General features: G+C 48.4%; 6 protein-coding genes across 6 annotated transcripts in view; 1 reads left to right on the top strand and 5 right to left on the bottom strand.

Moving 5' to 3' along the window:
• Positions 1-23,539: 23,539 nt before the first annotated feature.
• LOC149275926 (type II iodothyronine deiodinase-like) lies at positions 23,540-29,443 on the bottom strand. The gene is made up of 2 exons (XM_089504118.1): positions 29,222-29,443; positions 23,540-24,121 (listed from the first exon to the last, which is right to left on the bottom strand). Exons 1-2 carry the CDS (start codon positions 29,441-29,443, stop codon positions 23,540-23,542), a joined length of 804 nt encoding a protein of 267 aa, XP_089360244.1.
• Positions 29,444-41,793: 12,350 nt separating this feature from the next.
• Positions 41,794-81,020, bottom strand: LOC149275925 (centrosomal protein 128-like). The gene is made up of 27 exons (XM_089504117.1): positions 80,871-81,020; positions 80,121-80,207; positions 79,190-79,331; positions 78,647-78,768; positions 78,311-78,402; positions 78,139-78,211; positions 77,900-78,016; positions 76,686-76,772; positions 75,902-75,976; positions 75,585-75,702; positions 75,336-75,496; positions 74,235-74,585; positions 73,760-73,976; positions 73,046-73,479; positions 72,518-72,682; positions 71,279-71,455; positions 71,110-71,169; positions 70,062-70,254; positions 53,380-53,616; positions 51,973-52,022; positions 51,575-51,598; positions 49,142-49,219; positions 47,654-47,767; positions 47,309-47,501; positions 43,331-43,412; positions 42,575-42,779; positions 41,794-41,871 (listed from the first exon to the last, which is right to left on the bottom strand). Exons 1-27 carry the CDS (start codon positions 81,018-81,020, stop codon positions 41,794-41,796), a joined length of 3,882 nt encoding a protein of 1,293 aa, XP_089360243.1.
• Positions 81,021-87,025: 6,005 nt separating this feature from the next.
• LOC149275924 (thyrotropin receptor-like) lies at positions 87,026-102,234 on the top strand. Its single transcript, XM_089504115.1, has 12 exons — positions 87,026-87,079; positions 87,649-87,766; positions 87,838-87,943; positions 92,636-92,707; positions 92,904-92,978; positions 97,382-97,456; positions 97,713-97,784; positions 97,925-98,002; positions 98,287-98,355; positions 99,508-99,585; positions 100,421-100,609; positions 100,842-102,234. The coding sequence occupies exons 1-12, from the start codon at positions 87,026-87,028 to the stop codon at positions 102,232-102,234; spliced, it is 2,379 nt and encodes a 792-aa protein (XP_089360241.1).
• A 4,238-nt stretch (positions 102,235-106,472) lies between these two features.
• On the bottom strand, positions 106,473-111,615 carry LOC149275923 (transcription initiation factor IIA subunit 1-like). Its single transcript, XM_089504100.1, has 9 exons — positions 111,586-111,615; positions 110,056-110,157; positions 109,728-109,902; positions 109,518-109,582; positions 109,317-109,392; positions 108,852-108,985; positions 108,424-108,747; positions 108,246-108,335; positions 106,473-106,580 (listed from the first exon to the last, which is right to left on the bottom strand). The coding sequence occupies exons 1-9, from the start codon at positions 111,613-111,615 to the stop codon at positions 106,473-106,475; spliced, it is 1,104 nt and encodes a 367-aa protein (XP_089360226.1).
• Positions 111,616-115,274: 3,659 nt separating this feature from the next.
• Positions 115,275-126,408, bottom strand: LOC149275922 (stonin-2-like). The gene is made up of 4 exons (XM_089504098.1): positions 126,285-126,408; positions 116,552-118,378; positions 115,986-116,188; positions 115,275-115,358 (listed from the first exon to the last, which is right to left on the bottom strand). The coding sequence occupies exons 2-4, from the start codon at positions 118,338-118,340 to the stop codon at positions 115,275-115,277; spliced, it is 2,076 nt and encodes a 691-aa protein (XP_089360224.1). The 5' UTR covers positions 118,341-118,378; positions 126,285-126,408.
• Positions 126,409-137,251: 10,843 nt separating this feature from the next.
• The window catches only part of LOC149275921 (protein sel-1 homolog 1-like), a 9,083-nt gene continuing 2,549 nt past the window's right edge, over positions 137,252-143,785 (bottom strand). The window contains exons 5-21 of the mRNA XM_089504114.1: positions 143,421-143,526; positions 143,132-143,294; positions 142,270-142,323; positions 142,133-142,192; positions 141,951-142,032; positions 141,345-141,499; positions 141,094-141,150; positions 140,666-140,734; positions 140,466-140,543; positions 140,287-140,349; positions 139,961-140,048; positions 139,713-139,861; positions 139,159-139,324; positions 138,757-138,831; positions 138,219-138,391; positions 137,738-137,866; positions 137,252-137,488 (exon numbers count right to left, since the gene is read on the bottom strand). Coding sequence (XP_089360240.1) covers positions 137,252-137,488; positions 137,738-137,866; positions 138,219-138,391; positions 138,757-138,831; positions 139,159-139,324; positions 139,713-139,861; positions 139,961-140,048; positions 140,287-140,349; positions 140,466-140,543; positions 140,666-140,734; positions 141,094-141,150; positions 141,345-141,499; positions 141,951-142,032; positions 142,133-142,192; positions 142,270-142,323; positions 143,132-143,294; positions 143,421-143,526 — 1,904 coding nt within the window. The remainder of the gene's footprint in view (positions 137,489-137,737; positions 137,867-138,218; positions 138,392-138,756; positions 138,832-139,158; positions 139,325-139,712; positions 139,862-139,960; positions 140,049-140,286; positions 140,350-140,465; positions 140,544-140,665; positions 140,735-141,093; positions 141,151-141,344; positions 141,500-141,950; positions 142,033-142,132; positions 142,193-142,269; positions 142,324-143,131; positions 143,295-143,420; positions 143,527-143,785) is intronic.

Genomic DNA, 143,785 nt, shown 5'->3' with positions numbered 1-143,785 from the left:
GCCCTGTCTGGGTGCAGTGAGTGCAGATGGAGGGGACGGCGTGGCCCTGTCTGGGTGCAGCGAGTGCAGATGGAGGGGACGGCGTGGCCCTGTCTGGGTGCAGTGAGTGCAGATGGAGGGGACCGCGTGGTCCTGTCTGGGTACAGTGAGTGCAGATGGAGGGGACCGCGTGGTCCTGCCTGGGTACAGTGAGTGCAGATGGAGGGGACCGCGTGGTCCTGCCTGGGTACAGTGAGTGCAGATGGAGGGGACCGCGTGGCCCTGTCTGGGTACAGTGAGTGCAGATGGAGGGGACGGCGTAGCCCTGTCTGGGTACAGTGAGTGCAGATGGAGGGGACGGCGTGGCCCTGTCTGGGTACAGTGAGTGCAGATGGAGGGGACGGCGTAGCCCTGTCTGGGTACAGTGAGTGCAGATGGAGGGGACAGCGTGGCCCTGTCTGGGTACAGTGAGTGCAGATGGAGGGGACAGCGTGGCCGTGTCTGGGTGAGTGCAGTGGGATTGGATGACGTAGCCCTGTCTGGGTGCAGTGAGTGCAGATGGAGGGGACGGCGTAGCCCTGTCTGGGTGCAGTGAGTGCAGATGGAGGGGACGGCGTGGCCCTGTCTGGGTAAGCGCAGTGGGATTGGGTGCAGTGAGTGCAGTGAGGTTGGATGACGTGCTTATTTACCACTTCTATGGCTAGATTCATTGTATGCCCCTTCCTGGAGACCCCTGCACGGCGTGGCTTCCTGTCACTGAGTGGCATCAGTCTCCGGAGGGTACATGGCGGTCAGGCCCGGATTACCTTTTGAAATGCGCAGGGGCAGAAGTCCTTTTGAATGAATGGGGCAGAACGGGTTCCCAGCTCCGTAGCCCTCAGAAGCTGAAGCTGGCAGCCTGTTCTGTCGAGTGCAGGATCGCAGGCATTATGTGGCATCACGCACAGGCAACCTAACAAAAGAGCGCTGACGTCCGGTCTTATGTAACGGGCTCCTTAGTGAGGGCGTCTGATGCTGAACAAACAGCTTAGAAAGCGCCGGTTTCCGGCAAACTGTGAAAGCACTGAGGTGAAGCAGAGGCTCGCACCCGACTCGCCGGGAAAGACGTGTTTACAGCGTATCTGTGCACACGGAACGCATACAGCCAGCACCAGACGGTACGCGCCGTTATGTTTCCCGGTATGACATGCCTATTGTTTCTTCAAGCTGCAGCATGATTACTGTGTACGGTTAAAACTTACAGTCGTCTATTACCTGTACCTCGATTCACACCTTCACTAAATGTCATTTATACCCAAACAGCCAAAGCGTGGCCGCGTGAAACACACAGTGTTCCTCTCCGCCTGTGCGAACCGTCGTACAGCGGGATGCAGCTCGCACGCCGTGGCGAGTCGGGGTGGTGCTGGGTAAATCTGCACTCCTCGGGATGGATAGTAGGGTAGGACACGGGGTACTTTTTATTAGGCCTCCTCTCTTCGAAAGTTGATCTCGTTACTACACACATAAGTATGAGTTACTACGGGCCGAGTGTAAAAGTAAATGGTGTGGGCAGCAGCTTCTGCATTTTTGCCAACAATGTTCTTCGGCAGCTCGGAACAGTCTAATAAACAATAGATCTCACCACAGGGAGAAAACAGGCAGCAAGTCCAAGTCTGGTTACTTTGTTACTTTTGCTTGGGCTGCATTAAGTACCGGATTCATTGGTGTTCCTCAAGATCCCATACGGACTCCTTTGTTTTGACCTCCAAATATATTTGATCTCTAGTTTTTTATGCTACTTTGTCTCAAAACCTGCACCTACCCACAGAGTGTCTCCTCATAACTTCCATTAGCAGTTCTGGATCCCTCTACAGATGATATACACCACACGGACGTATTCCGACAACCGAGGAACGCTGCCACCATTATACACCAAGCTTGGGCACGGCAAACTCAAGCCACAGAGAAAAACTCAAACAAAGTAAAGAAGGCTTACAATCCAACGGTCTCAACTATCAATGAACATTAAATATGCTGCTGTGTGAGAGCGACACATTCTTTCAGGTTTGGATGTTTTTAAAGAAAGGTTGGGATCCTCGCTCCCTGCGACGCGTTAAACCGAATGTTCCTAACTCAATAAGCGATTTCATTTAAAGAAACCACTAAAAGTAGGATAATGTATTCTCAATGCTGTGTGCTGGAATACACCAAGGACCCGACAGATCCCCTTCCGTCCGTATGGGATCTTGAGAACAAATGACCTCTTGACAAGTTCTACGGACACATGCCTCAATAAAGAAATCTTATGAAAGTTGGGACCACAGCTCTCGCTCCTGCCCCTCCACAGGTTCACCGGTTCCTTCACTTTTCCTTATCAGCCATTGATGAACTGATGCCCGGCTCCTTGTCTCCTGTAAGTTGTTCTGAGTGTTAAGAGCTCACACTTCACTCAGAAAGACCCCTAAAAGTTTTCTTCCTTTGTGATAACTCCCCCAAAATCACAATTTTTAAAGACGTCATTAATATTTCAGCTGAATTCAGCACAAACACGCAATATTGGTCAATGTCCTACAGAACTTTGTATGTCCTTCAGGTTGACCTTTACCAGCCCTTCCTCCTTGGAAGTTACGTTTCCTCGTGTCTGTATTAATACTACATTTAGTACGGATCCCTGAAGTACGTCTATAAACCGTATCAAGGCATTTTACAAAATACCGAGGTTCTGCTTTGAAGGGTCCGCAAGATATTAGGGGCTTGTCGAATAGCGATCAACCGCAATGTATCAGCAGAAACGATGGTGACACAAGGGGGTGGGGGAGAAACCTCATAACGTGAGGAGCCAGATTCTCCGGTTATTAATGGGGTCCAGGATTTGCCTTGGCTCTCCTCCAGACCCCCTGCCTCTTGCACACATGGATTTTGGTGACACTGGCCTCATTTTTCAGACAAATCTTTATGGAACCAAGAAGATAAATGTTTATTTAGCTTCCGGTCTGAGCGCTCGCTGACCCCTCTCCAAAGTCAATATTCCTAATACTGAGGCACAGGAAATAGTTTCATTCCTCTGGTGTTTTGCTGAGATTATTAAAAATACTATCCTCCCCTGTCTACTAAACGCTGCTATTCCATGAGACTCAGAATGGTCAGAAGGAGCGTGTATAATGATAAATAAATCTGGAGAACATCAACAGATACAAGACTCGGCAGAACGGTCAATACACACAATAATACATATCCGCAAGAACAGGGGCAATGCGTTCACCCCAAATTCTGTTAGAACAGCAACCCCCATCAACCAAAGTAAAGAGGTAGCAAGCTATAGGAAGTGCTGACAGTGCGCCTCTGCCCTATAACCATCTATTTTACCCTATAAATAATAGGATGAGGGCCGGTGCCATTATGGACTCCAGTTTGCACATCGCATCTCTAGTTAAAGTCTCGGCTTTGTGAAGTGATTCCAACGCCATAAATTATTGCTATTGACCCAGAAAAATCCCGCAGGAAAAAGCGCCAGGGATATTTTATTGAGGTAAAACTAAACTCCTGGCGGAATGCAGTAATGACAATCAGATTTCTCATTTGATCAATACGCTATCATACTTCATAAATCGTCTGCCCAACATACACGCTTTATGCTGTACAAACATCTAGAGCATCTCTTTGCCGCTACAGGCGCCGAATACCCCCCGCAGTCTGGGTGTACATTTCTCTCTTAAATCACGTAGCCCCCTCTCCGAGTCACAGAAACTTCGCTGGATTTATATAATATCCATGAAACAAAGAGCTCATTGGAATAGGCTGGAGGTCAGATCTCAGATTAGTCCTAATCCTGGCCATTACTGATCAGGGACAACCCAAACACCCGGTCTCGGGAAAGCTTGGATGTGAAAAATAAAGCGAAGGCTGTGATTAAATCTGGTCTGTAACAGAAATAAATAGACTGGGACATAACCTTTCAGATTCCTCCACCGCCCTCAGTCCTGGGCCCCCCAGATGCTCTTCACGACCCTCTCCCCGGAGCTTCTGATATATAAGAGGTGGATTCGATTTCCCGCGATGAATGTATCAGCGGAATTACGATTGTACTTTACAGCAGGATCGAGGGATAAAGCCAGAATATTTATCACAGCTCTCTGAATCCGGGCAGATGTTTTTTCGACATCTTCTTCGTCAATCACACTATCCTTGGCTGTGAAACGAAAGGGGTTAAACGCCATGATTTAACAATCTTTTCTTGTGGTGAAGTGAAGTCAATGATCCTGGGCCCCGGGCCAGTATTCCAGATTTATTGGGAATAGGGAGGGTATATTTAATTACAGATGATTTATAATGTGCGGACAGAGTGAGGTTTGTCATCTCGTGGCGCTGTGCAGGAAGCTCGGGGCTCAGGTGGAATTATCCCCTCAAATAATTTAAAACATGTTTTCTGGAGTGCGCATCATCACGCGCCGCGCTTCCCGGGACCGCCAACCAGAAAACAGCACTTCTTCTCCAAACTCTGCTCAACATTTACCACTCCTCGCTCCGTAATTATTCTTTTATGGTCTAATCTCACAAATGATTATCCATAAACGGGACTATTGAATTGGGACAGTATGAGGGTTGGTACCCCGGCACTCGTCACAAGCACAAGTCTTCCCGGGGTGAAACAAATAGCGTGATGCGGTCATATAGGTCTTTGGTTTGCACCCAGACTTAGCATTCGGTGCAAATGGCCGGCTCGCTGATTGCATTACATGTTCTATAGGGCCGGCTCGCTGGATGAACTATACAGGGCATCTCACTAATTGAACGATACATATTACAGGGCATCCTACGTATATTTGGTGTATATTTCTATAGAACGAAACCCAACAGGAAACGGCCAGACGTTCCAAACCGCTCCATTAACAAACCTAGATTTAGTTCAATTAACTGTATAATGTGCGTACACGTTCTACACAGAGGCTACTTCATACCAGGACAATTGTGTGATACATTAAACCAAGGCAGCGCAATGTCTCAAATTATGCCACATGCTGGGATTCTTCCAGAATACGTGGCAAATCTAAGACCTTCTAATGCCAACAGGACCTTGTCCTTACCCTCCAGAATGATGAGGGTCTCCATATCCAGCGGCAAATGGTTAAATGAAGCGCTGTGCTGAAGGACTGACATGAAAAGTTAGTATCGGGCTGCCGAGATTTACCGCACACACGGCTGAGTGCTGGATGCAACATAATGACACTTTAATAGAGCGAGCATGATCAAGTACCAACAGAAAGCATTCTGGGTAATGACCCAGACCAAACGAGCTTAGTAATGACTTCCTCTTATCTATTTACCTGGGCCCATACCGGCACAAACACAGCACAGCACAGCATGGGATGGGGCTTAAATCAAGCAGACACCTTCATTACACGTGTGTCAGGTGGCAAAGGGACGGAAGAAATATGGCTCTTCGGTATTATCTTAAAAAAACAGCATCTCAGCCAACTGAAAACAGCAATAAAATATCAGTAAGCGGAGGAGAGAAAAAACCCAGAAAGAAAACAATATGCCCAGAGAAGGTGGGAGAGCAACTCCACCAAAATATCTGATTCCAGCCTAACATTTAACATCATAACGTAGGAATTCAGAGAGAAAGCAGACACAAGCGCATCAAGTTCCAGAAAGCAAAAACCCTCATTAAAAAGATTTCCAATTATCCCTTAACTGATCCCGTCCTTATAACCCCATTATATCCCTGTATATTCCTCATATTATATATTATATTCTCTCCGGCCATATAACTAATCCCGTCCTTATAACCCATTATATTCCTCATATTATATATTATATACTCTCCGGCCGTATAACTAATCCCGTCCTTATAACCCCATTATATCCCTGTATATTCCTCATATTATATATTATATTCTCTCCGGCCATATAACTAATCCCGTCCTTATAACCCATTATATTCCTCATATTATATATTATATACTCTCCGGCCGTATAACTAATCCCGTCCTTATAACCCCATTATATCCCTGTATATTCCTCATATTATATATTATATTCTCTCCGGCCATATAACTAATCCCGTCCTTATAACCCATTATATTCCTCATATTATATATTATATACTCTCCGGCCGTATAACTAATCCCGTCCTTATAACCCCATTATATCCCTGTATATTCCTCATATTATATATTATATTCTCTCCGGCCATATAACTAATCCCGTCCTTATAACCCATTATATCCTGTATATTCCTCATATTATATATTATATACTCTCCGGCCGTATAACTAATCCCGTCCTTATAACTCGTTATATCCCTGTATATTCCTCATATTATATATTATATACTCTCCGGCCGTATAACTAATCCCGTCCTTATAACCCGTTATATCCCTGTATATTCCTCATATTATATATTATATACTCTCCGGCCGTATAACTAATCCCGTCCTTATAACCCGTTATATCCTGTATATTCCTCATATTATATATTATATACTCTCCCCCGTATAACTAATCCCGTCCTTATAACCCGTTATATCCCTGTATATTCCTCATATTATATATATTATATACTCTCCGGCCGTATAACTAATCCCGTCCTTATAACCCGTTATATCCTGTATATTCCTCATATTATATACTCTCTGGCCGTATAACTAATCCCCGTCCTTATAACCCGTTATATCCCTCATATTATATACTCTCCGGCCGTATAACTAATCCCATCCTTATAACCCGTTATATCCCTGTATATTCCTCATAATATATATTATATACTCTCCCCCGTATAACTAATCCCGTCCTTATAACCCATTATATCCCTGTATATTCCTCATATTATATATTATATACTCTCCGGCCGTGTAACTAATCCCGTCCTTATAACCCGTTATATCCTGTATATTCCTCATATTATATATTATATACTCTCCGGCCGTATAACTAATCCCGTCCTTATAACCCGTTATATCCCTGTATATTCCTCATATTATATATTATATACTCTCCCCCGTATAACTAATCCCGTCCTTATAACCCGTTATATCCCTGTATATTCCTCATATTATATATTATATACTCTCCGGCCGTATAACTAATCCCGTCCTTATAACCCGTTATATCCCTGTATATTCCTCATATTATATATTATATACTCTCCAGCCGTATAACTAATCCCGTCCTTATAACCCGTTATATCCTGTATATTCCTCATATTATATATTTTATACTCTCCGGCCGTATAACTTATCCCGTCCTTATAACCCGTTATATCCTGTATATTCCTCATAATATATATTATATACTCTCCGGCCGTATAACTAATCCCGTCCTTGTAACCCGTTATATCCTGTATATTCCTCATATTATATATTATATACTCTCCCCCTTATAACTAATCCCGTCCTTATAACCCGTTATATCCTGTATATTCCTCATATTATATATTATATACTCTCCCCCTTATAACTAATCCCGTCCTTATAACCCGTTATATCCTGTATATTCCTCATATTATATATTATATACTCTCCCCCTTATAACTAATCCCGTCCTTATAACCCGTTATATCCTGTATATTCCTCATATTATATACTCTCCGGCCGTATAACTAATCCCATCCTTATAACCCATTATATCCTGTATATTCCTCATATTATATATTATATACTCTCCCCCTTATAACTAATCCCGTCCTTATAACCCCTTATATCCTGTATATTCCTCATATTATATATTATATACTCTCCGGCCGTGTAACTAATCCCGTCCTTATAACCCGTTATATCCCTGTATATTCCTCATATTATATATTCTCCGCCCATATAACTAATCCCGTCCTTATAACCTGTTATATCCCTGTATATTCCTCATATTATATATTATATTCTCTCCGGCCGTATAACTAATCCTGTCCTTATAACCCGTTATATCCTGTATATTCCTCGTATTATATATTATATACTCTCCGGCCGTATAACTAATCCCGTCCTTATAACCCGTTATATCCCTGTATATTCCTCATATTATATAATAATAAAATATATAATATATAATATATATATATTATATATTTTATTATTATATAATATATAATATTCCTCATATTATATATTATATACTCTCCGGCCGTATAACTAATCCCGTCTTTATAACCTAGTATATCCCTGTATATTCCTAATAATATAAACTCTCCAGCCTATATTTAAAGACATCTATTGGATCTGATAGCACGGTCTCTGTGGGGAGTGGATTCCGCATGTTTACTACTCTTACTGTAAGGAACCCTTTTGGCTGCTTTAGGTGACAATTCCTAAACTCTTGTTCTTTGTGCAGTCCTATTAATGAACAGGTAATCAGAGTGTGGCTGGTATTGGCCTTGTATGTATTTCTACAGTGACATCTAATCCGCGCCGTCTGTGGATCCTCCTGCGATTGCATCTTCCTGCGGACACTGATCCTCTCCTACTCCTGGTCTGTTCCACACGCAAGATCACCGCGGCTGAACGCCCTGAACGGAGTGATGTCACTCCATTTGAATTTTGGCGCCACTTTCTCCACTTGTGCCCTATAAAACCCTCAGAGACTAACTAATAATTGCACTCTGATGGCCATACCTGTGCTTGTCAGTAATTGATCCTGTGTTTGACCGGGCTTCACGTCGACGATTCTGTGCTCTGTTATACGACTACCTGACTGTGGCTCTGATATCGATTACCCTGAACTCCGGCTCCCTGATTACTGCTCGTCTCGCCTACCCTGCCCTTACAGTTTGTCCCCGTCTTGGAGGATCATCAGAAAGTCCCACAGTCGCTCAAACCCAAAATGCTCTACCAGAGGGGGTACCGGTTGGAGGGTAAAGAACTCCTCTGAGACGGACAGGCTTTCTCTTGTGGGGACCAGAGTCTCCTCTCATACACTGACAGAGGCAACATTAGATTTTGCTCATGTGTCAATACCTCTTGTATACGTAACAATATCTTACTGGCCCTTATTGCAGCTTCAGTTTATTGTCTACAATTCTTCCCAAGTCCTTTGCATGCAATGATTTTCCAACACAACAGGAAAGCCCAGTGCAGGTATTTAAATATACAGAAGGTTGTCAGTTAATTCTGCTGTGTGTGGCAAAAAGAACTGTGAGGGAGAAACACTTTGACAGGATGCCTGAGATGTAGCAATATTAATAATACATTAATAAAACAAGAGATTCACTTTTCAGTAAAGAACAGAAGTCATCAGGAACTTAGCAGTTCTATGAAAAAGCTATTGTCAGGAAAATCAGCGTGTGAGGAAAGAGCAGAAAGGATCCAGTAAGTGTTGAGTGCAGTGAACACGTGTATATTGGACAGAATGACCAACTGGCATATTAGTTACTGCAAACGTGTTACCTCGACCCCTCTAGTGGAGGCGAGATGAACCCATCAGTTTCCCAAATCCGCGCCCCCCTCCATTTGTGGGGTAAACATGTATCCAAAATGGGTATACCCTATGCTGTCAGTGTCCTGCCCCCTGGCAGCCAATGTGTGTGTTGGGTGGACCTCACCCTCCAATCTAGACTACTTAGCGTTAGTGGGGTAGATCTGTTCGATAGTTCTTTAGAAATCTGTTGAGCGCAGGTCGGCAGCAGATCATTTTCTGAGGTCAGTCGGTGTACATATTGAGCATCCATAACCCATGAAGGGACATCATTTTTTTATTTAGTTCTTCATGTAATGGGACGGGAAGGGTGGCAGCCAAAGGCTTGCAATTTCCATCACAAAAAGCCAAACTGACTTCAAAGGTTTAATGGCTCATCAACCCCTTTATAAATTGAAATGTTTCTATCACACCCCCTCTCTCTTCTCTCCTTCAAGTCGAGACCCTTTAATTTGTCCTGATATTTTTATTTGTCCTGCAAAGTATTCCCCATTTAAGCGGCACTTCTGAAGATGGAATCTCAGTACTGAGATCTGTATAACGAGACCGAGACCTTATCTCACCACCATGCAAAGTGCACCATAACAATTCTGTACAGAGATATTTTTAACCCATTGGGGTTACAGATATTTTAAACCCATTGGTTGTGAGAAGGTGAACCACACAAGTGAGATGTGACCAATGCAAGTATGATTTAATCCTCTCTATTGAACTTGGGCTTCATTTGCTCACCTTGGTGTTCGAGGAACACGTCCTGTATTACATTTCTCAAAGACTTAAATACTAGATTTGGCTATACGTGCGACCCCAACAATCCGTGAACCATCAGCACGCCAAGCCAAGGACGGCTTGAAGAGTGTTGAGAAACAGCCCGCCGTGCAGGAGGAGAGGGGGAGCTGCTGCTCTCTGCCAGGTTGACAGTCGTGCTTTATTGCTACGGATAATCAGGCATTTTCGTTCCCAGTCTGCAAGCCCGGACATTTCTATCAGCCTGCCGAGAGACTTCAAAACTTTGCAGGCGATGATTTATCTTTGGGCCCAGGTGCTGGAACTAGAAAGAGGATATGAAAGTGGCCTGTGAAGCAGGACTAAATGAATAAAATGTTAACGATGGAGAGCCTTAGAGCTCCAAAGCTGAGATTTTTGCAATAAGTAATGAATGGTTATTAAAGTCATCATCCCACACGGTATCCCAACACGGCAGCGCTAACGTCCTGTAACGTGAGGCAACATGTCAAACCTGCAAAATCAACCAAAAAATGCGTGGGCACCAGGTCACACTGGGGGCTCATCTGCTCCCTTCTTTCAATCTATCAACATTTTAAACCACGAGAAAAACCAATAGCTATGTATATATGTGTACGTAAGGATCTGTCTATATAGGCCTGATCTAGTCACTAAATTCGAAGCCGTTAATCAGAACAAAGTATTAACGCAACCAACCTAACTTAACCACAGTCACCAAACTCAGCGCAAACAGGAGTTGGTCTGTTCATTAAAGTCAAGCTGCCGAGCGTAATTCTAACTCAGACCTGTGAGCTCCCCGGGACAGTCACAAACGCCTTTCGTAATAATAACAGGAAACCATTAATGTGTATTTGGTAAACAGCGTGTTAATTGGGGAAACCCTAAAACTGGCAAGTTAACAATCGCTGTCGGCTGCTGGGAGATCGACTGTCATCCTGCGGCAACTGTGGCTAATTTAATGAAAGATCCATCAAACAAGCAGAAAGGGACAATGTCCCATTCGGTACCAGAGGGTATAAACTAAAATCAAGAGGCAAACCGGCCGACACTTATACGCTTATTTATCTGACAGCAAACTAAATGGCAAAACATACAGAATATGAATGCAATTTATCCTGGTTAATGTGTTTTCAAAATCCCAATAATTAACCTAAAATACAAAACAGAGCAGTATATGTGGGCTTTACACAAAACAGAGGGACCCCATTTCTGTAGATTTTTATTCTCAGCTTAAATCTGACATCTGAAAGAACGTAGAGCCGCTCTTCCTTTGGGTGGTCCAGCTGTACACGAAACTAAGACGATACTGCAAAGCCTTAAGTCACACCTCGTGGGTTACAGTATAGCACGCCAGTTCCTATAGTAATACTATATATATCTTTTTCTCCTGTATATGCGCCCATTAAGTGGATATCACTGGTGGCTATTATTATTATTATTATTATCATCTTTTATTTATACGCACTGACGGAGCGTAGGAAGGGAAGTGGTTTTCCCATCGCTGTACTCCTCAGCGGGATTGTGATGCATTGCGGTACTCTCTTGTATGAAGTTGGAGTAGGCGTTTTCCGCCGTCTCCCATGGATTATTACGGAATGCGTATGGATAGTTTAGTATATGACCTTTGGCGCCGTACAGATTGTTGCAGCTATGAGTAGTGGGGGTGGCGCACTCTGTACCCACATGCCTTGGGAAAAGACTACTATCCTGCTCTCTCGTATATTTGCTTCCTCTTTCTTGGCAGATGTGTATGAATGCTGAAGGAATGAAAGCTTTACTTGGGTTTTTCCAATAACTGTGAAAGTTGTAATCAGCGTCAGATAATTTAACACAAGACGGGCATCACAGCTCCTATCATCCTCAGCCATGGTTGGCAGGAGACTTATTTCCACAGATGCCGAGGCAGCCAACGCCTATTCTGTGATTTAACAGCTGCAGTCACTCTGGATTCAGTCATTGCAGCTTCCAAACCACATGCATGTTTTTCTTAGATCAATTTTATGGGCCACGGCTGAGTCCTTTAAACTCATATAAATCTCATCCTGCAGCTTTCCCAGGCACATTATCAGCGCTAGTACCTGCGTTTCTACACTTTAATGCTGAGCGCTATTAACCTCCTGAGTCAGTTTAGAAAACAGCAAATACCTGAATCCAGCGGCATACAATACAGACCTTTTCAGCAACGCCATTCATAAAAGCAGTTTCCTACACAGTGAAATGTAGGTGTCAATGTTTTCCTTACCAGTCGCCCCTTTGGGCCCTAAACCCTGATGCCCCTGTTACCTCCCCTATTCCTCTCTTTCCACCCCTGATGCCCCTCTTTTCTAGGAGAATGTTTGCTGGGTATGAGGGTATCGCAGGGTTCTACAGCCCTAAAAGCCTCAATAATGTGTATAGAAACAGCAGGAAATGGCTTTATAAACGAAACAAGGTAAATACAACCAATTATTCTACTTCTAAATGTCCCACTCAGTTACACAAATACCCCAAGCCACATCCCTAAAAAAGTGCCCCTCTGCATACATTGACAATTTAGAAGTGGTGTTAAAGTGCCTTACCTGGTCCTGTGGAAGTTCAACTCTATATAGCTTCTGCCGCAGAGTGGATGCATCGCAGGTCACCATTTAATAAACACCAGCCGATGGTTAATGCGCCGTGTCCTGATCACGTATGGTTGGCATGTTAAGGTGCCGTGTCCTGATCACGTATGGTTGGCAGGTTAAGGCGCCGTGTCCTGATCACGTATGGTTGGCAGGTTAAGGCGCCATGTCCTGATCACGTATGGTTGGCAGGTTAAGGCGCCGTGTCCTGATCACGTATGGTTGGCAGGTTAAGGCACCGTGTCCTGATCACGTATGGTTGGCAGGTTAAGGCGCCGTGTCCTTATCACGTATGGTTGGCAGGTTAAGGCGCTGTGTCCTGATCACGTATGGTTGGCAGGTTAAGGCGCCGCGTCCTGAACATGTATGGTTGGCAGGTTAAGGCCCTGTGTCCTGATCACATATGGTTGGCAGGTTAAGGCGCTGTGTCCTGATCACGTATGGTTGGCAGGTTAAGGCGCTGTGTCCTGGTCACATATGGTTGGCAGGTTAAGGCGCTGTGTCCTGGTCACATATGGTTGGCAGGTTAAGGCGCTGTGTCCTGATCACGTATGGTTGGCAGGTTAAGGCGCCATGTCCTGATCACGTATGGTTGGCAGGTTAAGGCGCCGTGTCCTGATCACGTATGGTTGGCAGGTTAAGGCACCGTGTCCTGATCACGTATGGTTGGCAGGTTAAGGCGCCGTGTCCTTATCACGTATGGTTGGCAGGTTAAGGCGCTGTGTCCTGATCACGTATGGTTGGCAGGTTAAGGCGCCGCGTCCTGAACATGTATGGTTGGCAGGTTAAGGCCCTGTGTCCTGATCACATATGGTTGGCAGGTTAAGGCGCTGTGTCCTGATCACGTATGGTTGGCAGGTTAAGGCGCTGTGTCCTGGTCACATATGGTTGGCAGGTTAAGGCGCTGTGTCCTGGTCACATATGGTTGGCAGGTTAAGGCGCTGTGTCCTGATCACGTATGGTTGGCAGGTTAACGCGCTGTGTCCTGATCACGTATGGTTGGCAGGTTAAGATGCCGTTTCCAGATCACGTATGGTTGGCAGGTTAAGGCGCCGTGTCCTGATCACGTATGGTTGGCAGGTTAAGGCACCGTGGACTTATCGCATTCAGCAGTTACACAGACCCATTACCGTGGGTAAACAAGCTGTAGCTGCCAACGACCCTGGATTAGCTTCAACAGCCTTGACAACCATTATTATTGGGACTGCGGGTAGCCTGGCACTGTAAAAGAGAGCAGGGGACAAGACATTCAGCAGGCGGACATGGTGATCCCATGGCATACTGTGACCCACGCATGTCATAACATGTGTCAGTTTCACATACTGGCGCAGCGCTGCCCCCTTCAGTGTGTGATGCAATATGTGAACAAGGGATCTAACTTGTAAAATATGTTGTGTGGATAAATCACGTGCCGTCTCAGATGGAGCCGCATTTTTGCAAAAAGTCACTGCAACCCTGACACCCCATTCCCAGAACACTAAATACACAGTGGTGACAAGAGGCGCAGCAGGGCGGTAACCACAAAGGAGCTATTGGTTAAAAAGAGACTCTGGTGTACTAATGGAGAGTGCTCTTTTCACCCTAGCAACCAATCAGCAAAAACATTAAACTGGATTCTGTGGTAACAAAACCACTTAACAACTACCCCAGGGTCACTGTTCATACATATTCCCAGATACAGCCCCATTAATCCGACATAGACATCAAGACGCCACTTACCCCGTCCTTCTGACGGCTTCTCCTCACGGCTCCCCGGCGCATTCTGATGACGTCATGCGCAGCGTGTGGCGGGAAAATCGGCCCTCGCGCTGTAGAAGGCGCGGCTGTGATGCAGTATATTGGGGTAACTAGAAAATGGACATGCATCGGTGTGTGAGGGTATCGGGGGTAAGAAAACAGCTACATGGGGAGGGGAAGTGAGAAACAGTCTTTATGTATTAGGGGTAACTGTAATGATGTACACGGGGGAAGGGGTAGTAACTGAAACAGTCCTTTACTGGGGTAAATATGTGGCAACAATCCATATTTGAGGTAATTCTAGAAATGCTTATATATGGGGTGTGAGGTGATCCTTATTTATCGGGGAGGGGGTATTAACTTGGGTAATGGTATGTATGTGAGGAGAGGGAACTGTGTAACATCATGTATTGGCATGTGGTGGGGTAACAGTATGTATACTGGGGTAACTAATACTCTGTACACCAGGCTGAGGGAGTAACCCTGTATAATGCTGCTGTATTATAGGGTATATGTTCTGTACACATTATCCAGCCCTGGTTCTGTCTGTCTGTCTGTCTGTCTCTCTGTGTGTGTGTGTGTGTGTGTGTGTGTGTGTGTGTGTGTGTGTGTGTGTGTGTGTGTGTGTGTGTGTGTGTGTGTGTGTGTGTGTGTGTGTGTGTGTGTGTGTGTGTGTGTGTGTGTGTGTGTGTGTGTGTGTGTGTGTGTGTCTCTGTCAGTCTCTCCCTAGTGGTGGCTCAGATGACAGACAGGGCCGATCAGGGCCTAGTGTATTCTCCCCATAGGCTGCCCATTTCATGGACTGGTTTCACTACTATTTACATCTATTTTTTCTTTTTCTCCCACCAGGGACTGGTGTTAGAAGATCGTCTATAAACAATATTAAACCTGAGAGCAGGTATTGCCGGGTCGCGAGAACTGCTCCAGAAGAGGGAGATGTCGCCGCTCCTTCGCTGTGTGGTAAAAAGGTATGCCCCCCACTGCAGTTAAGGGATGGGAGCGAGCGAGATGGGGTGCTTGTAATGTGATTGGGTTCTAGGTTAAAAAAAATGGTGGACAGACCTAATTTGCCCCAAAGAGCTGTGTTTATGTGGAAACCCTGATGTAGAGCTTCACACTGCTAAAAATGTTCTTAGTGGCAGTTTGTTATAAGCCACATAATATTGGAGGTCCATTTATTTTTCCAAATGCACAAAACTGCCCAGTCTGGACAAATGAAATCGCGGGGGATTTAAAATGCCTTGAAATCGACTGGTAAATTGAGATGTGTGGAACATCTAAAGGAAATAGATTTTGGGGCATTTAGAAGAAAACGAAATATCTCTCTCGTGAAGCTAACAAAGTATGAGGGCTTCTTTCACCTTGGAGATCATATCTAACGTTACGATAGAGGAACATTTGAGGAGCTGTGATCATAATATGATTTCATGTGAAATTAAATGACAGAGGCATTTATTTTTTAATGAGCACGTCAAGCTACCAAATGCTTCTCTAAAGCCCAAAAATATGTTTTAAATGCCAAAACATGGGTAAAGTGAAAAACATATTGTGGAATATATATATAATATATATATAATATATATTACACACACACACTGAAAAATACTGTCTGTCTGACTCAAGCAGACTAAGGAGGGAAAGCTAAATGCTGTTTGAACTATAAAAAAAAAAAAAAAAAAAAGGCAATAAAATCGCAAATGAAACTGCCACGTGTAAAACTCAAAGAATTTAACCATATTCATTTAAATAAATATTTCTGTAAATATTAGACCCTTGAGGGATCAGTAGTGCGAGTCCTTCAGTGACGATAAAGAGAGGGCTAACATACTGAATGATTTATTTTCCCAAAAGCGTATGAGTCCATTATTTAAAACGAATTGTGAACAGAACCTAGAATTCTTGGTAAACAGAACACAAATTGTTTTAAAAGATTGTAAGCTCACAAGCAGGGTTCTCAACACCCGACATGTCTATATGTATTAATGTATATGTTATTATTAAATATGTATGTGTTTACTGCACCACTTAAATGGTACAGTGCTGCATAATTTTTTGGCACTTAATGAATAAAAGGTAATAATACTGTGGATTGTAACAGAATGCTCATTATTGATCAGCAAAATCTTCTCAAGCAAACCACATGGACCTATACCACAAGGTAAGCAGGTATATTTATATAGGGGCAGGGCTATACATATAGTCTTAATTTTACCTAGGCATTAAGGTGACCTTATATTAAGGGAATAAGGCCTTAGTGGTGATAATTATACACGGATTAAAAAATGAGATTGACTTGTTGTTTGCGACCTCAAGGGTCTAATCTAGGTCGTCTGCTTTGTAATTTGGAGTAATGATATGGAAAGCAGGTATCGATTGGTGACATATCTGTTTTGCACATGACATGAGATTGTGTAGGGTAATATCACGAAAATGCTGAATTGTATTAATGGTTAAGGGGATCCCTGGTGTTCATCTACTACAAATCTGTAAATGTTTAAGCATGTAAGGCGGGTAACAAATACAAAAGAAGTAAATTAAACCAATGTGTCCTAATAGATAAAATCATGAAAGAAAGGAGAGAATCTCATTTACAACCTATAAATCAGGGGGATCAGCAGCCACATTTAGAAAATACGTAGATGCTTACAAAACTGTGAAAGGGGAAATGAGAGAGACAGCCAATGACTTCTAGACCCCCCCCCCCCCCCCAAAAAAAAGAAAATGTCAAATACATCGGCAGTAATAAAGTGGTTACGGTCAGTTATAATCTGAAAGCGGGGAGATGATTGGTGAAGAGCAGAAGGCAGAAATTTGAAGTCATTTCTTTCTTGGCTCTCTGTATACCAGTGAAGAACCAGTGCCTGCAGGTTTGAAAATTATTACAACAAAACGTTTGCAGCCAACATGTGACTGACAGACAAAGTCATAAAACTGCTAAAAAGAAACCAAAAACATAAAAAGCCCCAGGACCAGATGGTAAACATCCCCTGTTACTTGGCCAAAAAATAGACCAATACTTTTGATCTTGAAGGATTCTCTCTTGTCTAGTATGATGCCAAACAACACCAGTAAAGCAGAAGTGGTACCGATTTTTATATATATATATATATATATATATGTGCAAGTGTGTCGACCTTCTTGATGAATTTTCTATTGCACTAAGGTAAGCAAGTGAAACCCAGCACGTTTTTTTGTTTTGCTATGTTTGATGTAGTTTCTTTTTCTCTATACATATTTAAATGTATTGAAAAAAGATTAACTTTATTTTAACACATGTTTCACAAACTTGACTAATCTTATTGGGTGAGAAAAATCAATTTTTGCCCTAAATGCCATCATGGATATGGAGACCTCTTTATCTGGTGCCATTGAAAATTCATTGAGTACATTTGGTTGCATTTATTCTAAATGGTGAAACAGCTTTTCATATGCGGCATGCGAAAAGGGTTGAGACATGCTTTCTCATATCAACACACGCACTCATTATATATATATATATATATATATATATATATATGAATAATTTTAATAACCGTAAGTAGATGATATACACCAACACAAAGTGCCGGACTCCCTGTAGGTGGCAGTCTCTGTTTGCTGTGTTTTTGTGTATTTAGAATATGGTTCATCATATAGACTCCCTAAATAACAGCTAGAACAGACAGGGTGAACCAAATGTTCTCTTACCAGTTTTTTTTTTTTTTTATACTGGTTTCACTGTTTGAGGCCGTGACCCAAGACTGGTGTACATTGTGAGTATTACCTTGATGCTGCTTCTCTGAAGGTGGATTTGAAGAGGCACGTGGCAAATTAGGTTGAGTACAGACAAATGTAAAGTTATGCATTATGAGAAAATAATAATGCTATATATATATATATATATATATATACATCCGAATGTATCGTCGCTGTCACAGCATGTGTGATCGTCCCGAGGTTATCTAGAGTCACTGGATTGGTTTTGGACCGATAAATGCACGCATCCCTGGGGGTCAGCGCTCTGTGAAGGGAGGTGCAGTGTTCCTTTAATGTTGACACTGTTCCTGGCATATTTCTATTCCTCTGTTTATTGTAAATGAAACAGACTGACGCTGAGGCCAGGTTTCCAGTAGTTTGTTGGGCCCCGATTACTTGTACGAGGGGGCCACATGTTCAGTAGTGTATGTAAAGTAGTTGCAGATAGTGAAATCTGCCATATGTTGCTCAGAATACGCTAACAGAGTAATCAGGATAATCAGAGACGCTGCATTTAGCAAAAATAGTTAAAACACAATTGGCAGCCAGATTTAATTGCAAAACCCAGATACAGTTAATTGGGTCACCCTCGTGTGATGGTTAATCCTGTAAATTCCAGGATTTTCCTCTGCAAATACTTCCCTGAGCCTACTTATCTCCCCCATCACTCTCCGGGGCGCTCAGGGGCCAAAGGGGAATGCGTGCAAAGAATGGATCCCTGTACAAAGTATACAGTGTCTGCGTTCAGCCTCTTGGCTTTGTGTTCTCATATCATCCGGTGTAATAAATAATATAGAATATCACCCCGAGTGATCATTAAGAACCACACTGTAGAGATTTTCTTTATTCAAAGCTTTCAGTCACTGGGGGTCTCTGGCTTGGAGTGGTGGCTGAAATGTGAGCACGAGTAATTTGTGCGATCATGGAAACGTATGTAGGATTAAAACTGAAGCCGCGAGGACCAATGGATCATGTGTGACAGATATGGGGAGGCAATTTTAAAACAAAGGTACCACATTCCCCCACATCACAGGGCAAAATATTGCAGCCATTACATCAAATAGCTGTTTCTCATTATTATTTTATCGTACACTGAGATGTTTGTATACTATGTGAAGTATGTGGCGTTCATTTGTATGTTGGGATGGGGATCCCAAGTCTAGGCCCCGAACCTAGTATTTTATTTTATATTTTTATTTTATTATTTCTAAAAGCTTTTCATTAACAGAGTTTGTGACCCCTTCAAAGCATTCTGTGTTCTGAGCTCTAAGGGCTGTGCTTTTTGCTTTGTTACATTTACGTGGGTTTGTTGCTCTCTTCTTGTCTGTTCACAATTCAGTCAATCCAAGTGCATTTCCAACCTGTCATTAATTAGGGGAGTCGTAATGAGCTAAATTAAAGGGAAAAATCCACAGGGAGACGGCTCAGAAGTGGTGTCCAATCCAATGTATTTTGCTGGTAATTTGGTCCTTTAGCTGCCCTGGAGATGCAGACGTGTTGAGCCTTTTTTGCTCCAAATGTCTGCTTGGAATCCAATACGCAATGTTAAGAAAAACTTCCATCAGAACGATGTGAAGCGAGTCTCGGGGGTGACTGGGCTGATCTCACTAACTGGTAAGCTTTTCACTTCCGCATCGGCCGCATCTTAAAGCATGTTTTGTGATGCTTGCCGTCTGGTAGGGAGGTTCTCACGCTTCACCTCCATCTCCCTGGGAGAGAATTTATTCTGAATATCATACGGTCTTCTCAGCACATGAGAACAATGGGGTCCAGCTTACTTTTCCTGTGTAACGCCATATTTTACTTGTTCTCTCTCTCTCCCTTGGAATGTAAATGTGGTACCATGTAATGGTGGTACCTGAATTGGTCTTCGGTAATACACTGGTCACTTAGGATGCTACCGTCTGTTTCCTAAACCAGGTCCAATGGAGAGAGGAGAGTTGCGTGGATTATACTCGGTTACTTTCCTGGCTCTACCTTATTCTTATTTGCCCGTCAGTGAAAGGAATGCTGTGACCTCTTATTTTGGTATTCCGAGTGAATAAGAGCCGCGTCTCTTCATGAAGAAGAGGAGCATCAATGTGTCTGCTCCTTGAACGAGGTGTCTGCTGCGTGGCGTGTCCTCCTTCGGGGATTTCCCAGCGTGATGATCAAAAGTTAACAACATACAGGATTGGGGGGGGGGAGTCAGCTGTACTTGATAAGATCTTGTAGCACAAAAGACAAAACATTCCCTTGTCAGAGATCTAAGTCGGCGCTTCACAACGGCGCTTCTGGCGAAATCCGAATAGTTAAGACATGTGAGGGGCGAGATGCAGGTGTGTGTCCGGGCCCCGGGATGGTAACATCTGAGATTACTATCCAGTTGGCAGCTTTAGGTGTAAGATTTTATCAGGCGAGACCTGCAAAAAGTCTGAGGGTCACGTGATTTTCTAATTCATTTTTTTCCTGACACCCGAGTGATTTATATGAAAAGCTGTGCCGTGTCCTTCGTGACGAGTGCATTCCTGTGTTTTATGTCATGAAAATTCACAAAGCAGTAGAAACTCTGCAAAGGTAATAATGATCATTTTATGTTTTTTATTAAAATGCAAGTTGAAATATTTGCTATTTACGATACACATTACAGCACCAAATAATGAACAGTTTGGATGTTTTCGCTTTTTGATGAGTTGTGGGAAGTCTGAAGGAGAGCTCGCTTGGTGGACATCGGCACGCGCGCTGCGATAGGCAGAGCTTGGTGTTAACGTAACGTTATCCAGGTACCAACAGAGAACGGTGCTCTTTCAATGGTGCCCTTCATTACTACGCAAAACCTCTCTTCCTAGCAAAGCACCCGTGCAGCTACCCACATGCGACGCGGCGGCTGCTGTCATTTAGTAAGATTTAACCCTGAAAGAGCCGTGTGTTGCCCACCTTATCTGTAGTGGCTAATTTGCCCAACATTGGCAGTCGTCTCTCCTTGACTTTGTTACAAACTATAACTTCACATCCTCTTTCCCTTTGCCTATAACAATAAATGTAACGCCGTGACTAGCAGAGTGTAAAAACCGTATTGAATGACCTGCTTGCCTGTGGCAAATTGGTGCATTAAAAGTATTGGTACTTAATAAATATATAAATTGGATTATATAATGGGGCATTTATCTACTTATCAAAATGTAAAAACAAGAATATAAAATAAAGCGCTGGTTAACTAGATGAGCTTTGGGTTTGACCGAAGCAAAAAGAATAGCATCCTGATAGTAAAATGACTGCCCTTCCCAGGCACGCTTGGGCGCCACGTCCTTCCTTCTAAGTCAAATCCGCACAGTAACAAAACGCGTATCATAATCGCATACTATTAGTCTAATGGCTGGTGGCAACTATATTTTCACAATTCTTCAGAAAGTTATATATGTACAGTCAGAGATATTGGTCCCGGAAGTGGACAGAAAGCCCTTCAGTGCCATTGGTAAACGTTAGGGGTCTGTAGCTCCCCCTGAATGCTTATGGACAGAAATGTGTCCAAACTCTTTACCACCCCTTCACAGCTGCCTGAATCACAGATTATGGAAGGAGCTCAGCAGGCCCCAGAGCAGAGGTGTTTGCGACAGCGACTTGAGAATTTGATTTACTTTAGCATGTCAAGGTGTGGTGGGAAATATCAGCTTTAGCAATAAAAACCTGGCGTCTTGCTGGGTACATTATGGCAGGTCATCGATACAGTACATAATAAATGTTTACAGTTTGTCAATAACACGCAGTTAAACATGGAGGAAGTGATTTGTCTGTTTCAGAGCGAGAAATCCACTCGTGTGAATCATCCGATACCTTTGTCCTTTGGATGGGTAAAAGTACTACTGCTTGCAGGCTTGGCAGATACACAATGTTCTTTTTGAATTATTTGCACAAATAGATGCTGTATTTGTCCTGGCGAAAAATGTCCAAAGACGTCTGAGATTCCTTTTAGTGGACCGATGTCTGTAGAGTCCGGCGAAGAGACACAAAAGGTTTACCGACCTCAGAAGATCCTTCTTCGGATTTAAGGTCGCTGCACACCGCGTTTGATGAACATCGTTCCACTAAAAGATATCACAGATGTCCTAAAAACTGAAAAACAGTCTTGAAAAAAACTATAAATATATAATTATTGTTGCGGATGTAAGAAATTCATACTGGCTTCTTAATACTTCTGGCTAGGGTTACGATTTAGAGGAGCTCTGCAGAATACACAGGACCCAGTCACCAAAGGTTTGCGGTCTCCTGTGACTCGGCCACACGGTAACGTGTGCTCACTATTAGCAATTTGCTTTTTCTGTGGCGATGGTTTGACTCTCTGTATAGCTATTGCGCCATTAAGCCATCATTCTAGACTGGCCTTTGCCAGGTATGGTTTCAGTCATTGCGAATTGGTCTAGTGTCAGCCAATATTAATGTATGTTACAAGATGTAAGCGGACACCAGAGTTTTGAAACTTAGGATCCCTGGGGCCTTGTTCTCTTTGGGTGTCCTCAGGCCAAGCCTCAGACCATTACTAATGTATATTTTTACATTCTAAGAATGGAATTTTCATCTGAGTTCTCCGTCATGTTTATGCCTAAAGCTTGTTCCTAATTGATGGTAAAGCTGTCACAGTGGGAATAAGAAATGTTTGGAGGGCTATTTATGGCTGAAATATGTCATTATATGAAAGCTGCAAAAAATACGCAACACCTCATCAAACACCAGTTCCTGGGACCTAAACCCTGGAGAAACCCGCAGAGCATTTCTTTTGAAAGAGCATTTGTGGTTTGATGCCCCCTTTTTGAGGTAATGATGTCGTTTTTGGGGTTTCATCACTAAGCATACTTTAGAATCGTTTGTAACAATAAATTATGTTAAACTGTAAAATCAGCTACACCTGATAAGCGAGGAAAGTTCAGCGTTAGTATACACAGAGAAAGTGATTTTTCTCCAGCTTCCTCGTTCCACATCTTCCATGGTATTACCTCTTCACAAAGTTTGTCCTGGGATTAGGAACCTGAGTACCCGCAAGAACAGCTGGCATGTCGTACCTATACTAGCTGATTTTTACTGTTTTATCCTAAGCTTGCTGACTCTGAATTTCCCTTCTTATTGTAACGTTTTTCTAGTTCCAGCATGAGATGGAGCCTGCCTTTCTTTGCTTATTGCTCTATATGCTTGTTATGCGTTAAAGTTTTGGGAGAACTGTTGGGGTTCAGCCAGAGACTGAAGTTCACAGTAAGATTCTTTTCACACGTTGGGGGTTGTGGATTCCTGCAGGGGGTCATCTTAATGTCTTTATATCCAAAACTCGCTTTGTAAAGGAGTCCATAAAGACAAATATATGTTCACATACATTTTTATATACTGGCTCAAGATGAGATGACTTGACCACCTGCCTTTCATCTCTTTCCAAAAGTGAGTTCCAGCCATCGTCGGACTTCCTGGAGATTATAGAAGAATGGCCCTTTGCCTCCAAGGTACACAATCTTTTGCTTCTGTACAATACACACTCTCTCAAAGGATACACCGTAGGCAACGTTGGCATTATTGTCCATACAGTCGGCAACAACCTGACACTGTGAGGGGAGGGAGAAATGTTCGAGGAGCTTGTTAGCAGCTGCACATCTTTCTTCCTGGTTCCTGTGCTTTTTCACGTCATAAGAAGGAATGCCAGGCGCAGCCCAGCCATCTGAGGGGTGTGCCTCATCGATGTACACCAACAAGAAGTCGGCCACATCTGAGAACTCCTCCACCAGTTTGCTGAAGGCTGGCAGCTGGCTTATAAACGGAGGTCAGGTAGCTGATCCAAAGTTGATAACGAGAGGGCGCTCCTGAGCGGCAAAGTCCAGAAGATGGCACTGCGTCCCAGACGTTCCTGATGTGCTTCTACCCTTCCTGCTGCTGGAGACGTGGACCACGTTAGAATTTGGTGCGTCTCCTCCCAACTTCACCTGCCAAAAACCAGAGAAGAGGTGGAGGCATTAATTAATTTTTGAGCATCTAATAAACCTCCAATCGGAACAAATAGACATGTTTTACTTTCCACACAATCAAGTATGGATTCTAGTTGGCGATACAGACGCAAGTAGCTTACCTCCAATTATTCCACATCTGTGCAGCTCATTAAACATATTGTCAACTACAATTTCAACATCTTTGGCATTTTATGAAACCTGCTTCATGGGGGGGGGTGGATACGGATGTTCTACAGCATATCCACAAAGAATCTAGTAATCCACCAAGAGTCCCAACACGTAATGAGATCTCCAAGAACAGCACGGCATTGGAGTGCAGCCTCGGCTCTCTTACAGGAGTGGCCAGATTTGTGGCTCTTGGTAATTTTTGTTTTTCTAGCTTATTAATGATTTTATGTGACGTGGGCATCGCTCCTGATACACAAGTGTTCGGCCCTTTTTACTTTATGTATTTTAAGAAGTGGATAACTAACATCTAGCTTGTCCAGTATTAGTAATTAAATCTATATAATAGCGCATGAAAAAGGCTTTTCAACTGATCAGTGGCTTCACGGTCACCGCCTAACAAAATGTAAGTTCTAGAGAGATTTTAATGGAGCGTCATAGTAAATATGTAAAATCTATTTTCTGGGAAGCTCTTTATTAATGTTATTTATAGTGAAATCGCTATGTTCGCTTCGCTCTGCCAGCTGAGGCAGGTTCAATTTATTCTGAGCTGTTTCTAGTTATTTAATATTTTTTTTTCTTTCCCCCCTAGTATGTTTTATGCTAAAGAAAATAAAATGTACCTAGAGCTGCGTGAACCTCCCAGGATTGAAGCGTTAGCCAAGCGGAGGAGCATTTATCGTGTTTCAGTGTTCTGAGCTGGAGTAGAAAGGCTTAGTGGGACAGGAAGGAGAGGCGTTTCCAGGCGTTCTGTCACACAATAGGTTAATATTTATTACTGAAAGTTATCCAAAAAATATCAGCTAGTAAATTCACATCATTAGTGAGTGCGACAGGCCCCTTAAATCTGCCTCCGCTCCTGGCTGCTCTCCGGCAGGTTCTTACAGCGGCTCAGGGCTTTGCGTTTAGTTTCTGTAGTTTCACGGGGGTCTCGCGAAAGCTTGTGACGCATCTTACTCTGAATGGCGGCCCTTGGAAAGGTGTCCCAAACTTCTTTGGACTGTTGTTTCTGGGGCCTATGTGACATTTTTTGTGTTTACACAAAAATCCATATTTCGCATAACTATACGTTATACAGCGTCGGCTCAGCCCTCCCTGCCTGGGAAGCTGTCCAAGATTGGCCCTTCGTAACACAGAGTAAAATCAGTGAGTTGACACCAGAGCTGTCTCTTTAGAGAAATAACCAGTTTTGTCTCAATCTAGACAATCTAGTTTTGTCTTCTCTAGATTGTAGCCCAGGTATGGGGTTCTTGCACATGCTTTTCCCCTATGCATAGGGTGCTAAAGCCATGATTCCAGTTATCTGACCCAAAAATGCATATGAGAGGATGTGGCTGCTTAGAACAAAATGGACTGTGTATTATTCTAAGGTTCTATTCCAGCTTAGTTTCTTTCACAAATATATTGGAGGGAATGGAAAAAAAGTGTCGGTTAGTTTAATTGCATACTAAGAACACCAAGGTGCAAAACCTCATTAATTCTTTTTTCAGATTAACTTTGTGTTTGCGGTCCCCCCCCTCCCCCTTCTTTTTCTGCTGATTTGACAAGCTTTTTAATGGCTTCCCTGACGCCAGGGTCTAGGTAAGTGAATGAGATCCAATCTCTGTCCAACATGACTCAATTATCAGCTGCTCGGTTCCTGACCCCAGAGCCTGGCCAAACCCTTTCCATCTGACTCCCTCTTCTTGGCTCCGCAGAGCCGTTCTGTTCTCACGCTCCACACAGGGTTTGGAAAAGTTTTGTGAGAAAATCACTTAAAACTTTACGGCATCATAAACACCAAAACTCTTGGCACCCTTCATATCGGGCTCATATTTTCCTGCATATGTAGTGCTTCCTGCACCTAGATTGCCATTGCCTAAATGCAGATGGCACCGGCTTAGTTAAGCAGTGTAGACTCTGTGCAACAGAAAGGGTTAAGAGTAATTTGTTTGACTCTGTTTTTCCACATGAGTAAGGGCCAGCCCGTGTCCGAGCCAAAACGGCTGTCTTTTCACTTAAAAACAATTGAACGTCATACGTCCAAGAGAAGTGAATGAAGAAGCCAAGCTTTCTCTCCAAGTACTCTGCGTTTCGCTGCTTTGTACAGTAACCACGTTGGACCCAGCCAGCTCTATGAGGTTTCAGAATGTTCATGCAACTGGGGGAGAGCATATCCCTTATTATATGACTTGAGACCCATTATTGGTTTTTTGAACCCTGATTTGCTTCCCCCTACAGGTGGATCTGAACTCCTACCTGCGGGGACATAAATGCAAAAAAATTATTTTTTTTTACTTGCAGAGCCGTTCTTCCGTGAGGCTGTTATTTTAACTTATTTCTAATGTTAAGCGCTAAATGGCAAACTGCTGTTGCGTTGGGAACTATTGAGCATTTAGAAGCTTTGTGACCAAGACACTAAGCAGCAGTAGCGGCTTATGAGGTGGTGTCCTCTGTGGCTACATGGTATAGTGTCCCATCCGCCGTGGCACTTTATCAGTTAACAAACCAATCAAGGCCACTCTTTCTGCTTTTGCCTTACACTGGTGGGGCAATACCCTGAGTTCAGGCAGGCAATATGTATACCTTGGATGCAGGTTCTGCCTCGTGCTCGAGAAATAGAATACACCAAGTAGTTCATTAACAACATAGAGAGGTAAAAAAAAAAACACGACCCGTGTTCTACAGTGAAACGTTAATCTCAGCGTCTTCATACACGGATACAAACAGTATATGTCCAGCAAGGTTCTGGCAGCGCGATATTCTGCATCCTACCTGGGAGAGAACCAGCTCTCCAGGCCATGATCGTGACCTGTCTGTAAATGGGGATCAAGGTCGTTCTCGAGCACAGTGAAACACTAATATGAAACAGATGGATATACCCAAAGGGAACTCATGCTGTTGGCAGGTTGACGATGGTTTATTTGATTCCCTTGAGAAACTCTACATCTCACCCACTAATGAACGTAAGATTTTGCCTGAGAGGAAACTCAAGCCTGCAGCACTTCCCCAGCCTCTGCGATTTTGTAATTGCATGCATACAAAAATCAAGAGGACTGGCAGAAGACGTGTTTAGGTTGAAAACATTGTAAGTCTACATTTTGTTTAATCTCTGCTGATATTGCCAGTACGCTGAGTAAAAAAAAATACTACTAAGGTCGCATTGGGGTCACTGTTCAAAGTAATACTTAAAGCACAACACGGTGAAGCACAACACAGTCCTTATCAGAGGTCCCTGCTCTTAGAGTCAATAAATCGTAGCTATGTTTTTAATTAACGATTCAAACTTCTCAACAATGTCTGAGGCTTTTTCAACCCATAACAAACATTATTCCATATAATACATACACCGAGGTCTGACATTATGTTGTGTGTGTGTGTGTGTGTGTGTGTGTATTTATGTGTTTTCAATGTATGGCATCTGTCCCCAGTGCAGTATTTCATGCACCTGGCCTCTCAGATGTGGTCTCTCTGTTTATACCCTGTAGGTAAATTCCTTCTCTAGCATTGGATTGGTTATATCAGCAGAGCCTGAAAGAGGAAGCACAAATACTAAAGGCAGTGAGACCCTCGGGGGCGGGCAGTGATGACATGTGGTTTGCCAGGGGGACCCAGTGTGAGCTGCATGATCCTATGATACCGGGGAAAGGAGGCAGTTATGCAAGATAGCGTTGATTTTGAGACCTTGTGCGAAAAAAATGGGAATGTTGCCCTTATTGTGATAGAAACTTGCAGAAGTTTCTATCACAAGTTTATTCACTCTACCTCAGCTTACCGACAACTCACGGTTATATTAGCTGAGTAACGTGTACTGGGAGGGGGGTTAATAAATATCTGCCTTCTTCACCCACAGCCACTCAATAAGACTATGGTATCCAGATAACCCTGTGGTGTCATCTGCCCCTGCCTGGGTAGTGCTAGCGAGGCTCGTGCTCGGCCCCTGTGCATTTCACAAGACTGTGTCCCGGTCAGGGATACATAACAGAGTGTGTGAGCCAAGCGGTTGTCAGGAATTGCCCAACAATAAAAAACCAAAACACAGCACGCATTTCTCTCGCTCTCGTTGGGCTGCAGTGTTTGTATCTCCGCCCCAGACAAACTTTAGCTGCTCTCTGCGAAGCGTGGTGGCAGCTGTGTGCTCTCTGCTATGTTTTACAAGCAAGGAGCTGAACATACTTTCCAGCCGTTTTACCCCCGGAGCAGCTGCCCGGATCGGGTTGTGTAGGAACACGCAGATCGGCACACCGTGTAACTGAGGTCTCGATGACCAGTGAGTAGATCTGAAACCTCTGCAGACCCCGTACAAACAGCCAGATGTGCAGAGCTTCCGTGCAGCTTGTATTTCTTCTTTGAAAAATAAATTTTCTGGCATAAATAAAACATGCATGATTTTCCCTAAAAAAGCCTGAGGAATGCATGATCAATCCCAGAAATCCTTCTAGTGGTTACTAAAAGGGGAGTGATCTCTCTTTATTCTCCGATCTCGCTGAATAAACTACCTAGGAAGTTTTCGTCCTTCAACCTGCTGAAAGCTCCTCAAATAGTTTGCCTTCTTTCACTTTTAGTAAGTATGGAACTGTAAAGAATGATTATTTCTTTGTACGACTGCCCCACGTAATGTTAGAATTAATAGTACTAATAGTTCAGACGGAGGCATTGTATAGCATCTTGAAGCTGTTTTGGAAGGCACATGACTGGATACTGTAACAGTGGCAGATCAAAGTTCTGTTTACTGCACCCTGAACAGTCCTAGCAGTTGATATGATTCCTTTCTTGATATTAATATAACAAAAACGCACATTTTTCCCAGCATAATAGTTTGTAAAAGTCGGCATTTAGCATTCTATGACATTGCCCCAAATACAGCTCGACACGAAGTATAACAGAAGAAAGCATGCCTTTAAGAGCAGTGTTTTTGGGAAGAGCGCGTACCTGTTTGTAGGCGTCCAATAGGAAGCTGTTCCAGACGCAGCGCAGCCCTTCTGGGGTGAGCATCCTCCGCCATTGACTCTGGCTGGATTTGGAACGGTTTAGCTGAAGCAACACGTGTTTCACCAACACAACAGAGTCATAGAGAGCCAGGAAGAGGCAATTGGAGAAGAAGCCTGGCAGTATCTGCAGGGTGATCAGCAGGTCCACGCTCAGCAGACCCATAGTGACTGTGTGTGTGGCTCTCAAATCTCAGCACTACCTGCCCCCTGTCTCCTCATTAACCCGTACCTAATACACAAGCTACAAGTTAAAAAACAAAACTTGAGGGTTAGTTACTTTTTGGCACCAAAAAAATAGTTAAATAGGGAACATGCAAAATACTAAAAAGTCAGCAAAAAAGGAAAACACAACAGGTGCCTGCAGCCTGGCCGCGCTCAGTGCCTGCAGCTCATTCCACCGCTCCTTGTAAGTTAGGAAAAGTTCTTGTGGAGCCTCAGATACCAGGTGGAATGTCTTTTGCTCAGGGGGAAGTGAATTGCTTGTTCCCCTCTCCCCACCTCTGTCTCCCTCAGCCTCCCTCACTATGCCTCTCTGTGTTTCGGAGCTATCTCTTTTTGTCCCCAGATTTTCCCGCTGCCTCCCTCCCTTTCTGTAGCCCTTTTATACAGTCCCAGGCTAATTGCAGCAATAAGAGAAATGAAAAACCCTAATCTTGCTTGTGATCTGTTTGACGTCAGGGCAGGAGAGGGCATTACTTTGGCTGGGGATGCTCTGAATAGGGAAAGGAACCGCTCAAAAACTTGCAAGGCGGGACTTTGTTATTAAAGGAGAATATAAAACAGCAGCCCCTCCCTCCCTTTATGCATCTCCCAGCCTCTCACAACTCTCAGGCAGCTGGCAAACTTCACCTGATGGGACGAGGAAGCCGGAGCTCTTGCAGGAGAGCAGGACCTAGTGTGAACATTCACTTCCAGTACCCCTAGCACAGAACAAGCCCACCTCACCTCCCTAGAAGAACAGGCTTTAATAGAGTTTTACAATGTGACATCACTGCACATGATGTACTCGGCTGCATTCACAGCCAAACAGGTGCAATATTTTCCCCTTGGAAGTCTTCTGGGGCACATGCTTTGCGTTCCCATGTCTTACAATGCTTTCAGCATAAGGTGTGGCACAGTATTGTTTTATACAGGTCCTTATTGTATTTACCAGCCCTTTATAACGAGTCCCTTTGCACATCTCATTGCCAGCGAAACCAGACTTTACCCTGTACATAAAACTTTATTCCGGGAATAGATTGTGCAAATCATTCCCATACCGTTGATCAGATCTCTGCAACACAAAGGGTTAAAACTATCCTGGCACCGACTGAGTTGGTAAATGTACACAGAGATCACGGGACCTTCGACGGTGGCCGGATGTTGTTACATTGGAGACGCTTATTTTGCACTTTGCATCCATTGAATCTGACAGTGTGTGACACAAAAAACTTGTGGTAGTTGGTCGGAACTTACATTCACATTAAATTGACATTTTAAAGCTTATCTTGGTTCAGATGTGTTTATTCTGTTGCATCGAATTTCATTGTGATGGATACTGTGACTCTCCTGTAAAGACACATCTACACAAGATACAGAATAAAATCCCAGATGCGCGAAGGCGAGAAATCTTTTTCTTATCTGCGGACCCTTTTCTCAGGTGGAAGAGGTTGAGCTCTTCCCGGCGAGCATTTTGTCCTTTTGGCCACCGTTGATCGAGTGATCCTGTTGTGGAGGCTTCTCTCACATTAGACTACCCCCCCCCCCAGTGAACGCCCAGCACTGTATCCATGGTGTATCCGCAGAGCACCATGCACATTTAGCCAGTCATGACTTTTAAGGAAACCGGTCATCTGCTCTCCAGTTAATACACGCGGTTCCTAGCCAATTACCGGGGGTTTACTGGCCCTCCATGCAACTCATGTTTTCGACAATGTTTTTAAATACTCTCTTGAACCACCTCTGCTGCAAACTCATTCCATGTACTAGACATCTTGACAATATCTCTTAAGAGCAAAAAGTGCCAGAAAACTGCTTCACTTTATTACATGGCTGGGTAATACAGCTCTGGATGTAAGCAGACCACTGCCCTCTCCAGCCACGCACACCGCCACGCTCTAAGCCGCAACTGAGAAATGGCCTTCTTGCCCCGGCATCGCTGCCTCCTGGATGTATCTTCCATGGAGTATCTGCTGTTTATATGGGGAATGTGTGCAGGTTACGAGGTTTGTCTTAGAAGATTCTGTTAGTGGAGCAGATGTGCCTGAACTCACTACCGTGTAATAGTGTTAGTGTGTGTCGCTGTGTATTGCTGCAGTGTAATTGTGTAAGCGTATGTTACTCATTGCATGTTTCCTGCCTACACCTGTCCTGTGTGGGGAGGCTGACATGTGAAACTCCCACAGCTCCTCACCTCTGTCTTTTCACAGGTACTAAATCCTCCCCCTCTTCAAATTTTGAATAAATGAATAATTTTTTTTTGGCCAGATCCACATCCTGAAAGATTTAGTGCGGCAGATGTTCTGCCTTTTAACTTCGCTTTTTTGCCTGGGATGGACGGACGTCTGTTTTTGTTCTCAAACACGATCCTTGGCAGCCTCCTTAAGACTAGGTTATAAAAAGACTAAACTCAGCCTGCGGTTAAAAGGGCAGAAAAATGTTATTAGTAAAGAGAGGTATTGAAGGAGGTGGGTTACCGAGAGTAGATCTGCCGGGGTAAATGCTGTGGGTTTCACTATCGCGCTGTGTGATCTTAGACAAATCCGTTCGCCTTCTTGTCCCCCGGTGACCATCTTGTAATTGGGTGATAATGATATCTTTGTTCGTTTCGCTATACTGGAGGCTGCTATATAAAGTGAACCTAAGCAGAATTCTCTGCCCGAAACCATAAGGTTCTTGAGGTCAAAGCTTTGATTGTGTGGAAATTTCCTAAACCATTAGTGGGTTTTGAAGCATAGATTGTTATACAGATCGCATACGGCACATGCCATTCGGCCGGCGTTGTAGGGTTACAGGGCATTTAGGGGTGTTTGTCATCTGGTCGTAAGACTCTACAACATCGTAAGTTGCACCTTGTGTACGGAGGCTACGCAGCACCCCTCTCCTTACACGTAGAGAGGTGAAAGGGTTACTCCACAGCTTGCCCTATCATTTCTCCAACTGGTGTTTCTCTTCATATGTACTACTGGCAATGATCCCACAGACATAAAATAAATACGGCAATCTGTGAATCCACCTAATCTTGTGAGTTTTCTTTCTTTTCGGATGCGTATGCAGGCTCAGTACCTCCAGATGAGGGGGCTCATAATAAATGCCGGACCCCTGGGTGCTGCCGGCTGCCTTCTTCGCTTGTTGCAGACCAGTGCATGGCCTGGAGATGACCCTTTCATCCCAGCGCAAGCCTGTAGGCGTAGTGTTGTGATCGTCACGTGGAGGACCGTTTTGGAAGTTTGCTCTTGCTTTTTATAGCTATTTAGTAATTTTTGCTCTGTTTATTTTGGAGCAGAATAGTTTTGTAGAGGGAGTCTGAGAGCATTGTCCTAATGGTATAATAACAAGGTTTCATATTATTACACCGCATTGTAATTCCAAGGCTTTTTGCAGTCTGACTTGAGAGGTTTATGTGTGGCCGATTCTGGGGTGAAGTTCTGGCGGTGTGTTCCTCGTGTGCAGAAAAGGCCATAAGGGACACGCTGTTACAAAATCTAAGAAAAGTGTATGGTTTATTTATTTTAAATCCTTTTCAGTAAAGAGAATGTTCTCATGATTTTGGGATAGTTGGGATTATATTTTTATAAACTGCACTTTGATCTCATCGTTAGAAGTAAGAATTGCTGGTAAATATTTCCTTGTTCTTTCTGGTTTGATGACTTTAGCGATAGATTTGGTAATTCCCAGTTTTATTTGTCTTCTCCTTGAATTTAACTTGTTTGGAAGCTGGTAAAGTGAACCTTTTGTTCAGCGTGTGCATTTTAGGAAAAAGAGCATAGGGTTCTAGAGTGAATAGTGTCATGGGCCCTAACGTACATCCACCCCACTAGTTGCATTGGGAGGCCTAAAAAACCCAATAGACCCCTCTCCAGAAGAGTCCCCAAGGTTCAGCGGGGTCTCCAGGCAGCTGAATAGGCTGTGGTAGTGCCATCTTCACCTAATACTGCGCTACCTCCCTTGACCTTTGACTTGTTACGGCACCAACTGTATTCATTTATTAATATGATGCTGATTTTATGCTACCTTCCCTGACCTACGACTTGTTTTTCCCACTTAACAGCCCATTAAAAACCTCATAAAATTGGGGTTGTTTCCTCCTGCCCTGCTGCTACCAATGGGCTGAATTTTCAGGACCTTTAACGTGCGCCCTTCCCGTTGCAGATGCTCTCGGGCATCGTGGGACATGTGCGCTTTTCAATTTTCAGAAGCATTTCTTGTACATTATTCTTTGTTATTTCCTCCAAATCCAAAGTTATGAAAATGTCTGTGTAATCTTCCGTGCCTGATAAAAATTAATCACTCGGAAACCGAAAGGACAGAAAGTAAATTAAACATTTCATTTTATGACTGCGAGACACGATGTATCGGAGGCAGGAAAGGTGAAAAGTGAGTCCGTGTGAACTGTTTAATTAATGAGAACGGAAGCCTCGTGATTGCAGCGCCCCGTCTGTGTAGCGCTTACCGTCCACGTTGGTTTGTCCCTTTCTGTGAAGCAGACGGGCTTAGTGTAAGAATCTGTGCGCGGTAGTTTGGCCTGGGTTCACATTTTCCCGACGACCGAGGCAGATGCGAAGTAGACGATTTCACCGGAGCTGATGAACGATTACAGTTTCATGTTGTGTTAATCCCGGCTGATGTGTCCCCTGTAACATTGTAGCGCTGTCTTTTGCCTTGTGTATGACCCATTTTGTGTGCTACTACTTGATGCAAAAGCCAGCAGCTGGTGGGATTAACCATGGGCTCTTCCGTGCAATTAGCAGATTCATGCAGCCGTGTTAAGCGTTATTGCATCTGAATTTTAAAGCTGTATGGCTGTACCCATCACGTCGTCATGCAGCGGCTACGCTCTGCCGCTGTATGTGCCACGGTAGCCCATTGCGTGCAGATATGTGTTTCGCTGTAGTTCACGATCTGTTGTATTTTTCTCCGTTAATAACAGACAACTTGGACTTCACATTAACACATTATGTGGTCCTGTTGTAACGGTTTTTAGGTGGGTTTTGGTGCGGCCGTATAGCAAGTCCTAACCTGACAGAGCTGTCCGCCATTCATCTTCTGTGTCTTGTTTCCAAGAGTAACCGGATTGTGTGCCGGAATGTTCTGCTCTGTCTGTATTACGTTACACGGTGCAGCTACTTCCATGCCAGGCTGTTATCAGACCTGTACCTCTCAGCCCAAATACAGAGGAAGGTCTGTGAGACGTGAAAGGTTCATATTACATACGTGGGCACGTTTAGCTGAAGAGATTGGTCATGGACAATCCGGCACCTGACATATCTCATATAGATTGTGGAATGCATGTTTCAGGCATTAAAGAAAAATGTCTGCTTCTATGTGACAAATTGAAGAGGTGATTCACTAAGAAAACGGTTAAGTGATGTGTGTCTCTCTCGGGTGCCGGCGCGGGTCTCTCTCTGTCTCTCTCGTGCCGGCCTGGTTGTCTCTCTCTCTCTCTGGTGCCGGCGTGGGTCTTTTTAGAGCGGAAAGGTGTATTAATGTCGGCATGTTCCATGAGCACTGCCAGGGGGAAATGTAAAAATCTGTATAATAGAATAAAACACATCACGGGCCGTTATTTATATATTTTTTTTTGTTATAAACCATAGAGCTTTTAGGTCATGTAATTGGGGTGAGTTTGCAGATCCCAGCCCAAAAATGAATTCCCTTGCTTTGATGGGGTTAACCTGTGACCCTAAATCTCCATCTCACCAACTCTCACATCATGTGATTCTTCAGTCCTGCAAAATCTAATGAGGCGTCCAAACCCCCGCGTGCATTGACGCAGCACCCTGCACTCGGCTAGGACGGGCCGGGTGCAGCTCCCTGCATGCGGGTCACCGCACACAATGCGCAGATCGCTGCACATGGCATCCTGTCTGAATGTCTGCGGGAGTGAGGAATACATTACATCAGCAGCGATTATTAAACGGCGGCAAACACATTGTTATGTAACAGCCCAGGTTCGGTTTCTAAGAATACAATGTATTCCTAATCTAAGAGAAGCCAAGATTTTCTTGCGCATAGTTTTCTTTGCTTACTCTAAGCACGTCAGAATGAAGCTGCGCTGCGCATGCCAGCGAGCCCGAGCACGACACCACTTGGCACAGGCTCCCTGGCTCTACCTACTGGCTCCTGTCAGGCTGCTTAGTCATGCTTACCTTGTCACATAGTGAATATTATCTCTATTATTGTGGTTTGTCCAAAAATCACTTTAGAGCTCCTATCATCCACTGGGACGCCTGCTTTTATTATTGGGTGGGCTGTAAGAAATATCAATCCAATGATGGACCCCCCCTGTATGGGGAGAGCCTGGCAGCCATGAGATGAGAACCCAAGCGGCCTCTTGGCATGAATCAAATGTATCGATGTACTTAGATTATGGCTGCTAGGACTGATATCAGTTGTTAAACGGGAGGCCTTCATGCATGGCCTTCTGCAGAGATTGGGTGAGAAGCCTGAGAAGTATGTTCCTTGCGTTGCAGTCGCATTTAAAGTGAACCATTTTCCAAACTGCGTCATTCTCTCTCTCTTGCCGGGGCGTATCCCAGCCAAGCAAAACACAACCAATGCCGGCAGGTCCTCCTACATTTATGGCTTTTATGTCATCAAAAACAAGTTTCAAGCCCAGAAGGTGTTGGGTTTGCAGGTATGGAAAGAGACATTGTATCTGGATCTTCCAGTTGAAGACTACATTGGTTTCTGGTACATGAGACTTGTGGTCTAATGTGTATGATTGGTTAGGATCATATTGGGTAGGTTATTGCATCTTAATTATACACAGATAAGTGCCAGTGTCAGTATCTGCCCATAGTCCTTGTCATTAACCATTGTGTTGTGACAGGGCTGGTCCTGCCAAATGGGCTTAGTATGGGAGGAGAGGGGCAGATTAGGAATTATTTCCAAACATTATTGGTCTTTAAATCTGCAACCTGTCGTTAAACGTTTCAAGGTGACCCAGCTTGATGTTCACCTAGAGGTCTTGGCAGGGCCGGCCCAAGGCAAAATGCCGCCTGGGGCGAATTTTAAAATGCCGCCCCCCCCTTATCTACCCTTCCTCTCCCTCCGTCCCTGCCGCCCCCCCCCCCTTGTACTTACCTTTCAGCAGTCCTGCGGCGAGTCTCCCTGTTCGGTCTCGGTGCCGGCTTGTAATGCTGAGCGCCGGAAATCTTCCGGCACTCAGCATTACAAGCCGGCACCAAGACCGAACAGGAAGACTCGCCGCAGAGGAGAGAGAGAGGGGCGCCGAGCGGGTACTGACAGCTTGGTAAGCGAAAACCACTCGGCGCCCCTTTCTCTCTCTTTCGCTTTTTTTAAAAAAAAAAAAAGGGCTTGGGGCGGCAAAGTGCCGCCCCTTCAAAAGTGCCGCCTGCAGCGGTTGCCCCACTCGGCTCCATTGTCGGCCGGCCCTGGGTCTTGGGTAACTCGGTCGGCATCTTGGGCCGAGTAGGAATGTTACGAGCCACCTAGAGGTCCATTCAGAGAAGGCAATATAAGGCAGCCCAGATAAATATGGGGCAGGGACGCTCTGCATGGTAAAACTGTACCATCTTGCAAAGGTGCTGGCAGCTGAGAATGAGCACTGTTGGTGAGACCAAACCTCCTGCCCGATCTGAAACGTGAGAGAGAAAATGCACAGGATTCACAGAACCCGTCCCGTTTCAGAGAGACTGGGGTACAACTTCAGGGAAAGTGACCTCACATAACATCATTTTCCTGTATTAATAATTGGCCGTTATTATGCAATTCTCTTGTAGCTATGTCAACATCTCGTGATTTAACCAAAAATATGTTTTTGGTCTCAAACCCCCCCCCCCCTTTTCTATTCTAAGAAGAAATACTCTAGGGATTCGATCGTATTATGAAACTCTGCACAAAAGTCAAAATCATTCATTGTTATTTATTTTAAAATGACCTTCACTTTTTCATTGCAAACATTATAGGATACTATCCAGATGGAAAAAGTGGGTAAAAAACACCAGATTTATCAAAGAAAGTGTTCCCTTGGGAAACGGCACGATAGTGTTTAGATAAAGCTGACATATATCATGCCTGCTGTGGGGACACTTTAATCGGGGCATTCTATATGGGGTCACGCTTTTATGGCGAAACAATAAAATACGCATTCTGTGTGTAGCCAAATAGCTAAAATCTACAGATTACCAACAGGTTTAGAATATTCTTAAAATATTCCATGTTCTGATATTGTGGAAACAATCACATGATTTTTTTACGACTGATATAGGTGGATGTACAACCCAAAAGCGAGCGACACTGGAGAGCGACGGGCTATGGCGTGCTGGCTTAGCGATTTACAAGCATACCTTCCAGAGCCGAAATAAACCGGCACCTAAATTGCAAGATAGACAATACGACACTAAAATATAACATGTCACTTAATAAGTATTATTAACCCACTATAAAAGTCCTATAAACAGCCTGCAAGCTGCCCGTGGTAAAAGCGATACCGCCGCTGACTTCCCAAAGCTGAAATAAGCTGATAAAGGTGGGAGAAGAGATGAACGGAATCTATTCTATCTAATGCGACAAATTGCTTAATGAACCAGACCGGGACATGAAAAATGTAGCCCATCTGTTTAAAATGATGAGTGCTGCACGAGAAAACTTTAATATTATATTTCAAAAGCACTTCGGTGTAACCCAATCTGGCTCGGCCCTCGCTCCTGCCTCTGCGTTGTCTTATGAAATGAGGCCCCGAAGGGTTTACAATGCCTTCTGACACCTGCTGTTCCTTTCATCCCTTCCACTGCCTCTATATACTTTAATTCCAGAAATGTGCGCCTATCGCCGCCCCTTATACATTGTTTGGGGGCACTTGGTGTGAACGCCTGCTGACAATGGAAAGAGCTGGTCGCACCCATTCCAGATCTCTGCTGTTATATTCGGGCAGGAGGTTGAATTGGGAATCCACTGCCCAGCCACGCTGCTTTTCACACGATAGATTTACAATTCTTCCCATCAGGGAAGTGCTTCGGGAGAAGGGGGGGATAGTATCAGCCCTGTAATTAAAAACCTGATATTTTGTGGCCAATTGTCAGTTAACAGTCACAGTATCAGATCTGGTTCCTATTTTACTACTTCAAGTGGACTTTTGAGTCCTGCCGATAGTTGGACCCTAGGGGATGGTGGAGACTGAGGAAGAAGACTGCAAAGTAACTAAAAGAGAGCTTTTAATTTCCTAAACAAGGGACTATGAAACGATTACCAGGGAAATTGTACGCTCCGCTGGGCGCTGATTCCGCTGTGGGGTCATCGCAAATCCTTCTGAGCACCAAAATTAAAAGCGGATATTCGTGACAAGCAGTAAATAGTAAATATTAATGCTAAGCCTGATATTTGAACTCTTAGTCAACGTTGATACCTTCTATTGGGCTTGCACACGGGTTACTGTATCCGTCCGCATGGCAGAACCAGCCTGGCCAAACAAGACTAACAATCGGCAGATAAAACTACTGGTTCTCAACAGCTGTCGCGTCCGATGTGATGGACAATGTAACGGTCTGTGATGGAGGATTCTACACAAAAATGTAAAATGGCTCCCTTGTGAACACCCAGTGAGAAAATAAAGAAAACCCAGAATTGGGCATATTTCGTGTAAACCCCTCGCTGCCAGAAACTATCTCTGCTTTACAGGATACACCAAATCCCGCTGTTGAACCTGTTGGACAAACCATAGTCAATGAACAATATAAATCCAGCCTGTGCCAGCCTGTAATGATTACACAATAGCCACTCATTACAGAGGCGAACTCTGCTATTGTAGAGTCTCTGCTGCCATATTTCAAGTGAGATTAAGCGAACAGAACAACCCGCCCAATCTCTGAGATTGTGTAAACAAATAGGGGTCTGAATTATAGGCCCTGGTGACTAAACTAAATACCCCACATCCCCGCCACTTTCATGGCCACCTTTAGAAGAATCCGAGAAAGAATTAACCTCTTGTTTGCCATACCCCAGACATTCAGCGCCCCCGTCTCCTTGCTCAGATAATACACCCCTTTGCTGTGTCAAAACTCATTTAGGCAAAAGCCCATCTGTAAAACGCATTAACATGCAACTGGTTATTAACAATCATGACTAAATTCAGTAGTTCTGGGAAATATTTAAAAAAACATGAATACCCCATATGCCCCAATGTTCCAGAGCGCAGAACAGGGGTTTTACATATAAAATATTCATTACAAATAACCAAAAGGAACATTTAACTGAATCATTGCCACATATTTGGTTAGAAGTTTTAGAGTTTTAGTATCTGTGCTTGAATCTAATGTAGGGGATGTGACTGCGTGTAATCAGGACAGGCTCATACAGCGGCGGGTCTGTATGTAATGTAGGGGATGTGACTGTGTTATCAGGACAGGCTCAGACAACGGCAGGTCTGTATGTAATGTAGGGGATGTGACTGCGTTATCAGGACTGGTCAGACAGCGGCGGGTCTGTATGTAATGTAGGGGATGTGACTGCGGTATCAGGACTGGTCAGACAGCGCGGGGTCTGTATGTAATGTAGAGGATGTGACTACGTTATCAGGACTGGCTCAGACAGCGCCGGGTCTGTATGTAATGTAGGGGATGTGACTGCGGTATCAGGACTGGTCAGACAGCGGCGGGTCTGTATGTAATGTAGGGAATGTGACTGCGGTATCAGGACTGGCTCAGGCAGCGCGGGGTCTGTATGTAATGTCTCTAGCTTTCATATTTAGGGAGGCACACGGGGGGGACAGGGACCAAAGTGGGGGGGCAATTGTGAAACGCTATATATATATATATATATATATATATATATATATATATATATGCGTTAGGTATGTGTTAGACATGCATTTTTAACTACATAATCTGTACTTATCTTTTTGAAGTAAAGACGGTGATTGAAATATGATTTCAAATTAACAGCTGAACTGGCAGTTGTTTTTCATTCATTAATATTAGACCCTGCTGCCGATATATATTAATATTGGCCTCTGCTGCCAATATATATAAATATATATATTAGACCCTGTTGCCAATATATTTAATATTGAAAAAAAATTGGACCCCAGGAAGGCTCCACGCGTCCTAGCATGCAAGCACTCCCTCTGCTATCGCCAAAAAAAAAATATTTCCCACGCTGACTGCAGTCTTCCTTCCTGACCCTACTGTGACATTGAGAGGTCCTCTCCCCTGTACTCATCCCCAGAGTCCCTTTGTCATTCACTAAGCCATACCTCTCCTTTACTTACTCCCTGCAGTTCGGGTATAGATCAAATAAACATGTCAACAGCACATGCATGTATAGATTAACTGAATAAGACGCAAAAACTCTGTATTTGCAGGTATACACAAATAATGTATGTAAGCATTGTATAGCAGGTATAGAGCAACAGAATAACACCCAAACCCAGCATTGCAGTTATAGATCAACTAAAAATCACATGTAAACTCAGCACTGAGGGTATAGATCAAACAAACAATACATGAAAACAGCTTTGCAGATATCCATCAACTGAATAAGACAAACAAGCCCCGTATTTGCAGGTATACATAAATAATGTATGGAAACATAGCATAGCAGATATACATCACAGGTTGCACACCCCAAAGCCAGCCCGGGTGTCCTTACTGCCCATATAGAACCAGACCAGCACACAGATAACACACATAGGATTTGCAATCTTTGTCCCCAAACAGCCCAGCATATGACATCTTTGTCCCCAAACAGCCCACCCTGTGCCATATTTGTCCCATAAACAGGCTACCTGTGCCACCTTTTATCACATAAACACCCTGCCCTTGCCATCATTGTCTTTCCAAAAATCAATTACATCTATAATGCACATGCTTTTACAGTCACTCACTAATTCACACAATCATTAATTCTCTCTTTCACACAATTTAGTTACACATTTATTATTGCATTCTAACAAATTCATTAATTCTTTCACTCATTCACACATTAATTCATTAATTCTCTAACTCATACACAAATTAATTTTTTCATTCTCTCACTCATTGACTGATTTTATTTTAATATTCTTATTACCCCCATTTCTCACTATCTACCCCCCCCTTCTTACTATCTACCCCTGTCAGGTACTGGGTCCATACAGCTGCCTGTAATGACCCAAAGCGCCCAAAGGTGGAGTTCAGGAGTTATTGCGCAGTAGTGGAGTTGGACAGGGCCTTTTGCAGGGCGACTGCACTTTCCCGGGTGGGCATCTAGGGTTGTGCAGCCACAAACCAGGGCCCTGACATAGCAGCAGATGTTGACCAGTTGAAAACACAATGATATCCTGCAGGCACCCTGGAGCAGGTATGAGACATAGCTCTACAGACGAATCTGCAGGCTGGGATTCGGAAAGTTAAGCAGAGTAAGGGGGACCGAGCGAGCAAGGGACAGGGAGACCTAGCGAGCAAGGGACAGGGAGACCGAGCTAGAAACATAACCAGACAAGACATACATGGTACAGGACACCCCTCTACTGCAGTCTGGATGGGGCCTGACAACCCCCCTCTCCCCCTCCTTCTACTATCTACACTCTCCCTCCTGTGTAGTTCACTTACCTTCAGATGTCTTGTGGTGGGAGCACGAGGCTTCTGTCTTCAGTGTCTTCGTCGTGGTGCGCGCTACTTCACTGCTGAGCGCCGGAATATGGTGTCATATTGTGCTCAGCATAAAACGCCGGCACTGCGCTGAAGACAGAAGCCTCGGGAGGAGAGTGAGAGGCGCCAAGCGGTTGCTGAAAACGTAAGCAACCTCTTGGCGACCCTCTCTTCTGCGTCTAGCGCTTCCTCCGGGCTGCAAAAAAACAAAAACTGGCGATTCAATTGGGGGGGGGGCATGATGTACTGGTGCATTACAGGTACTGGAGCACCTCAAGATGATGTATACCAAGCCAAAGATGGATTTGCAGAAGGATGTCTCTCTGCATTACGAGAATGTTAATGTACTGTTCCACCCTAAATTAACAAGGAAAACATTACTATTATGTCATCACTGGTGTCATGACAGCCCCTAACTTTACAGCAGCGTCGGCTCATACGTAGCACGTATAGACGCTCTGTAGGTATGCTCCTGCTTTACTGTTGACCTTTCAGTTAGTGCTCACCAACATGGTGGGCTTGTCTGTAGCCAGTAGCGTGAGCAGTGAGCCGTCTCGTTCAGCCGCAGGGGTAACAATGAATTTTCCAGCGATGGAGAAGACCTTTTCATGCTCCAGCTTCTGCCACATATGAATGGGAATGACCCATAATTCGCTCTGCCCAGTGATGCCAGGGCTTGTGCCAAGAGCCATCCCACACCAAGAGACCAAACTGAAGACGTAAAGAAGCCAGATTTAAAAATCCTTCCGTTTCATGTATATAGATTCTTGAGGAGAGCGGTGATCAGACTCTGGGGGCTCTTTTCTATGTTAAGCTCTTTGAACCCGATAAGACATTTCCATTGATTTACACAGGAATTTCATTCGGACATGATGCAGAAAGTCAGATAAAATACAAACCAAAGTCTGGCTTCATCTGCAGTATGCAGGCTGGCGCTCTGACAAGCCGAGCAGTGGTCATGTTGTTCCCATCTGAAATCTTCACTGGCAATAGCAAGAAATGCTGGTCTTTAACCAACATCAAGTGGACATGTGCACACATGGAGTCGTGAAATAGTACTCAGGACAGCGCATCAGCGTCCCAGCAGGTAGGGGCACCTGGAACGATGAGCATGGAATAGTACCTGGTACAGAGCGGACTGGCATCTGAGGATGTAATGGCACCCAGTGCACTGGGATACCCGGCATGAAATGGCATCTGGTGCGGGGTGTACCCAGATACCCGGCATGGAATAGGATCTGGTGCGGGGTGCACCGGGATACCCGGCATGGAATGGGATCTGGTGCAGGGTGTACCCAGATACCCGGCATGGAATGGCATCTGGTGCGGGGTGCACCCAGATACCTGGCATGGAATGGGATCTGGTGCGGGGTGTACCCAGATACCCGGCATGGAATGGCATCTGGTGCGGGGTGCACCCAGATACCTGGCATGGAATGGGATCTGGTGCGGGGTGCACCGGGATACCCGGCATGGAATGGGATCTGGTGCGGGGTGCACTGGGATAACCAGCATGGAATGGCATCTGGTGCGGTGTGCACTGGGATAACCAGTATTTAAAGGCACTTTTATATGTTTTTTGCTGGACATGGGATACATGTGTAAAGCTAAAGTACGCTACACGTGACATGAACATGTGTGGTGTAGGATATGTGGCTTAGCAGACCAGGCTGTGGGAGGTTTACATGGAACTCAAATCCTCGCCATCCATATATCTGAGAATGTGAAGTATTAATAGACAAGATTACACTTCCTATCATTTTTGAGAAAATGCCAAAACAAACATCTTGATCATGTTGGCATATAATGGGCACCATGAATACTTTATTCTTTGCCACTCCCCGCTTACTAACCCTGAGAAATCCACAGGTATTTCACGGGCGTCCTTCCAGCCATGACTTGGCAGGCCCTCGCGTTCCATGGTATGACAGAACACAATGCCAGGCCTGTGCCGTGCAGGTCATGCCCATTGCCTGTGCCAGGAGCGAGCACCGGGGCTAATCCATAGAATGACTGGGGGGCACAGGAAAATGGCTACAGCCAGGCCAAATGAGTCAAGGCATGGAGACCCCCTAACAGCGCACCAAGCGGCACATTAAAGCAACTCCTCTGCTGTACAGATCAACAGAAGCCAAATGATTAAAATCTGGCTATATGGCTGCTTAACAGAAAGCAGGGGTTTCAGTGACTCTAATCTGGTGATTGGCATTATTGGCAGAAATGCATATTATCAATCGGTTCTGTGGAATGAGCTAAAAGCGGCCTCATCGCCTCCCAGAAAATGTAATCTGGCTTTAAGGCTGCTTTATGCCGCTGTGTAGAGGGTCAGCACGGATTCTGCGGGAATAATCCTCCGAGGTATTACACCCCCCACAGTGAGCGGGTGGAAGGGGGTTTCTTCAAGTATCAGTGAAAAGCTTAACAATTACTCTATATAAAAATATATCCGAGGTGCAGGCAATGCCAAACCACTTCCACCACAAAGCAGCTTGTGGAAAATCCTGAAAGAAAGAAATGGAAAAAAGCACGTTTGCGGAAAATTGTTCGTTCTTCCACAGGTCAGGCCAACATCGGTGATATTTACTTTGAAACCAACTCCGCTCTCCAGTTTGTGCAGCAGGCACCGTGATGATGTGTCGGAGAAGGACTTCTCCATTTCATACCAAAACTGTAGACACCTTGGAGCGGGAGCTTTATCGTCCCCTATCGAATATCATGCGCGAGAGCATTATACGTGCTGCGCGGGAGCGTTTCACCTTTCTCACCAAACTATCCAAATGGCATTGGACACCCGCGGCCGGCGCAACAGATACCTCGATGCTGACAAATGAGCGGGTTGTAAGCAACAGGACGCGGCGAAGCTGAAATCGCTGCCTGGGTTTTGCGGGTCTTTATGTCCCTTTAACCCCAGAATAACAGTAGCCTTAAGTGCGTTCCCTCTGCCATAAACAACCTTTACTCCTTTCTGTCGCTAAATGGTTAATCTATGGGACAAAGGAACCCTGCGGTTTAACTCCATCCCATCGTAGCAGGAGAGGCGCTTAGGAGTTTTCTTTTTTCCCCTGAGAACCGCAACGGGGGAAGATTTTGGTTGAACCAAAAAAATGTTTTAGCAGAAAAAAATAATGCTCTAGCCTAATCCAAGTCCAGGAGCCCCCCGCCGAGAGGACATAAAGCGCGCTGGAATTAGGGATTCTGAATGAATTAGGACCGCTGAGCCGATAGGCTTTAATTAGAGGCTGAGGCAGGTTAGTGGGTGCTCACTTCTCATGGTACCGGGAGATAATCCTGCGTCCTGAGAAAAGCGCTGCTCACGCTCCCTTACACGCTGCGCGCTCGCAGTAATTAGAGCGCAGATCGCCGTCTATCCGATGCTGAGGGGGCAAATAATGAAAGCTGGGACTGCATCTTCTGGCAGCCAACAAATAGCATTGCAGCTGTTTTGGAATTACAACTCTTGTGGCTCTCAGCCAGCATCCAAAACAAAACATACTGTGCCTGTAACGGCTGGATCATCGGGGGAGATCGCAGACAGCAAGCTGTCCCAAGACGGACAAGTAACGAGCTCCGATAGCTGCGCAGGCGCTTAATGTTAATACACAGAAAACGTTCATAAAAATAAAATCCAAATGAGTGCACTTTAATAAATAATTATTAGACATACACCGGCAAAGGCTCGGGCTGCTCTCCCAGTGGGTTGGGATCGTCCGTGACACTGGCTGTCGGGAGCAGCGAGAACCCGGGAAGAGCTGCCATGGAAGGTACTTGTTCCAGAGCGAGGTTATGGAGCAGCCGCTATCCAGGCTGTCTGTGTATTCCCTCCTCCGATTATAGGCTTTGGCACAAAATCTTCAATCACATACATGCTGCTACATGGCTGAGCGCTTTCAAATTAAACCGATTTAGATTTAAAATTGGACAATAATACCCAGATTGTCACTCCCACGTTTTACCAAAGTTTATATATAAATTAGTATAAAAAGATATAATCTGCGTCCATTAAAACTTTTTTTCCTGCGGATTTCCCAACTCGACGTTCCGGTTTGTTGAGGGCCAGTCCGGGTAACACCAAAGGCACCAAGCCCATTCCTGGCGCGGGGTAACTAGCTTTGTACGGTGTCTGCAGCCGTCCGGAGCCCTCCTGTTCAGGATGCAGTTCCATTTACAGTGCTGCCTGGCGCATGCTCAGATTTCCCCCTTTTCACAGGAGCTAGAAGGAGAAGAGGCAGACGGGTGCGTGATCAGCGCCGCACATAAACCCCAGCAGGGAAGGGGGTGCGAGGACAGGACTGGGGTTTGTTTATGGCGTTCTGATATGCAACGTGTAAAATGCGCGCTACTTTGGGGTCCCAGGTTCTGGCTGCACATCTGTACAAGCGTGTCCGACGGCCAGAGCATTACCTGCCCTGCAGCATCTTTACTGCATTAATGCCTTGTCTAACGCTTACCCTCGTTTATAAAGATGCGGGGGCACTTGGCATACTCTCCCCCCTCTGTATTCCGGACATTTCCATGCCTGCGAGCGTTCCATTTTTTGTGCAGGTTTTAGTTAAAAGGCGCTATTTCTGAGGCAAGCAGGGCCTCGGGGAATGTGTGATGCGTGGCTATCATTTATTATGATAATTATTCCCAAGAGCTCAGGATGAAGGTCTGAGGAAAAGCCAAGGTACACAGCCCACCTAAGGCGTCTGTGCGAGCCCCCCCAAAAGCACATACAATACCAGTGCTGGGCCGGGATCCAGGAATGCAGCCTGAGGGATTATCTAGGCTTCCACGGCTCAAATGAACCACTTCACCAAATGACTTGGGTCACAAGCACCTTTCACACAGGGTCTCCCCCCCTCAGAGAGCAAGGGCTGCCCGACAATGCACCATAACCCTTTCCCTGCCAGTAAAGGGGAGTTTTTAGACTCCTAGGACCCGCAGCCGGTTACGGAAAGCTGTCCTGCGTGGCACAGAGAACAAACACTACTGAATACGAACAGCGGCGACTGCAGAAAACTCTAAGGAGAGCAACGTGGGCACTAAAATGGCTAATTAGCACTAATGTCCTATACATTATTTCTGGAGACAAACAAAAACAGCGGCGTAATGCCACGTGTCTGTGGCATCCAGCCATAAATACGGCCGGGGTGATCGGATCTGGCTCTCAAGGGCCATAACTGTTTTAGGGCCATTTTGAGATGGTTCAATCTAATTCCCATTCGTACTCCCAATAACAGAACAGTGCAAGCAGCTACCCGATAAGGAGGGAAGATGCCGGTAATCCAACACAATAACGCTGTCCGCAGAGCGGCCGGACGCAGAAGACGTGTGATACTTACAGCTGGAATCAGACAGCCAGGAGCTGGACCTGAGGCTGCTGTTAGCCCGGATGGAAGAAGAAAGTGCCGCTAAACGGATGCTCTCAGCATCTGCCTTCGTTTTCTCTGCCTGAAAAAATAAAAAAAATACTCCAGTCACCTAAACAGAGACAAAGTTTATAAAACTGGGGGTGAGAATATCGAATAAACGGGGCAAAAGTGTTTAACTGAACCAAACGCGGTTATTGGACAGGAGAAAGCGAGCGGAGGGGGTATCATTACTCTGTATTCCTGGATCCTGCGCCTGGAATCCTCTAGCTGCTGCTGAAGCGAGCCCACGATCTCCCGGTACTGCGCGTACCTCTCCTCCATCAGCCCTCTCTGCTGGCAGGAATCCTGAAGGGTACACAGTAAGGCTGTTAGAGATGACAATCATTGGCTGGGTACGCTGGCTGCTTCGGGAGCACAGATTACCCAGCCGCCACCGACCCTGCTGTACTATAATGCATTCTCAGCACCACCGTGCAGCGTGACACATGCGCGGCACATCATGCCACAGGAGCCTCTGAAATACAGTAACAACACCGCTTCCCTTTATCCTTTACACACACAATTCCAATTCCACCCAATTATAAAGTAATGATCATAATTAAACAAAACTATTACCCCCAGATGTATTTTGATGTAAAATTGTTTTTTCTTTAGCTTCTCAATCCACTCCCACTTCTGTAATTACCCGTCACAGGACCCTGCGCCCGCTAACGATCAGAGCGTGTTACTGTATGCAGCAGCTCCAGATTACAGCCTCAACGTACAGAAAATCCTTGCAAACATTCCCTGTTGTGCCTGTCTTTTGAGAGACAGTATCCATGGCTACACACCTGTTTCCCATTTCCACACGCTAAACACATACCATCACATGAAACCGAAAGAGTCCTTATAGCACCCGTTCCTGCACCACAAACCCGTGTCCATGCGACCCACTGGCCCACAGTGCACCTTATAACTCAGCATCTTGGCAGTAAACCCGTCGGCACACAAGCGGTTAAAGACACGCTGGCCTGCGAGGCACGCTAATCCCGTGGACACAGCGCGGGATCGAGGGATGGAACAATGCAGCCAGAAGAATGGAGCTCATTCACGCAACATCCATTTAGATCAGTTTCTCAAGGTCTCTGCATACAGTATTTCCCCCCTCTTGTTCATTTACACCGGAATATTTCCTTAGGTCAGTGAATTCAAAATGTCCTAAAGGCCTATTCATTACGAGCGGACATTGCGGAAATTCCAGGCGCTCTCTCAGCTCGTGGGGTCCAGCGTTAGGAAGGTAGCACCCCTGACACCCGCCGTTTCTGAACAAGAGCTCATTGTCAGTTTGCACAAAGGCCTCCGATCTGACTTCATACCAGCATTCAGGAGGCAGGGCAGGCTGGAGCTGCTCTTATTTACTAACGGGACTGGCACGGACATGTCTGTTTCCCTCAAACATAGAACCTCTGGGAAATAAACGAATTGTGTGTGAGAGGTCAACAGCCGTTCCCTTTCTTGGAGTTTATGCCATGACGATTGTGATCACGGTGTAACTGTGAGAGGGCACTTTAGCTGTCTCCGGATATATTTATTGGTTTCTGTTCTGGTAATCAGGACCTCTGAAGGTACCGGACACACAGTGGTCAGTAAATATACCAGAAACCCTGCAGGCAACCAGACAGTAAAAGAGAGATGGTGGCGCCCTCCCCGTGGTTACGTATCAATGCCCACGACACTCACACTAAGCTGCTTTATGTCATCCAGAAGACTCAGCTTCTCCGGGACAGACTCCAGGTGATCCAGAGCCATCCGTGTACTCTGGGGGGAAAGAGACAGTTACATTAGATATGAAGAAGGTTGTTCATGCCCAATGTGAAGCCCCAGAAAGTTTTACAAAGGTTCCCAATCTGAAAGCTCTACCCCCCCCGACATATCAAATGTTCCGACTGGGAACTACTGGCATCGCAGCTGCGCACCTTCGACGGTTCAAACCGCGAATGTACAACTCCTCCGTAACCCCAAAAATTCAACAGTAGTTTCCACTGCATTGAAAGGCATAAAAGGGGCTTAAGTTTAGTAAATGAAAGAGAAAAAGCATTGTCTGCTCAGTTCTTTATTTTACCGTCTTGCCCCCCCCCCCCCGACAACTGGTGTCCATAGGCATAGAGTCTGTGCCATCAGCTGCTCCACATTACGACTATTCTTTCTGGGCTTCCCACTGTCCCTGGAGATTTGGGGTCTGTCCCTGGAGATTTGGGGTCTGAGGTTTGCTATTCTTCCTCAGGCATGAGATGTTGGTGTTGAGCAGCTCGAGTAAACCTTCCTTTCTGAATCTTGGATGTATGTAGAGATATTCTCGGTCCTGAGCGGCTCGGTTTGCTGCCGGCAGTTACTTGGCTCTGTTCCCTGTCGCTTGTTACCCTGCTGAGGGTCAGGACACTTTGCACCCGCTGGCACTCAAATAAATGCCAAATGGGCTACTTGTGTATTGCTTGTCATTTCAACTACATTCTTCCTATGGATCCTAATGGGCGGCAGGAATTATTTTGAACTTGTCACAGATCCTTCTGCTTTCAGCTTTCTATTTATTTGCACAAAGTTCTACTTCTACAATGCGTAAAATGTGTAAAAATGTATCTAATTAGAGCTGTGCCAATAGACTGCAAACCCACTGAATTGCTTTGTCAAAGTTGTCTTCTATTGATTACAATATATATACACAATAAATATGTGGGCCTTCGTATATGGAATATATATATATGCGCCTCGGAAAAGCCATAATCCAGGCTCTGCACTGCAGGAGAGGCCAAGAGATCTCGTTTGTTTCTATAGAATTTTAACGTTCAATCTGTTGTAGCTTCCCACCTGCCAATGGACGCCATTAAATTAAGAGAAAGCACAATAGCGGAGCCAGTCCCGTCTCTCTGAGCCGGTATCCAAGTTCCGCAAAGCATTTTTTATTATTAGAACAGTTTGGCTTCGCCTGTTGGAACTGAACCTTTTTCTCCCCTTCACCAAACCCAAAAGTTTTCTGTTGGGAAAGGCGGCCCTGTATCTTCAGCACGCGAAGCCTTGCGATTTACACAATACCTCCGTATAGCTTACAGCAAGAAATCGGCTAAAACGGTTTCCTGATTTATTGCAAATATATTTGCATTGTGAACTGGGACAGCACCTCTGGATAGAGAATTAGCTGACTAAGCAGAGCTGCCGCCTTAAAATCTGAACGAATCTCTGTTCTAGGAGATTAAAGATCTGGCACCCGGCACTCTGTAATTGTGTCATTACAGTAATTGACAATGAGTCAGTAAGCGGCACGCATTTTGTGTGTTCCGGGTCCCCTAGGCGGATGTAGTGCAGCGATGTAAGGGATGCGGGGCTCATGCTGCCAGCCATATTACAGATCAAACACTGAAAAATAATCATTTCTACTTTACTTCCACAAGAAAACGGCACGACATGGATGGAAAAGGCGTAGAGACCGGAGTATGTGGGGGGCCATGCCGGACAGGGACTCATATGGCAGCTCTAACACACATTATAAATACGGCTAATGCTTCACTACAGGCTGGTTAATGTATTTCGTTTGGTTTAGTTTAGGTTTAGTCTTACCTGATAGATATACGTGTAACATGCATACAGACATTGATGCATGAAACATAATTATTTAAAGTGCAGAACGCGCGCAATATTCATACACCTCGCTGGTCTCTGTGGTATGGAAGATTAGCCATGAAGATACAATGCGGTATATATTTTATACAAAAACACACAGCCTCACCAACATTACTGTATCGGGCACGGGGCACCGGGCTTTACATTACTGTATCGGGCACGAGGCACCAGGCTTTACATTACTGTATCGGGCACGAGGCACCGGGCTTTACATTACTGTATCGGGCACGAGGCACCGGGCTTTACATTACTGTATCAGGCACGAGGCACCGGGCTTTACATTACTGTATCGGGCACGAGCCACCGGGCTTTACATTACTGTATCGGGCACGAGCCACCGGGCTTTACATTACTGTATCGGGCACGAGCCACCGGGCTTTACATTACTGTATCGGGCACAATTGCTACGAGCACAAGATTTATACAAACTTCACAAAAGGGCAAAGGAGACCATAGCTCTTTGGCCGCACCAATAAACCGGCGGTTAACGACACTCACCCTTTCCAGATCCACAATCCTGTCCTGTTAAAAGAGAGAGACTTTAGGAAGCAGCAGTTTTATGTTTTGTATTATAGACAGACACAGGCTCTACCAGTTCCCGTTTCCCCGTCATAAAACTCTCCCATTCAGTCGTGGGGTTTTAATGAATGACAATAAAGTTTGACAGATAAAAGAAGACGTCTAACAGCTGTGGGGTATGAAAGGCCAGCTGAGCGGGAAGATCTCCACTCTCTGAGTAATGAGACTGCATGGAACGAGTGCGCTAGTTTACAGGGTCACCAAAGAGTTACTTTCAGGACCTTCCACCACAAAGCTCTACCAGATAATGTCATTCACGCCGTACAGAAAGGGCCGGCGTGTAAATGCAGCTCTCTGTAAATGTAGGACCTGCTCACCTGAAGCATCCACATCTCCTCATCCTGTCTGCGGTTCTTGTCCTGTAGGTCTACCAAGAGAGAAAAAAAAAAAGTCATTCTTAATCACATAGCAACAGAAACATACGCTATGAGCTCATGGGAAGGACTTACATGAACATGTGTGAGAACGGGAACTGGGGGCAGACTGAGAACGTATAGCGGTCAGGGTGGGATGCATTGTTGGAGATCCAGAGGCTGTCAACTATAAAGCTGAAGAAGCCATGGATCTTTGCCCCCCCATGACCTGAGTCCATGATGTTCCATAGAATATGGTTTATACATCTGCACTCAACAGCCAGACACAACACCCACAAGAGTCACCCCAACGAGAAGTCTGCGATCTGCACTCAACAGCCAGACACAACACCCACAAGATTCACCCCAACGAGAAGTCTGCGATCTGCACTCAAAAGCCAGACACAACACCCACAATAGTCACCCCAACGAGAAGTCTGCGATCTGCACTCAACAGCCAGACACAACACCCACAAGAGTCACCCCAACGAGAAGTCTGCGATCTGCACTCAACAGCCAGACACAACACCCACAAGAGTCACCCCAACGAGAAGTCTGCGATCTGCACTCAACAGCCAGACACAACACCCACAAGAGTCACCCCAACGAGAAGTCTGCGATCTGCACTCAACAGCCAGAAACAACACCCAAAAGAGTCACCCCAATGAGAAGTCTGCGATCTGCACTCAACAGCCAGAAACAACACCCAAAAGAGTCACCCCAATGAGAAGTCTGTGGCTTTTCTGTACAGCAGCACGTGTAACGCCGGCATGCGCGTGTTGAGTGTATTCCAGTCCATAGTAGGTTTTATCACTAGATAAAAAAGTGTCATTTTCTGTAATGGTTTTCACATAATACAATGCTTTTTGGCTTATGTAGTTTGGCCCATATTACTATATGGACATACTAAGTACTTATCACACCGCCATGTGACAAATAGTAGAATGCCTCAGTCTTAATCACCTTGACAGGCTCTTTAACAATTATGATCTATTAATAATAGACTTGTTAGCATAAGGTGGACCTTACTGACACAAATTCATTAAGAATCCGCTTGCTGTCACCCGGATATCGTGAGAATCTACAATGGCTGCTGCCGGATCTGTGATAGAGAGAAGCCTTCAGACGTTGGAAGGGGCATTTCTTCCTCTCAGACTCAAAGAGCACAATAAACTTCCACGCATCCCTGCCGTGATTTCAGCATCCAGACCTAATCTCTGTCTGGGGACATTTTCTTTCCTGTTACTGCATTTCAGGGAGATTTATCTGCGTTCAATAGGCTTCAGTAAAATGAGTTTGGAGCTTTTGCTGGGCGAGCAAGAAGCAGCAGAGATATGAAATGATTGTCAGGAAAATAATAAGTGCGCAAACTGCAATGCTTGGCACGAGTGTCGCAGCAAGATATCGCGCAGGACGGTTTATCTCCCGAGCGAGGGTAGTTGGCACAGACTCTGAAAATCACCTGCTTCTGCGAAGCTCTCACGGCGCGTTCCCTGCGTTGCGCCGGCACCTCAAACATAACCGGCCCGGAACGGCCAGCTTGGGGCTGCCACTCACCGCACTCTCTCAAGCTACTTTTACTGGCTTTGGAAGAGACCGTACCGTTCCCTGTAAAGAGCGCACAAATCCGAGAAAAAGAAAGTGTAACTGATGCAGCGGCACCCGGGGCCGGGCGTTCATACAAAGAGCTGGGCATGTGCGGCCCGACACATCCAACCCTCTCTCTGAAAACAGCCATGTCGGTCAGACAGATCCAAACCTCTCTCTGAAACCGGCCGTCTCGGTCAGACAGATCCAAACCTCTCTCTGAAACCGGCCGTCTCGGTCAGGCAGATCCAAACATTTCTCTGAAACCGGCCGTCTCGGTCAGGCAGATCCAAACATTTCTCTGAAACCGGCCGTCTCGGTCAGGCAGATCCAAACATTTCTCTGAAACCGGCCGTCTCGGTCAGGCAGATCCAAACATTTCTCTGAAACCGGCCGTCTCGGTCAGGCAGATCCAAACATTTCTCTGAAACCGGCCGTCTCGGTCAGGCAGATCCAAACCTCTCTCTGAAACCGGCCTTCTCGGTCAGACAGATCCAAACCTCTCTCTAAAACCGGCCGTCTCGGTCAGACAGATCCAAACCTTCCTCTGAAACCGGCCGTCATGTGCCATATTCATCGAACTGCAACAAAACCCGGTTTTCTAAGTAGTTTATCTGCAGATTATGTATAATTAATACATCAGAAAAGGTGAATTCTGGGTAATTATCAAACTTCACAGCCGCTCTGACTTCTGAGCAAACCTCGAGATTCCACGTAATCATCGAACGGCACGACGCCCCTGAATTCCGCACAAATATTAAATTGTGCAAAACTGCAGATTCGGGTTATTTATTGATCTGGCCCAGAGCTGTGGATTCTGGGTAATAATTAAGCTGCACAATGTCCGTGGACTCTGCGAAGTGCCAAGGAAAGGAACGCTTGGCACGAGAGGAGCCAGGAAAATCACTTGTGAACGGCGCTGCAGCCAAGAGAACACTTCAACGTTACGCGAGTCCTTTAAATAGACACATTCTACACTTCATCAGCCATTGAGACAACATATGATCGAATTCCGATTTGGATGCCATGAATGGTCATGTTCCAAAAGTCAGGATGATGGGATAAAGAGATAAGGGTTTCTGAGCGTTCGTAAAGAGTTGGGCTACGCGACCCGGCAAGCCTTCAGGTAAATTAAATGACTTTGAGACAATGTTTTGGTGGTAAAAGAAAGGGATTAGGCAGTCCTTGGCGTAATCTGGGAAACCCTACAAAATGTACAATAGACCTCATACACCAATCTGCACGTTCAGCAAAACGGCCAGGAACCAGAAGGTCAGGGATCCACAGGTATTTCTGTTACCCCGCTTTGTGCGACTCGATTCTCCTCTCATGCCGTGGGCAAATGGCTCGCAGACACACATTCCCAGTCCAAGGATTGGAGAGACTCCCTTCGACTGGGAATCGCTCTTTTTTGGTTGACCCGGCTCTGATATTATCCCCGCACCTCCCTGGTCCCGCCGCAGAGAGGGGAACGTAAGCCCAGTCTCTGTCGCTTTAGACTGAGGAAGCTAGAACTTCAAGAGGAACGCTGAAAATCTTATGGATTAACCGCGGGAAAGTTTACACAGGTGGTGCGAGAGGAGCAGGAAATTAAACCAAAGAGCAGCTTCTGTTTGGTTTTGCTTCCTTGCCAGCCCTCAGCCCCCCACCTTTACATGGAGTATTGTCAGCACAGTATCTGCCCGTTGAGGCCGCTGGGATGGAATTAATGTGTTTGGGTTGGAAAGGTCAGTTTTTGTGGACCGTTATTTATTGCTCTTACAAACATCAAATTAGTCTTTGTGCTCCGTGATTTATTCTATGAGACACGCTAGCTGTGTGGTTTTGTGGGCACGCAAAGTGCATGCCAAGTGAAAGTTCTGTTCTACCGCTGGGTGCAGGAGAATCTCCCGCTGCCCGTGAAATAGACACCTGCGACGGCCGAGCATCGGTCCTGATCCATTCTGCATTCACCATGTTTTCTAAATACATTCATTTAACATCCCGGCCACCTCTGGTGGGAAGCTGCTCTATGTTACTACCCTCATTTTCTACATTCTAGCATCAGGAAGCTGGTTAAATGGCAAAACCTTGGCAGTAAAATAAACACTTAAGACAAATCGCAGCTTCAGGAATGCGCGATCAGCACGGCTGCGACGACGAAGGGAATCAGGCTACATGCAGGTCCCAATCCCAACCGTTAGGAGACGATACAGCAATTATTTCAAATAGTGCGGCCGTTTTTATATTTGCAAAATATCCATCATAACCGCGTAGCTCATTAATGCAACATAAATAACAGCTTGTGGGGTTTATTCACGAGGAAGAGTCTGCAGGGCAGCTGCAGCTTCAGCTCACCGACTTCACTTTACATTATGAAGGGCCTCTGCCGCAGGGGCCGCTCAGGTAGAGCTGTATAAAGCATATGTAAACGAGTGTAAATTAAACTATACATTACACAGGACCAGCTGAGCCTTTCCTGTGGGCAATTACTCCCCAAACAGCTATAACCCAAACTTCAGAACCTTGATAAAGCTGGAGACGCGCCAACCAGTCCTGTGAGGGTGCAGCCCGTCAGTGACCGCAATGCCAATGACATTCGTCTAGCGAGTCCATGGCTTATAGGATTCTGTAACGGCCAGCGAGGCAACCCGTCGCATTACGTGTTTTCATTCCTGATCCGTGTATAACCCGTTGGCATGTATTGTCCCCCGGACACGGCTCGTTCCCTTTAGTATTTCTCCCCTCGATATCGGAATAAAAACACAACTCAAATGCCAAACCTTAAAGAGTTGGTAAAAATACCAAAGTAAACTTTGCCCAAAGTGTGATTGCTGTCAGTGCCGCTCTTAGAGATATAGCACCATTTAATGTTGGAGAGCGCCGAGAGCCCACACGTTCATTTATAAGTCCCCCTTCTAGCTGGCCTGAAGGCTTTATGTTCTACCCCAGGCAGAAACGCCATATCCTGAACTCCCTCGGAGTGGCAGAATTCCGGAGCTCGGCTTAAGGGGGGGGGTCTGCTTTTAATAACAGTGTGAACGGGGCCAAGAGATTAAAGCTGAACAGAGAGGGGTGTGAGTCCCCCATCCATCAGGTACACCTGGGCTGGGCTCAGCTGGAGCACATCCAGCACGAGTATTTGCACAATCGCATTAAAAGTGTTTTGGCACACAATGTTCTGTACACACCGATACCCTGTAGAAAAATAATACACATTTTTATCAGCATTTTAAGATTTATTTTTTAAAAAGGAGAAAGGTGAAATCAGGTTCTTCTTTGTAGCTTTGGATAGTGGAAACGCAAACAAAGGATTATTACATGTTACTGATCTAATCAAGGCTGTGCTATTAGAGGAAAAGGACAGTTATTCCCGGTGACCTGGCACTCCGCCACGCCAATACATTCATCCGGAGCGGACGCCATCTCATCCACATGATGTCACCAAACATGTAGCGATCTGGCCACGTGTGGGGGCTCAGGAACCCCTCTCCAACTGAGGCATCATACGCCAACACCGGTTCCTCGTGCTACTCGCATATTAAATCTGCTGAATAAGACGACGTCACGTTTACAAACCGCGATCTAAACCTTGGAACGAAATGTAATAGGATGGGAACCGTTGTGACGGACAACCAAAGCCATCTTAAACCGGACCCGTCCCCAAATGGGAAACGTCATTTCAAATGAAATCCGTACAGACTGAAAACAAATGTATGCGCTAAGATCTTTTTACACAGCTTTTCAGTTGCCGAGTGTTTCGTACTCTATACAAATATATGGCCACACCTGACCATTACACCAACAGGGACTTTAATGAGATCACATAGACAGTAATGAGAGGTGTAGAAGGGGACACAAAGACATTTTGGACGATGCTCGGCTTCCAGCTTTCTCGTTTGGGGAAACCCTTTCCTAACCCAGCGTGACCGTGACCAGCGCATAAAGCAAGCTCTGTAAAGACACGGCTGGATGAGTTAGGTGGGAAGAACTTGACCGGCCGCACAGAGCCCCGACCTCAACTCCGTCCAACACCTTTGGGATGAACTGGAATGGAGATTGTGAGCCGGGCGTCTCGTCCAACATCAGCGTCTGACCTCACAAACGTTTAGTGGATGAACGGGCAAAAATCACACAAACGCCTTTTGTCCATATAGTGTATATCTAGAAAAGATCTAGATAGGCCTGAAAGCTTAATTTAGCCAATAAAGGTATTATCTTCACTAAATTTACTCGAGCTTAGCTCTAAAGCCTTGAAGGTGTGTTGCTTTGGAGTATAATGGGGGGGGGGGTATTACACGTGATGTTTTACATAGTACAGAAATCCAGAATCAGGACGTCTGCACAGAACTAGATTGTGGCCCAATCCTAGCGGTCCTCAGCCGGTAGATTTTCACGTCCCGGTTTTAATGCGTTCCCTTACGCGTAACATCCTTTATTTCACTTTCCTAACAGCATTCTATTGATTCCTTTATCTTTTAATTCACTCCCGCAAATTTCCAGCAAAATAAATGATTCTCTTCACTGGAGACGCGAGTCTTATCACAGAGATAAATAGTGCAGTAAAAAAAAGTGATTGTAAGCTCTCTGGAACAGCTAAACACAGCAGAAAAAAAATAATAAAAAAAAAAAAACATACAATGGTACTCAATGCTTTTCAGCTTGTAAGGTTTTTGGGAGGGTTTGGTTCTTTTTCAATTTAATGAGCAAGAAAGACGAGTAAACCAGGGAAAATGACAGAAATCAAAAAGCGCGGAGGGTCTGCCAATGATCTCCCCATGCGGCTGCAGCTCTTCTCCCCTCGTCTTAAGGTAAGTTAGAGATACAGCTGTCTAGCCGAGCCTACACTCACCTCAGAATAGATCATGGTTAAAAGGTAGACCCTCTAATGTTATAATAAATATGCGAGTGTAATAATGTCCTGAAAAGACCGTGTACACGGCCTGCGTTATTACCGGAATAAGACACCACGGGCACGTTCCCCTATATAACTCTCCTCTCCCTTAAACGAATGCCATCGGCATGTGACTAACTGTTGAAATAGTCTAAATATAAAACTTGTGAAACAAGCTGTTAAACGGTAGCGGAAGGTGTGGTGGAGGGAAGGTGGGCCGGGCGGGCCGGCCAGCAGCAATAATCCCTGGCATGGGATGGGATTTGAATGTGCGCCCATCACTCCAGTTGGCTGCGCCTGGCATTAACTGGGAGTTCCTGCAAGATAAAGCAAGATCTGGCTCCAGTTCCTACTTGGAGTATTAGTCACTCCAAAGGCTAGATGAGTTTGTGCTTCCCTGGCTTAACCCTTCAGCGCGGAGCTGTAGTGCGTTTGGCACGTGGCGCTCGCTGCAAGCTTTCCATGGATACCAGCTTTGCGGACAGTCCGCTGGTTTTATTCTAACTTAAAACACAAGATACAGTCCTTGAGGTTTATACTGTGGAGCATATGGGCGCTATACACAAGATTAATAAAACTGTACACGTTCCAGAGGAAAATAAATTTTATTTTACTCAAATCACCCAACCAATTAAGTTGAGCTTTGGGTTTAGAGCTGGAAAAGAAGCCAAAATGCAGAATTAAGGCTTCTGAAGGAAGGCATGAGAGGGAGGTGAATTTGGACAATGACATTTTTGGGGAACCCTGTGGCAGGAGTCTAGCACATCTAACCCTGTGTCTTCACCGATCTAATGGATGTGCAGGCGCAGCCGAGCTGCAGAACTGTTGACATCCAGCTGGACTCTGGCAGACGTCCCTCATGACCAAAAGTCACCCTTATCAGATTGGAACTCTGCGATGTCCGTTAATTCACAGAGGTTTGGTGAATTCAGAGAAAAAAGGCGCCAAACGTGAGCCAAGCTCCGAGAAACCGGGGAGAAAAGAACAGCAATAGATCAGACGCTTCCAAAAAGAGTGGCTAAAGCCTAGAGAAATACACAAAAAGCCACCTGGGCCACAGTCAGCAGAGAAAGTCAAGCTCTAAACACACATAAAATTCCTCAAAGGGCTTTCGCAAGAATACTTTATACAAAGACAAGATACAGCGGAAAGGAGATGGAAGGAAAAACATGTTTATAAAAACATTACATATTTCCTCCTCAATCTTTTTGGATGGAATCTGTATGTTAACGCCTTAAAACTGCGGGTGACTACCAACAAACAAATGGCCAAATGAGAAAGGGCCATCTACTGAGCAGGAGAGAGCAGCTATGGGCTGAGATCACAGGGTAACAGACCGTAAAGTACAATAACGATGATGATGAAGAATGCATAGACTTCTGTTAAATCTCCATCTGCTGTATAACAAGAAAGTGACTACAGACTCCATCCGTTTTAGAGTCACTGATGGCCAAGCACCTTCCCGTCCGGCATTTACTAGTAACAAACAAAACAACGGAGGAACCGGATACAAAGGTCAAGCAATGTTGTGTAAGGAAGCGCGGTGTTCTCATCTCCGTACCGTGTAGCGAACACTGAGCCGTTACACCTGGAAGCGGTAAATGCAGGGTCCGAGTAAGCCTGCCCCAAGTGATGCCAGGCTGACCCAAGGGCCCCGGACCTCACCACTGTCACCCATCGCTCTTTAAATACTACTACCTAGCGGGAAGACGACCAACTATGCAGTTTATATACCGCTTACAGAACATCGCATTTTACACCGCTGAGTATGAAGATGTAAATGTTTTCCCTCCCCAGTGACTGTGCCGACAGGTATAATTGTTTTAATGCCGTGGAGCAGCAATTGGACTGTGGCTTCTGGCAGTTATTCCAGGTAGACCCGGGTTCCCTTCGTGTCCCACAGAGCTTCCCAGGAGAGCCCAGGCATTCTCAGAATCCGTGTCAGGGTTAAAGTGCAAGGGTCCCGGATCTCCATTAGCTAAGCGTGTTTACAGAACAAACACAGCCTCGAAAACATGTAAAACCCAACACGCCAGATAAACTTGGCAGCTACCAGATGCTACTCGTGGAATAAACATCGAGACCGATGCGGCCGACACAGAGTCACCAACTCCTACTGCAGAAGCTCAGCACCCGAGAAAAAAGTGCTTCTAAAATCCACAAGATTACTTATTTAAAGTGAAAATTAAAATATATTGGGGGGTTTTACTAGACGTGTCGATGTATGCCATCACTATCGGATGTTTCCAGGGCATTAGTTTTATTTTAACCCATCACACAAGGAAATGTACAAAGAATCACCGCTCTCACTTTGAGTGTTATTGGTGACAAGTGTTTGAGTTAAGACAGAAATGAAACAAACACCCGTGCGTGACGCGAGAATCTATTCATCGGGGAGAGCCGCACGGACGGGGATCGGTTTGCGTTTCACTGGTTTATACGACTGCTTCCCATCCATTGAATTGACCAAACGCAATGCACTTCGTGTCGCAAACATATATATATATATATATATATATATAATATATATGGATTGTAAGCTTGCGAGCCAAGACCTCCCTAGCGAATACATCAGGTCTTCTAGTTTTGTCAGAGCCTTTGAATGTCCGTACAGTCCGTGAGAAGCGCTGCGGGAACCGTTGGCGCTATATAAATGAAATTTGCACATATTCAGAAACCAGCTCAGCCTATCCCTGCGTCGCGCCCGTGAGGATTGTAAATGGCGCGCATTGCCGTTCTGGTTACCTGGGCCTCACCGTCACATTTTCAGGCCCCCAGTGCCTCTGAACCATCACTTCAGAAAGTTATTCCAGTGCGTCGGAGGACGCCGGGTCACCGAGCGCGCTGTGACTAAAGGATTTTCGCCAAACTCCCATGACCGCACGGCCGAGCAGATTGATGGAGAGAATACAGCATTTTTATTTGACTTGATCAAAGCCCGTGTGTGATTTGGAAGGCGTGGAGAGGATTGTGCGCAGCAGACAGAAGCTCTGCCAGTCGGTGCAGTGACATGCGGGGCAGATTCCATGAGCAGTCTCCATGGTGCCAAGTAACCCATTTGGAACCAACAATGTTTGATGTTGGCCGGTGTCATTCTGTGCCAGAGCCAGAGTCATCAATAAGGATTATCAGCCCAGTGAAGACAGACTCCAGAGGTGGAGGGGGAGTCGTTGGCGGGTTAAATCTTGTCTTATCCTTCCCCAAAGGTGAATGGGATGCCTCCTAGTACCGGAGGCCAAGAAAACGCACAAGTACCAGGCTGCCTAATGTACTACAAATTACCCGCTTTCCAGAGACTCCTCGTACAAAAACTAGAGAGGGATGGGTGGAACACAACTCTATAAGGCGACTCCATGATCTATATAGGCACACAGTGATTTCATGTGCTAAGGGAACATGCTACCCGAGGAGGCACTTCGGGGAAAGAACTCTTCAGCCTGCGGCTGCATGGAGAGCACACAAGTTATCAGAACTCGGCAGAAGTTACAGAGAAATGATGGGTGTTTCTCGCCGATCTGCTTGTAGCTGTGAAAGTAACGCACATCCCTGCCCCTTCTAGCTATATAGCTGGGGTGGGAGATGAAGCCGTTGCCCGTTCTGTTCCTCACGCTCCAACACGTAATACTCCCATCCTCTAGGGTACAGTTACCTCGGCTCACCCCTGGCCTGCTGTGTGTGCGAGGGGATCGAGGGGTCCCGGGCTGCTTTCCCTGCCCTGGATGCCGTTGCCTTAATTAAGCACATGTGAGAGAAAACAGAATGTAAGTGAGTGCAGGCGAACTGCGCTGGCCGGGATCTCACTGCCTGGGGAGCCGTGGAATGCGCCTGTCAGGGCCGAGGGGCCGTTACGAGGACCCACTGAGTGGGAGTCAGGATGTAAAGCTCTGCCGGCAGCTGCATCGCCAGGACAACGGTATATAAAGTGTACATTTCTTTAGAGTGTGGAATCACGCAGCACACAGGCTCAGGGGTTTTGGCTGTGGCAGCTCTAAGCTTTTTCCACGGCTGCCCTGAATCTGCCACCGAAAGCAGGCGCAGAATCCATTTTTCCATTTAAACACATGATGGAAATTATACGCCGCCAATTACACGCCAAGAGAGCGACACGGATTAAAATAAACATTTAAAAGGTAAATATTGTATGTTTTAATCCATTTGCGTTGGACTTGGTTCCCTTAGGGTATTAGCAAGGTTTTTTCAGGTTTTACTTTTTGCGCGTGCGGGGTGGGGTTGCATGGTGGCGATGACTTGTCGCGCGTTCTGGCACAGCGGATGTTACAGGGGGCCGCAGTCTGCTTTACCACTCACAGGGCTCGATCTTATTATTGCATTATCTATACTGCTGTGCATATTTTGTAATATATATATATTTATTTATTTTTTTGCGTACTTTTAACCCCTTCAGTCCCCTATGGACGTACCGGTACGTCCTGCCCTTCTTTCCGCTACACGGGTGAGCAGGCTGTTTGACAGTCTGGACTCCCCCCCCCCCCCCCCCTTTATCCTGCCGACCCCAAGGGATGCTGCGTTTCCTACACCCAGGACAATATGTGGACGGAAGCGGCATGTTTTATCTGCCCAGGAAAATAAATATCTAAAGCCGTTACACATTTAATGCATGCGCGCAACATAATGGAAGCTATCGAGCAAACAGATTCTATTCCCTTAACGAACCTTTTGCTGTCCCGCCGGAGGGGCTCACAGGTTGAAGAGGTAACTGGAACAGATAAAACCCCCTTTTTAGTCGTCGCCGCGGCCGGTACCTGGGGGGGGGGGGTCTAAGGCCGGTACCCGGGGGGGGGTTGCCTGCAGTCGGCGCAGCTGGTGTTAGAGCTTCCCTTGGCATGCGTAGCACAGTAAAGTGGCTTTGCGCACGGATATAACTAAAAGCTTCTACGTGAAGCATTTCTAAATAACAAAATAAATGAATAGCTGGTAAGAAACACGACGATCCCCCCCGCAGATAAAGCAGCTACAGCTCCCTCGCTGCATTCACCAGCACAGCAGGGGTTATGCAGGCACGATAAAGGGGCATTACCCAGGTACTTACCCAAATCTGACCAGAAGACGCAGAGCCCCCCGGCACAGCCACGCAGCATAAAGTGCCGGCAATCTTTACAGTCAAGCTTTCTCAGTCAGGGCTCTTGACTACCTTGTGACGTCGCAGAAACGCGTGCCGCTGACATATCTGCGCTTTCCAAGGAAAGGACTCCGTGCTATAAAAGGTGAGGTGAGGTCACGCAAATTTCGTTTTTGTTTTTGAGGATAACTACAAGCTTAATTGGATTACAAAAATAAGTGTGTAATAAATATAAGTATCTATTTCTACACACACAGGCATAATATTATATATATATATATATATATATATATATATATATATATATATATATATATATATATATATATATATATATAAAAATCTTTCTACATCGGTATAAAAAAATATGGAAGATATGTTTTGTGAAAGCCGGGCAGATCAACACGAGGGGCGCAGAGCCGGGGGTCCGACCTGCGTGATGCAGCAAAATAACTTCTCGAACCGGCGCAGCCTCAGGAGCTCGGCGAAAAGCAGCATGCGCTGCTGTTACAGGGATACCGTACCCAAGGCTGGGTCCTCTGTTTGAGGGCTGAGGAATCACCAGTCAGTCACTCATACGGATAGCACTCAGCTATCCACGGATCATCCAGACCACCATTCGTAGTAAACCAAGAAGAACTCTTTATTGCAAAACAAACCAAATTTATATAGATCCTTAATTCAATGAACACAAAACACCGGCGGGGCAGACAGGACTGTGCTGGCTGATTAAGAGCCCCAGCCGGGTTACCCGATTGTCTCTTTGAAGGCTGGAGCTGCAGCCACATCAGTCTCTGGGCCGAATACACAATAAACCGTCTTATAAAATATTACCGGGTCGCGGTATCACAAACTGAACACAAAAGCGCTCCATGACCCGGCTAAACTTAACATGAACATATGAGCCAGCTAACCTGGCACTGTCACAGCTGCCACGGCAGTAATGCCCTGATACCCGGTGCTGCCCCCTAGGGTTATCGTATTCTGTGAAGAGGGCATTCTGGGCTGCTGCTACTTCTAGCAATACGGCGTACGGCCTTCCCTATCCACATCCGCCCTCACCCAGGGGCTCTAACTAGGCTTTTGTTAACAGGACTGGTTTCATACAGGAATAAAAGGACAGGCTTGGGGTAGTATGAATCGGCCCTGAATGTACTTTGCACAGTTGGCTGGTAATGGTCGCCGTCAGCAAACGAAACCACTCGACGGCGCTGCCAGGTGACCCCATCGAGCTGCACGGCAGGTTCTTTATCCTACACGATTGCCTTTAGTCTGTAATTTAAGGCCGGGTAGCGCATAAACAAAATGAATCCATTTCACGTTAAAGGGGGGACATTAAAATCTGAATAATTGTTAGAGACAAAGATGGCAGCCATTAAACATCGCCTGGGTCATCTCTGTGCCAAGCAGCCAAGATCACAGCAGGACACGCAGGCAGAGTCAGGCCAGGCTCACAAGCTGTTCTTTTCCAAGTTTACAAACTCTGCACGTCCGTCCCCAGATCTCGAACATGGGACGCTTCTGGGGGATTCGGTTCACTGAGTCATTAAGAAACCACATCTATCTCCAGAAGAGAACGCCGTTAACCGCCTGCTCGCCGGAGCTGCGGACGGCTCAACTGTTATGTAGCCAGGAAGCCCAGCCGGTTAGGGCTTCAGCTCGTCGGACGAGGTCGGAGGAATCAGATGTTCTTGCGGTTTTAATGCAAAGCAGACACGCCTGGCATGAAGGTCCCGGGGCCGTGCCCTTCCCAAAATCTAAACTCCAGGCACAAACAATTTGGCCCAAAATGCTGCTCATTACTGCTACGGAAAACAGGATAGGAGGGAGAGAAAAGTTTGTGTAAAACAGAAAGATGAAACACCGCTAATGACTAAGAATTTCCAAAGCGACCAGCTGGGAGACGGAGAGACAGCAAATTACTTTGCGCCCCGAACAGACTCCAGAGAAGCCCCGGGCGCAGAGATAAAAATGAGTCTTTCCTTGTAACCTCCTCGAAGGTCTGCACTTATTCCAAAAATCAGGACAGCTTCCAGCGTCTCCATATTAAGCAAAGCCACCGGCAGCTCAACTCCCATGATGCTCTGTTACAGGTTGGCGGGAGCTGGGGGGGGGGATCAGGGCGCCCAACCGCCTCTACGGGCCCTTCGTTACTGGAAACCCCTGCCAACACTGCTGCTCAGTATACTGGTTCCACACCAGCAAAGCCCTGTGCGGTATGGTCAGCGAGACGGACCCCAAAAAAATAAACCCCAAGTCAGCATCTCGAAGGAGTGGCGGGCAGTTCGGAAAAGGGTCTCGCTGCCCTAACAGTAAAATATCTTCCCAAATACACGGGAACAAATAATCAAGTAATTGCTAAACATGACTTATAACGGAGACAAAGAACACGGAGTGAGCAGGTTTAGGTTAATAGATGTTCACAAGGTGAAAGGGGTTAAAGATCTAAATCCAGTGCGAATGGCTTAAAAACAGACCGTCCGTCTGGCTCAGCGGATGCTTTTTATGGAAGACAAAGCTGGTTTTAATAAATAAAAAAGGAGCAGAGCAAAAACCAATTAGCACATAAACGCTCTCCAAGAGGGATTTGTGTGCGGCTGGCTCAGCTCAAGACCAGAGATAAAGATACCTGATAACGGGGGACATCAAAGCCCCGCCAGAAGCCAATGGGGCAGAAGAGCGGCCAGGAGGGGGCGGAAGAGCGGCCCCGGCTGCACATCTCATATCTGAGTCATACAATAACCAGCGGGCAGCGGCGCATCTGAGTGCATCGGCGTGACCCGGAGCGGCGGTGGATGAGCGGCACAGAAAGAACACCTAATGGAGGTGCAATTAATGAACAGAAATGCCGCTCGTGCCGGACTGTCCCTTCTTTCATCTCCACGGAGGTCAGACGTCTGAGACAAGAGAACTGCAAAGAAAGGAGGGAAGCCGGAGCCAAGCGCTGATCCGGATTTAAAAGTAAAGTTCCAGCTTCGCACCCGGGGAACGTAGAGATACAAACAGGGACGATACACCAAACGGCCCTGAGGTGCGCCGGGTTCTGCATAATGGATAACATGACCGCCCCAGGGGCTTAGCAAGTCCGTGCCACAAAACCCAGCAGCAGACGGAGGTCGAGGCGGTTTCCGCATTTAACTCCAAGAACAGTCACGTCCCGACGCGTCGGCTCCATTCACAAATTCAGCAAACACAAAATGAAAAAAAGCATTTTCAGAGACCCCCCCCCTCGACCCCCACACCTTCCGACGCAAGCGTACCCAGAACGCCCGTCCCAATTTCATTTTATATAAGATATGATTGAATAATTTATTGAACACCAACAGGAGATTCCGGTTTAATATTTACTATTAAATTACGTTCAAACAATAAAAACGTGACAGACGAGGCCAGGGATCTCCACGTAAATCCCACAGAAGAGTTCGCCGAATGCCAGGTTATCTCCTGGAGGTCAATCACCGGGTTTTGGTAACCTATCAGCCAACGTAGAGAATATATAAATCTGCACCCCTGGCTTTGGAGGCCCCCCCCACGTGGCAGCACGCCATCACCGCAATCGCATGTGGATTTAAATCCACGACACGTCGCAGAGTGCCGGTCTATAGTCAAAGAACGGCGTTCATTCAGCGATCCTCCCGCGATCCTCGGGCCTGGCCTTGGCTTTCTCTCCTCTGTGCGCAAACCCAACGCATGAACACAACAAAAAGACAACGCGAAAGATTTTCTCTCCTTTAATCTTCAATTCAGTCGTCAGCACTGACCTCATGCTTACCGCCCGGCATTGAAACTCCACGCGCCCCGCTGAGCATCAGAATCCATAACGCGGCAATCAACGCCGTCCCCTCACAAAGAGGAATCCGCAGGGAATGCGTTTGCACATCAGAGCTGTACAGCCAGCCACGGTGCTGCGGGAGCCCATGCCCGACTCAAAGAAGATCTTGGCTGCAGAATAGCAAAGTATCGCCGCAGTCAATCAAAATCACGGAGGAAACCCTTCCCTAGAAACTCACACGTTGTACTGAAGTTGGCACGGGCCAGGAGTCTGACGCTCGCTACCATTTGCATGCGCTGCTGCAGGTTCTGACTACACGATGAACGAAAAGTTAAGCCTGACCTATAGCTTGTATGATGCGTCCCTCTCCTGTCAGCCAACATGATATCTGCCGGGTGCGCTTAATATCGCTTTATGGCTGCAACGAGAGAAGTCAGCGGGACCCGAGCGGCGCATCGAAGAGAAAAATCAATAACCAAAATATTTCTAATACGTTAAAACCCTAAGAAGCTCTCTCGGTATCATCAGTAAACAGACACATGAAAAGGGTAACCAGTGTAAGCCAAAAGAGCGCCGGCCGCAGAGACAGCGCCAACCGCAGAGAGCGCAGCCACAGAGACTGCAGCACATTCTGCATACTAAAGTGGGCACAGGGTACATTTATTTTGGGATATGATGGAATTTTAAGAATAAACAGAGGAGATGATGGGATCCAGCAGAAGAGACACTCGTTATAGGGGCGCGGGGGGGAGCAGTGAAAGGGTTACAGACTCGTCTCATGCGCTCGTCAGGACGGTTATTTTATTCTTTATTTGGCTGATTCTCAGTTTCATTACAGCGACTCCCGGGGCTAGAAATTAAAGAGTATTTTAAGGCCGGATTTGCAGCTTCGTGGAAAGTGCTTTATAATCGCAGGATGGACAGAAAGCGGGCGCATGCAGCAGTCATTCACACAGCGGTGTCCGGATCACGCGAGTTGGGGGTGTTAGGGGGGATATTGCCGGTGGGGTTTTGGCTTTTCGTTATGAGGTAGGATTCCCCAACAGCTCATTCCACACTGCAGCGCATGAGGCAGCCGAGCGAAGCCAGTACATAGAGTGGGTTTAGACCTCCTTTCCACACAATTTCATCGAAACCGGCAGATCCTCAGATCGCAGCCCGGAATATCGTAGAATAAGGCAAGATTACGCCTAACCTCAGAACCTTCACAAGACTGGGATACAAGGGAGAGACCGCAGGCTGGCGTGACTGCCGCCGATCTCTAATACAGTCCAATCTAATACAGTTTGCTGGAAACATTAAGATGTCGGCCCCCGGCGACCCGATTTGGTTCTGTTTAGTCGCACAAAACACAAAGATTATAATCAAATAAAAAAAAGTCTTAAATTCTAGAAGTAGAAAAAAAAACCGAAGCATTTTCCTTTTATTTAGTTGTTGCTCGGCTGCAGCCAGATTCACGAACACAAAACATGTGTTTTGCATATATCATAAAAAAAAAAAGATATAAATATTTCTGCTGAGGCAGAACAATTAAGAAATAAATTCTCTCCAAGTTCAGAGAAATGAATGAAGCGGCTTCCATTGTTCCAGACTTTGGAAGGTTTGCGAGCGAGGATGTCAGAGCCCATTAGCGGAACACATGACTCGCGTCGGTCTCTTCTGGTTTATATATTGGGAATTCCAGAAATGGCCAGGAAAAAAAAGTACATTCTGTGCAGCTGAATAAAAACAGGAGACCACCACAGAGACGCGCAGAATGAGTCCCGCCGGCTGTTTGGGGTTAAGCGCCTCTCGTGACCCCGTGTACAAAAAAAAAATTACAAAATGATAAAAAAGAACATTGCCGCGTAAGGCTGCGTCATTCCGGCCAACTCACTGCAAGAGACTTTAGTCGTCCCGAGAGGTACGAAGCGCAATGACTTTAGACGATGCTACGATCTATAATAAATGCTTCTTCAGATCCTTCCTACTGGATACAAACCGTCTACCTACTCAGGGCCACCAAGGCCTACTAACCCAGACGGTCGCCAATGGTGTTATTTAATGGGACTGACGACACAAAGTAGCGCTGACTGCATCCCGTACACCTCCGTATCACATGGCGGATACATCAGATAAACTACATTTACCGCAGCTGGAACCTCTCAGAATCTCACAAGGTAAGTATATTACGGTATCCTTTGACTGATCGGGATGAGGCATTCATACACAGAGCCAGGATCCCGAAAGCACAATTCCCACGACGGCCTGATGTTTCCCCTCATCGGACAGATCCACGGCCACTCGATTTTAAGGAAGTATCAGAGCTTTTGCTCACTTAACAAAAACCACACACTGTAAAGTTACACCCTGAGGGCATCATTGATACTTTGAAGCCACAAGGTCACCTCCGTTTATCAACTTGCTGCCCGCTCAGACCATGCGCGACTCATCCCATTTTCTCTCGCTGTATTTACATGACTCACAATACACAAACCGCGTGTTAATACTGCGACCAGCCGTCAGGAATCCCGGTCAGAAGCTGCCGGCCGAAGGGTGAGCCTTATTATTTACCGTGTGTGTATATTATATATATACATATGTTGCCGTGTGTCAGAATTCCAAATGACACCTGCAGCCTGCAGCTTCCTGCAGCCTGATACCAGATATCTGTGTGTGTTACTCGGCGTACACCACGGGGGAAGCTCCACACGCCGCAGTGATCTGGGGTTAGAGGTTAGAGATGGGGCGCCGGCACTCACCGCTGCTCTCCCGCTGCGCCTCCTCCAGCTGCTGCTGCTGTTTGCGGATCTCCTGACGCAGGGACTCGCGCTCAGACTCTCGGCGCCGCTTCTGCTCCTTTAGCTGCTCCCTGGCCTGCTGCAGCCGGCTTTCCATCTTCCTCTCTCTCTCCTCCCGCTCCTTCACCTCCTCACACAGCCACTGCAGCTTGGTCTGCGGGACAGAACGGCCAACGATGACACAAAACCACAAAGCCTGTGCAACCCGTCGCACATAAATCGGCAAAGTACCCGCTGGCAGAATTAGATGAAAGATCAGCCCTACCCACACATGTTTAAATCCTCTCGCTGCTCCATTTATCTACCACGTCAAACATTTTACATTTATGGCAAAATAAAACAAGCTCATTTTATGTAATGACGGTTACATTACTGCCGATAACGCTTAAAGAAATAAAAAGCATGTTCCGACCCATTGGTGGATCTCCACGCGATATAAAAGCTTCCTTAGAGATTCGTCTGCACGTCGCCTTTACCGTCCCCTGCCCTGATCGAGGCATCAAGCTGCTCCATACTGGGACGGGGCGAGAGATGCGCAGCCCCACATCAGCATCATGGAGGGGGCTAGAAGTACCCACCCAGGAGTCTGTCCTATTAGACCCCAAAATGTATAGGCCATAAAAGGTTATGTATCGTGTCCATAGCAAGATATTAAAAACCTAAAGAAACATTAAGGAAAGGAGCCGGAGAGGTCTGGAGGGAGAAGGCGAATGAATGAGCTGCTCCAGCTGTCTCGCTCTGTGTGGTCAGCTCTGCAAACAGCTGCTAGCTTTAGGCTGTTTAAAACGAGGACATCCATATCGCGTCCCGGAGCGGGAATAGAAGTGATGGGGGCTGCGTTCTGCCACGTTAGCGGCATCAGCCGCAGCTATCTACAGGAAAAAAAAAGAAAAGGCACCAACGCAGTTTGTTAACCCAAATCCCCTCCGAAAGTATCGCCAAGAACTCCATTCTCCTACACGATTACCTTGAGACGAGGCAATAATAGAGGGGTCACTGCGGGTCTTACCTTGGTCTGTGCCAGCCAGTAATGGGAGTCATTCTTTAGCTGGGTGCCGGCCGACAGAGCCTTGTGTAGAAAAGACAAAGCCGTGTCAGTTCATATCCCAGAGAGGCGATTCAAATAAAGTGACGGCGCGGGCCACGCCGTGGCCGGGACAATCGGAGGGACTCCTTACTTTAAATCTCTCCAGACAGTCCCTGGACAGGAGCTGACAGGCAGCATCGATCTCTATCTCAATGGCACTTAGAACGGTCTCCTGCTCGGTCTCCAGAGACTGCAGCTGCTCCTGCAGATCCTGCGCGGCTTCCTCCAGTTTCTTGATCCCTTGCTGCATTGAGTTCACCTGCTGCCCCTGTAGTGATCATTTCACAATTAGTCATTCTGCACTACGGAGCAGCAACCAGACCATTAAACGGGGGCTTCTGGGTCTGATCGCAACTCATTCACAACCGATCGCATGCGGACCGGCAGGTTTCACGTTCATCTGTTTTAGTACCACAATCGCAGAGCAGCGAGGCATCTCTTCTACACAAAGGCCATCTGGGGCCAGGAAAATACAAATGGCCCCTAACTTAAAACCGTGAGAACGTCTGCAGCTTATTGTTGCGACGGTTTCCTGGCCCACATCTGGTTGTTGAAGAAATGCCACATGAGAGAACTACAAACGCCTGGGGGTGACCTCCCGCGGTGCGCATTCTGCTCAGCCTGCGCCTGGGTTACTGCCGCCATCACGAGCTGGCAGAAGAAACGGAAAAACCACATACTGTACACAGAGAATCCTGCGCAAGATCACAGCATGTGGCGCCGCTACACACGCAGACCCCGTGCATGCCCCACATGCGCAATAAACACACAACGGCCGATATCAAAGCACCAACCTGCCAGACCAGACGCCATAAAAACGGGATCTCAAGAGGTTCAGACAGCCCCACGTATGGATTGTTTAGAGGCGTTTGCCGTGAGGGGAATTTAATGCAGACATTCGCTATTGGAAAGTCGCGGCAGTTTTAGACATATCCGCGGATCGGAGACTGAGAAGGCGGAATCTAAACACGTTGGTGACAGTGCTGCGTGGCCCAAAATGCAGGTCATGGATCCGCAGACACGTGTGTGAAATACATACAAAGCCTGAGAACACAGAGCAGTCTTACAACCACCGGACGGCCGCGGTGAGAGCGGATAACGGACGCCACGTGCTGCAACACGCAGGACTTCACCGGTGCAACAGTGACCCCTAGTGGATCCGGGAAGAATTGCAGCCCCTCTGGTTACACAAAGACCAGCAAAATCCTTTTCTTTTTGTCTAACCATCTTTACCAACCCCTTTTTATTCCCCAGCGTGTCACACAACTGTCCTGTATCAGAGGTAACAGTCCTACACTAATCTGACTCCTGAAGTCCCTGCGCGGCTCACCTTCTCTCCTGCGTCCTGCGCGGCCAGCTGGTATTTACAGCGAAGGCCGACGTTATCCTCTTTGCTCCGAGACGCTTCCTCTGAAAGTTTGTCGCACTCTAGTTTCATTTTCTCCACGCGCTGGCGCTCAGACTTCACCAGTGACTTACTGTCCGCCAGCTCTGCCTGGAGACGGATGAGGAACGTGCAATGCGGTCACACGATTGTGGATCAGGACTCACATCATTCATAGCCCCACAAGTCAGCACGGAGCGAGAATTACAGAATCTCAAGACGGTGACGGGGTACCGGACCCGGGGCAACCCCAGCCGAGAATGACAGCTCATACTGGAGATGGGAGAAAACACTCCGAGGGCACACACCGCTCATATGCCTGGGGCAATAACTCCGGATAGGGCAGAAAAGGTACACTACCCAGGGGAGGGGGGATACTGAGGAGCTTACCTCTGTCACACGTCACATAAACAAGGTTCCTATTAATCATGGATTACATGGTTATAGCATTTACCGCATGCTATATGAAGTTACCTTCAAAGCGTGGATATGCTTCTCGAGCTCTTCGCGTTCCTGTCTGAAATGCGCCAGCATCTCTTGGACGCTGCGCTCATGCTTGCTCTTTGCGCTCTGAGCCGATAACCTGAGATCCGCGAGCTCCCGCTGGTGCACTTCCCTCTCCATCTTCAGCTGCCTTCCAGCCGACGTCAACTCCTCGCGGGCAAATTCCACCTGCTTCTGGGCTTCACACAGGTTCCTCCTCAGCTCCCTGCTGCTGTTCTCCTCCTGCGCAAGACGGCTGCTGATCTCCGCACGCTCTGCGCTCAGACGCTTGGCCTCTTCCTGAAGCGCCTGCATTCTCTCCCGACTCTTCTCTCGGCCCCGGCTGGCCGAGGCGAGCTCCTCCTGCAGCCGTTCCCGGTCCTCCTGAAGCTGCTGCTGGACCTCGCTCTGTCTCTGCAACTCCCCTACAATTCAACCAGAGAGCGAAAGCCATCAGTCCGTCCCAAAAAGCACTCATCGCTCAGGAGTTGGCCGACGAGAACCATTATCGCAACTATATTTACACCCAGTGGCCACTTAGACATCAGACTCGACAGACCCAGCTCAGACATTGTAACAGAGAAAGGAATTAAACACGCGAGCGCGATCACACGCTACATGACACGGCGCGGGTCCACAGAGGTATCTTTCCGGTTTTGATCATTTTGCCAGCGTCTCCCCTTGCGTGAAACACGTGGCGTTTACCTTGCAGTCGGACGGCGAGCTCCTGAGACTCTCTGAGCTCTCGCTCCAGCTCCAGGCGCTGCTCCCGTGCCTCGCTCAGCCGTACCTCGCGCAGGTGCAGCTCCTCCTCCTGCTGCGCTCTTCTGGCAAGAACCTCGGACAGCTCCCTGCGGAGACTCTCTGCCTGCTGCAGCGCAGCCTGGAACTGACTCCGGACCTCCTCCTTCTCCTTCGTTGCCTGCAGGAAAGAGGAGACGATAACTACCCGGCACTACCTCAAAAAGTCAGCGCGCGGGTTTCCAGGAGGAGGTGGCAGTCAGTCTCCCCAGAAGGGGAAAGCTCAGCACGGACAGGACTGAAGAGTAGACTGCATGCATCTGCGGTGCGCCCGCTCCCTCACCTGTGCAACACCATTCTGCATGCATCTGCGGTGCGCCCGCTCCCTCACCTGTGCAACGCAAATCTGTATGTATCTGCGGTGCGCCCGCTCCCTCACCTGAGCTCCACGGTCCGCAGTTTGGCCAATAATTTCTTCTTTCTTCTCCAGCTCCTTCTCCAGCTTCTTGCACTTTAACCTCCAGCGTTTCACGGTCTCCTGGGCTTTTATCTTTAGCTCTTCTTTCTTCTTCTCGGTCTCAGCGGTCACAGCCTGGGCCTGCTGCAGCTCCGCTAAACACCTCTCTGCCTCTTGGCTCATCTCCTCCAGATGAAGCCCCAGTTCTGACGCTTGATCCGCGGCCCTCTGCCGCTCCCTCTCGCAGGACTCGTAGCGGCTCTGGATCTCCTTCAGCTTCTCCAACATCTGAAGCTGCTGCTTCTCGGTCTTCTCCATGCCTAACGTCAGGGCCTGCGAACAGCCGGGAGATTAACATACGGCAAAATTAAACTAATAGGAACATTTGTAAATATCTTTCAGTGCGTGACCGTTAGGTCTTAAAAACCAGCTTCCCTTTAAATTAAAAACTAAAATGTATCCGGACAAAGCACACGAGAGACATGCGCAGCACGTGTCTGGATGGAGGCAGGCAGGATGAAAGCCAGTGCGGTGAAATGTATTTGCCCCGGGGGTGAACATATCGGCTCGTTATGGCGATAAGATAATTAGCCCATAGAAAGTCTATAGCAGCAGATTACCGTCACCGGAACGCCGGCCGCGCAGATCGTCGGCCCATAAATGCCGTTATTCCGCGTAAATCCTTCGGTCCGGCCGCGGGGCCGAGATTAAGAGGATAACGTGAAGCCAACGCAGGTTATTGGAATGACAGACAGAGCGGGTTGTTTTAGTTCTAGAAGTTCTGCAGCATTTTGCAGGTGATGTATTAATGCTGTTAAACTCGACTGCCTTAAGCAAAGTTTAACAATAAAGCTTTTTCTACGGACTTTGAGGCGAAGACACGGCAGTAACCCAGCGCGGTGGAGATTTATAACCGCCATAAGTGACGTGTAATTGCTTTGGAGACAGCGCGTTACTGGGAGCCGGGGGACATTACTAGTGAAAGCAGCCGTCGGGTTCCAGGACCCGACAGCCAGATCTCTGCCGGATATATATTCCCAAAGCTCCATTCCCTGGCCTCTGATTATTTAGCACCGTGCGTACCTCCACTTGGCCAGTGAGCTGACTCTTTTCCCGCTCCTTCTGGTCGAGGCTGCGTTTGAGGTCCTCCATCTCGGACAGGACAGCGCTGCGGTTCAGCTGCGCTCGCAGTTGTGATACCTGATACTCCAGCTCCTGCTTCTCGCGTTCAGAACGCTCGACGGCTAACAGAACAAAACCCGATGTCAGCGTAAAAAGCCTATACTGGGCGTTCATTAATATAGCGACGTATCCCTCGCCGAGCCCAACTACCTGCGCGAGATCGCCTCTCCTCCTCCCGGCTCTCGCTCTCAGACAGATGGGAAACCTGATTCTGTAACCGGCTCCGGTCATCCGCCACCTTCACGAGCTGGGATCGCAGATCCTCCACCTGCCGAGAAGCACTGCAGCGGTCAGCGTGTCGGACAGGGCGCCGGCGTCACCGACCGGGACAAAAGAACCGTACAAAGGTAACACGCAGAGCGCCGAACACAAGACTAAGCCTGGGGTACACACGGGGCCCCCCCCAAAATACCCAAGTGTGTGTGCGCATGTATGTCTGTGCGTATGCGTGTGCATGCGTGTGTTACCTGGTACAGGAGGGTCTCCCTGCTCCCTTCAGTCTGATCCAGTCTCCTCTTGTATCGCTCCAACTCTGCCTCAAGCTGCAAACACACCGAGGGTAAACGATCAGCCCGTCAAACAATGCAAGCGCTGCCTGCCGGAGATGGTTCTAGTAGGAATCGCATGTCTGGCGCTGACACGCGGTGCACAAACATGCGGTGCACACACGATGTACAATTCACAGTCACAGCGACGTAGAGAATATGGGAAATAGAATTACAGAACGGGGGTCAGGACAGTCCCTAAAATCGTTCTCACAATCTGAATGGATGGACTGGGGGCTTCGATGCAGAAGATGCAAGAATTACCACTACGAATAATAATAAAGTCTATAGAGCGGCAGACCCCGCCGCAGGACCCTTTCCCTGAACACGGCTGGTCCAGCCACATGCACACGCGTGGAGGCTGCCACCCGTACATACATCACATGTTCACAGGTCTGTCACCAGCAAGCCGGGGGATATGGCGAGCATTGGGAAAGGAGGCTGACCTTCAACCAAGTCAAGCAGAATCTGCCGGAATCGTCCCCATCCAGCCCCCGTTTCTCCTGCTGTAAAGACTCAAACCTTAATCAGTCGTTGGTCTCGTCTTAGATTCAGGAGCCGTATGTCTATCCCATGCATGTTTAATACCCTCACTGTATTACCACTTCTGCTGGGAGGCTGCTCCACTTATCTATTCACCATGTGTAAGACTCCCTTACATTACACCTAAGCCCCTAGAAGATTCAGGCAGAAAGGACAGACCGACCTGGTGCTTCTCGCTCTCCGAGCGGCTCAGCTTGTCTTTCAGCAGAGTTGCCACCTCCTCGGATTTATTTTCTTGCACTTTCAGGGCCTACAGAGAGAAATAAAAAGCCTGAGAAAACGATACAAACAGGACAGCGATCTGCGCTGTTTGAAAGTACGAAGATAACAGTTATTCGGTTATTAGACCCGCGCAGGCGCTCCGGCTGCTGGTAACACCAAGTACCGGCAAAAAGCTGTCCGGCCCCGACTTTAGTAATGAGCAGGGGCTTGGAGCCTAAACCATGCTCAGAGACGCTACCGACTGCACTGAGGTGCTTATTTGCTCAACACATCATAACCAAGGGAGTGTTACTTCTCGACCGCCCCCCCCACACACACAGGCACCCTTCAACAGACTACTAATCCCACCACACTCAGCCAGCCTCAAACAGATTTGGCTCTGCCAGGCATTATAAGCGACCCACAGAATAATAGACAAGATACAGCTAACGAGACGGCGGCCAGGAGAATTCGTGCCTCGAGCCGGGATCCTTTTATCATTGATTTGCTAATTAAAAGCAACACATTGCAGATCGTTACCGTATATTAATAGGCTTTTCTCTACTTAAATTAAGATAACGAGGTTCTGCTGCTTCAGGATCAGTCCCGGCTCACACTCAGCATAAGGTCAGCTGTACAGCTCTGCCCGGCCTGCCGGTTAACGTGAAGTTCCCTCCAGAGCCGACGCGTTCTTCCCGTTCAGAAGCCAGATTCTGATTGCCTTAAACTATTTGAAATCATGAGTAACGGCTTTGAATGGTAATGGAGAGCCCCCGGGGCGTCTTTAAACCTTTAATAACAACAATCGCTCTCTTGTCTTCTAAGCGAGGAGATTTCCATTAGAAAAGACTGGATGAGGATCTGAATATTAATGCGCCGGAGCGAGAGAAATAAATAGAAAGCGTAACCCCTTATACCGGGTGTAATACAGGATCGGGCATATTATGAAAAATACGTCGGTGTACTAGGAGGGGGTGAGAGGTCCGTGTCCCGGTGTCTGTGTATTAGGAGGGGTAAGAGGTCCGCGTCCCGCTGTCTGTGTATTAGGAGGGGTAAGAGGCGCATGCCCCGGTGTCTGTGTATTAGGAAGGGTGAAAGGCAGCTTCCGCCTCTGTATGCCACCTCACGGGGGCAGCTCCATCCCAGCCGTTTGCCCATTTGCCCCTGCAAACTTACTTCTTGCAGCTGCAGCGAGACGTGTCCAAGGTGGTCGCTGCGCCTCTCCACGTGATCTCTTTCGTTCCGCATTTCTTTTTCTAGTTCCAAGAGCCTCCTCTCCACCCGTTCCGAAGCCTGCGGACAGTCATCAAACACCGATTAGCAGAGCCCGCCTGAACCATGCCAACCAGGACCCCCACCGCGACACCAAGGGGGTCTCTAATGAAAGTTTGGGGTCCGACGGGTAGAGCACTCACCGTTTCCTGCCGCCAGCTCTCACTCATTCGGGCATTTAACCCCTCCAGGGCCTTCTTAGTCGCTGCTTCCGACCTGCGATAAAAGCATTTCAGACACACGTCGCTTTTGGGCTAAATATGAGGGTTTCTTCCACCATAATCCAGAAGACGGACTCCGATAATCGTCACCCACCTGTTTCTCCTGGAGATCTCTCTGCTGATGTCATCGGTGAGACGTAGCTGGTCGCTGCTCAGATCCCTCACGGATTGGTGCAGAGTGTGCAGCTGCAAAACAGGCACTCTGTCAACACTCATATCCTATTAGCAAGCCACTGCTCACACTCACTGCCGGGACTCCCATTCCATTAGCCAGCCATAACTCACACTCACTGCCATAGACATGCAAGGGAATGTCTGATCTGAATTAGGGCCCATTGAGGTCACCAGTTCCCCCAAACTCTGAAACAGGACAGCGTGGACCATGTCTGAACGAGGTGAGGTGAACTCGCTATGTAACAGGACAACTCACCGGATCAGAAGCGCCCGTATCATCTACAAAGCGAACGTTGGCAGAACGCGAGCGCCGGCGCAGAGGATCCCTCGGCTCTCTGTAGTCCTTTAGGGGGGATGTTGGCTGAAAACGCCTGGCGCCTGTTTCTAGAAAAAGAACTTATTAGTAAACGCGGCCAACAGACCAAAAAAAGGCTGCGTATTAACCCAATATAAACATATGCAATATTTTAACTAAAGCTTCTTGTTTTACGTTTCCCTCCCTTCCACCTCCTTGGCCGGCGGGGTAAATTCCCACCACCATCTGTCCGGACAAATTCAGAACATACGCAGGCAAGGAAGACGATTTAGACATTTGGTAAATGTATTCCTTGCAACAAAGCCATTTTCCCGAGGAAGGAAGGAAGGAAGGAAAGAAACGAAAAGAAGGAAGGAAAGAAAGAAAAACGAAAAGGAAGGAAGGAAAACTATATTGATAGAGAGAACCGGACAAAGACACACGGAAATTATTTAGTAACTGAATTCTACGGCTACCAACGTAACCAGCCCCATTCATGGTTACGCGGCGTAATTCGGGACTGACCAGATGCAGCATCCAGATCGCTGGCACATAAACTGGACAGAGAAGCGCTTCTTACTCCAGAGAGACGGGACATGCGCCGACTTCTGAGCTGGTCGATCGACTGCTCCAGGGTCTCTTTCAGCTGCAGTAAGGAGGAGGAGAGATTTCAGAATTTGTACTGTACACCGGCCCCCCTCTGCGATCCAAAATATCAAAATACCAGAGGATCGGCCCCCAGAAGGGCAGCCTTTATCCTAATGACGCAACCCAACTCAAACCAAGAAGAGGGGGTACTTCGGTTGGGGCCACACCGTGTAACGTGGGATACTGCAACACATTAAAACAGACTAGATTATTTAAATGTTGCTATGCGGCGTATGATGGGGACCCGGAATTAAACGGGAAGACTTGAGCTGAAGTTCTGACAGAGAACACGGCGAAGGGCCGCGTAGAAGTCCAAGTCTATAGACTGTAAAGCAGGGTTCATTGCTGTGAGGGTGTTCGGGTAACGGCTCCTCTTGATACATCGTGCCAGGGCTCCTCATTACAGATAAGCTCGTTCCTAAAACTGCCTGTATACGAGCCCTCGTTTCAGCCAGCCAGCGACACCAGCTAATTACAGCCTGCGCGTAAACCGCTCAACAAGGGCCGTAATTACTTTACGTGGAGGCCAGCCCTACGGAGGCTGAAGGCAGAGACGAGATACTATTTGGAAGCACGGCAGGCAAATAAAGCAAAGCGCAGGACACATTTACTAGCCGTGACAGGAGGAGAAGCGGCCGAGTCCTGAGAGGTCCTGATAATGGGGAGAGGCTCGCGGCACATCGAGCCAAAAGCTAAATCTCCTGCAATTTCCACCCCATCTTTCAAAGGTCAACTGCTGCACAAAACTATCAGAGAGGAGGAGAGGGGGCGTCCGGCAGGCACTTACGCTGCCGATGGCTTCTGTCTGGTCCTGACTGTATTCTCTGTACTGACCGAGCATCTGGTCGACTTGCTTCAGATTACGACTCGTGTCCTACAAGAGAATGAACGATTTAAAATCATATCATAAAGCGAAGCCTAATCGCTGCACGGACAACCCGTAAACGGAATAAAATAAACCGACCTCAAAATATCTTACACCTCCCTTAAACCGACATTTTCCTAAACCCTCCGTAGCCATCAGTGTACTTGGTACTTTGCTCAGCTGAGTCAAGCTTACCCACTGTGGGGGTGAGCAACATATTCAATGGGGGCTTCCAATATTTTATATTTATATATTTCCAATATATTCACACTTTGCAACACAAACCCTATGTACTAAGAGATAATGTGCGGCACCCGTAGGGTTAATACCGGCACTGAGAGAACAGGCGGCCAGAAAATAACCTTTTGCTCAGGTTTTAAATATAAAATAACGAAGAAACATTAAATTCAAGGCTCAGTTTGCCAGAAAGTCCATCCAGACGTCTGATTGGTGCCAGGGCAGCCCCATCGCCTTAAAATGACTCCTCTGAAGCGCAGGGCCCGGGTTTGTGACTTTGGATAATGAGTTCCAGTGACGCTCGTAGCTCTTCATCGTTCCCTCTATAATAGTTTCATTTCGCTAACGCGCCAATAAGAGTGAGAAGCGCTTGGGCTGCGAAGCCTCTGCCAACGGCCGCCGCGGGTTATTGCCGAGGCCGGCGGGATCAAGTACCTTTAGCGTGTTTGCCAGCGTGTGAATCTTCTCAGACGCATCGCCTAATTCCCTTGACCTGGTGGTCTGTACGTGCGCAGCTCGCAGGGGTCCGCGCCTGCACGATCTGCTGCGCTGGTATGAATCCGAATCGCTGGAGGAACGTGCCATCGGTGACTCCTGGAAGGGCAAAAAAACAGGTATCGGTGAGAGATGAAGTCACGCCGGGGAGCCATCTTCTGAATATCGGGCACACTATGGCGGCAGAAGGAGCCGACGGACGTTTTAATGCTGCTGGTACAGAAAACGGACGCGACTGCCAGCTGCCAAAAGGGCTCATTCCCTCCTAAATCGTGAGAGGTCCGCGCCTCTCATCTTCCCAACGCAGCAAGGGGCAGAGGAATTTAATACGGAATCATTCAGGAATGGAACAGACATTATTTGGCCATTAAAGCAGGTCGTCCTACCGCCATTGGATTTAAACCTGCGCGCCTTGCACGTAGCTGCCGTCCGGGGTGGCCGGAGGAGAGCTGTAATTGTGGAGCTAAGTGAAGCAGATGAATAAATGTTTTAGATAATTACACCGTAACAGAGAGCAGTAAAAGGATCCTGAGAGCCCCCGGGCTGTAAGGGGCCGACGGGACTTCGCTCACTTTCCAGCAAATGAAAGCATTTAAGTCTAACGTGCAGGCGAGACGGAAAACAACAGAAATCGCTATAAATGGTGCCGCTCCCCAATTACCAGTTATCTCTGATGCAAAAAAGCCCCCCCCCACTCTCCCCTTATTAGAATCAGGATACAGCATAACTTTTACGGGGCGGCTCGGAGGATTTGGGGGTTTCGACGCATTACCCGTGACTGAATACTTTATACCCTGTCCCAACTCCCATTAATATCGGCCAGCATGAGGCCGCACGTTAGGAGACACTTCTGCCAGCAGGGGGAGCTTCAAATAATCAAAGGGTTTCCGGTATTAAATACACATCTGCTCAAAAAAACAGCACACATCGCAGGGAGGTGGGTAAATGCATCTACTGAAATAAAGGAGTTTGGTGCATTTTTACTGTTTGACCCGTCACTAAATTACAACATTTACCAGAAAGGGGTAAGTAATGCTGGTCTGAGTGTATAATCTCCTCACAGCGGGAGGAATAAGGTTTAGGAGACCAAAAATTACAACTTTGGTAGAAGGGAGAAGTCATTAAGGGTTCTGCTGCTCCTATTCTACCTGCCTAAAAAGCTTTAAACATCGCGTACGGCGAGAGCAGCCCCAGCACTATGATAAGGAGGAGGCATCCAATACCCTGCCCACGGTCACACAGCTCCGCACCGTTACTACTTTGTTTCGCCGGCTAAACGTCTTCTTTCCCCTGCTGCTTGATCCACTGCGCAGGTCCGGTTTGCCGCACACATAGATCCGGTCGCAGGGAACGGCGCCCCGCAGAGAGGTGCTTCTGGATCTCTCCAACAAACCCGACACTAAAATATATTTTAATGCCGCGTCCTGCTCAGCGATGCCCCAAGCCAGCTCCAACAGCCACCGGAAAGCGGGCAGGTAAACGCACCTGAAGCCGGGCACAAACAGACTTTTTTCTTCCTCTCACATCACACTCAACCCTGGATAAAGTTACCGGCGTCGTGCCGAAGAGGGACCCAGCGGGGAGAGGCGGCGGGCCGGAGCCGACCCAATCTGCAGCTAGGCGATCCCGGTGCCATTCATCTGCGCAGACACACAGTCCTGTGAATTATAGCAGTGACCGGAGGCAAGTCTGCAGCCGCACTAATCAAATACTCCGAGACCACGGCTCAGGGGCTCACCAGGCAGCATCACATTTACCACAGCTTGGGGCACCTTCAATAAACCTCATCAGGATGGGTTGGATGTTATTGGATGGCAGCCGTGTTGCCGGCTGCCATCCAATTACATTCCGCTTAAAGTAAAACGCGCCAACAGGACAGAGCATTAGAGACGGGAAACCCGCCCGGCATTGGAGGGGCTGCCGGTTATTAAGCTGCCCCTGTCCCGGCTACAGATACCCCCCTAAACGCAGACAGGTCGCTGCTCTTTAGGCACCAGATGCCAGAGAGAAGTCGGATAATTATTTCTGTTAGCTGGAACTCGTAGATCTACAGAACAGTAACTGAAGAAAAAGCCCCCCATTCCCCCAACTGATGCCTTTTCACAGCCCGACATCCACAGAATCAGAGAAGCTGTGAATAACTATGCGAGAGCGCCACCAAGTGCCGCGTTACCGCAATGACACTGAAGGGGCAGCCTCTATATGAATGGAGAGATGACCAACACCAATTGTCCAACGCGCCCCCGGAGGTATTATTTACGAGGAGCTCCGAGGGCAGGATAGAAACCACCACGTTGTATCCATTTGGCCGGCTCTTTTGTCCTCACATTAAAATTCTTCCCTTCTTGGGTCACCTGCTCTTCCACCCTAGACTGAAGTCCCCACTCCTCTCACCCGCCCGAACTCACCCTTCAGCTCCCGACAGCTCCGTCAGATAACCTTCTGCATCTCCCAAGAGCCTCGCTTCGCTCTGTAGCTGAGGGCGCTTATTGTCTCGCCCCATCCACTTACCCCTCCAAACTCTATCCTGTCCCTACCTCGGCTTCCAACCCACACTCACACTCCAATCACACGCGTCCCAGAAACCTCCTCTCTGTCCAGCTGCGAATCCTCACTGCATCCGCAACTCCACCTGGGGCCCCTGGACGTGACGCCTATTCCCCCTCGCCCTCTGCCGGACCCTTCCCAACCTGGAGTCTCAGCACCCAGGGGTTCTCCCGTCTCTTTATCCGCTCCGGCTCTCCCCCAGGGTTCAGTTCTTTATCGCAGTCTCTCTACACAACCTAATTTATTCTCCTCAATCGTCAGACTAGTCGCCCGTTTCTCTCGTGGTAACGGCTCAAACCTTAATCAGTCGTTGGTCTCGTCTTAGATTCAGGAGCCGTATGTCTATCCCATGCATGTTTAATACCCTCACTGTATTACCCTCTACCACTTCCACTGGGAGGCTGTTGCACTTATCTACCACCCTCTCAGTAAAGTAAAACTTTGTTCCATTCCATCTCAGCCTCTCACCCTGTAGTGTTAGATTCTGGTCTCTTGTAGTAACTTTTCTCCTTGTAATGAAATAAGTCCCTCCTGCACTTTGTTAACCCCTTTATGTATTTAAATGTCTCTCTCTCTCTCTCCCTTACCTCCACCTCCCTCCTTCTGCCACTAATACCCTCCACTGTGCCCCCAGTGCTTTCCTGGTGCTTTCACTCCCTGTATCACTGGTTGATCTGCAGCTGCTCAATCACATGCCCTATTACAGGAAGTGTGTCTTCCTCCCCTTCAAAACTTTTCATGGTCATTTCCTGTCAGAAACAAACATCTGGTGTAACAGAAAACCGACTCCGTGCTTCCTATATCCTGAGTTAACACATACAGATACCCCAATCAAGTCGGGGGGCGCTGGGCCTGGGGGATCGCACACAGAGGGGCCCCTTCGCTGGGCCTGGGGGATCGCACACAGAGGGGCCCCTTCGCTGGGCCTGAGGGATCGCACACAGAGGGGCCCCTTCGCTGGGCCTGGGGGATCGCACACAGAGGGGCCCCTTCGCTGGGCCTGAGGGATCGCACACAGAGGGGCCCCTTCGCTGGGCCTGAGGGATCGCACACAGAGGGGCCCCTTCGCTGGGCCTGGGGGATCGCACACAGAGGGGCCCCTTCGCTGTGTCTGGGGGGGGGGGTCGCACACATAGTTGACACATTATGCCCCCCGTGTTAACCACACTCACCTGCCAGTCTGGCCGTTCTCTCCCTTCGAAAAGTGTCACTCTGCCGCTATGGCAACTTGAACCTGCCGCCCAACCTCAGGAAGCAGGAAGCGGCCCGTCTGAGGGAGCCGCGCGGAGGATAACGGGAAACTGAGTTCTGAGAGACGCAAAGTAGGGATGCTCAGCTGGAGCAAGGACTACAGCTCCCAGCACTCTGCGCATAGGGGCGGGGCTAGTCAGACGAGCTCTGCCTGCGAAATTGCGAAGCACGGCGGCAGGATTGGCGGGGAGACTGAGACTCCGCCCCCGACTGGTGTGTAACCCTTTGTGGGTCCTCGAGTGAGTGTTCAACGTGTGACAGTTGCTTCCTTATACCTGAAGCCAGCCGAGCGCCCCTAGCAACAGGGCAAACAGAAAAGCCGAGGCAAGATGCGGCTGAGGGGGGCACAATGAGGCAACTGGGGCCTGGCTGTGGGGTGCTCTGTGGCAGCCGGAATTGCCGGTTTGAGGGTGCAGTGGGTGCTGTCAGAGTCTGTCCCATAATAATGTAGCTTTCAGGATCTCCTCAGATGAAACAGGTAGAGCTGTAAATAATGATATACGCCTGGCGCTGTATATAATGATAAACCCCTGGCGCTGCATATAATAATCTACCCCCCAGCGGTGTATACAGTAATATAACCCCCCAGCGGTGTATACTGTAATATAACCCCCCCAGCGGTGTATACAGTAATATAACCCCCAAGGCTGTATATAATAATATACCTCCCAGCGCTGTATACAGTAATATACCCCCAGTGCTGTATATAATAATATACCTCCCAGCGCTGTATACAGTAATATACCCCCAGTGCTGTATATAATAATATACCTCCCAGCGCTGTATACAGTAATATAACCCCCCAGTGCTGTGTACAGTAATATAACCCCCAGCACTGTATACAGTAATAACCCCCAGCTCTGTATACAGTAATATAACCCCCCAGCGCTGTATATAATAATAATATACCTCCCAGCGCTGTATATAATAATATACCTCGCAGCGCTGTATACAGTAATATACCCCCCCAGCGCTGTATACAGTAATATAACCCCCCAGCGCTGTATATAATAATAATATACCTCGCAGCGCTGTATACAGTAATATAACCCCCAGTGCTGTATACACTAATATATCCCCCAGCGCTGTATATAATAATATACCTCGCAGCGCTGTATACAGTAATATAACCCCCCGGCGCTTTATATAATAATATACCTCCCAGCGCTGTATATAATATATAATGGACATGATATGTAACCAGGTAACTCTTTTTTTTTTTAGTGCAGTAACAGAGGAGAGCAGCAGGGGGCGCAGCTGCATCACCCCCCCCCCAGCAGACCTTGGGCTGAGCCCCCCTCCTGTGACAGGCAGAGGGGGTAGAAGGGTGTTTGTGCAGAGAAGGCAACTTGAGTTTTTAAGCAGCACATAAATTGCTGCAATGAGACCTGAAGTACCAGCAGAGAGACTGACGAGAGGCTCTGGGCTCAGCACGCATCCCCCCAGCGCTCTGAGACCGTTCCCGCCACGAGCCACCGAGACCACCGTCTGCAGACCGCAGAGGGGCCAGGGACACCGAGGGCACAGGTACGTGCATGGGCTGAATATAACTATGCAGAGGGAAGGGCAGTAAATACGTGGACATCAACAGAGACCCAGCGATGGGATTACTGGTCTGTAAAGTGCTAGCTCCCGTGTCTAGCGGAGCCCTTCAGTGAAATAGATTTAACCCAACATTGTATAGATACAGCCCCGTTAAAACAGGTAAACCGGGGCTCCACGACACTTACCCCGCAGCGGTCACTGAAACCGGGGGTAACTTCTTACTCTCTCTAACCGTTCAAAAAGCACTTTCTCTAGAATGACGGTATTTGTTGTTCTGGTTAAAGTTGAAACAAAAATCGGTTAAACCGGAAGTTTGTGCCGAATAAATTGGTATGAATTTCTTGCCGGGAGACGGTGGAGATATAGTGACTCCAGACCTAAACTGCCCTTTCCTGCCGTTAACACATCGCCCATTAATACTGTTAATACATCGCCCGTTAATGCTGGCACTACGGCACCCGTTCCCGCCCTTAATAAACAGCCCGTTCCCGCCGTTAATACATCGCCCGTTAATGCTGGCACTATGGCACCCGTTCCCGCCCTTAATAAACAGCCCGTTCCCGCCGTTAATACATCGCCCGTTAATGCTGGCACTACGGCACCCGTTCCTGCCATTAATACATCGTCCGGTAATGTCGGCACTACGGCTCCCGTTCCCGCCGTTAATAAACAGCCCGTTCCTGCCGTTAATACATCGCCGGTTCATGCTGGCACTACGGCACCCGTTCCTGCCATTAATACATTGTCCGGTAATGTCGGCACTACGGCTCCCGTTCCTGCCATTGATACCTCGCCCGTTAATGCCGGTAAGACGGGTTTGTAAGTCAAGCACCTGCTTGATTCCCAGGCAGATAGTTCTTGGAGTTCGATGTTGCTTCTGTTCCTGGAGCAGAAATGTTTTTGTTTTACCAGCCTTTAAGTATTTAGTCTGTTTCTTCTTATTATTAATATTATTATTATGGATTATTATTATGATTTATTATGGTTATTTTTATTATGAATATTATTATGGTTATTTTTATTATGATTCTTATAATTTATTATTGTGATTTATTATTATTATGATTATTATGGTTATTATAATGATTTATTATTATTATGATTATTATTATTTCTTACAATGTTGTTGTGATGGCGGCTGCTTTATTTTAATATCAGATCCTCTGCTGGTCGGCTGCTCCTGTAACTCAGATGCCAACGATATCACTTCATGGTACTTAGTAACGGAAAACAGAGTTTCAGTAAAGTGTATTTGTAGCCCGAAGCGCGAGGTTCGAGTCCCCGTAGAGAAGCGGCGGCGTGGGGTAGGGTGCGGGAGGGCACTCCTCGTGCAGTCAGAGAGCTGACAATCTAATGACGTGATTGTTGATTTCAGGAGAGCCGCGTGGAGAAGCTGCGTCCGACCGGGGGTCCCGGAGGCGACACGTCTGCCTGGCTGCTCCCGTCCATTCAGCCCAAGACATGTGAAGCTGGAGATAGCGCCCCGACATGCAGTACCGCCTGCCCCCGCCGCTCCCCTGGATGTCCTGGTGCCTCCTACCCCTGCTTCTACTGCCCTGGTCAGGAGCCACGTGCCCCGAGGGTTGTGAGTGCGCAGACGGTACCGGCTACAAGATCACGTGTAAAGACCTTCATGTTATACCAGAGCTGCCGCCGCACACGGAAACACTGTGAGTCCTCCAATGCAGTTCTGCGTCTGCCTACCCCACCACGGGGTGCCATTCAGTGCATGGCGTGCAGCACGGGGTACCACTTAGTGCCCCGGGATTCATGCGCTCAGGAATCATGGCGTCTGAATCATGGCTGCTCCCCAGATCACTGCGCATGTTGTGTCCGCAGATCCTAACCGGCGTATGAATGTATAAATCACAAGGATTGGATTTAAGAGCTCTCAGTAAACGAGCGTCGTCGGGACCGATTTATGTGTATCCCGTGGGAGCGGCCGCTGTAACTTCCTATTCTCAGTACCTGCTGGATTATTCCTCCCCGTTAGTTATCTCTCCCCTACTGTTGCTGATTGGTTCAGGAGGTCTCTGTAGATGGAATATTGATCAGGTAATTCTGGCTTTGCCACAGACTGCCACTGATCTCCGCTTCACTAAGGCAGATGTCTCCGCAACGACCGGATTGGTGGCAACGCGCGGTTTGGCGGAAATGCTGTTAGCTGATTGGTTGAAATTGGTCTCTTCAGCGTAACACAGTTGTACTTTCTCAATAAGTTGGTGTCTCTTTTTACCAAAAACTAATATTATTTCCCCGTTGGCCCCCAGCGCGAGCGGCAGGGGTAATTAGCTTATTAATGATAGTTGCCCTTAATGGTGCTATTTTTACCCGTTCTGTGACTCAGCGGCCCCCGTGAAGCTCGCGCAGCAGGACGCCAAAAAGACTTTTATTTCAAAAAGGAAATTAACCTCATTAGGGCGTTTTTTCTGTGATCTGCTTTCTGGACAAAAAGACGACATTATGGTTTTAATGATTATTCTCCACGGCCGCCATAACTGCCCCCTACACCTGCTATCGGGGTCAGAGCTGGCACCCATGACCCCACCACACACCTGCTATAGGGGTCGGAGCTGGCACCCATCACCCCCCCTACACCTGGTATCGGGGTCAGAGCTGGCACCCATGACCCCACCACACACCTGCTATCGGGGTCAGAGCTGGCACCCATCAACCCCCCTACACCCTGTTGGAGTCGGAGCTAGCACTCATAACCCCCACCCATTGTTGGGGTCAGAGCTGGCACGGTTACCTCCCCGTAGCATGTTAAAGGGTCCGGCGGAGGGGATTTGGGGGGATTCGCGGTTTGTCAGGCTGCCGGCTGTGAGCTGCTCTGAAGATTGGATGCTGTTAACAGCTGGAGACGCGGCTCTCTGATTCCTCCCCAGGAGACAGCGCAGGAATGTGTATTCAGGGTGTCATCTCGCATCTCCTGGCACCACACGGTGGGAGGCTCCCCTGCTGTGTCTGTGCCGCCGTGTCTCTCCTGCTGTGTCTGTGCCGCCGTGTCTCTCCTGCTGTGTCTGTGCCGCCGTGTCTCTCCTGCCGTCTCTCCTCCGCCGTCTTTGCCCTCACTGTCTCAAACTGACATAACACTCTGCATAGATTATAATTAAATCCATGTGCGGGGCGGCCGATCTTTCTGTACTGTTTTTTGGACTCCAGGGAACTTCTCCCCCCAGACCCCGCACTCTTTTCTCTAGCTGGGTGTCTCGATATAATGTCTGTTATATATTAGTTATCGGACCCCCCAGACCCCGCACTCTTTTCTCTAGCTGGGTGTCTCGATATAATGTCTGTTATATATTAGTTATCGGACCCCCCAGACCCCGCACTCTTTTCTCTAGCTGGGTGTCTCGATATAATGTATGTTATTTATTATATATTAGCGCGTGAATCCCATTGCTGTCGGGTATGTAGACGCCCCCCGCTGTACCACCCTTTATCAGCTGGCCGAAGCATGCAGTTAGCGTGATCCCCCCTCTCCCCAGCGTCACGCAGTGCATCCCGCTATGGGCTTGGTTGTAAGCACGCTATGCACCATGCTTACACCCAAGCCCTTAAACGTGTTTCTTGGGCATGTAAGCAAGCGGTGACACGTGTGTGGCCGTGAAAGAAGCCTCAGTACCGCGTTCCTCCGTTAGATGGCAGCAGACAGCTCGTGCCCCCCGTACAGCCAACCCCCGGGGGTCCTGCCTCGCAGCTCAAAGCATCATAATATTAATATAGTTATAGTGACGTCACAGAAATGCACCCTCTTTGACAAAAAGACTTCTGTGGCCCCAGCAGCTCGACGCGTGACCCCGAGCGCCATGTGTTTGTGCCGTGTATTATTATTATTATTATCTTTTATTTATATAGCGCCAACAAGTGTAGTCCGGAGTGAATTGGCGGCGGGGCCCCTCATGCGCACCCGGCCCCCTGTCATGGCAGGCGAGGGGTGTTTATTTGAGTCTGTCAGAGCTCCCCTGATTTCTCTGCACGGCTGGCTGGCCGCCGGGCCCCTCGAAGCCCCCGTTCTGAATAAGAGCTTTGTGGGGAGGGCAGCCGAGCGCCGCGCACGCACGCTGCCTCCCGACGGCTCCGCCGCGCACACATATGGTCTTGTTTTGCTCATTTCCACATCTCTTCCTGTAGGCTCTGCGGGTGTTAGATTTCCTCTCCTTTTATTCCCGGGATGTTTTTTTATTAGGAAAATACAAAAACAGAATTTTTTTAAATCAGAAGATAATAATAATATTATAGGAAATTATTACAGAAAACAGAAAGAAAAAGGCAGAAGATTGAGGAGAAAAGGGTTAACGTCCGCATGCTGTGTCCTCACCACTGACCCCAAACGCTAATCACTGGGGGGGGATACTCTGCAGACAACCCCAAACGCTGATCACTGGGGGAAATACTCTGCAGACAACCCCAAACGCTGATCACTGGGGGAAATACTCTGCAGACAACCCCAAACGCTGATCACTGGGGGGAATACTCTGCAGACAACCCCAAACGCTGATCACTGGGGGGGGATACTCTGCAGACAACCCCAAACGCTGATCACTGGGGGGGGATACTCTGCAGACAACCCCAAACGCTGATCACTGGGGGAAATACTCTGCAGACAACCCCAAACGCTGATCACTGGGGGGGGATACTCTGCAGACAACCCCAAACGCTGATCACTGGGGGAAATACTCTGCAGACAACCCCAAATGCTGATCACTGGGGGATACTCTGCAGACAACCCCAAACGCTGATCACTGGGGAAAACAATCTGGGGTAGTTCACGCGCTGCTTGGCTTACCGCAGACTCTACCTGGACCAGACACTCTGTTTTTGTAGCAGGGGGGCTGGCAGCAGCAGCGCGACGGCTGAGGGTGTTTTTCTTGTTCCGAAGTCTTTTTGTGCAAATTACAATAAAACCGCAGCTTTTTGGGCCAAGAAGCAGATCCTCTGCTGGTCGGTGGAGCTCAGCATGTTGTGTAATTAACCCTTAATGGTCTAGAATATTAGTGCAGCAGGTCTGCTAATTAAACTACAATTCCCACAATCCTCATCCAGTACCTTCCTCTTAAGCAGCAGCACACGGGCTGACACTATCAGGGGCCCGTAAGTCGCGCAGCGCCATCCTCAGGAACAAGCACGGGTCTCCTGCTCTCCCCAGCGAGTCCTCTGAAGGGCGATAGAACAGCTTTAATGTTTACGAAGTTTATGTGAAAGGAGGAGAAAACTCACAAGAGACCAAAATCTAACCCCAGAGGCTCAGAATAGAATGGAAGGACATTTTACTTTACTGAGAGGGTGGTAGATAGGTGGAGCAGCCTCCCAGCAGAAGTGGTAGAGGGTAATACAGTGAGGGTATTAAACATGCATGGGATAGACATACGGCTCCTGAATCTAAGACGAGACCGACGACTGATTAAGGTTTCAGTCTTTACAGCGGGATAAACGGGCGACTAGATGGGCCGCTGGGGGCCCGACTGGCAGCTGGGGTATGAACCTGGCCCCACTGACATGTTTAATTCACACACGGCAGGAACACGCAGCTGCACGCGTGTAAAAGACGGCTTTCCGGAGACAGCGCTCGCATTCTAGAGGTAATTACGTGTCTCTTATTTTTGGGTCCGGCTTATTGTGCGACGGGCGGACAGGTGCGATGTTCTGCTGCGGGTTAGAAGCCGCCCGGCGGCTCCAGACTTCACTGTTTACTTTCGCTGGAGCGGCTGGAATTTCCTCCCGGAGTGTTTTCTGATCCGGGATTTCTCTACCCGTAACCGCGCATGGATTGTGTAATTGTTCATCTGCTTGCGATGTGCTGATCCAGAACCGCGCAGCCGACTGCAACGCTCTGCGTGCAAATCAGCCCTGATACTCTCCTGTGTGCCCTGATTCACCGTACAGCACCGACCCGGGCATTTAGGGAACAGAGGGTCTGGCGTTGGGATACGGCACAGAGGGTCGGGTGTCGAGATACGGTGCAGAGGGTCGGGTGTCGATATACGGCGTGGAGTGTCGGGAAGTGGTGGGTCAGGTCTCAGGATACGGGCGAAGGGTCAGGTGTCGGGGTACGGCGCGGAGGGTCGGCTGTCAGGATATGGAGGGTCGGCTGTTGTGATACGGTGCGGAAGGTCGGGTATTGGGATACGGCGCGGTGGGTCGGGTCTTGGGATACGGTGGTGTCGGGATATGGCGCAGAGGGTCGAGGGGCCGGGATACGGTGGTGTCGGGATACAACGCGGAGGGTCGGGTGTCGGGATATGGAGGGTCGGGTGTTGGGAATATGGCGCGGAGGGTCAGTTCTCTGGTATATCCCTGGTAACGTTTGAATAATATACTGTAACTCATCGTTCGAATCGGCTTTTCCGTCTTTGCAGGAGGCTGATGGAGACTTACCTCAAGACGATACCCCCCGGAGTGTTCTCCTACCTGCCCAACATATCCAGAATGTGAGTCCCAAAACAGCAATAAAAAGAGCATTTTATCCTTCGCTACCCTCCATAGATCAGAGAGACATTAGCATACTAACAGCACCACGCTGGGGCATTTATCTATCTTGTGCCATATGCCCGGGCATTGGTGGTGGTGGTGGGGTTTGATCTATACGTAGCGGAAGGACTGACCTTCTTCGTGTTTCCTTTCCAGTTATATTTCTTTGGACACAGAGCTGCAGAGACTGGAAGCCGGCTCCTTCCGGGGACTCAGGAGTGTTACCCAAATGTGAGTAGAACCCTGCGCTTTTCCCCATGCTTGATTCCAGCAGGGGTCACCTCGTCGTCTTCTGTGTGTGTTGCTGGGGTGTTACATAGATTTACAGTGCTCACAAATCCCAGCCGCCTTTTTTGATGATACGGGAGAATTATGTCAATAACATAATTATATTTTAACTCAAACAGGGAATGTTACTTTCTGAATGTTGAAACGTATCACTTGGCCCATCTAGATTACCGTGTAGATCACATGTCCCTTGGGAATTGCTCCAATAAACTTTTAATGTTGAGCATTGTGTAGCAAAATGTATAGGTTCTGCCTAGATACATGTTACACTTAAGAGGTTCAAGAATGAATATTTCTTAAGCAGCATCTCTTACAAAATGTTTTTAAAATGCACAAAGTATAATTATCCTTCCTGGTAGCGCAGTGTAAACATAGACCCTTCCTGGTAGCGCAGTGTAAACATAGACCCTTCCTGGTAGCGCAGTGTAAACATAGACCCTTCCTGGTAGCGCAGTGGTAACATAGACCCTTCCTGGTAGCGCAGTGTTAACATAGACCCTTCCTGGTAGCTCAGTGTAAACATAGACCTTTCCTGGTAGCGCAGTGTAAACATAAAACCTTCCTGGTAGCACAGTGTAAACATAGACCCTTCCTGGTAGCGCCAGTGTGTAAACATAGACCTTTCCTGGTAGCGCAGTGTAAGCATAGGCCTTTCCTGGTAGTGCAGTGTAAACATAGACCTTTCCTGGTAGCGCAGTGTAAACATAGACCCTTCCTGGTAGCGCAGTGAAACATAGACCTTTCCTGGTAGCGCAGTGTAAACATAGACCCTTCCTGGTAGCGCAGTGTAAGCATAGGCCTTTCCTGGTAGCGCAGTGTAAACATAGACCTTTCCTGGTAGCGCAGTGTAAACATAGACCTTTCCTGGTAGCGCAGTGTAAACATAGACCTTTCCTGGTAGCGCAGTGTAAACATAGACCTTTCCTGGTAGCGCAGTGTAAACATAGACCCTTCCTGGTAGCGCAGTGTAAACATAGACCCTTCCTGGTAGCGCAGTGTAAACATAGACCCTTCCTGGTAGCGCAGTGTAAGCATAGACCTTTCCTGGTAGCGCAGTGTAAGCATAGGCCTTTCCTGGTAGCGCATTGTAAACATAGACCTTTCCTGGTAGCGCAGTGTAAACATAGGCCTTTCCTGGTAGCGCATTGTAAACATAGACCTTTCCTGGTAGCGTATTGTAAACATAGACCTTTCCTGGTAGCGTATTGTAAGTGTCGGCACTTCCTGGCAGAGCAATATAAGCATTGGGGTATAAATTCGCTGCCAACGCGCCAACCTGCTCTGTGCCTGCCCAGCCTGGACTTCACTGTGTTTTTTTTTCGTTAAACCCAACAAACCATTTGTAAAGGAGTGATTAACCAGGGATGGGGGATAATTGCACCTGAGCCAATACATTTAAACGCAGGTCCAGCATTCCCATCTGTTCTATTAAAGCGTCTTAATTGTCTACCAAGTGGAAAGACATTCGTGCCGCAGACGGTCTGCATGTGGAGTCTGAAGGGCTGTCCTGCGCAGAAGAGACGCTTTGTGTGTTTCGGTCTCTGTGTATAAACTCGAGGACTGGGACGGACAGACACTCGATCAGCTCGAAGCCCCCAGGGAGAAGCTGATATGACAGCGGTGCTTTGGGCCCCGGGCCTCTTACCTTGTTATGGCAACACAGAGAGACGTGGGAGTCCGGCAAACCTCTCCACATTCCCAAAGGTTACAACTGTAAACCGCTCTGCTGCCATTGTTGGCATCGAGCCCCGGCCTTTCATCGTTAATCCAAGCCTGTATTGTTGGGATGAACACACGAACACGCCAAGAACACTAGAAGACCACAGATTATGGAGCGTTATGGGAGATCCGCAAGCTCTGCAAAGGTTTCAGTCACAGTGCCCAGAGCCAGCCGCCTCTGCTAAAGCCTTCCTGCCCAGGGCTGACGGGCTCCGCCGGGGGCATAACGCATTCATTAAACCCAACGGGGGCAGATTGTGATCTGTCCAAAAACCTCCCATAGGGTTGTTGGAAGTATACTGTTGGCTGTGCATGCGCAGTAAGGAGCTCCGGGCTATAGATAGATAGTGTGATATATGTTGAATTCTGGCTTTGATTGGAAAATAAAAATATATTAAAATATTTTTTTTTTTTTTTTTTTGCATTTAAGAGAAAGGGGTTATTTTTTTGCCTGACTCTTGATCATAAAAGTGTTAATTTTGGTGGAGTCGGCTGAGCGGCTGCCCTGTTTATATTATGTGAAGCTCACGTTCAGACGCTCACACGCGGCACGCTGCGGCTCCGGGGCTGCGCATGCTTTCCCGCTGCTGGCAGGGGATTCTGAGTTGGCGGGCCGGCTGGGAGGACGTGAGAAGAGCTTTGCGCTAATTGCCAGGACCTGTTATTGTAAGCAGCGGCCCTGTGAAAACTTTGTGTAAGGAGAGAAGATGGAAATAAATACGTGGGCGAGAGCTTATGTTTAGCAGGGACTAACCTGGCGGCTCGCGGGGCAATTAACGAAACCCGAGAAAGGCTGACACATTTCGCCTTCATCCTGGGTCAGGCTGCGGAAAATCTGCGAAAATAACAGAAATAACAGCAGAATAGACAATTCGCCCAAAATGTGAGCAAACGCCAGAGAGAGAGAGACAGAGAGAGAGAGAGAGAGCGTGTTATCAGACTGCAAAACATACAGACCGCACACAACCATACCTGGAGACCTCACAGGGGCTTTAAAGGGGTAGGAGTCCCTTAATACCCTCCTGTTACTCATTATAGTCCTCCCTGGAACCCCACCTATCACTCCCTGTAACCCCACCTATCACTCCCTGGAACCCCTCCTATTACCCCATGTAACCCCTCCTATTACCCCATGTAACCCCACCTATCACTCCCTGTAACCCCACCTATCCCTCCCTGTAACCTCTCCTATTACCCCATGTAACCCCTCTTATCACTGCAGTCTCCAGATCCTAGTTCTGCGATCGCGTTAGAACTCGTTACAGACGATGTTTTTAGATGCGATTCAGATCAGGATTAAAGAAATTTCCAGTGTTTTGTGTCCAAAGCTAAATTTTTATCAGACAAAAGACGGACTCATCCAGCGCGCTGCAGGGTCAGCGGGGCGAGAGGCGCTACGCCCTGTGACATCATTGGGGTTATGGCAGAGACGGTCCTGTCTCTATGTAAACACATATGGGCTGCATTATCTGTACGTCACCCCTCGAGCCACGGCGGTGCGGGCGGTTATCAGCCACACGTGTACTATATGTATACTATATATATATATATATATATATATATATATATATATATATATATATATATATATTCTGTATGCTATATAAACTCTCTCTAGATATAGATAGATATATATATATATTCTGTATACCCTATAAACTCTATATACTCTAATTAAATATATAAATACTATATAAACTCCATATATATATATATATATATTCTGTATACTCTATAAACTCTTTATACTATATATATACTCTATATGTGCAATATATATATATATATATATATATATATATACTGCATATACTCTGTGTACTATATGAACTCTATAGGCTATATATTTCTATAAACTATATATATACTATGTATAATATATATCAAGGGTGTCCAACCTGTGGCCCTCATCTAAGGGGCTGGCAGAGGAAGATGGGATATGTAGTCCTGCAGCAGGTAGAGGGCCGCAGGTTGGATACCCCTGATGTGTGTGTGTGTATGTATGTATGTGTGTATGTGTATATATATATATATACTGTATACTATATAAATATATATATATATATATATTCTGTAAACTATATAAACTATATATATGATATATACTCTATATACTCCGTATAATGCTCTGTATACTCTGTAAAATATATATACATGCTGTATATACTCTGTATAATATATATCTATAGACACACTGTATACTATATAAACTCTGTATGCTATATATATATATTCTATATATACTCTAAATACTATGTATAATATATATATATATATATATATATATATACATGCTGTATATACACTGTATACTATATAAACTGTATATACTATATATACTCTGTATAATATATATATACACACACACACTCACTCTTCCGGTCAGTAAACTCTATATATACTTGTATAATATGAGTGTGTATGTATATATATATATATATATATATATATATATATTGTATATTCTCTCTCTCTCTCTCTCTCTCTCTCTCATAAATATATATATATATGTATGCACTCTAACATATATATATATATATATATATATATATATATATATATATACACTCTGTATACTGTGCGCCGTGGAAAATTGTTAATCATTGTATATGATTTTTCCTACACAGAGAAATCCGGAATGTCATGAATTTAATGTATATCGACCCCGATGCTTTCGAAGACCTCCCTTTACTGAAATACCTGTGAGTATAGCGGGGGGTTCGCTGGCTGTGAGTGATGGGAGGCGCATCTTCTGTCAATTAAATAGTAAGGATGTTTACTGTCTCCATCGAGGGGCTTTCCGATCTGCTCACGTTGGGGCCGTTTGATGTTGGGTGTAACGGGCGCCTTATTGGTTCCATCCGTAGCCCTGAATACCTGTCACCCCCCACACACCAACCATGCCCCCCCACGCGTGTGAGAATTTATTACTCTCGTAACTTTCCTTTTCTTCTTTAGAGGAATTTTAAACACCGGACTCTCCGTTTTTCCAGATTTAACCAAGATCCGGTCCAGCGATAACGTGTTTGTGTGAGTATTCAGCGTGCTGCATTCGTGTGAAACAACACGGGCAGAACCTTGAGCCCCAGCCTTAACGTGTGCGTGACGTGTGCGTCGCAATGGTCGGGGTATTCCCTCCAACTCATTTTCTGTGTTTCATGTCTCTACAGGGAGATCATCGATAACCCTCACATCACCTCCATACCAGCCAATGCCTTTGTTGGGCTGGGGCAGGGATTCCTCACCCTGTAAGTACTTCCCTGCGTAATCCTTACTAGAATAACAGGAAAAAAGTCCACCCAGTATGACCCATCACACCACGTGGCTAGCATTGGTCTGAAACGCGCCAGGTGAAAAGAACAAAACATCTGAACATGGATGTGATGGCAGCGAATTCCTCAACTTTACTGCCCTGACTGCAGACACCTTTTTCTATAAAATTATTAATGAGAAACCTTCTGATTCCTTAAAAGAAATCTGATCATCTCATCCGAGCGAGAGCCGTGAATACTAATGATCTCTTTTCTCTTAGTAAACTCTTTAACAACGGAATCACCCGGCTGGAGGGGCACGCGTTCAACGGCACCAAACTCGATGAAGTGTAAGTATCAGACAGAAACCGGCCAGGGGAACAGGAGTAACGGGGCCGGCGCACCCGGGGGAACAGGGGTAACCGGGCCGGCGCACCCGGGGGAACAGGAGTAACTGGGCAGGGCCCAGTGATAATCTGGCAGGGCACGCGGGGTAACAGTGATAATCTGGCAGGGCACGCGGGGGAATGAGAGAGCCCCAGTGCATGTGAGATAATGAGAGTCTACTTCCCTCTGCCCTCACTTGCCCTGGGTCCACCAGTGAGTGCAGTCTCAGACAGCAGTGCGCTGGTTAATAGAGAGATTATCTGCTCGATTGTTTTTGGCCGGGTACGGCGTACGATGGTTTCTGCCGCCCTCGCGGTATAAGGTATCCCAGACACACTTTCCACCTCCGTTTCGCAGCTAATACCTGCTTGGACCCCCTTCGCACGACGCGCGGTTTTATCCAAACAGCCACCGATCTCCGTCCACGGAAAATTCCTGACGGGGGAAGAAGACGCTGCAGAGAGAACATCCCGAGACAGACAGATCGGCATATTTCTGGCCACAGGAGAGAGTGTTATTTATACACGAGATCAGAGCGCGGCCGCCCCGGTCAATGACTCCTCGTGTCTAACAAATGAAATCCCATCACCCGAGCCAGACTGTTCCCTGTGACCGTGGGGGTGTATCGGATGTTGGGATCGGAGGGTATCAGATCACCCTGTTGCCCCATACTGTGTAATTTAACATGCCGGTGATGACCCCTAAGGGGGCACCTTCTCGGAACCGACCGCACTTACCCCTGGAGGGTAAAACCCTGGCATCGGGGGCTTGTAAATCTTAGTCTTTTTCGCTTTCTTCTTCCGGCACCGCAGCTCGTCTCACCCGCCCGGCTCCGTCCGCCAGACGCGGCACAAAGAGCATGATGTCCAAACTCTCTCTCTTTCCCCGATCTCTGCCGACACATTCTTTGGTCTAGGAACAAGCCAGGCTAAGCCAGCGGGTCTGATCGCTAATTACCGGCGCCCCTCTTCGTGGCCAGCAGCGATCCTTCAGATTAGTGTTTGGTTTCCACTTGTTTATTTAGTAGAGCGAGCCCTGGCCATCCCCGAGAATCTCCCAGCGCAGCTCGCAAGGTGCGGGCCAAGAGCTGACGCTTCATTTCTTCTCTCCCTCAGAGACCTCCACAATAACAACCTCCTGGACGGGCTTCGAGAAGACGTGTTCATGGGTGTCTTGAGTGGACCCAACATGCTGTGAGTATAATATTACCTGAAAGCTGCCCCCCGGGGTGACGTACCCGAGGGGGGCGAGAGGCTGCGGCTGCATGTGATAACGGGGGACACCATAGCGCAGCCTCGGCGTAGAGCTAAATGTAGTTATTACAGATGGTGGGAACATTTTGGGTACATTGTGGCCGTTTCTGTCTGTCGGCGACGATTACAGCAACTGTTTTGAATTTGCTGTATTTGTGTCGCGCTCGATGCCAAAGAAAAGTTGCAAAAATGCCCCCAAAATAAGACAAACGCCGAGTTGCTTACATAGGAATTTTGTTTTGACGGATGCCGGTCGGGACTCCACGTCAGCCTTTCCAAGCCGCGCTTTATTGGGGGTTTCAGGTCTGTATAGCCAGCCAGCGGTGAACGGGTTAAGAGCGGCCGGCAGGGGGTGAATTGGCGGCAGATTCTGCGATCCGTGGAGGTTTCAGCAATCTGACGGCGAGAGGCTTCAGCCGCCGGCGCACACATCTGTCTGGCACATTCTGCCGATGATTCAGTTTGTGATGAACGCCCAGCGCGGGAGGATCGATATCTATAGAAGCCCCTGACACAGAGATTAACCCTATGATCCCCAAAGGGTTGAAAACAAATGAATTAAAAGGTGGTATTAATGACTTCCATATAAATCTTTCTGGAAATCTCAGCCCTTCGCTCCACCGGCCCCGGCCGTGTAAATTGGGGGTCTGCGGCTTCACCTATAATCTCTGTGTAACCAGACGTATCGATAAAGCCTCGGCGGTCCCTTTCAGACAATACTCTCTAATTAATGAACTCGTCGGCTGTTCCCTTTAACGTTGTTCTGTTCCCTCAGAGACGTGTCCCAGACCGCGATCACGTCCCTCCCCGCCAAGGGCCTGGAGAGCCTCAAACACCTCGTGGCTAAGAATGCCTGGTCCTTAAAGAAACTGCCCCCCATCAAGACGTTTGCGCAGCTGACGATGGCCAATCTGTCCTACCCCAGCCACTGCTGCGCCTTCACAAACTGGACCAAGAAGAAGAGGTAAGCGGGCGCTGTCTGCAGCCGCTCGGCCGAGGAGCGGAGTGTCGCCTCACCCGGCTCCCTCGGGATCTCATTATTCATTCACTTCATTTCCAGCTTCATTCTTTCCAGGTAGTTTCTGCAGATTGACGGAGGGGTAACGTTTGGTTTGAGTGCAGTTTGCATTAATGCGGTTCGGCTGCCGTTGGTGTTGCAGAGAAGTTCAGTAACGGGCTTTACTCTCTATACGCAGCTACCTGGAATCCATCATCTGCAACCAGAGCAGCCTCCATGGCCTGTACCGGAAGCGCTCGCTGAGCCCCTTCGTAGGACCCTACTACCAAGACTACATGGTCGGCGACTCCGACCAGACGGAAAACGCCAAGATGAACGTCTTCCACAACCACCACTACTCGGTCTTTTTTGAAGACCAAGGAGAAGACGACATCGGCTTCGGGCAGGAGATCAAACACGCGCAGGGGGAGACCATCCCCGCTTTCGAGAATCACTACGACTACATCATCTGCGGAGTCAGTGAGGACCTGGTGTGCAGCCCGAAGCCGGACGAGTTCAACCCCTGCGAGGACATCATGGGATACAACTTCTTGCGCGTAGTGGTCTGGTTCGTCAACCTCCTGGCCATTTTGGGCAACACTTTTGTCCTGTTCGTCCTGGTCACCAGTCATTACAAGCTGACCGTCCCGCGCTTTCTCATGTGTAACCTGGCCTTCGCCGACTTCTGCATGGGCATCTACCTGCTGCTCATCGCCTCCGTAGACCTGCACACGCGATCCGAGTATTATAACCATGCGATAAACTGGCAGACCGGACCGGGGTGTAACGTGGCCGGATTCTTCACCGTGTTTGCCAGCGAGCTGTCGGTGTACACCCTAACCATGATCACGCTGGAGCGCTGGTACGCCATAACGTTCGCCATGCGCCTGGACCGGAAAATGCGCCTGAGGCATGCGGCCCTCATCATGTTGGTTGGCTGGGGTCTGAGCTTCTTCCTCGCTCTTCTGCCCCTGATCGGGATAAGTAGTTACAGCAAAGTCAGCATCTGTTTGCCGATGGACACGGAGTCGGCCCTCTCCCAGACCTACATAGTCTTCGTGCTGATGCTGAACATCGTGGCCTTCGTCGTCATCTGCGCATGCTACGTCAAAATCTACATCACCGTCCGCAACCCGCAGTACCAGTCTGGGGACAAAGACACCAAAATCGCCAAGCGCATGACGGTCCTCATCTTCACGGACTTCATCTGCATGGCCCCGATCTCTTTCTACGCCTTGTCCGCCATCATAAACAAGCCGCTGATCACCGTCTCCAACTCCAAGATACTGCTGGTGCTCTTCTACCCGTTCAACTCCTGCGCCAACCCGTTCCTCTACGCCATTCTCACCAAGGCCTTCCGCAGAGACGTCTTCATCCTTCTCAGCAAGTTCGGCATCTGCGAGCACCAGGCGCAGTTTTACCGCGGGCAGACCGTGTCGGCCAAGAACAGCATCGGCTCGTACGCTCACCGGGGGAGCGGAGCCACCGGCCAGACCGTGGCGAGCATCCCCGACATCGCCAAGCAGGAGCAGCCCGTAGGGGCCACACAAAGCACGCTGCTCCTGGAAGACTATAGACTCACCGTGCTGTAGCAAGACGTCTGCCCGACACCGCCTCGCGTTACCGCCATGATCGGGGGGCACGGTGGGCTTCCTGGTCTAGTTGGCGTTTGTCAAACAAGTCTAGTCAGAGAGCATTAGGTATTCATGGACTGGGGTATCGTGATTCCGGCGGTCCTTAGCCGCTCGTGTTTAGATGTTTAGAACTTTAACAACTAAACGGTTCCTCGTTTTTTTTGTTTTCATTTCTCTGGGTTTTTTCCGTCTTACATTTATTAAAAGATCCTCAGGTTCCCGCGATGAGGATCGGTACGCGAGACCCCTGTTACTTCTCGTGAATAAAGGAGGATCAAACTGTTACAAAAACACCGAGCGAGCGCTCATTACTCACTGTAAATACTCCACGGCCGCCCAATTAGTGAATAAACCCGCGCCGACCCCAGCTGGATTTTATTTAAAGCGTGAAGCAGACGATCATACATCGTCTTCCAGATGCCGTCGGGTTCTTAGAAACGGCGTCACACAGAGTAGGACGTTTAACGGTAATCGATTTGTTTTCCAAATATCTGGTGATTTTAGTGTAAAAAGGTGAATCTGTCCCAGCTTTGTAAAGCGTCTGGCGTAAGACGGAGGGTGTGAAGCTGCCTGCGGAGCTCCGAGTCCCACCTGCAGTTTGTGGCGTGATCAGGGAAGCGGGCTGCGTTCTGGCCGCGGTCTCCGCACCTGCGGGCTGCGCCCTGACATTTATCTGATGAGTTAATTGGATTCCTTCAGGGCCGGTCCCGATACGCAGCGATACCGCAGCAGGAGCGTCAGACGTGACGTCAGGCTGGGAGAGCCAAGCCGTGTTCAGTGATCACCGGATTATTCAGGCGTGTGAACCAAATTAACCCACGATCTGCCACAGATCAGAGAAAGCCCGTCCCAGAACACGCATCGTCTAGACCAGGGGTTCTCAAACTGCGGCCCTCCAGCTGCTGCAGGACTACATCTCCCATACTCCTCAGCCATCCCCTTAGCTGAAGGAGCATTATGGGAGATGTAGTCCTGCAGCAGCTGGAGGGCCGCAGTTTGAGAACCCCTGGTCTAGACTGCTAGCTATTCAGTGCTACAACTCCTAACATGCCCAGCCAGCCGCCGTTCAATCTTAGCCAACAGCAGCTGTGGTGACAGACGCCGCTGATCCCTCCGTGTTATCAAACCCTTGAAAAGCCTGTCAGCCGCGGCTTTAGCCCTCGCTATACACCCAGCACCTTACTTGCTTGCTTTTTCTAACGCTTCATTGCTTGACTGCTAACTTTTAAGTCCTCAGAAATAATTACCCCCAAGGCCCTGACAGAACAGCCCCCGACCCTACATTCTGCTTTGAGATTTTTACATCCCAAGTGCATTATTTTACATTTATCAACAGTAAACTGCAGCTGCCACGCTCTCTCCTATTCTTTTAATATTAAACTGCAGCTACATGCAGACTGTGAAACGCGTCGGGTGCTGATTATTTTAAATAAACTCTGACAGACCCAGCGCTCGCCATCTTCATTCCCGCAATCCGATATCACGATTCATTTATTTTTCTTACGTGAAGCGGCGCGGGTGGAATTTGGGTTTAAACCGGAATTATCAGAATTCTACGGCGGCTTATTTTTAAAGTGCCGTTCTGTGCCCCTTTTCTCAGCTCGTCCCTCCATCGCCATCAATAAACGGACCGAACGCAGAGACAACAAAAAACGGCCTGAAAAGGTTATTGCTAAAAAGCGATACTTGCCCTCGGTTTGGATGTTTGTCTTGACCCGGCTGTCGGCGGGGATCGGGTTAATTCCTCGGGGCCGCCGTACCTCGCAGGAATGCGTTAAGTGAATTAAACAGGAACTCATCTGTTTCTCCCGTTAAAAGGAGTTTCTAAATCTGGACTCCACTTTGTCTGTAAGTGGCGTCCCGAAGAAAAGAGCGCAGGAGTTTCTCAGCCTCAGACCGGACCCCAGAGCATCCTGGGATCATCCCGGACAATGAAGCCCCCTTCACACGAGAGCCGCATCCCAATCCCGCGCTCCAGCTCCGTCTAGAGAAAGAGGCGCTCCGGCATTTCCCACACTTCACATCTTTAACCCCTGAAGGACAACGTATTGTGAGCCCGTAGGCTTTGTTGTGAAGGGGTTAATACTTTTCACTAAATCACAAGCGGACAGAAGCGCCTTTCACCCCCCATCAGTTGCCCCAGTCGTGGGTTCTGCTCAAACCTGTTAAGGGGTGAATCTCCTAAGCGTTCCACAAACACCAAAAGCCAGAGAAAACGCTCGGCCGACCGAAACGAAGCTTTAAAATATAAATAAAACCATTTACTAAAGTATAAGAGTTTGTAAAGACAGTCGGAGGAAACATTAAAAAAAAAAAGAGCTCGGCGGGTGCAGATCCTGTGGAAAGAGGCCCTGATCACCTAACACGCGCTACGAGCTCATAACGATTACAGAATTAGTTCATTTAAAAAAAAAAAAAAAAAAAAAGAGGGCGAACTCATTAAAATACAAATACTACAATTTGCCGCTTCTAACATCTTATGGTAAAAAAATATATTGTGTAAAGTTTAATGACATTGTTCATTGCCATGGTATCTGCTGGTGTTATATAAATAAATGTAATGTAACAGCGCCACGGCCTCTGCTGGTGCTATAGAAACAGAGCCATTCCCAGCACGAGCGCCGCTTCTAAAACGCTAAATAATTACTCAAAGGATTTGTTCGGTGAATCGCTTTGGAGCGGCGAGAGACGGCGATACGTTCAGCAAACGCATTCAGAGTCCAGGAGACACGAAGAATTTTTTAAAATAACTTTAATTAAGGAATTTGCAAAGGTAAAATATTAAAACGTAACCAATCAAAACGTCTCTAAAATCAGATCCTAACACGGCTTCTAAAAACAATTTTAAGACAAAGAAAAAGCAAGACGCTCTGCAATTGTAGAGAATTTTTACAAACTGTATAATAAATATCTCTGTCCGCACCCTTTTACTGAACCGTATGTGCAGGGCCAGCTCCAGCCACCATAACTCCCAACAAGCTCAGCCGGCCAGAGCGCTGCCCGTCCCATTATATAATATAAAGAGACGGCGCCGGGACATCCAGATTCCGCAGCAGAACAGAAAAAGGGGGTTTTCACATTAATAAAACCTGAAACTACGGGGTTCTAGTCTGTAAAATAAAAGCAGGCGCGGGTTCGCTTGACGGTACGGAAGGGGTTACAGGAACCGCAGGTCCGCAGCAGCCAAGATATCGAGGGGGTCTCTGTGACGAGAGGACTACAGGGGGTCACCAGTCACCACAAAAACAGAATGATGGAAACCACCTATTTAAGGCACAGTGAGAGGTACCTTTGGTCCCATTTTTGCAGCCCAGCGGCTCTTAAACCCCAGACGGGAAAACCGAGTAAAAGCAAAAAAAAACTAAAGCATAAAAAAAAACAAAAAAAAACAAAACTACATAAAATGTTACGTTTCCAATGCACTCGTAGAAAGCCCACCAGAGAAATGAGGCATAAACATGCGCGCCAGGGCATTAAGATCCAAAATTGGAAGCTGTAACAATGTATCTGATGAGTTGCCGGGGGTCTAAAACAGGCCGGACCCCTCTACAGAGAGCTTCAGTTCCCGGGGGTGACAGACCGAGACGGACAGGACGAGTGGCAGCCAGAGACAAGCAAGGGGCTGAGCGGCTAAATGGTTAACCGGTGGCGCCAACAGGGGATTGGATATAGATTGAAAGAAAATATATATTATATGCCAACACATGACTAACGGGACCGTCCCAAAACACAGAGAACCGCAGAATACTGAAAGCCAACATCCACGAAAAACAGAAGTACCACGATGAGACCCGGGAGTGCAGACCAGACACGAGAGGGGCCCTCGAAAATGGAGCAAGGCCACAGGGTGCGAAAAACAAACGGAGCCCCCCATGCGAGGTCAGCACAGGGTCTGCGGAAAGCCTTTCGCGCATCAAAGGGGAACGAAACAGTAAGAGACATAAAACGCTTGGATCCTCATTTAAAAACAGTCACCGCAGTCGTCCGCTCTGTCCAGTATCGTGAGTTGCCCCTAGGGGGCAGTCTAACGAGTCACATGACATCCTTTGGATCATTCTGTGGCTCCCAGTCCCTGGGGGGGGGGAATTATTGGGCACTTTGGGTCAGTCTCTTGCGATCGGTTGCAGGAAAGTCCTCCGCTTTCGGGTGTTTGGCTCGGGGTCCTCGGGGGGAGCCCGGCCGGCAGAGGCGGCTCCTCACCATTCAGCATCTCCGATGGCTTTGGAGAAGACGTAGTCGCGGCCGTTCAGGTTCATGATGCCGTCTTTAAGGTGAAACTTCCACCTGTTTTTGCTCCGGTGAATCTACGACAAAAAAATAAATAAATTACAGTCAGAATCCTTCAGAAACGTGAAATCCACCAATCAGCATAAAAAGAGGGTCTCTGCCACAAACTGCGACAGGGGGAACGAACAGCACGACGAGTATTATGCGCAGCCGGCGAGGTGAGACTGTGGGGGCAGAGGGGGCCTCGCCGGTCAGACCTGGGAAAAGGGCTTCATTACCGAATAAACAGTCTCCAGAAATCAAGCTGCGAGTCTCGGGACGTTTCACTCCGCTGGCCGGGTCAGCCGCAGACTCTGAAGTGCACGATACGGTTCCTTGATCAGACGCCCTGCGCTTTCTGCGTCCTAGAGGTTTTCTTACAGGCTCCTCTATGGCAAGAGCTGCGCATGGACGGCTTAAATGCCACTCTCCCCAAAGCACATTGTGCTGGAAACGCCACAGCAACGATAAAAATCCCATTCTGTTAAACCTCCACGCAACGCAGGACTCCTTTACCCGGTCCAGGGGTCCCCAAACGGCCCTCCAGCTGTCGCAGTCCTGCAAAAGCTGGAGGGGCCGCAGCTTGGAGATCTGACCTGGACCCTCATTAGAAGGAGAGCGCAGCCCCGGCTCAGCTTTGTTCACATGGAATCTGTACAAACTTTTTTGGCCATCAATAGGAAGAATGAAGCCCCCCTTATCCATCAGCGAGGGGCGCAGCCATTAACACGCTGCGCAGGAAGATGCCACACGTTAGCCACAACTGCCACCTAGTGGGCAGATTCAGGAAACGCAGGCCAAGGCAAAAAAAACTGAATCACTCGACAAAACCCCCCCAGAACCTCACCATGGAGCCCCCCGGACTTCAGCTCGACCAAATCCAGTAAACTACCCGCGTCAGCGTTACCTGCCGGGGAGTGACTGGCTGAGCACAGGTGGGCAACTAACAGGACGGGGTGCCATAGTCAGCAGAACCCCAGATTGAGGAGACACCCCAAGAGGACCCGGCAGCCCTTCAGGCAGGAGAGAACCCCTCCGCCATAAAGCGATCACTTGGTATTAATGCTGTGGGTTTCGGGAGGAGGTTTCCATGCGCAGAGCACACAGACCCTCCACCCACAACACACTTTCATTAATCAGCTTTATGAAAAACACCCAAACCCGACCTCGATCCCGCCTCGCAGGAACAGCCTCCCCGTTTACGACTCCGGAATCCGCCCCCCCCCAGCAAGCTGCAGTTCCGCTTGTCCGTGCATAATCCTTCACGAGGGAAGTTACGCATGGAATCAGAATCATACAGAACGAGCCCAGAAACGGCTACGAATAAATAGAGAGACCGCCACCCCCCCCCCCCGTAACAAGGAGCGCATTCTAACTAACCCCACTTAAGGGTTAACCACCGACTAACCATCCAAACCAGAACGCGTTACAAGATCCACGCCACGAAGGCAGAGCCCTGCTGCGGACCTGCGCGGCTCACAGGATAGCCAAGCCCAACAATTCCTGTAACCGACAGGAGGAAGAATAATCTGCAGCACAGAACGACACCGAGAGCAACAGGAGAGCCGCGGAGACCGCGAGAAACCCCCGGGGAGGACAGGAGAACGAAGGGGGAACCTCAGCTCGGTTTAGAACACATCACAACACGCCAAGAATTAACCCTTTCCATTCTGCACCTCAGATCGGGTCACCCGGTTACTGACCTTATCGTACTGGCAGACGACCACGTTCTCCGTATCGAACAGCTCCTGGCCCTCCTCGTCACTCACATCGTCCTCACTGTTCAACGGCTCCTGAAACAAAGGAAACGTTACCCCTGAAAAGGCAGGAATCCCCGTGCCGAGGGGCAACAAGCAGCATGAGCGAGCTGGTTAACGTTACCTCCTCCACCTGTCCATCTTCACCATCTTTTTCCTTGTCTTCTTCCTCCTCGTCATCATAGTCTTCATCCTCCTCCTCGTCTTCCTCAGAGGAGGTGTCCCCGGCCCCATCGACCTGTAAGACCAGAGGAGCCTGCTGCTGCTGCTGCCCCTGCTGCTGGGGCTGCTGCTGACCAGCCACATGGAGCTGCCCCTGCGCGGACCCCTGCGTGGCCGCCATGGTGGTCGGGATGACTTGAGCCTTGTTGCCTGTAAACAAGATCTGCTGCGGTTGGATGATGACTCCGGTCTGCTGGGAGAGACCCCCGGGGAGAGGCGCCAGAACCTGCATTCAAACAGCCAATTAAATACAGACATGGCTGAACACAACAGCAAGCGAACCAGAGACCCAGCGGGGGCAACCCCCACGACCCCCCCCATTCTCAGTACCTGCTGGATCACCGGCGCTTGGACCCCCCCAGGCTGCATCTGGGGGATGACTTGTTGCTGCAGGACCATGGGCTGCTGGGGCTGGATGATGTACTGGGCTCCATTCGCGGTCCGGACCACTTGTAAGAGTTGACCTGGAAGATGAGCGATGAGTGAGTGAAGCACACAGGAGAACCCGAAGCAGACTCCACGCGCCCGGCCCTCGGGGTCTTACACCCCCAGACAACGCAGTAGTTTTACCAAAGCTCAGAAAAAGCGGCCAGAGAGCGGCCATGACATCCGGTAATTTACCGGAACTCTGAACAGCACTCCGGGAGCTTCGATGTCCCGCAGTCACCATGGGCCCCGCTGCTTCGACCCTTTGCCGGTCCGGATGTTGAGGGGACCCAGGACACACCGAGGGCCGAAGCTGCAGCTGGGGGGTCGGGAGGCGGAGAGGCAAGACAAGGCATGAACTTCACCCACCTGAATTCGTGATGAGCTGCTGCACCGGAGTCATTCCCGTGGGAAGCGCCAGGGTGGCAGCGGTAGCCGCCGCGCTCTGCAACAGACAGGGAGTTTTACCAAAACCTAAGGTCGCATGTTTCAACGCAACAAAACGGCAAGGACAGGCGGGGGCTTAACGGACCCGGGGGCCGAGTACAGCCAGATGAGCCCATTACGTACCATTCCCTGCTGTGTCACGTGCTGGATCAGCTTGGAGTCCTGCACCAGTACCTGCTGCTGGGGGGCTGCAGAGAAATAACATGCGATTAGACAGAGCGACAACGCGTTCTGCAAACCACAAAGATTTATAAACACGGAGCACGAGGATACAAAATTCACCCAAAAGCCCCCTCTGCACAGCAGTGCCCCCCCCCCCCCCCCAGGGCTGACCTTGGTGGGTGGCTGGAATGAGAACCTGCTGCGCATGCGCCTGGTGAGCGGCTGCCACCGCCTGCTGCATGTGGTGGTTCTGCGAATGCTGCTGTTGCTGCGACTGCAGAAGTTGCTGCTCCTCGGAGTGGAACCCGTCCACCGCTTTCGACTGCATCAGCTTATTCTCCCAGAGCTGCGGAGATCAAACAGCGGCGTAAGAGCGACCCCGGCGGGCAAAGAGCGGACCCCTAGGGACGGAGGGATTCAAGGAGCAGACCCCCGGGGACGTGGGATTCAAGGAGCGGACCCCCGGTGGGTCCTGGGGGGATTCAAGGAGCGCTCTTACCGTCTTAAGCTCTATCAGAACCTGTTCATCGACTCCCTCATCCAGGAAGAGCTCGCGCACGTCGTTAATAACGTCCTCGATCACCGACCGGTACAGTTTAGGCTGCAAGAGAAAACGCGTGATGAGTGCCGGCCGTCACCCTACAAAACGCGCGCCCCGACACCCCCTGCCAGTGCAGGACCCAAGGGGAGATCCCAGTGCACCGAAAAGCGCAGCCACTTAACACACATGCAATCTGCGTGGGACCGGCAGCTCTGCAACGATCTCAGGGAGCTGCCGGTAACCGCGCCAACTGCTAGGGGCCCAGGAAACTGCCCAGCACATTTACTCCCAATGCCCATGGTCTGCCCCGGATTCTTTGCACCCTTTTGTTGGGATCTCGAGCTGCCTATTGACACCATGACAGCGGCCAGGAAACAACGCGCCCCCCGGGGGCGGCGACCCCCTAGTGACATCATCGCAGCGTTAACTTCGACGTGGCCTCCAACTACAGAGGTCACAGCATGTTGTTATACGGCTCTGTATTAGAACTCAGCGCTGCACACAGTGAAGGCACAGGACTCGGCAGTCCCCCCTCCTCTCTCCCAGGCACAGGACTCGGCAGTCCCCCCTCCTCTCTCCCAGGCACAGGACTCGGCAGTGCCCCCTCCTCTCTCCCAGGCACAGGACTCGGCAGTGCCCCCTCCTCTCTCCCAGGCACAGGACTCAGCAGTCCCCCCTCCCAGGCACAGGACTCGGCAGTCCCCCCTCCTCTCTCCCAGGCACAGGACTCAGCAGCCCCCCCTCCTCTCTCCCAAGCACAGGACTCGGCAGCCCCCCCCTCCTCTCTCCCAGGCACAGGACTCGGCAGTCTCCCGCTCGGGCAGCATACACTGCAGGCTGCTGCTGGTAGCAGCTCTCAGGCCGCTCTGCCCTCCCCCTGCGGCTGCTTCCTATTTAAAGCCTCATAAAAGAGGTGGGAGGGGAGAGAGCGGGGGTGACGTCACAAGGCTGACTATATAGTGCTGGCTACAGGCACGGCAGCCATGATAGGGGCAGAGGAGAGCTACCTGCTGCCCCACTCTGGGGCACATGGACCGAGCACCTTCCCGCCTCTCATAGTAACGAATGGGACTCGGTTAACCCTGTAACGCCCAAAACGCACCCATCACACTCAGCCAGCCACACGGCCTGCAAAAAGGCATCAGCCCTGGCGGGGTTACATAATGTACCCCATCTACCCCCCACCGTGTACTCTGAACCCGACAGACACTAAATACCCCTCTGGGAGGGGGGAAAGGCCGTCTCTACTGCAATACTCGAGTCCCAGCACAGGCTGCAGCTGCCCCTGTACTGCTTTATTGCCCCCAGACACCCTGCCCGGCCAGAATAAGGGGTAAGAAAACCCCGAGACAGACAGATGTCCCGCCCCAGGGGGTCCCAGCCGCCCAGACACTCAGTACCCCGTTAGCTGCGGATTAAACTCCCAGCCCTCCTCTCTACCCCTCAAATGCCCCTCTCAGGGGTCGCTAACAGCCCGGGGGTCCTTACCACGGGGTTGGCGCTCGCCGCGGCCGCCATTTCCAACAGTTTAGTGACTGGGGGTATTCCTGCCCTAAATACCCCCTCTGCCCTCAGACCAAAAACAACTACCCCAGACACCCTCCGCCCCTCACCGCGCGGGGGGCAATAAACCTGATACGGTCAGTGGCTGGCACACGCACACCTGCCCCCCGGGGGTACTTGGAGCTAGAGGTAGTGGGGCAGTGGTTTCTGGGGGCCTGCCGGGCGTAGGTTACTGTCCGGTGCAGGGTAGGCTCCCCGCGCTCCTCTCAGCCGCCGCTCTCTCCTTTATATACCGTCACCGAGCTGCCGAGACTGCTAGTTACGGGGGCGGGAAACCGCGCGATAAGAGCGTATCATCGGAGGCGGGGCCAGCTGCGGGGCACCATGGAATATGTAGTCTGAGCGGTGAGAGGCAGGACTTGCAGGAGACATTGGGGTGGGCGGGGAAGAGGCGGGGCGTTTGCCGCAAGAATAATAGGTTTATTTGCCCCGTTTAATTTATAAAGCCGGTTCCTGCTGTTTCTATACATATTATCGGGGCTTTTAGGGCTGTAGAACCCTGCGATACCCTCATACCCAGCAAACATTCTGACCTCCTAGAAAAGAGGGGCATCAGGGGAGGAGATGAGCACAGAGGGACTGGCTACACTAAACCAGGACACTCAGCCGGTATTGAGGTAATGACCTAAACAGTGACTAATATATAAGCAGGTGCAATGAGGAGTACTCGGCCCCTGTGTGGCCCCCTGGACAGTTGCCCCCTCTGGGGTCATGGACGGAGCGGCGGGTGGGGTTCAGGTAACCGTGGATACGGGGCAGCTCTGCCTGAAACCTGCAGAGGGATTTATTACAACCTCAGGATCCAGGGGGCTGCCAGTCACTGGCGATTAACCCACTCAGACCCGGACATCGAAGGGTTAATGCAAAGGACCCGTCCCTAGTGTGTTTTAGAACAAACCCTTTCATTGCTGGAGGGCAGAGAGGAGGATTGGTTGGTTCACCACTGGGGCACCACACGGCACAGACTGCCCGCGGTTACACGCATGTACAGACAGACAATACAGACAGACACACGCATGTACAGACACACAATACAGCCACACGCATGTACAGACAGACAAACACATGTATAGACACACGCATGTACACAGACACACAATACAGACATACGCATGTACAGACACACGCATGTACAGACAGACTCAGGCATGTACAGACACAATACAGACATACGCATGTACAGACAGATGCAGGCATGTATAGACACACATATGTACAGACAGACACACGCATGCACAGACACACGCATGTACAGACAATACAGATATACGCATGTACAGACACACGCGTACACAGACACACAATACAGACATACGCATGTACACAGACACACAATACAGACATATGCATGTACAGACACACACATGTACTGACACACGCATGTACAGACAGACAGACTCAGGATTGTACAGACACAATACAGACATACGCATGTACAGACAGATGCAGGCATGTATAGACACACACATATGTACAGACAGACAGACACATGCATGTACAGACACACGCATGTACAGACACAATACAGATATACGCATGTACAGACAGACGCACACATGTACAGACACACACACATGTACAGACACACGCATGTACACAGACACACAATACAGACATACGCATGTACAGACAGACACATGCATGTACAGACAATACAGACACACGCATGTACAGACACACACGCATGTACGTACAGACAGACACACGCATGTCACGTCAGCGTCACCTCTTTATTTGTCAATAAACATTTACATTCCAGAATTACAGTAGTAAGATCCATTAACCCCTTCCTTGCTGGAGTGTGTCCTGCCACAGCGAGACATCCCAGAGCAGAAAGTGTAGCAGAGGAACGCAGCCCGCTTTATTGCGTTCATTTCCCTTTAATGCCTGCACGGCTGGGGGGTCCCCTCTGACCCCCGACGCCCAGCCAAGGGGTCCCCTCTGTGACCCGACGCTCTGCCAGGGGTCCCCTTCTGTGCCCCGACGCCCAGCCGGGGGTCCTCTCTGTGCCCCGAGGCTCAGCCGGGGGTCCCCTTCTGTGCCCCGATGCCAAGCCGGGGGTCCTCTCTGTGCCCCGAGGCTCAGCCGGGGGTCCCCTCTGTGCCCCGACGCCCAGCCGGGGGTCCCCTCTGTGCCCCGACGCTCAGCTAGTATGCAGCCATGGCGGAGTATAAAATAGTAGCAAAGCTTTTCTTTTGCTTGAATAACCCTTTACAGAACGGCCGTGGCGGCGCGGAATGCGGAGAATAACCGACGACCTCCGCCAATAAAGGAGGCGTCCGACGCTCAGCATGAAAACGCGCCGACGCACCGGATAGTGCAAAATCAAACCACAGGATTACAGGAGAGTAAGAGAGACAGGCCGGGGGCCAGAGGTGTGAAGGCTGCTGCAGAACCTCTTGTGGAGCCGCATTTTGCATCAGAAAACCCATAACTGGGAATTTACGCTCCACCCCTGTGGCATCGCTTGCCTGGCCAGGACTGCGTGGCCGTCTGAGGGCCAGTAGAGGCGGCTCATTGGTCAAGTGGAGGGCTGTCAGGAGCTGGCCGGTGGGTTAAATCACGTAATGGAAATGTTGCAGACTTTGTGCAATAATCTTCACCGCGTTATCTGCCCCTTTATGATTAACGTACAGATTTTACCCTTTTATGCCCCCCCAGGCAGAGCAGAAATAACAGGCCTTGGATTGCAATTGGAGAAACCACAGTGAGGGCTGTAGCGCTCGGAATGCGCTGCCCCGGGGTGGGGTAACTGCAGGGACTGTGAAGTCATGGAGGATTTTTGCCTCTTCTGGGTAATAAACTGCCACGTGCTGAAAGGGATCAGAGCTTCTCGGGGTCTCTGAGAGATCTGAACCCGATGGACTCACCGTGAATGTGGCCCCCAGAACAGACGGAGCTGAGTCCGGATTTGGTGCGTAATTTTAGGGAATGGAGGGGTGAATAACTGTTAAAAGCTCTGCCAAGTGCCCCAGCTACCACCACAGGCGGGTTTAGGGCAAACCGAACCCGTTCCCCAGAAACGGAAAACGTCCTCACGGGGCTGAGGAGGCTCCCCCACGGCCTTGGAGTTGGAGCAGGGGGCCGCGCACCCAGCTGGGACATTCTAATCCCGCAACGAAGACCCCCTCTGTCTGCTTTACCATAAACAGGAAAGCATTGCTGTGTGGCTACAAGAAGCACAGCGAGGACCAGTACAGGGTCTACGGCTACCGGATCTGCGTGATTAGAATGTAACGCCGCGCATGCACGGATCAGATGACGGACTCCTGTACAGGAAGATACTGCCCAGGGGCAACGTGTATAACCCCTACTCAGCTGTGGGGGGCGGGGACGTCGGACATTCCACACAAACACACTTCCAATGTCGTCGTCGTCCCCCCCGCCCGTCACCAAAATGACAGCCCTGCGGTGTCCGCGGCGCCCCTGATATCCAACCGTCTTGTAAACAAGTCCATGACGGCCAAACGCCCCAAAGTCATTTGGCAGGATGCGCTGGAGCGTCTTTTTGGGAGTCTGGCTTCTTCACCTTCATAGCGGTTTGGACCAGATTTGTGCGGAGTCCTCTATAGGACAAGTCTCCCACTGTCACTCACAATCCCCATCCAGAAAGGTTACTGGGCTGCGCATGCACACGGGTTCTCCACATCTTCTCCGTCCATGTCCTGGTTCAGAGACTTCTTCTGCTCTATTTCCACCTATTGACGGAGAGGAAAGAAACAGAATGTAAACACATAGCCCTAGATTAAGTAAGGAGGTGTCTCTTTGGGGAGCAAAAGCACAACTCGCCCTTTATTAATAAACACGCCCTAGTTACTAATAACGGAATGTGTATCCCTAGTGTGCTGGGCATGGCCAGCAGGCGGCAGCATCTTCCCCCGAATACATTGTTTCCTATGGAGGGTAATATCAATTAAAGCGAAACAGTGCATTACATCATAGTGGCCACTAGACGGCGACCGATCAAAACATCTATGCAGTTATGGTAGTCTGCAGTACCTCAGTTCGGCCACTAGGTGCTTAATCTTAATTAACAGTCTGCATTACATCAGTTTGGCCACTGGATGTCGCAAAAGACTAGTTTAGGCAGAAGTCAGTAGTTTTCGGCTCTAAATCTTGTTATATTAAGGTTAGCAGTCTGTATTACATCTGTTTGGCCACTGGATGTCGCAAAAACTCAAAATATGTGGCACACAGAGTATTAATGTTAATTTGTGTACTTTCAATTCAACCATAACCAAGGGGTATTTATCAATAGGTGATATTACAATGTCAAAGCCCTGTATTGGAGTGAGGGTTGCTGTGTCCGCTCCGTTGCATCTTACCTTGCAGTAATAATGTGCTGAGTAATTCACCCACTTCTTGACAGAGCTTTTGCCTTCTAGTGATATGGAGCGCACGGCTACCTTGGAGGCTGAAGCAGAGGGCATGTCAAATTCCACCTCCACATAACGAGCAAATTTTGGGGGGACCTCCCTGTCTGAGCCCAGCTCGAGGTGGCAGTAGAAGCAGTGAGGATGACCCCATACTGAAGGAAAGAAAGAGAGAAGGACAGGTCAGGACCTGCTGTCAGTATTGCTAACCTGCTCTCTGGCAGGGACAGCAAACAAACATTAACCCCCCTCTGGTGCCAAGCCTTCTGACAAAGTATTATAGGGTTAAAGTGGGTGTCTGGATTAAACTCGTCACCCTTACCCAAAATCATGATAAGTAATGGTAAAAAGGTTAAAGAAAAAGACAAGAGACTTCATATCGGGACAAAGGGTGACAGTAGTTGGGAGAAGTCACTTGTGCTATTACAGGAATCATCTCGATAAGCAAATTATACCCCCCCCCAAAAGGGCAGCCCAGATCTAGCAACCCACACATCCAGCATCTCAAATAATCTCACCGGAGTTCTTATCAGGCAATCTGTTAATCCTCCACACGATGGCGCTGTAAGCATGCTCATATTTTGCAGTTCCCAGAGTAACCCGCATGGCCGGCTCAGACCCAGAAAAGCTGGGCGAACCAAAGCTCGCTTCCCTGTTAACCTTTGCTTTCAGAGATTTCTCCCCCAAAACACCATCCCTGCGGAAATAGTTCACCCACTCAGCCGGCACCGGGTGTCGAATGGTGACGTTTTCACAGGGGACCTGCGATAGGCTGTCTCGGTTGGAAGAGAATCCCGAAGACATCACCAGCCAACTCTGTAGTTCAACCTCAGCACCTCGCACACAGGCCAGCGTCCTAAGTGTGAAAGGTAAAGTCTTCTCGGAAAACACCGTCTGAAATCTCATGAGCTCAAACCTGCAGGAATCCAGCGGGGTAAATAATATTGCTCGAGAGCTGTGAAACATTTCTTCATCCACTGACGCATGGAATTGGCACTCGTGAAGTCTCACCCACTTGGTGGTGGTGGTCGGCATGATGTCATGCCTGGAGACAACTTCATTGCCTTTGATGAGAACATCGTTGAGGCCGAGCCTACAGTCGGTCATCCCTGAAATGAAGCTGAGGACATGCATATGAGTAACGATGGAGTGCTGAAGAAGCTGGTTGTCGCCCTTGCTCAAAATGCCACAGAATTCATCCTTCACGTCCACGGTGATCTCCTCCTCAATGTAATTTTGGTGGACGGTACTGAGATCCACCATGGCTGGCAGCCGGAAGAGGACATCCTCGATGGCAGCGATAAAACTAATAAAGTCTGAATAGTTTGTTGTCCCCAGCTTGACTACCTGCTCCCTCTCTCCTGCGTGAGTAACCAAAGGCATTGGCTGGTACTTCCGCTTCTCCTTGTATAAAACGCGGTCGATTCGGACAGTATGAATCCTGCCATTCTCATCATAGTTCTGGAGTTTGGCATCAGATATCTCGTGGATCATCTCCAACTTAAATTCCCTGAAAGGCTTTTCTAGTCCCTTCTCATAAAACATCTGCAGGAATCCAGCCTCTGTAAGCTGAACGTAGATGGGGCCCCAGTGTCGAGAGGACATGATGTTCTTTTTCTCTGGAATCCTCAACATCATAGCCCAGCCATCCTTCGGCTGAGGTTTGGTAAAGTTCAGACGCGGGCCAACGGGCTCATCGAATTTGGCCAAGTCATCTGGCAGTGTGGGGCTACTGGGGGAATCAGGATCTTCGATTTGAATCTGCTTGAGCTGCTCTACAGCACTGGCTTGCAGGGCCTTCTTTCTGTAGTCCTCAAACTGGTCGGTGTCGAGTTCTTCCGTTAGCATCAAGATGGAGTCTCTTCTTGATGTGTTTGGATCACTGGACACAGAAGACTGTCGGGAACATCTCTCTTTCTCCTCAAAGAACGCGCTGAATGGATTGATTGGAGATGGCTGGACATCTTTCAAAGTCTCGTCTAGGAATGGATTGGGAGCTTTAGTCGGGGTGGAATTTAAGGACAGTTGCCTGTGCAAGGAGGAGAAATTAAGCCTTTGAGCTCTTGATAGGTCAACCAGTGAGCTCTTCGGCCTCTCCCTTTTCTTGAAGGACCCGGGGGAACGTAAACTAGAGTCTGGAGTCAAAGGTGATTGTGGGCTCTCCGGCAGCTTTTTGGGAGTCTCCTTCAGGGATAGTGGAACAACTTCATCTTCAAAGGTGACCCAACTGGGGAACTGAGATCTTGTAGCCGTATCGCCGTGCCCATTGACTGTGCAAGAGCCGTCTGGCCAGTTGATGGGCTCCATGTCTAACTCTTCATCTTCTTGGAAACATGAGGAGTTATCTGTAGGGATAAGAGGGGGAACATGTTAAAATGTGTTAAATACGAGGATTTCTCCTAAAATACCTCTACAAAAAGTCTACTCCATCCGGTAACAGATCCCGCCAGCGGTTACTCGGAAATATGTCTTGGTAGCGCTCACTTTGAGACTCGCCCATCCCTTTTAGCAAAACGCATGAAGATATATGCTGACGAAAGCTCATACAGCTTATGGCACCTCAGCTGCTAAGGACTAGAAGTAAGGCTGAATGTCATGGGAGTGGTACCCCACAGCACCCGCCGTACCAGAGGTTGTCCGTCCATAACTGCTTGGCGTAAGAACAGCACTTTTTGGGGACATATTGTGTAAACGTTGTGGTTATTCTCGCCTGGTAGCGAGGGCGGCAGATTCCCTGAGGATGAACGCCGTGACCTCTCCCAGGCAGAATCAGGAAGACTGCGACAGAAGCCGAGACTGCCAGCCCTGATAATAACCACAGAGGAAGCCCGCCTCACACTTCACTCAACGAGTGATAGACGAGGGGTCACGAAGACTGTAAACATCCTCATTACCAGGGATCTCTTCCAGCTTCCTATCAGAATTAACCCTTTAAGGAGTGCAGGAGAGAGAGAATAAAAGGCCTTTCTATTAAATGCCAATAATCCACCGCTCCGCAGGCTGTAAAAACCTATGAAGTTGGTGAGAGTGGAAGCCTTGTGTTCAGAACGCCGGATGCCGTAATGCAGCAGATACTTTCGTTACAATGTATCCGGCCCGCGTATTGTGTTCGTGCAGAGAGTGGAGTCGGGGAGAAGAAGCTGTAAGGAAAGGTTTCCGATGAAACGTCTGGACGGGGAGTCTGAGCCCAAGGATTCGGGCTGCGGTTTAGTTGCCGCCGAGGGCTTTTATGGCAGGAAGAGCATCCCTCGCATTCAATGCAACGATCTGACCGGGGTCGGCCAGGATTGAGACCACCACTAACAAGCGTTGACTTGATTTTTGGTGATGTAGGGGTTAATCTGGAGTCAATATGATGTCAAAAGAAAACGATGAGCTAATATGACCGACACTTTGGTATGACTGACAGGGCGGAATGACTGACAGGGCGGAATGACTGACAGGGCGGAATGACTGACAGTGAGATATTTCTGGACATTTTAATGTCCAGAACTATGACATTACTTTGGATTCCTGGCCAGAGGACCCATCGATACGGTCTTTAGAGTAACTCCGAGTACTCTGGGCCAGCGCGTTACTCACTGACAGGAGGGGAGCCGAGCCAAGTGCGGGGAGAGGGCACAGCTGCTCCTGTTCGTAAACCTTGATAGGGGGTCAGCGCCGGCTGGCAATCTGCCCACGCGCTATAAATAGATAGTCGGGTTAACGCAGAGGGTGCTGTGGAGCTGGCGGTACCGACAGGCAGAGCCCACGCACAGCGCGCCATTTTCTGTTTGGACTATTAAACCTCCCCCTTAACCAGAGATTCAGCACCTGCTGTGTTAAAGTATATAGTGTGCGTCTTATTATATGTACGCCACCCACGCGTGTGTCCTTAGCGTGTTTGGGTACAGGGGTTCCTCAGCCGTGGGTATTCGGACCACCTTAGTGCCGGCAGTGACGTCCATTTACAACACGGCTCTTCGGGGGGCGCCACTGAATGCTGGATCTCCTCCCCAGTCAGCGTCTGCCCAATCTGCCTCAATAAAACACCCCCGACAAACTGCTACAGGCCAGGGGTCACCGCGGCTTCTGCCCCAGCCAGGGGGTCACCGCGGCTTCTGCCCCAGCCAGGGGGTCACCGCGGCTTCTGCCCCAGCCAGGGGGTCACCGCGGCTTCTGCCCCAGCCAGGGGGTCACGGCGGCTTCTGCCCCAGCCAGGGGGTCACGGCGGCTTCTGCCCCAGCCAGGGGGTCACGGCGGCTTCTGCCCGAGGGCAAAGCAGGGGCTCCAATCCCCAGCAGACTTTCCTGAGGCCTTTTTTACGGCTCAATGATCTAGAAGCTGAACCCCAAGTGGCTCCTCTTCTCGGGCTGTAAGCGGATTAGTAGCCACGTGCTGCAGGCAGGTTATATCCAACCCTTTCCCGTCTCCATAGATTGTAAGCTCTGCTGGCGAGTAAATTTCCAACATTCCTTTTCATTATCATCTGAGAGCCGCCAGCGAGGGGATCTGCACCCAGAGACACGACATTTTATACAAGGACACGGAGATAAGGGACAAGGCCACGGGAGGGCCGGGAACCAGACGGTGAGAACTCTCAGCCGACGACATCTCTGCCAACCGCTTCCGTGCATCAAACCCCCAGTGGGAAACCACATCGCTAATTAACGGAGGCACCAACATATTCCACGGCGCTGTACCACGTCCTTAACCAATAAATATCATATATCGGAAACGGCGGGGCGCGAGTTACGGCAGTCATCTCTACGCCACATCTGGCCCTCTAAGAGTAAACACTGATCTGAACGTGGCTTCCATGGCTTTGGTAGGAATGCCCAAGATTTCATTTGCATATCAATACCCCCTCTTCACTGGAGCTGGGGGCAATCACTGCCCCAACGGGGGTGGCAATGTCCAACCGCCCCGCTGCCAGAGGCCCCATACCCTGCAGTGTTCTTCATCTTTGCCCCCGTGGGACGCCGCGGGATCCCGAGATTCTCCGTCTGTCACGGCAGCCGCTCTGCCAAGAAAGAACAAAAGCAGGAAGCGCGCAGATCCAACGCGGCCGCTATCTCCGCACTTTACCCCCAATCACTGGCCGCTGCCATCAGGGGGGCAGGGCGGGGAGCCCGGGGGTTACTGTGGGGCAGAACGCAATAATAAAACTGGTTACCCCGGAACAGTTATGCAGCCCCTGAGGGGGTAATTAGGCCCTGAATTCTACCTCCGCTCTTCTCAGCCGACCGGCAGAGATTTCCAGGAACAAAAAGAAAAAACCGAGAGGGGGCAAAAAAATCAGTGAGATTACAGAGAATCTCATTGCAGAAGGCATTGCACTGATCCACGGGGCAAATTCCGACCGCGACAGCCCCCAACTGCCCCCTCACGAACCCGAGAGAGCCGTCACGGCAACTGCGTTACTAATTCATCAGAAGGCCCTTTCCTGTGGCACCTAAATGGTTAAAAAGGGCATTTTAATGATATTCCGTTGTTTACAGAGCCAGGAGAAGGGAATTGCCCCTCCTTTGTGCCCCCGCGCCCCCCCCGTCACTCACACAGAGTTACTCTTTGTTACCCAGCAGAAATGTTTGTGCCCCCACACCAAGCGGGGTCCGCAGGCCCTCACAGGGCTGCTTGTGCCGGGGTCGGTTCAGTGATAAACATTCTGTTTGTGGGCACCAGGCTGCACTCGCTCCAAGAACTAGCAATCCGTATACGAGACAGCAGGCAAACCCGCTCTAAATACCCTCCGTCTAATAAGCTCGTAGTTTTGCTCCATGGGGTGGAGGAAACACAAAGGAAAGGGTAATATTCCATTGGAGCCTCTCCTCCCAGAGACCGGCCGGGGCAAAAGGGGCAAAACAAAGAACTCTGAGTCTGACCTCACATCTCGTGAAGGGGAGACTCGCCCCGCGATTCCCTGTTAAGTGAATAAACCCCTGAGAGATTCAAGGCGAGCAAACCGGCTGCCAAACGTTCCAATAGATTGTGAGCTCCTAGGAGCAGAGCCCTCGCCTCCATTACTGTTCACTCTCCCCTGTTGTAGCAGCGCTACGGCATCTGCTGGCGCTATATAAACGAATGTAATCGCTCGCAGGAATCACCATTAACATTTTTCCCTGGTGTAACCACCAATGCTGTTTGGTGCAGAAGGGGTTAAAAGACAATTTGCCCCCCCCCCGTAGTTACCCTGGCGGGTTTCTGGGGGTATTTTCCGCTCCTAACTCTGTCCCATCCAGCCCAAGGAAAACATCTCAAACTTGTTGGACTCTGGGAGACAAAGGGTGTTTGAGAGGCTGCGGGATGCTGACAATAGTTACCACGGCAACCACCGGGAAACTCTCCCGCATTCCAGAGGGATCTGGGAACGCGATTCGGGGTAGAAAAACACAGAGCGACAGATCGGCCAAAGCCCCCCCCATGTCGGGTGCCGGCCCGGTGTTACCTCTAAGGTGACAAACACAGAAACAGTTAAACGAGGGCTCCCCGGACGCGCTGTGCACCTATTGTTCCTGCGCAAACCGCACAAAACTGCCCCAGGGGGTAAGATCTGTGGGAACTTGCAGGGAAGCTTCACAGAAATGTCCGGAGAAGATGAGCCCCAGAGACCTGCAGGATCCCGTCTCGCGTGTGCACGGAGCAGACTCAGCCGGCCGCACTGGGACCCCCGGCTTTACCGGGGATTACAGAACGCCGCGCAGGGGAATACGGAGCGCCGCACGGGGGAATACGGAGCGCCCCATGCGCAGCTTCAGCTACTCGTGCAAGTTACAAAAACTTACACCAAATGCACCCAAAACAACTGTCTGCGGGTGGAAGCTGCAGCGTTTGGGGGGCTGCAGCATTTCTTATTTTCAGTTCACATTACTGGGGGTCGTCGGTGAGCACAGTGGTGTAGAGCTTGCTGTGGCTCCTGGCCGGGCACCTCGCTGGTCACCCTGCCACCAGGTGCTCAGGTCTCTTCCAGCGTCACCAAGCTGCTGCTCTCTGCCGCTTCTCGCCCGTCTCTCTGCTGCTTCTCGCCCGTCTCTCTGCAGCTTCTCGCCCGTCTCTCTGCAGTCTTTCTGCCGCTTCTCGCCCGTCTCTCTGCTGCTTCTCGCCCGTCTCTCTGCAGTCTCTCTGCCGCTTCTCGCCCGTCTCTCCGCCGTCTCTCTCTGCAGGTCTCAGGAAACTCACCTAACCGGTTGTGGGCCGGGAGGCTCCGCATTCCCTCTCATCTGATCTCAAGGAGATGATTAACACTCACTTCAAGCAGCCTTCACCCCCCAGAAGGAGCGGCGTGGGCGAAAATACACAATCTAAATATACCCGCCGGGCGCCGTCTGCTCAACTGCGCAACGCCGTACAACAAGCGCTTTAACCCCTTCCTGTCTGTCCTCTTTTCTTTTCTTGCCGACATTTGCCGGGAATTCAGTAAAACGATCAGCAAACTTCTTTCCGCTGCTTTTATGCAAGAAACGTTTCCGTCTATCCCTGCGGTGCTCGGCTGCAGAGCTTACGCTCCAGCTCGCTGAGGATACCATCGACGATGCCACGGAATGCAGGACTGACAGCACTGAGGGGGGCGGATGGCTGCGATTAATGCTTTGCCCGCAATCTGCCACATCTACCCAGCGCTCACAGACTCTGCCATAGGAGCTGACACTCTACGTGCGAGTATAACCCCAGTAGCACGGCTCTTCTCTAACAGAGATACTCAGTACTCGCACCTCCTCCTCCTAACACAACAAAAAGTCACCTCTGACCCCAATAAACCCCCCCTCCCCTGCCCGATTAATGGGACCCAGTACAGCAGAGAACCCAGCGACTGGTTCTGCTGGTTCCGAGCGCGCGGTGCATGCGCCGGACTCACCCTGCGTGCTGGGAGACGAGAGCGCTGAGTGCCGGGAGAAGAGAGTGCTGCCGGGAGATGAGAGTGCTGCCGGGAGAAGAGAGCGCTCTGTGCGTGTCTCAGCAGGACTAATGCAGACTGTCACTCATTGGGAGTTACTGGGCCTTTCAACTGGGTGGGGAGGACAGAGACAATGAGAGGCAGAGGCGCATGTTCTGCACCACATACTACAGACGTCCACACGCACCCCACACGCTAATACATAGAAGAGATTCAAATGTTTCCTGGGAGATTATTTGCAAAGTTTGTTCAACGAAGTGAAAGAGAAACCAATCGGAGAGAAAACGAGACGAGGAGAGGAGAGCGGGGTCTGAGCACGGACTATGGATCCACGGGGGCAAGTACGGCAGAGGGAGCTCAGCAAGGAGCCAGTGCTGGAGGCTGTGAGGTCAGAGCAAGTCTCATGCAGGAGAGACTAGACGGGCCGACCTGCCGGCACAAAACAGCAGACGGCACCGACGTCCGACCCGGTGCGGGGCAAATAAACCAGGAAGGGAGGGGAATGAGGCAAAAGCAGAAACAGGAAGCAACAAACTGGGTCCGGGAATCCGACACCCGACAGACTGACTGGCAAACAGACCGACCGAGTGACCGACAGACAGACTGACCGACCGGCAGACCAACCGAGTGACAGACAGACCAACCGAGTGACAGACAGACAGATTGACCGACCGGCAGACCAACCGATCGACCAGCAGACAGACAGACTGACCGCCACACCCACTGACCGGCAGACAGACAGACCGACCAACCAGCAGACAGACTGACTGACCAAAACACAGAATGACCGACCGGCAGACAGACCAACTGACTGATCGACCAGCAGACAGAAAGACAGGCAGACAGAACGACTGACCAACCGGCAGACAGACCGACTGCCTGACCGTCAGACAGTTTTTTTCAATGCCGGCCAATAAAAGGGATCCTTTCAGATAAAAACCAGATCTGCGGGATTTGGACTCTTACCTGGCGGGAGCTTCATGGCTTCTTCGAGTTAATCCTGAAGGCTGTGGAGTCTCCAGACCAGTCACATGACCCCCCCCCTTTATGTAAACGCTGATGGCTCCATGTGACCCCCCCCCCCGGGGGGCTGTAATCTGCACCCAACCTCCGCTCCACACCTGCCGCTCAGCTGCCACATCTGGACTACCAATAAAGACAGAGCTGGTGCTCAAAGAGTTACAGCCTCCCAGGGAAGGGGTAACATATGGGGAGGTGGGGCAATACAGTATGTGGCAACTGTGTGGATTCTTCAGTGAAGTGGTGGTAGATAAATGGAACAGCCTTCCAGCAGATGCGGTAGAGGCTGATACAGAGAGAGAAATCATAGGCAGATTACATGAGGCCAGCCGCTCCCTGCTGTCACGTTCCTAGAAGGGACTCCGGGGGAAATGACGAGACAGCGGGGCCGTGGGTGACCCATTTACTGAATCACTGGAAAGAACATAAAGTAGGCCCCCCCTGGGCATCCGCCTCACCGTGTGACAGGGCAACAAGTCCCTGCCCATGGGCTCCCAGGCCCCCTCCGTCCAACAGGACACATTGTTACAGGAGCTGAGCTGTCACCCAGGAGACCCCGCGGACCCCCCCAACCAAATTCCCTCAGCCTATTCACCAGAGCTGGGGGCCCTCCGGCAGGGAGATCGGGGGCAAACACTGAATAGCACCACCACAGGGCTACTCTATTAATCCTTTCACTGCCGTGCAAAACACATCCTAATACACCCATTTAACCCCTAATAAACCCACCTACCCCCTAATAAACCCATCCACCCCATAATAAACCCATCTACCTCTATAATAAACCCATCTACCTCTATAATAAACCAATCTACCCCCTAATAAACCCATTTACCCCCCTAATAAACCCATCTACCCCTAATAAACCGTTACCCCTAATAAACCCAGTTACCCCCTAATAAACCCATCTACCCCCTAATAAACCCAGTTACCCCCTAATAAACCCATCTATCCCCATAATAAATCCATCTACCCCCTAATAAACCCAGTTACCCCCTAATAAACCCATCTATCCCCATAATAAACCCATCTACCCCCTAATAAACCCAGTTACCCCCTAATAAACCCATCTACCCCCTAATAAACCCATCTACCCCCTAATAAACCCATCCACCCCCTAAAAAACCCATCTACCTCTATAATAAACCCATCTACCCCTATAATAAACCCATCTACCCCTATAATAAACCAATCTACCCCCTAATAAACCCATTTACCCCCCCCTAATAAACCCATCTACCCCTAATAAACCCAGTTACCCCTAATAAACCCAGTTACCCCCTAATAAACCCATCTACCCCCTAATAAACCCATCTACCCCCTAATAAACCCATCTGACCATGTTGTGGGCGCCTCACCTGCTGACCCCGTCCCTGAGGCATCTTCGCTGGCCGCGTCGTCTGACTGGAGGGTCCGCAGGTCGCTGTACGAGGGGCCGAGGCTGCTGGTGTCATCACACTGCGTCTCTGAGCTGTTCTGCGAGGGCAGATGGGCTCTCTCCGGGGGGCCGCACCCCAAACATTCATATAATGGGGACCCTGAAACGATAAACACTCAAACCTTAACCAGTCCCAGGGCCCGTCTCAGTTACCACTTCTGCCGGGAGGCTGTTCCACTTATCTACCGCCCTCTCGTGAGCGGATCGGACACAGAATTCAGACCGGATAAAATGACGTAAACTTTTTCCTGATAAAGTGAATTTGCCCCGAGGACCCGAGGCGAACCGCTGGGCGGAGTCCCCGTGTCTGCGCTGACGGGAGTGACGGCCCCCGAGGACTCACCCGTCTTGGCTGCAGGTGGAGAAATGGCCAAAGGAGGCTCCTTGAACTGCACCCAGCTGGGTAAAAGCGCCTGAGCCGGTTCTTGAGATTTGCCTCCATGATCTGCCCCCGAGGACGTGAGGCGGGGCAGCTCTGCTGCTCGGCTATGATGGTCCTTCTTACCGCCATCTGTAACATGATTCACAGGGTTAACTGACCTCGAATGCCTGGGGCATTTAAATGTGGGGCATTAGAGCTGACGCTTGGGTATAATATTATTATTGAATATAGCGCCATCATATTCCGCAGCGCTGTACAATAATATTACATTCATGAGCTAAAAACCATGAAGATCAATAAATACCCCTATGTTGTTAGGGGGTATCAGGAAGGTATCGGGGGTATTGGGAGGGGACGGTGTTCTTCTCCATACCTTGGAAATCATCATTAAATGAAACCCACTCAGATTTGTTGGCGGCGACTTTTCCAGCCAATGAGGCCATTCTCGGGGGCTCATCCTCACCCGGTCATGCGCAGAGTCATGGCGGGCAGTGGCACCTGCCGGAGGGTCAGAGATTTCTCCCGTTAGAGTCACATGAAGGGTCATGATTAGTACAGGATGAGATTGCGCATCAAACCAAATGTGTATAGCGTATGGCTGCGTATAGGGTGCCGGCTGTGTATGTAGGGTGCCAGCTGCGTGTAGGGTGCAGGATGCGTATAGGGTGACGGCTGCGAATAGGGTGCCAGATGCGTATGTAGGGTGCCGGATGTGTTTAGGGTGACGGATGTAGGGTGACGGATGCGTATAGGGTGACGGCTGAGAATCGGGTGCTGGATGCGTATAGGGTGACGGCTGTGAATAGGGTGCCAGATGCGTATGTAGGGTGCCGGATGCGTATAGGGTGAGGGCTGTGTATATAGGGTGCCAGCTACGTGTAGGGTGCCGGATGCGTATAGGGTGACGGCTGCGAATAGAGTGCCAGATGCGTATGTAGGGTGCCGGATGTGTTTAGGGTGCCAGATGCGTATGTAGGGTGCCGGATGTAGGGTGACCGCTGTGTGTGTATAGGGTGACGGCTGCGAATCGGGTGCTGGATGCGTATGTAGGGTGCCGGATGTGTTTAGGGTGCCGGATGTAGGGTGACCGCTGTGTGTGTATAGGGTGACGGCTGCGAATCGGGTGCTGGATGCGTATGTAGGGTGACGGCTGCGTATAGGGTGGCGGCTGCGAATAGGGTGCCGGATGTAGGGTGCCGGCTGCGTATAGGGTGACGGCTGAGAATCAGGCCCCTGGGAATCAGCGTAGCTAAATGGACAGGGAGCATGTATGTGTGTGGGTGAGTGCATGCTCAGGGCATGTCCGTGTTTTGATTGGGGGATGTTAATTGAGGGGCGGGAGACCCTAGGTGATATAAGGTGCCCTATGGGTGACCCCGGTCACTGTCCTTTTTTACAGACACGGCCAACAGTCTTACCTGCTTCCCACCCTCCCTCCCTATTTCTTGTGTACTAACTTTCTTTCTTTTGTCGCAGCTGGCGGTTTGTGTGTCCTTGCCGGTCTGGTTTTGGTAAGTGATGGAGTTTGGATGCTGGTGGAATGGAAGGCTCAATCCTCCCCTAACCTCTGGTGTTTTATTGGACGTGCCCACCGAGCTTGTTGGGCGGCTGGTGGTTAGCATTGGTGGTGGGACAGCGAAAGGTAGCTGTCATCTTTGTTTGGACGAGGGGGGAGGTGAGTACCTGTGGTCTGGATTGTGCAGTGTGAGAGGCCGGCAAGGACGGGGTTAATTCGGTTCCTGTGTTGGTTATGTTTGAATATGTTACGGTAATGTGTTATGTATATTTGTATTTATTATTTATCGGTTATTGTATATTATTCTTATTGGTTTATGGTGTTTTGGGCCAACACAGTGTTTTATGGTTTTATAATAAAATTGTGCTGTGGCCTGCTTTATCCAATTTCGGTCTCCGTGTCGTTATTTGGTGGGTTAAACTGGTATTGGGTTTACAATGCACGATACACACTACCTACATACAGGGTGCTGGATGCGTATGTAGGGTGCCGGCTGCGTATAGGGTGGCGGCTGCGAATAGGGTGACGGATGCGTATAGGGTGACGGATGCGTATAGGGTGGCGGCTGCGAATAGGGTGACGGATGCGAATAGGGTGACGGATGCGTATAGGGTGACGGATGCGTATAGGGTGACGGATGCGTATAGGGTGACGGATGCGTATGTAGGGTGACGCCTGCATATAAGCTGGGATCTCCGTCTCACTGATTTCACTCGTTCTGTGGATTCCGGAGCTCGGGGTCATTTCTGGTCACCCGCGGCTCCAAACAGCGAGAGCTTCGCCCTCATCCACCCTCCCTCTGGAGAGAGCGCGTTACATCGCAGATACAGAGCACACACTCTGAGCGCACGCTCACAGTCAGAGCCCACGCTCACAGGCCAAGCACATTCTGAAAACCTTTTCGGTTCTGTCGCTTAGATACCTGTAACCGGCCCGCAGGTTCAGTAAATATTTGTTGGATTTTTGTGGGATTAAAACTCCACAAATTATCTCTGAAACCCGTAATTATGTTTTCGGAGAGATTAGCGGAAAATTCTCTGCATTTTTTTCTCTGCGCGACGCTGGAAGAAACCAGGAGAAAAACCTAAAAATCACACATGCTGCAGACTGTTTTGGGGTAAAATCCAATAAATGAACAAGGATTTTCTTGCACTAAAAAATGTGAAGTTTTATTTTCACGACACTGAGGATGTTTTTGCCGAAAGCTCCAGGAGTTTTGGTTTAAAAAAGGGGGAAGCGGAGACGTCAGCGACATAAACCAGGGGGTGACCCCCCCATAGAGCCAATAACACGCAGGACAATATAATAATAACCTCTCTGCTAGGACTGGATACCGGCACCCGAGGGGTTAATGCCAGGGCAAGGGGAAGGAAGCCTGGAGCAGACATGCAAGGATCATATAGTTACTGTATATGGGGGGATATATAGTTACTGTATATGGGAGGATATATAGTTACTGTATATGGGGGGGTCATATAGTTACTGTATATGGGGGGATATATAGTTACTGTATACGGGGGATTATATAGTTACTGTGTACGAGGGTCATATAGTCACTGTATATGGGGGATGATATAGTTACTGTATATGGGGATGATATAGTTACTGTATATGGGGGATTATATAGTTCCTGTATATGGGGGTCATATAGTTACTGTATACGGGGATATATAGTTACTGTATATGGGGGGATTATATCTGCATACTGTATATGGGGGAAATATAGTTACTGAATACGGCGGATAATGCAGTTACTGTATATGGGGTCATATAGTTACTGTATATAGGGGATCACATGGTTTCTATATACCGGGGTCATATACTTACTGTATATGGGGGTCATATAGTTACTGTATAGGGGATCATATAGTTACTGTATATGGGGATCATATAGTTACTGTATATGGGGGACAATATAGTTACTGTATATGGGGGATTATAAAGTTACTGTATATGGGGGATGATATAGTTACTGTATATGGGGGATATAGTTACTGTATATGGGGAGTCATATAGTTACTGTATATGGGGGATGATATAGTTACTGTATATGGGGGATTATATAGTTACTGTATATGGGGGTCATATAGTTACTGTATATGGGGGATATATAGTTACTGTATACGGGGGGGATTATATAGTTACTGTATATGAGGGTCATATAGTCACTGTATATGGGGGATATATATAGTTACTGTATATGGGGGATGATATAGTTACTGTATATGGGGGATATATAGTTACTGTATATGGGGGGATTATATCTGCATACTGTATATGGGGGTCTATATAGTTACTGTATATGGGGAAATATAGTTATTGAATACGGCGGATAATGCAGTTACTGTATATGGGGTCATATAGTTACTGTATATAGGGGATCACATGGTTTCTATATATAGGGGGTCATATAGTTACGGTATATGGGGGTCATATAGTTACTGTATATGGGGGGATATATAGTTACTGTATATGGGGGATCATATAGTTACTGTATATGGGGAGTCATATAGTTACTGTATATGGGGGGTGATATAGTTACTGTATATGGGGGTCTATATAGTTACTGTATATGTGGAAATATAGTTACTGAATACGGCGGATAATGCAGTTACTGTATATGGGGTCATATAGTTACTGTATATAGGGGATCACATGGTTTCTATATATCGGGGTCATATACTTACTGTATATGGGGTCATATAGTTACTGTATAGGGGATCATATAGTTACTGTATGTGGGGGATAATATAGTTACTGTATATGGGGGATGATATAGTTACTGTATATGGGGGTCATATAGTTACTGTATACGGGGGGGGTTATATAGTTACTGTATATGAGGGTCATATAGTAACTGTATATGGGGGATATATATAGTTACTGTATATTGGGGATGATATAGTTACTGTATATGGGGGATATATAGTTACTGTATATGGGGGATGATATAGTTACTGTATATGGGGGATTATATAGTTACTGTATATGGGGGTCATATAGTTACTGTATATGGGGGATATATAGTTACTGTATATGGGGGGAGTATATCTGCATACTGTATATGGGGGTCTATATAGTTACTGTATATGGGGAAATATAGTTACTGAATACGGCGGATAATGCAGTTACTGTATATGGGGTCATATAGTTACTGTATATAGGGGATCACATGGTTTCTATATATCGGGGTCATATAGTTACTGTATAGGTGATCATATAGTTACTGTATATGGGGATCATATAGTTACTGTATATGGGGGACAATATAGTTACTGTATGTGGGGGATAATATAGTTACTGTATATGGGGGATATATATAGTTACTGTATATGGGGGATGATATAGTTACTGTATATGGGGAGTCATATAGTTACTCTATATGGGGGATATATAGTTACTGTATAAGGGGGGATTATATAGTTACTGTATATGAGGGTCATAAAGTCACTGTATATGGGGGATATATCTAGTGACTGTATATGGGGATAATATAGTTACTGTATATGGGGGGGTCATATAGTTACTGTATATGGGAAGATATATAGTTACTGTATATGGGAGGATATATAGTTACTGTATATGGGGGGGTCATATAGTTACTGTATATGGGGGATATATAGTTACTATATAAGGGGGGATTATATAGTTACTGTATATGAGGGTCATAAAGTCACTGTATATGGGGGATATATATAGTGACTGTATATGGGGGATAATATAGTTACTGTATATGGGGGGATATATAGTTACTGTATATGGGGGGTCATATAGTTAATGTATATGGGGGATAATATAGTTACTGTATATAGGGGTTCGCATACTGCTGTTGCAGTAGCGCAGTACTCTGGCGTTGTACATATGGAGCTAGGCCTGGTGCAGTTTCCATGCCAACTGCTGATGTCAGAGTTAAAGTCCTTGAAATGCAGCCGAAAACATCACTATTTTGGCTTAAATTCAACTAAAAAGGAAACATTTACCAAATTCCGCCTCATTTAACCCACCCAGACCCTGCAGAAGTCACTGCGTTACCCCAGAGCTCGCAATTCACTGACGGTCAGCCCAAAACAGATCTGCTGATGGAACCGGCCACAACGGGACATGAGAACACAATCCAAACTGCCCCAGAGAGACGCAAACTGCCCCAGAGAGACCCAAACTGCCCCAGAGAGACCCAAACTGCCCCAGAGAGACCGGACTCAAATGCACACATTTACCCCACGCGGCCCGTTTCCCAGCCGTTCAGCTGATGCTCAAGATTTTTGCCGCAGTTGCTTAGCATTTGGTTTCCATGGTTCCTGTGGCATCCGGCTCACCTCCTCGCGCATGGAACGTCTCAACCGTGATGATTAACCCCTTCAGTGCTAGGCACAGGGTGTGTTTGTCGGGGGCCCCAGGTGCCAGACATAGGGTATGTAAGTCGGGGGCCCCAGACACAGGGTGTGTATGTCGGGGCCCCCTGACACAGGGTGTGTATGTCAGGGGCCCAGGTGCCTGACACAGGGTGTGTATGTCGGGGCCCCCAGACACAGGGTGTGTATGTCGGGGCCCCCAGACACAGGGTGTGTATGGCGGGGGGCCCCAGGTGCCTGACACGGGGTGTGATTGTATTGCTTTTACCTGGCTGATAAGAATGTGATAACGTGGGCAGGTAAGCGTGACATTCCGTCCATGCGTGTGTCATGCGTGTGTCATGCCTGGCACTGTGTTCCGGTCGCTCAGCCCATCCAGTAACTGGAATTAAATAGCTGCCAGCTGTCCTGATGTGTCTGAAGCAGTCCTGCCCACTGTCTTTCTCTTGCAATATTCAGTATATATATATATATATACATATATATATACCTGTAACCCGCGGAGACGTGCAGCGCGCGCGCTCATTGGTTGGAGTGTTCGGAGGGTGACCCCCGCGGTTGGATTTATAGAGTTGGGCGGAAATTGCTCCGTATTTTTACCTCCGGAAAACAAATCATGTTTTTCTGCACCAAACACAGTAGTAATAATTTGCCCCCGATAAGCCTCCGTGATTTACCCCCCTGTGGGTACAACGAGCAAGACGTCTAATGTGACGACCTATCAGACCCGACCCCCCCCCACTGGGGAGAGCGGCTCCGGAGTAAGAGCGAGACTTACAGGGGCCACTGCCGGCACTCAGCGGGTGGCTCAGTATATGGGGGGCACTGCCTGGCAGAGTATGAGGGCCCCCTTACCTGGCTCCCAGGGACAGGAGTATGAGTGGTTGGCAGTGATAGGGGTATGAGTGGTTGGCAGTGATAGGGGTATGAGTGTCTCGCAGTGGTAGGAGTATGAGCGGCTGGCAGTGATAGGAATATGAGTGGCTGGCAGTGACAGGAGCATAAGTTCTCCTTACCTGGTTTGCAGTGATAGGAGTATGAGTGGCTGGCAGCAATAGGAGTATGAGTTCTCATTACCTGGTTCGCAGTGATAGGAGTATGAGTGGATGGCAGCGATAGGGGTATGAGTGTCTCGCAGTGATAGGAGTATGAGTGGCTGGCAGTGATAGGAATATGAGTGGCTGGCAGTGACAGGAGCATAAGTTCTCCTTACCTGGTTTGCAGCGATAGGAGTATGAGTTCTCCTTACCTGGTTTGCAGTGATAGGAGTATGAGTGGCTGGCAGTGATAGGAGTATGAGTTCTCCTTACTTGGTTGGTAGTCATAGGAGTATGAGTGGCTGGCAGTGATAGGAGTATGAGTGGCTGGCAGTGATAGGAGCATGAGTTCTCCTTACCTGGTTCGCAGTGAGAGAAGTATGAGTGGCTGACAGTGATAGGAGTATGAGTGGCTGCCACCGAATCCCCGCTCCGATCAGAAGCTCCGGGTCTCGCAGCAGCTGAAAGCCTTTGGGTGAAAAGAAGCATAGAGGCCCCGCCCCCTGCTCGATGATTGGCTGCCTTGAAACGTCGGGACAGCCGCCTGCTGTTTTAACTCTTCATATCCTGGGACAGCAGACTTTACTGGGATTATACAGACGGGAACCGGTATATTTACATACAGCCCCCCAACACCACACAAAGCAAAGGGCCACAAGGGCCAAAAAACCTGTGAATTTACACATTTTTATTAAAGAGGTTCTTTTACTAATTTCAAACTAATGAGTGACGTCACCATCTACAGAAAGGTCTTAAAAAGTAAAATTTTTAAAGATTAATATAGTAAAAAGGCATTTGATGCCGGCCCCTCGGCCATTATTATCTGATGCCGGCCCCTCGGCCTTCACCTCTCATTAATGGAGCTGCAGGGGCCACAGTCACCTATTGCAGGATTTAGAAGCTTTTTACATAAAACACTGTCCAGGAAATGCTTAGATCTGTTATTATTATTATTATTGGTTATTGTTGTTACTATTTATTATTATTGTTGTTATTATTGTTATTATTGAATGTGTTATTTGCAAACAAAGTTGATAATAAAAGTGAATTAAAGGCCAAATTAAAGGTAAAAACACACGGACCCCACCGACTGCTCCAAGCCCCTGTGTTTTAGGGTCTTATGTGACACGGGGGGCTGCGTTACCCCCACGTCCTCGTGACGCCATGTTGTAAAGGAGCGCATGGACAGTGCTTGGTGCATACAATAATATTCTCCTCCGCAAGGACATCACACGCCGGGGGACTCGAGGAGGGCGGGCAGGAGGGCAATAGCCCTCCCATGCTGTAAGCACCACATGCACACCGACTGGATTCTTTTTGTGCTCCATTTGCTGGCTTCTTATGCAGTTATTTTCACTGAATGGTGCCCACTTAGTACATTGTCTGGGTTCCTTGGGTGGACGGGCCCCTTGAGTTCGTACTATAACTGTACAGCGCACTGGTATATGGTGGTATTTTGATCAGATGTTTTCATGAATACTGCCACCTACAGGGTAACCTGGTGAACTGCAACAGTAACACCCAAAGCTGTATTAATAATAATAAAAATAATATCTGTTACGAGCACAAGATTAACAATTTCATTTCATTGACTAGAACGAGAACAGGGTCCTGCCCTTGGAAGTTCACAATCTATTAGGAGCTTATTGCACCCATACACTCAGCAGGGACCCTCTGGGGGGCAGTAATCGGGCAGGTTCAGGACATTTAGCTGGTGGGATTCTCTAGGGGCCCCCGTTACTGGTTCAGAGCAGCCAGCAGGAGCAGCGCGGTCAGAAAGAGGGACCCTCTGTGTGAATCGGAGGCATCCGGTGGGCCGCTCCTCGGCTTTGTGTAGATAAGCTTTGTGTAAAGAACAGAGAACGCCAAGGCTTTGGTATCAGCGAGCGCACCGGGCGGCCCATGGAACAGACAGCACCCAGAGCATATTTATACTATGGAACCCCTCATATTGGGACCGAGGGGCCCGCTTATTGATGAGGACAGGGCAGAATCTGCAATAAAAAACAGGATTATTTCCTGATATCGACTTCGCAGGATGGTCACCGCCCGGGATCATCGGGGTCACTGGAACACCCAAACGAACTCCCTACGAGGGTCACTGCTCCATCAACCAAATGGAACAGTCTCCCGGCAGAGGGTAATACAGCGAGGGGATTAAACATCCCCACAAGACGGCGGCGGGGAATAAACATCTAACTTTTATATAGCGCCGGCAACCTCCAGGTGCGGGGGAGCAGGGGTTTTCGCGTTTATAGCCAATGGGGCTCAAAATAACCCGACGCCGTTTAGGATGACCGGGTTTGTAGCCACAATTACTTACTAATTGTCATCGACCACCCAGATAACGCTTTATTCTCCGATCCTGTAACAAAAGTAGCGTTAGCGGTTACATTGTATCTTTTAAGCGAACATCCAGCCTGCTTTAGGAAGTTAATTGGGCAATAAATGGAGAATAACGTGAGCCGACGACAGCCGCGCCGGTATATAAACAATCTTTACGCTAAGAAGAAACAGGAGAAAAGGATCCATTCGATTATTTTCATGTTTTATTATTTAAATAAAACTCACACGCCGGGGTCATGATTTACATCTCGCACATGACCTCCCCTGAGCTTCGCTCGCCCTCTTACGCTGGCTCGGCTGACCAGAAAGAGATTATCTCCGGGGAGCGCTGAGTATATTACCAGCGAGTGTAACCGTTCAGAAAGGTCGCACTCCCCGAGAGTTCTAGAAATAATCGTCTGGAACAAATTCTGTATCTTTTTCGGCACCCGGGATCCCATCACGGATCTGACCGCGGAGGAGAGGGATTTCTCCTTTGCATAAAAATGTGGAAACGAACACGACCGGGTCATACGCTCTGTGACCACGAACAGCGAAACACGCCAGGCCCGCGATAAATCCGGCCATTTTCTCCCCAGACTAAAAGCGCTGAAGCTGAAAACTCACAGTTCAGGCATTAATCGCACAAATCGTCATCTCAATGCCAAACTGCAGCCGCCGAGCCATCGGCACAGAGGCTCTTCTATAACCGGGAGCCCTGAGGAGATGGCGGGTCCCCGGGCGCTCCTCCTCCGCCGGTAACACGGTCAAGGTTGTGCAGGTGGCTCTTCTAATGGCATATCTTATTGGTATCATAAAGCAGGATTTTGCTTTCTAAGCTCCCGTCGTGTGTTCTTGGATAAGTCTGGAGTATGAGAGCTGCGGCGAGGATTGTGGGCAGCAGCTGGGACCATCCTGACCAACCCTGGCCCAATCCCACCTTTCAGTTAAAAAGCTCCAGGTTTGGCTCTGTATAAAGTAAAATAAAACCGTCCTAGTTCAGGAGAGCCATTGCGTACGTGGTTCGTGCGACTGGCGAGAGACAACTGTCCTTTATAAATAGTGGGATCCCTCATTGGACATCTTTCTATACAGTAAATCATCAAAGAAAAGAAAAAAGAAAAAAAAAATATGCAGAAATCTTGCATCATCTGAGAAGTCACTCGTTGGACCAAGTGGTTTTGTTGTAAGCCAGATCCGGTCTCGTGAAAGCTTTTGGAATAAAAGTCTGTCTCGAACTGTCAGGTAACGTCCTAGGAAGCCCCCCCAGTGGCATCACTGTGGGGGCTGTTGGCCTTCCTGTGGCTGCGGGGGCTGTTCCTGAGCAGCGGGAGGAGGGTCCTGGGGGGCCGGTCTCGGAGCTGGTGCCGGGGGTCTCGGAACAACTTGCGGCTGTCTTTGTCGATAAGCTACGACGGTCCCAAGCAGCAGGGCAATAATGGTCATGAGGTACAGGTCCCACTCTGGTCCCAGCAACTGGTCAATGTCAACTTGGGAGATCATTTCCTTCACCTGCGGAGAGAAGACATGGAAGGTCAGAGACGGGAGGCAGACGCCGGCAGCTAACGGGTTAACAAAGGGCACGATAAATACAAATAGATTTCAGACTCCTTTAGAGTTGGCTTTCTGTTAAAATATCATAAAACAATGGAGTACAAACAGCATACAACGTACATTGTGCATCAATGCAGGAGTAACAGCAATCATTCCCACAACTCCCAGCGCCCCACAGCTAATAGAGCCCCGGAGAGCAGCACTTACGTTGAGGTCTCGCAGGTACTGCAGCGAGTACAGCATGCCGAGCTTACACAGCGCCAGGAAAACGGGCACCTGGGCATCGGGGCTGGCTTCGGCTGCCATGTCATAGAAACGCTTTGCCAGGTGGATGTCCTGCGAGGAGAGACACGAGAACAAAAGTCTAAGGGTTTTTTCTTTTTTCCTATGGCAACAACCTATCACTGCCTGCCTTTTCGCCACAACAACAACAACAACAAAAAATGATTAGTTAACGAGAGGAGATTGGGAACAAGGTTTGTAACGCTGAATTTAGTTACGAAAGTGGAACGGCACCTTTAACTAAGGCCAGTTTTTGAATTACTGGGGATTCCCAGAACAGATCCTATTTTGCAGAAGGAAATATTTATCCCGCTTTATAATTCGTTGGGGAGACGTCTTTATTTATGGCTTTTCTCCTTATGTTTGGGGCTCCCAGTAATTGCCCCACAGCTCCCCACGGACGGACCTGCTTGATGCCCAGTCCCTTCTCGTGCATGTATCCCAGGTTAAACATGGCCTGCGCGCTGTGCTGTTGCTCAGAGGCCAGGCGGTAGTGAATGAAGGCCGTCTCGTAGTCCACCTCTGTCCCGTAGCCGTAATAATGGTAGTCGCCCAGCTTAATCCTGGCCAAGGTATATCCTGAAACGAGAGCGTTAGCTCAGAGACATCGTGGACTCGGCGGATATCGGCGAATGGGAGACAGCCGGGTCCCTTCCCGCGTCAATATCTTTGGTTTCAACCTTAATTAACGTTTGCTTTAATCGTTTGTTGGCATCTCATACATTTTGGGGAGCTTTGTGTTTTAAGAGAAAAAATATATGGCAGCAGAGACTAATCCAACCCAAAAAGGCAGTCTAGACTGGAAATGCCAGTTCCAGCTACTTCAGACGTATGCCTTATGGCTCTCAACGAGGATCTTTCTGAGCATTGTGCCCCTGGATTACCCGCCAGCTTTATGGAGAACGTTTCAAAGTGTCGGCGTTGGCTTTATGCAGCAGACTGACCTTGAGAAGCCGCTCGGTTCCAGTGCAGCAGAGCTCGGGGTAGCGTCTCGTTTTCATTGACTATGTTGGCCTCTTCTGCAAGAAAATAGGGGGTTAACTATGAACCTCTACAAAACCCTAAACACATTACGGCTCCCTTATTGCCAAGGAGCGCAAGATAATAGCAAGGATAAGAACGTGGGTTCCATGTTACTGGAATCCCTCCCGTTACGTGTTAAAGCGTGAGAGCAAAGTGCTGCAGACTATCTTCAGATCAAGTAGGCAAATGTTTCAGACGCACAGCAGGGAATTATCAGGGAATTCTGCCCAGAATGGACTGAACTCCTCTCTTAGAAACAGTAAATAGTTCTGAAAACACGTCACGTGGGGCAGCGAAGCCTCTTTTAAGGTTAGGCTCCTTACTCTGGTCCAGGATAAAGGCTGCATTGCTCTGGGCCACCTCGTAGCCCTGCTCGGCCAGTAGCAGGTATTGCACAATGGCGGCGTCTGCGTTTCCGTTCTTATAGCTGTTATACGCAGTCATCAGGCGTTCGGACCAGCGTCCGCGCTCACATACATTCTTAAACAACTAGAGAGAGAGAGAGAAAACCCCCCCGGTTATTAAAAGCTTTGTTTAAATTAGAGCCGAGAGGAGGCCCACAAGTACGTTCTCGTGCCTCGTAAGCCATGTAGCCCAGGCCAGCAACATCTACCACCAAATCCTTTCCGGAACCAGTAGAAGCACTTAAAGGAAAAACTTTTAAACTCCCGTCCATGTAGCCGTCTCGGAAAGCTACCCGAATATAAACTCCAGACAGCCTTATTATCATGAATACAGATTCCTGCCGGATGCTGATTGACGTGAGGTTTTCGGCAAGTGTTTTAGACATGTTGGCCAATGAATTTCAATAATAAAACATATTTCCGGTGTAAGCCTTAGAAGAGGCACGGTACAGCATCACGCGTCATTCACTTACCTCCACGGCGGTGTGGCAGGACCTCATCACCCCTGTGCCCGTGGCGTGCATCTGAGCCAGGTTGTAAAATGCCAAAATGTGGCCCCCTTGTGATGCCAAGTTAAAGTATTTCAGGGCCTGCTTGTAATCTCTCTTCACTCCGACACCATCTGCAAGCAGAGGGCGGAATATTCATGTTACCCCCAGACTCCCAAAAAACACAGCGCGGCACTAAGCGGACACGTCCCTGCTGCGCCACGTTTGCTTACTGTAGTACATGGAGCCCAGCTGGAGCTGCCCGTCCACCCAGCCTTGTTCTGCTGCCTTCTGGAAATACTTCAACGCCAGGTCATAGTCCTGTGGAAAGGTGAAGTGGGTATATATAATATTGTTTAATAAATTAAGAATTCTAGATACCCCCACAGGGGCAGAGATGGGAATCTCACATTTTAAATGTCTGAACATCCCCAATGCGGGCGGTTAGTCTCATTATAACGGCGGTTTATGTCTTCAAGCGCTTATTGCTATTTCATACAGTATTTCACCATCGTAAATAAGTGAGATTCGTGTCTTTACGAACAGGTTGGATACTTACGACGGGAACACCCCTGCCGTACAGGTACGCCATGCCCAGGCCGCTCTGCCCAACAGGATTTCCCTAAACACCAAGAAAATAAATCAAAACGTAAGCAAGAAAGCCGAGGAAGGAACGATAAAACAATCCCGGGGGTCTGAATTACGACCTACTGATCAAAACACAACACATCTGGTTACCATATCCGCAGCTTTCTTGAAGTACTGGAGGGCCGTCTCGTTGCTTTGAGTTACCGTTTCGCTCCCCTCTGAATACATCTGCCACAGAAGCACAAACAGAATCACGAGGAGGCACTCAGGATTTTAAAGGGGTAGATAACAAGACCCCAAAATCACTGGTTAATATTCCGCATAACGCTAACGGCCTAGATAACCGATACCTTTCCGAGAAAAGCCATGGCGTGGGAGTTTCCAGCGTTAGCCGCTTGATTGAAGTATTCAAAGGCTCTCTGCAAGAAACCAAAAGCGGACATTTTCACAAAGAAAAGATCATAGATTACATGGTGCAAAGTGAGATGGGCATTACATGTGCGGCCAGTCCTGCAGAACCCTGTCCCCGTTACCATTATATGCGCTTAAATATCGGAGGCTTGCTAACCTACCAGGGACCTAAACAATCCATCCAACCCACGGCTCCGCCTGACAGCCGTTACGCCGCGGCAAAGGGTGATGCGGTCCTGTGTCCCACTTTCTGATTCGGCTTCCATAACGTGGACGTAACTCTAGGGGCAGCTACAGAATAACCGATATCATCCCATGACATGAACGCTGGTTTTCTGTAACCGCGCTTCACGGAGCTGGGACATACCTGGTGGTTTTGTTCAACGCCACGTCCTCCATGCAGATGCAGCTGGCCCAGACCAACCTGCAGAACAGAGAACATTCTGACTACGACACAGAGATAAAGACGCGATGCCGCTCGGTAGCAGGCGTTGAGAGGTTCGAGGGTCATTCTGTGGAGCGTTTATAAGCTTGTTATTTGCCTGTCGAAGTTCTCCCGTCTCCAGCAGCTCCCTGCAGGGTTATAACCCCAGTACGCAATGTGACGGCGGTGCCCACCTGAGCCTGAACGTCCCCTTTCTCAGCCAGGAACTGGTAATACTGGATGAGATCTTCCTCCAGCATCCCGCTGCCCATCCCCGGGTTCTCGATCTCATCTGCCAGGCGGATGCGCTGCACCACGGTGCCGCCAGTCAGGGAGATGTCGCTGGCAACTGGAGGGACACGAGAAGACACGTTCAAAAGGTAACGCAAACCAACCGAAAGCATTCATTTAAAAAAACGATCACTTTATTTATTATTATAATTATACTTTTTTTTTTTATAAAGTGCCGACAGATTCCGCAGCGCTGTACAAAGATGAAAATGTTACAGATAAAGACAGATACAATACCGCAATTGACTTACAGATACAAGAGGAACGGAGGGCCATATTCCCGCAGGAACTTACAATCTAGGTAAATTAAAGGCTGCCTCTAAAGCTTTATGATCTGCTGCTCCCGATATCTAGCCTTATCCTACGGCGACACCGGTCACCGTACGGCCAGGGAGACACAAGCTCGGCGAGCAGGACAATTAACCAGAGATTTACGATAACTCCGCGCCCTTAAACCCGATTCTGATCCCACCCCACAGAATGCGTGTTTAACGGAGACGCTCGCTTACCGTGGTTGGCCACGATGCGATAATGGGTTAGAGCCGACTCGCAGCTCTGGACCACACCAATCCCGGCCCAGTATCGATAGCCCTGAGGAGAAAATTCAAACGGGAGAACAGGCACGTTAGCGGGGAACCAGAAGACTCAAGCGTCCTAATGTCTACAAGTTTACAAAGGGTTCAAGCCTTACCAAAATCATGTGAGCGATCAGATTCCCTCCCAGGGCTCCAAATGTATAGTAAACGAGGGCCTGAAAGCAAGAGGAAGGCGTCAGAAGCTGCCACGTTACGCCAAATACCCCCAGAGCTCGTCTGTATATTTAATTACCTTTGCTTGGCTGGAATTCACACCCAGACCGGAGGCGTATAGGAAGCCGAGAGCCTGAAACGCACAGAAAGAGAAACGGCATGTTTCCAGAAGCCACCGCAACACGCGTGTTTCTCAAGGATCCGGGTCTACAAGTTATCACGCTAACAACACGGAGGAATCATATATTAACCCCTTAAGGACAATGGGCGGTCCCTAAACCCATTGAAAACAATGCATGTTGAGCCCGTACATGTACGGGCTTTGTCATTAAGGGGTAAAATTTAAATTACAAAAAATAAACATTTTTAAGTTGCCCTAAATTCCATTTTAATGAAACAGAATCTAATGGAGGACGAATCTGTCACATATTAAAAGAAGAATACGTGACATTGATGTCGCACAATGGCCTGAATGTCAAACTGGGGTCCCATATTCGAGGGGCAAGTCGCCTCTGTTTAAGTGCCATCTATGTGTCCTAACATACTGCGTCACATCCTCTGTGGGTGCCACACACTCTCCTCTGTACGGGCTTTGTCATTAAGGGGTTAAAAAGGGGACACTCTCTCTAGCTGCGATACCTAAAGTCTCATTTTAACCTCTACGTTGGCGATACAAATAAAGAGGACAATGGTTTGGGACTAATTACCATGGCCACATTTGTGTACACAGTATTTCTAACGTTGACTTTTTTTTCCACCCAAAAAGTTAGTAATTATCACAGCTTTCTGTGTTCAAACACTTAAAGGCTTGGCTGACTCCAAAGGGAACGAGTGCCTGCAGAGTCCCGTTACACACGGCGGTTCACGTCGCACCGTAACCCTCTGCGGACTCCCCGGCAGCTCGCGGGGTTAGGTTGGGAACGAGCGCGTTGTTTACCCACCGTTTGCCCTCTGGGTGATCCCTGCTCTGTTAGCTTTTCCAGAAGTTCCTTGGCCTGATGTGCATTCTGCTTCAGGGGGTCTCCAAAGAGCAGCGCATAGGCCACCTTCTCCATGGACTTTACATGATTCATATCGGATGCCTTCATGAAGTACTGGTACGCCCTACACAACAAGGCATGATCAGGAACACGTAACAGTGACGCATATAAGACACGTCATTCTCCCCAAGCAGTTACAATGGGGGCCGCAATAAACACATAAGAGGGGGTTGTGGTGCACACAGCTTACTCTTTCTTGCGCGACCTCTTCGAGCTCTCGTTTAGAAGTTTCACTCCCTGCAGGTAAAGGGCCTCAGCTTCTTGCATCCGCCGCCTCTGCATGGCTTCTTCTTCCGCTACGGAGGGAACAGACTGAGTGACACACGCATGAGTTTCTACGCACACGTCAGAGACACACCAAGAGAAGACAGCCACTAATCCCAACACCAAACCTCTCTGCGCTTTCATTCTGTGAGCAGAATTAGGGTGCTTTACAGGCAAACGGCCCCCCGATAACAGCCCATGCAGGGTCAGAGTTTATGCGAGTGCCGAGTAGGTTAGGGGTAATATGTGTGCAGCGCTCTGTATAGGGACAGCATCCTGATCTACGGGCGG

Source organism: Sceloporus occidentalis, unplaced genomic scaffold (genome assembly GCF_023333645.1).
Source record: "Sceloporus occidentalis isolate IW3139 unplaced genomic scaffold, rSceOcc1.0.p SCAF_256, whole genome shotgun sequence".
Lineage (NCBI taxonomy): Eukaryota > Metazoa > Chordata > Lepidosauria > Squamata > Phrynosomatidae > Sceloporus > Sceloporus occidentalis.
The sequence above is the reverse complement of the archived record's forward strand: the minus strand, read 5'-3'. Positions and strand labels throughout refer to the sequence as shown.

Excerpts from the sequence above, each read along its gene's own strand:
- LOC149275925 (XM_089504117.1), bottom strand. The coding sequence starts at position 81,020 with ATGGCACGTTCCTCCAGCGATTCGGATTCATACCAGCGCAGCAGATCG. Across the intron at positions 71,170-71,278 it reads ACTGTCTGGAGAGATTTAAA|GCTCTGTCGGCCGGCACCCA; the intron begins GTAAGGAGTCCC and ends TTTCTACACAAG. Across the intron at positions 53,617-70,061 it reads GGCGCAGCGGGAGAGCAGCG|GGAACGGTACGGTCTCTTCC; the intron begins GTGAGTGCCGGC and ends CGCTCTTTACAG.
- LOC149275924 (XM_089504115.1), top strand. The coding sequence starts at position 87,026 with ATGTCGGCACTACGGCTCCCGTTCCTGCCATTGATACCTCGCCCGTTA. Across the intron at positions 92,979-97,381 it reads CTCAGGAGTGTTACCCAAAT|AGAAATCCGGAATGTCATGA; the intron begins GTGAGTAGAACC and ends TTTCCTACACAG. Across the intron at positions 100,610-100,841 it reads AACTGGACCAAGAAGAAGAG|CTACCTGGAATCCATCATCT; the intron begins GTAAGCGGGCGC and ends CTCTATACGCAG.
- LOC149275923 (XM_089504100.1), bottom strand. The coding sequence starts at position 111,615 with ATGGCGGCCGCGGCGAGCGCCAACCCCGTG. Across the intron at positions 109,903-110,055 it reads TTCTGATAGAGCTTAAGACG|CTCTGGGAGAATAAGCTGAT; the intron begins GTAAGAGCGCTC and ends TGATCTCCGCAG. Across the intron at positions 108,986-109,316 it reads GCAGCTCATCACGAATTCAG|GTCAACTCTTACAAGTGGTC; the intron begins GTGGGTGAAGTT and ends CTCATCTTCCAG.
- LOC149275922 (XM_089504098.1), bottom strand. The coding sequence starts at position 118,340 with ATGGAGCCCATCAACTGGCCAGACGGCTCTTGCACAGTCAATGGGCAC. Across the intron at positions 116,189-116,551 it reads ATTGCCTGATAAGAACTCCG|TATGGGGTCATCCTCACTGC; the intron begins GTGAGATTATTT and ends TCTTTCCTTCAG. Across the intron at positions 115,359-115,985 it reads CAGCACATTATTACTGCAAG|GTGGAAATAGAGCAGAAGAA; the intron begins GTAAGATGCAAC and ends CTCCGTCAATAG.